General features: G+C 45.7%; 5 protein-coding genes across 11 annotated transcripts; 1 reads left to right on the top strand and 4 right to left on the bottom strand.

Annotated features, from left to right (window-relative positions):
* Nucleotides 1-9,573: 9,573 nt before the first annotated feature.
* LOC137534696 (gastrula zinc finger protein XlCGF57.1-like) lies at nucleotides 9,574-21,445 on the bottom strand. Of its 3 annotated transcripts, XM_068256309.1 has the most exons (9): nucleotides 21,349-21,445; nucleotides 19,290-19,409; nucleotides 18,545-18,712; nucleotides 18,341-18,464; nucleotides 18,133-18,230; nucleotides 17,471-17,590; nucleotides 15,992-16,121; nucleotides 13,425-13,751; nucleotides 9,574-11,062 (listed from the first exon to the last, which is right to left on the bottom strand). In XM_068256309.1, exons 1-9 carry the CDS (start codon nucleotides 21,391-21,393, stop codon nucleotides 10,554-10,556), a joined length of 1,641 nt encoding a protein of 546 aa, XP_068112410.1. In that variant the 5' UTR covers nucleotides 21,394-21,445; the 3' UTR covers nucleotides 9,574-10,553. The 3 variants fall into 3 exon arrangements, with proteins under 3 accessions (XP_068112410.1, XP_068112412.1, XP_068112411.1); XM_068256311.1 differs by lacking the exon at nucleotides 13,425-13,751; XM_068256310.1 differs by lacking the exon at nucleotides 21,349-21,445 and having other exon boundaries at nucleotides 18,545-18,801; nucleotides 19,290-19,361.
* Nucleotides 21,446-30,503: 9,058 nt separating this feature from the next.
* On the bottom strand, nucleotides 30,504-51,570 carry LOC137534641 (oocyte zinc finger protein XlCOF7.1-like). 2 transcript variants are annotated; one of them, XM_068256244.1, is made up of 8 exons: nucleotides 51,494-51,553; nucleotides 49,348-49,458; nucleotides 44,244-44,363; nucleotides 43,937-44,104; nucleotides 43,731-43,851; nucleotides 43,514-43,611; nucleotides 43,271-43,400; nucleotides 30,504-34,032 (listed from the first exon to the last, which is right to left on the bottom strand). In XM_068256244.1, the coding sequence occupies exons 2-8, from the start codon at nucleotides 49,387-49,389 to the stop codon at nucleotides 31,493-31,495; spliced, it is 3,219 nt and encodes a 1,072-aa protein (XP_068112345.1). In that variant the 5' UTR covers nucleotides 49,390-49,458; nucleotides 51,494-51,553; the 3' UTR covers nucleotides 30,504-31,492. The 2 variants fall into 2 exon arrangements, with proteins under 2 accessions (XP_068112345.1, XP_068112346.1); XM_068256245.1 differs by lacking the exon at nucleotides 49,348-49,458 and having other exon boundaries at nucleotides 51,494-51,570.
* Nucleotides 51,571-63,308: 11,738 nt separating this feature from the next.
* LOC137536862 (gastrula zinc finger protein XlCGF17.1-like) lies at nucleotides 63,309-63,635 on the bottom strand. Its single transcript, XM_068259047.1, has one exon. The coding sequence runs from the start codon at nucleotides 63,633-63,635 to the stop codon at nucleotides 63,309-63,311; it is 327 nt and encodes a 108-aa protein (XP_068115148.1).
* Nucleotides 63,631-76,090, bottom strand: LOC137534667 (oocyte zinc finger protein XlCOF6-like). 4 transcript variants are annotated; one of them, XM_068256283.1, is made up of 5 exons: nucleotides 76,004-76,090; nucleotides 69,952-70,030; nucleotides 67,889-67,983; nucleotides 66,906-67,758; nucleotides 63,631-64,998 (listed from the first exon to the last, which is right to left on the bottom strand). In XM_068256283.1, the coding sequence occupies exons 2-4, from the start codon at nucleotides 69,980-69,982 to the stop codon at nucleotides 67,195-67,197; spliced, it is 690 nt and encodes a 229-aa protein (XP_068112384.1). In that variant the 5' UTR covers nucleotides 69,983-70,030; nucleotides 76,004-76,090; the 3' UTR covers nucleotides 63,631-64,998; nucleotides 66,906-67,194. The 4 variants fall into 4 exon arrangements, with proteins under 4 accessions (XP_068112384.1, XP_068112383.1, XP_068112385.1 ...); XM_068256282.1 differs by lacking the exon at nucleotides 76,004-76,090 and adding an exon at nucleotides 70,273-70,349; XM_068256284.1 differs by lacking the exons at nucleotides 67,889-67,983; nucleotides 76,004-76,090 and adding an exon at nucleotides 70,273-70,349 and having other exon boundaries at nucleotides 66,906-67,733.
* Nucleotides 76,091-76,213: 123 nt separating this feature from the next.
* LOC137534642 (uncharacterized) lies at nucleotides 76,214-106,457 on the top strand. Its single transcript, XM_068256246.1, has 7 exons — nucleotides 76,214-76,268; nucleotides 88,606-88,729; nucleotides 90,129-90,191; nucleotides 95,567-95,680; nucleotides 96,374-96,544; nucleotides 98,784-98,931; nucleotides 102,995-106,457. Exons 2-7 carry the CDS (start codon nucleotides 88,673-88,675, stop codon nucleotides 105,802-105,804), a joined length of 3,363 nt encoding a protein of 1,120 aa, XP_068112347.1. The 5' UTR covers nucleotides 76,214-76,268; nucleotides 88,606-88,672; the 3' UTR covers nucleotides 105,805-106,457.
* The last annotated feature ends 25,462 nt before the right edge of the window (nucleotides 106,458-131,919 follow it).

Below are 131,919 nucleotides of genomic sequence, written 5' to 3'. Positions count from 1 at the left end.
AAACCGACTAGGTCAGTGAGTGGACCAATCACATGAAACCAAGGTGAGATTTCATTGGTTGATCTTTAAGCTGCATAAATAGTCATAAAGATTTTGCAAAGATTTTTCATAATCCTACATTCATTTGAATTTGCACCTACTCTTGTATGAGGCGTGTCACCCAGCAGGGATTGAGACCCGATCCCATTGCAGGGCCGAAGCAGTACAGACGGGGGGACAGGGGCAAGGGGTTCAGTCATGTTCAACGTTCTTTGGGATATTGCACGCAGTTACTTCTGTGCATCCAACTGACCACGGCGGCCTGAGATTTCACAGCATGCTCAACAGATACATTCAACGATTTCGGCACTTCACCAGTCGAATCATCAATCGGGCATGCTTGTTGCAGCACCAATTTTCATCCATTTTGATAAAATAATCAAATGGGATGTACGATCAGGCCACAAAATCTATAGATGTATGGCCACCTTAAAGGGATACTTTAGGGGGCTTGTGGGAAAGAGTTGAACTTACCTGGGGCTTCTAATGGTCCCCCGCAGATGTCCTGTGCCCGCACAGCCACTCACCAATGCTCCAGTCCCCGCCGCCGGTTCACTTTCGGAATTTGTGACTTTAAAATCGCAAAACCACTGCGGCTGCGCGGCCGGGGGCTCGTTCCCGCTGACATCACCGGGAGAGTGATGTCAGTACGGTCTGCACTTGTGCAGTACGTGCCCGGTGATGTCAGCGGGAGCGACGATGCTCCTGCGCAGGTGCAGTGGTTTTGCGACTTTAAAGTCACAAATTCTGGAAGTGAAATGGAGGCGGGGACCAGAGCATCGGTGAGTGGCTGTGCAGGCACAGGATGTCTGCGAGGGACTGCTAGAAGCCCCAGGTAAGTTCAAATCTTTTTCCCACTAGCCCCCTACAGTACTCCTTTAAGTTTATTTTCACTTCAAGTTTGCTTGAAGCCCTCCATGTTTCTCACATGCCCATTGGCCATTATGTAGCCTTATCACCAGTAGAACTTCCTAAGAACAGTCATATCAGTAGTAACCACTTAAGGACCAGGCTTGTTTGCGCAGATCTTTGCTGCGTGGGCTCTCCAGCCCACAGCACAGATCAGCAGGCAGCCAGGGCGACCAGACTCCCCCCCCCCCCCCCCCCGTTTTTTTCCCCACTAGAGGGATGTCCTGCTCGGGGGGGGTCTGATCGCCGCCGGCTATTATTTTCGTTCAGCGGGGGGCTCCTCAAAGCCTCCTTCCCTCCCTCCCCTCCTTACAATTGGCGGCACAGGACGGCGATCCGTCCTGCGCCGCTTCTGATAGGCTTCAGCCTATCAGATGACGGCGATCCCCGGCCAGAGGCCGGGGATCGCCGATCTCCTTTACGGCGCTGCTGCGCAGCAGCGCCGTATGATGTAAACAGCGGGGATTTCTTCCCCGCGTGTTTACATTTAGCCTGCGAGCCGCGATCGGAGGTTCGCAGGCTGTTCACGGAGACACCCTCCGTGAACTGACATGGAACGGCCGTTTCCATGGTAACACCACTTTGACCTGCCGACGCCTATCGGCGTTAGGCGGTCGTTAAGTGGTTAAAGCGGAATGAAACCCTGCATTTCTTCTTTGCTCTAATAGATTATTTACAGCATATTATATACAACCAGCATTTTTTTTTTACTAGAACAGCATTCAAAGGGTTACACACAGGACTTAGAAGTTCCCTGCCAGCAAAGCTGGACACATCCAAACTTTAGATAATGTTATCTTGTATTTAATTGTATCAAGTGAGGAATGTAAATAAACACTTCTCTGACACTGCAGGCTCTGCTGAACAAAGTTAGACAATCAGAAAGCATTTCTGCTTATGTTAGAACATGAATAAAGCAGTTATAAATAAAATGCAAAGTCAGCTCTCAGAGACAAAAAAGGGTACTTTGGGAACATATAATTTCTAAATGAATAATAATACTAATGCACAAAAGCAAATACTGTATGATAACCGTATGGCATATAAAAGAAGGAAAACATGTTTTTATTTATTATTAGGTCAGGGTTTTATACCACTTTAGCAAAAGGCACATCAAGAATATAAAAATTTTGTTTATAAAAGACAATCTTTCATATAATGTAACATACGGTACTAATACATCACTTGTCCATTGCTTTCAACATAAAAATGAACATACACATAGATATACACAGTCATGTGACAGACTATTACACGCATTCACAAACAGTACTGTGAGGAAGCCACAATGAGATGGCCTTTGATGATGGCTTTGGCCGCAAACTCATATTTTAGGATAAGTGTTAAAGGAGAACTATTGCAGAAAAATTTTAAAATTCAAAATACTTACAGATAAAGGTACATTTCTCCCAGAATAATATGCACCAATACTTTAAAATACTTTTCTGTTATGTAGCTTTCACCTACAGTAAGAAGTTATAATCTGACAGATTTGACAGGTTTTGAGCTAGTCCATCATCTCATGGGGGATTCTCAGATATTTCTTTATTTACAAAAGCATTTACTGAGAGGCAGTTGCTCAGTCCAATTGCCAAAATAAGAAGGCTGGCTGACATCTTTGTACAGATGTTTTCCAGGGGGTGCTTTTGTAAAGCATAAAGGTAATACTGAACATCATCTCCCAAGAGGAGATGGACTAGTACAAAATCTGTCAGATCTGTCAGCTCTTTACTGTCTACTGGGAGTCACAGAAACATAGTAAAAATAAATAAATGTATAGTGCATTTTACTCTGGGAGAAATGTACATTTTATATATATGTATTTTACAATTAATTTTTTGTGATAGTTGTCCTACAACAATCTCAACCTTTCACGCTACACAATTTTCTACTTAAAGTTCACATGTTCACATCTGTAGCATCATTTATGACTATCGCCCACCCTACTAACACAGCACATTCCAACATGCCATAGCCCAATGGCTGCTACTGAAATAATAAAAGTGGGAAAGCCAAGGGAGAAACAGGAGCTCCCAAACACAACCAGGGAGAGAGCCAGACGTAATAGTTAAAGGACTTCCCCAAAAGGTTAGATGCTAAGGCCACATACACACATCAGACCATAGTCTTTGGAAAATGAAAGATCACAGACCAATCTTACCACCCTTCCTGTAGTATAAGAGCCATACTCTACACAGTCTTTTCTATGGAGCTGAACTCCACATCAGGAAAAAATCTTGGCAAGATGCTGCACACACAGATGCTGTACAGACACAAAAGATCAGTATCTGCAAAAGATCTGTTCCTGCCAAAAATCCGTTCCTGCAAATTGCAATGATAGTCTATGAGATCTGCAGATCATCATACACACATGATTTAACTGACATTCATCTGCAGATCCGCAGATCTGAAAATCCATCCTGGTGGATCTGATCTGCAGATGAATGTCAGTTAAATCATGTGTGTATGATGATCTGCAGATCTCATAGACTATCATTGCAATTTGCAGGAATGGATTTTTGGCAGGAACAGATCTTTTGCAGATACTGATCTGTTGTGTCTGTACAGCATCTGTGTGTGCAGTATCTTGCAAAGATTTTTTTCTGATGTGGAGTTCAGCTCCATAGAAAAGACTGTGTAGAGTATGGCTCTCATACTACATGAAGGGTGGTAAGATTGGTCTGTGATCTTTCATTTTCAAAAGACTATGGTCTGATGTGTGTATGTGGCCTAAGAATAAGTAGCAGTGAGCCTCTGGATCAGCCTTTCTCAACCTTTCTACCATGGAGGAACCCTGCAAATAACTTTTGGATCTCAAGGAACCCCTGCAAACAATTTTTTGGTCTCGAGGAACCCCTGCATTTATTTTGCAGGAGGCATGGTCTTTAAAAGGGAAGCAGTAGATTTGGGCGCATGAGACAAGTGGACAAAAAGGGCGCCCCATTCACTTCCATTATAAATATCGTTTAATGGGCGCCGAACAGGGAAAAAAAGGCGCCGGAGATTATTAACGTTTTAACAAACGGCGCCCGGAGATTTTTAAGGATTTATAACTATGTTTGTGATGATTTAACTTTACAAAATGAGCCCGTGACGAATAACGTTTATGAAGATACTAAATCACTATTTCTAAAACATTTCTAAAACATTATCCACCCAAAAAAATAATTTACATTTTTTTATTTACATTTTTTATTTCTTAATGTCTGTAAAGCATTATTATCCATAGGGGGTCTTAGGTTTAGGCACCACCAGGGGGGTCTTAGGTTTAGGCACCAACAGGGGGGTCTTAGGTTTAGGCACCAACAGGGGGGTCTTAGGTTTAGGCACCAACTGGGGGGTCTTAGGTTTAGGCACCAACTGGGGGGTCTTAGGTTTAGGCACCAACAGGGGGGTCTTAGGTTTAGGCACCAATAGGGTTTTAGGTTTAGGCACCAACAGGGGGTCTAGGGGTTAGGGATAGGTACAGGGAGGGTTTTTAATAAACGTAAATATAAGTTTCACTTTACAAACAGGGAAGATTAACGTTTTAAGAATTGCGGATCTCATACACATTATTTAGTGATTTATAAATTCTTAAAACACTATTTCTAAACGAAATTCTACACAATATTTCTATAAACGATATTTCCATTTAACGTTTATACCACGCGCCCTTTTTTCCCGACGCCCTTTTCGTACGTACGCCTTTAAAAGTATGTGTGGCTGTTTATTTCACTACCCCCATTGCACTGCCACTCATTATACCGTCTCCTGATGCCCCAATTTAGTGCTTCTTGTTACAGTACTACCTATTATAATGTGCTCTATTATACTTCCCCCACGATGGGGTAAAATGCCAAGGAACCCCTGCAGAGTCCTCAAGGAACCCTGGTTGAGAAAGCCTGCTCTGGATGGTCCAAAGGCTTCCTCCTCTAGCCCACCGCTGCTGACCAGGACCCTATTCTTCCTGTGTCTGCATTCCCATCTGAGTAGTACAAGCTTGCCTGTACTGGCAGATGCAAGTAAGCTCTGTGGATGCCCAGTAGATTAAAGCTCTTGCGCACAGAGGAAAAAAGATGTGCTCAAGTGGCTTTGTTCGACTGGGCATGTACTGACCTTACTGGGGCATGCCCAGTTTAGAGGCTCATACTCAGATGGAAGCTTTTTCAACAAGCCCTTGTCAATTATGTTTAAAGGAACCCAGCAATGGAATGGTGAGGTGAAGGAGGATTGGAGAAGCCTCGACCATCCACTATTTTTAATTAAAATTTTCGCTTCAGTTGCGCTTTAACATCTTGTGCACACTTAGACGTTGCTGTGCGGATTTCAGAAACGTACTGTGAAAGTGCGAGGAAATCGGACAATGAATGTACAGCACTCTTTGACATTTCCACGTATGCACTGCTGTTTGGATTTTAGCCTGCAGCACAGCGATGTTTCATTAAACGTTACTGAGGGCAGCTCTGCAGCGAAGAGCAACACAGGTGCCATGAATTGCTGTAATTCGCACAGCCGCCGGCATTGAACAGTGTGCATATGTTCTAGGATAATAAGCAGGTGACTCTACCCACTGTATATATCAACCATTGCTTTCAGGGCCTTTTTTACACCTAATGGGCTTGATTCACAAAGCGGTGCTAACAGTTAGCACGCTGGTGAAAAGCCCCTTATCACGCCTAAACTCAGTTTAGGTGTGATAAGTTTAGGCGTGAAAAGTTTAGGCGTGAAAAGTTTAAGCACCAACTGGGTTAGCACCGCAGTGCACAGCTGATTAAAAGTTTGGCGCAAGCAAAGTCTGGTGCACTTCGCATAGAGTTTAATGGCACTGCTTTGCGTGCGGGACTTTGCGCGCGATCTAAACTTATCACGCCTAAACTGGCTTTCCACCAGCGTGGTGCAATGGTTATCACACCTAAAGTCTCTAACTGAGTTAGCACCGCTTTGTGAATCGAGCCCAATGCGTTTTAATGCGTTGCGTTGAGTTGCGTTACAGCATGCTTTTTTACAGATGCCAAAATGGCATGCAATGTAACACGATGCAACTCAACGCAATTGTAAAAGGGCCCTAAAGGACACCTGAAGTGAGTGGGATATGGTGACAGCCATATTCATTTCCTTTTAAGACCCTCTTACATTTTATTGCATTGAGTTACGCTGAGTTGCGGCGCGTTGCATTAGATGGCGGCATGCTTTTTGAATATGCAGCACAGTGGCGTGGGCAGCACAGTGGCGTAGTGGTTAGCTCTCTCGCCTTGCAGCGCTGGGTCCCTGGTTCGAATCCCAGCCAGGGCACTATCTGCAAAGAGTTTGTATGTTCTCTCTGTGTCTGCATGGGTTTCCTCCGGGCACTCCGGTTTCCTCCCACATTCCAAAAACATACAGATAAGTTGATTGGCTCCCTCTAAAATTGGCCCTAGACTACAGTACTTACACTTCATAATATAGACATATGGCAATGGTAGGGATTTAGATTGTGAGCTCCTTTGAGGGACAGTTAGTGACAAGATATATATATATATACACTGTACAGCGCTGCGTAATATGTCGGCGCTATATAAATACTAAATAATAATAATAAAATAATAATAATAATATGCCAAAATGGGACGCAAGCGACGCAACTCAACGCAAGTGTAAAAGAGCTCGTAGAAATAAATACCCGCTGCCTGGCAGCCCTGCTGATCATTCTGGCTGCAGTAGTGTCTGAATCACACACCTAAAAGCGCATGCAGCTAATCTTGTCAGATTTGTCATGGACATCTGATCTGCATGCTTGTTCAGGGTCTATGGCTATGGTATTGGAGGAAGATGATCAGCAGGACTGTCAGGCAATTTGTGTTGTTTAAAAGGAAATAAATATGGCAGCCTCCAGATCACTCTCACTTCAGGTGTCCTTTAGGGCCTTTTTACACTTAATGCATTGAGTTGAGTTGCATCCCATTTTGGCATATGTAAAAAAGCATGCTGTAACACAACACATTAAAATGCATAAAGTGTAAAAGGATCAATGGGAATAGTCCAGCTCAAGGTGTTCATACCAACAATAGCTGTTTTCACTGACAAAAATAAAACTGTGAGGCTAAAATTATTTCAGATGGGGGCCTGATGCATGAATCTGGATCTGCAGTACATGGGTAACAGGAGTGATGCTATGGTAATACTCATTAAGCAAGTATTGTACAGCGTGTTACCATAGCAATGCTCTTGTTACCCATGTACTGCAGGTCGGGCTAATAGCTCAACACTCGGTACTCTGCTGGTGTTAGTACCGGTAATATTACCAGAGTTTTGTGCATCAGGCCCCAGAAATCTTAGTTTGCGAAAGACTTCAGTGCTTTGTTTAAAGCAGACCTGAGGTGAAGAAACTCACTTCTGGTTTGATGCTTACCTTATACTACAGAGCCTTCCCGTTCTTCTGTGCTGCCCATCACTCCTGCGCCTTCCCCAGTTAAAGCTTCTCATCTGCTAGCGCTTCGGTAGTCTTTAGGGAGCCTCTCACATCCTCAGGTACTTCTGAAGATGAATGCCTCCGCACTGCGCACTTGAGCTCAGGCTCGCGCATGCACAGTACAGATGCGCTCATCTTTGGAAGTACTCTGGGATGTGAGTATTTCTGAAGTCTCCCTGAAGACTACCAAAGTACTATTCAGCCTAGTAGGTCGATAAAGTTTGACTGGGCACGGCGCAGGAACAACTAACTGCACAAAGGGAACAGGAAGCCTCTAGTGTCCTCTACTCAGGTAAGTATCTAACCTGAAGCAAGTATCCTCACTTCAGGTTCACTTTAAGGCAGTTTGTCTGTCCATAGAGTTTCCCTGTGACCACGACCTACCTGTAGCTGGTATAGCACTGCAAGCAGCCATCCTGTGCATCAGGTTTCATTGGTGGAGGAGGTGCTCCAGATTTTGCAACCGTAACATAAGGTGTGGACTCTACACTATGAAACGCACATTTATGCCTACTGAGTGCCTCCTCTGTAGGCATTATACTCCCCACAGGCATCCACATGTAATGCACTTGCTGTCAGTTCCGAGTGGCACAACTCCAAGCTGTATACAATTTCCAGTATGTTTGCATGGAAGTTGGAATCATTAGCATGCCGCTGACAATCTCTGCTCATCGGGAGAAAGCATCAGGGCTCTTACCCTCTCACAGAGAGCGCTCACACAACATACATGAGCAATAACTGTTCATACTCATACAAATTGGCTAGGCAAACAGGAGAAGGTAAAAGAGGTCGGCACTAGATGCTGAACTTGGCAGCAGTCTGGGTAACGATGGTGACTCAATGTGCCTCCGGAGCATAAAACATTACTTGACCAAACCAGAAGAAGAAAGTTTCTGGGCACCAGATGAGTTTGCAGTCAACATAAGACCATTTAATTTCTTCCCAGCACACATAAGCGTTACAGACAGGGTGATTGCGGCATGACATCCGTTTCGCGAGCGCTGCTCGCCTCCTCAGAGACCAATCAACTGAGGTCCCAACTAACTGTGCCAATGTATTCACATTTCCTGCATCACCCATTGACTTAAATGATGTTCCCAGGAAACGTTTTCAGATGTACGTTAAGGTAACCTAAAGTGAAAGGAATGTGTCCAGTTTAACTTACCTGGGGCTTCTTAAAGTCCCTCTGCAGTCCTTCTGGCCCCTCCCCCTCATTCAGCTCCATTCCATTCAACAGATGTGCCCCTTCGAAAGCTGTTCAACTCAGCCAGTCATGAGCTACTATGAATGCGTGGCCCGGCACCTCCTCAATGGGAGCATTCACCACATTCACAGTTGCAATTTTTATGCACTGCACAAGCAAAGAATGCTCTTGGCCATGGAAGTGCGATCCAGGAGGCCTGGGCCATGCATGCAGCTTTCAGAGGGCACAGCTACTGAACGGAAGAGCCTAATGATGGCAAAGAGACCGGAAGGACTATATGGAGCTGGAAGAAGCCACAGGTAAGTTAAACTGGGCACATTTCGTTCACTTTAGGTTTCCTTTAAAGAGACTCTGTAACAATTTTTTCAGCCTTAGTTCTTCTATCCTATAAGTTCCTATGCCTGTTCTAATGTGCTGGGGCTTACTGCAGTCTTTCCTAACTGCACTGTCTCTGTAATAAATCAATGTATCTTTCCTCTGTCTCGTTTGTCGGGCTAAGGCTTTGAATGTGTGGAATGTGTGGAATGTGCAGGGCTGCTTGTCATTGGATAGAAGCGATACACACCCTCTGCAGGCCCCCTGCACACTGAATGACTCACACACTCTGTATATGTGAACCTATTAGGAGCTGGTTAGTTTGTTTGTAAACACTGCCTAAAACTGTTAATTACAAGCCAGGATTGCAGCAGAATTACAAGCCAGGATTGCAGCAGAGAGTGGCAGAAACAGCACAGAGGGGCACAGAAGAAAATAAGGAATAGAATGGTATGCTTTTTAGTGTAAGAATATTAGAGTACAGATTCTCTTTAAGAAGCTTCATGAATGTTCCCAACATGGAATGACACACGGGATGTCTATAAGCAGTGTTATGCATGGTACGGGGTTAGTGTAGGTACAGAACAGCAGCAGATGCAACTGAGAAAATGTCTGGCCTAAGCAAATCACTGCCATTCTTTTACAGAGTTTTATGCACACCTTACCTGTGGTCTTGGGTGCTTAACCTTGGGTGCTAAGCCAGCTCACCCAACGAACGTCAATGCAGAATGAAAGTAAGGTTAGCACACTGTTGTTTCAATGCAGTATCTTGGTTTATTGCAGTCAGCACAGACTTGACAATTGTTTCGGGCCTTTTTTTATAACATTGCACCATACCATCGTATTTGCAGTTTTAAAACCACACTCTGTCTTTTAAGCTATAAAAAAAAAAGCAGAAATAATGACCATTTTAACGTCCCTGCTGTAAAACCTTATCTCAAGCTGTCTCTCACTGTTTCTTGGCTGTTTAAATGTTTCAGAAAACAGGACTGTCTCGGACCGAAGTTGGGTACAAGAGCTCAGAGAAGCTCTTTTGCACAGATAACAACTGAAGTTTTTTTTAACTCTTCCTTTACTGGAAAGCAATATGAGACTCTTTTCTTCGCTACTAATGTTCTATTTCTTAGCTGTACTACACATACAATTCATTATCTCATAAGTTTATTTTCACTTCAGGTTTGCTTTAATTTGCTTTATAATGAATTCTTATACATAGTTACATAGTTAGTTTGGTTGAAAAAAGACATCTGTCAGTCAAGTCCAACCAGAGAAAAAAAATATAATAAATAAATACATAAATAAAAGAAACACCACCCTGGACCTGCACATATCCCAGTTGATCCAGGGGAAGGCGAAAAACCTTACAAGGCCTGGGCCAATTAGCCTTAAAAGGGAAAAATTACTTCCCGACTCCAGCTGGCAGTCAGATAAATCCCTGGATCAACTCTCCTGGGAACTACCTAATAATTATAGCCGCGGATGCCCTTCAATGCAAGGAAAGCATACAAGCCCTTTTTAAAGCCCTCTTGAAAGAAAAAATGTTGCAACACATATATCCTTTGTCAGTCATGCATTCTCCTGCGCAATTCCCTTCAGTGCATGGCACTTCATTCTCTGGTGACAGGCAAGGTTTCCTTTCCTGCGAAAGCTTTTGCCTCACTCAGTACTTGAAAAGGTAAACACACGTGCATGAATTCTCTGATGCCTGCAAAGGGCTCCTTTCATGGTGAAACATTTCCCACACACTGAACACAGAAAAGGCCGTTCGCCTGTGTGAGTCCTCTGATGGGTCAGGAGGGATCCTTTGCTTATGAAACCTTTCCCACACTCTGAACACAGAAAAGGCCGCTCATCTGTGTGTCTTCTCTGGTGAGTTAGAAGGGCTCCTCTCTGTGTAAAACCTTTCCCACACTCGGAACACAAGTAAGGACGTTTGCCCATGTGCACTCTCTGGTGTCGATAGAGATCTGATTTCTGAGCGAAAGATTTTCCACATTGCAAACAGGAGAAAGGCCGCTCCCCTGTGTGAATCCTTTCATGCCGAATAAGTTTTGACTTCTGGGTAAAAGATCTCCCGCACTCTGAACATGAAAACTGGCGCTGCACAGCGTGACTTTTATGGCGTTTTATCGTTTCTTCTTTTTGGACGTTATATTGTCCAGAATCTGAACATGAAAAAAGAATGCAAATAAATTACTTTTTGGATGTTTTAAAATGTAAATAAAAAAAAACACTAAGCTTGCCTATATGAAACTGTTGATGTCTAGTAAAGTCTCCTTTCTACCTGAAACATTTCCACACTCTGTACACATAAAAAGGACTCTCTTCTATATGACATGCCTGGTGTGTATGAATGTGCACTTTACGACTCAAACCTTATCCACACTCTTTAGTAAAAGAAAGGAGGCTCAGAAGTGACTACCATTACTATTACATGTGTGTCCCGTCAGTAAAACATTTCCTACACTCTGAACCTGGAGAAGAATGACCACATGTATGACTCCTCTGACGTTTAAATATACCTGAAGTGAGAAGGATATTGTGGCTGCCATATTTATTTCCATTTAAAGAGACTCTGAAGCGAGAATAAATCTCGCTTCAGAGCTTATATTCAGCAGGGGCATGTGTGCCCCTGCTAAAACGCCGCTATTCCGCGGCTGAACGGGGGTCCCTTACCCCCCAAATCCCCCCCTGCAAAATCAACGACCAACTTGGTCTTAGATTTTGCTGCTGTTGAGGCAGGGCTAACGGCTGCAGTCTCGCCGCCTCTCCCCCGCCCCTCTCAGCAAAGGAAGACTGAGAGGAGCGGGGAAGAGGCAGAGATACGCGCTGATAGACGCGTGTGAGGCAGAGCTGCGTGCCTTAGCCCTGCCTCAAACAGTAAGAGATCCCCGTGAGTAGACGAGGGGATTTGGGGGGTAAGGAACCCCCGTTTAGCCGCGGGATATCGGAGTTTTAGCAGGGGCACACATGCCCCTGCTGAATATAAGAGCTGAAGCGAGTTTTATACTCGCTTCAGTCTCTCTTTAAACAATATCAGTTACCTGGCAGTCCTGCTGAGGTTTCTGGTATTAGAAGTGTCTGAGTCACACACAAGAAATAAACTCAGGCTAATCCAATCAGAGACATCCGATCTACATGCTTGTTGATGGCCTGTGGCTAAAAGTATTAGAATGACACATAGATAGGATTAATAAAAAAACATTTACAAATATTTCCCACATCCCATATTGTGATCTGTTAAATGAATTGTATTGTGGTTCTAAGGACTTTTAAGAGGATAACTTATATCAAGGTAGGTATGAATTTAGTCATAGATCATGAGTTCATTATGTAAAAATGTTAAACATATTAAAAGGACAAGCACAAATATAGTACACATTTCAAATAATACATTGATATGAGCCTTAGATACCACTTAGCCCATAAGATATATCTTCAATTAATTACATTACTATTTGCATAAAATGATAATTAGTCTCAAACACTCTATACAGTAAAGTCGAGACTTAGCATAGATAAAGAAACCCAATATAATGAGGGTGGGGCCAAACACTCAGCTCAATGCGTTTTGCGAATACAGTTCACTTCCTCAGGAGAGGTGATCAGTCTCAGCGGGGTGTGATGATAAGTGTACCCTAATTTACACTATTTAGTGGTGACTAATAATATATAGTACAATACATGTAGTCTGAAGCAGTGTTTTATATATATTAGAGCCCACTATCTATTTGTGAAACCCAGGGAATCCCACAACAAGTTTGGAAAAAGATTAGATTCTATACATTTTCTCCAATGGTGTAATATTAGATATATAAGAATGTTTCCAAGCTACAATATGTCAACGAAGTGACCCCATCCAGTAAAGTCGTATTGGTGGTGTGTAGAGCAACCACATGAGACTGGCGTGCGGGCAAACAGCTATTATCATTCTATGCAATATACTATTAATATAATACTGTATTATTTTAATATGTTGAAACAAAATTAACTTTGTCACATAATAAACAAACGATCTATGACTAAATTTATACATATCTTGATAGAAGTTATCTCCTTAAAGGATACGTCCAAGTAACACAAAAAAAAAAAAGATCCACTTATCTTGCGCTTCCTCCAGCCCCTGCGCAGTACCGTCCTAATGGTGCTGGGGAAACCACGTGACCCGTGCGTGGAGCGCTGAAGAAGCCGACCCGGAACCCAACCTGGCGAGGTTGGCTTCGCCAGTGGAGGAGACCGGGAGCCACCGGAGCTGCGGCGAGGGCACAGGACCGCTGCCATGGGCTGGAGGAAGCCCCAGGTAAGTGGATCTTTTTTTTATGTGTTGCTTGGCAGTATCCTTTAAAAGTCCCTAGGACCGCAATACAAATAATTTAACAGCTTAAAGTATTAGAGGCAGAGGATCAGCAGGACAGCCAGGCAATGTGCATTGTTTAAAAGGAAATAAACATAGCCACCTCCATATCCCTCTCACCTCATGTTCCCTTCAAGAAAAACAGTTTATGCGAAAGAAACATGGATAATTACCTGTGTGTGCTCTCCTGTGCAGGATGGGATCCTTGTTCTGTGAATAACCTTTTCCACACTCTGATCCTGGAAATAAAAACTCTTCTGTGCAATTTCTCGGGTGAAAAATAAGAGGTAAATTCCCTTTAAAGTATTTATAACTTTCAGAACAAGGAAGTCCCTTCTGTGATCCCTGACTGACAATACGGGATTTACTGGAAGCAGATTCCTCAGGATTAGTTCCATCTTTTGATCTATCGATGGTGTGAGATCTTGGACAGATATTTGGAGTCAAAGGAGGTGATCTGCCAGAGGATTCCTCAGGAATAGAAGGATCCGATGAGCTTCCTATATAGTAAGGTCCATAATCAATAATAAAAGAAACAGAGTCTATGGGCCTGATTCACAAAGCGGTGCTAACCCAGTTAGAGACTTTAGGCATGATAACCATTGCACCGCGTTGGTGAAGAGCCAGTTTAGGCGTGATAAGTTTAGGCGTGATAAGTTTAGGCATGATAAGTTTAGATCACTTGCAAAGTCCTGCACGCAAAGCAGCGCCATTAAACTTTATGCGAAGGGCACCAGACTTTGCTAGCGCAAAACTTTTGATCAGCTGTGCATTGCGGTGCTAACCCAGTTGGCGCTTAAACTTATCACGCCTAAACTTATCACACCTAAACTTATCATGCCTAAACTGAGGCATGATAAAGGGCTTTTCACCAGCGTGCTAACTGTTAGCACCGCTTTGTGAATCAGGCTTTATAGCTGCAGAATTCTGCATGAAGCTAAATTCTTCAGCCTTGCAACTTTGATATAATATAACATGTTGTGCTGAGTTACTCCGGCCTCCGAGTCATCTGTTATGAAAGACATGGGTATTCTAAATGAACTGACATATTCCTGTAATTGTGTTACATAACAACAAGGGATTTTTGGAAAACTGAACCATGTATAAATCCTGATGATATAAGCTTCTACAGGTCTGGAAAACCCTGGACAACATAGAAGGAAGTAAACTATATCTGTAGTTAAATATGATTTAGTAATTTCTGAGTCCACCAAAGAGCACTAAAAAGCATCACTGGATACTCTATTAGTTGCACATTTCCAGGGATTTTCTGACAGGCCAAATGACTGGGGTGAGGAGTGAAAGCATGTGGAGGGTGTGTAGATGTATGCAAAATGGATGGGCGTTTCATATGGTGTACAGTATCTCCTCCTCATTTGTTGGTACTATGATGTTATACTGAGGAATGGAGATGGGCCTTTCATATGGTGTACAGTATCTCCTCCTCATTTGTTGGTACTATGATGTTATACTGAGGAATGGAGATGGGCCTTTCATATGGTGTACAGTATCTCCTCCTCATTTGTTGGTACTATAATGTTATACTGAGGAATGGAGATGGACCTTTCATATGGTGTACAGTATCTCCTCCTCATTTGTTGGTACTATGATGTTATACTGAGGAATGGAGATGGGCCTTTCATATGGGGTACAGTATCTCCTCCTCATTTGTTGGTACTATGATGTTATACTGAGGAATGGAGATGGGCCTTTCATATGGTGTACAGTATCTCCTCCTCATTTGTTGGTACTATGATGTTATACTGAGGAATGGAGATGGGCCTTACACATGGTGTACAGTATCTCCTCCTCATGTGTTGGAACTATGATGTTATACTGAGGAATGGAGATGGACCTTTCATATGGTGTACAGTATCTCCTCCTCATTTGTTGGTATGATGATGTTATGCTGAGGAATGGAGATGGGCCTTTCATATGGTGTACAGTATCTCCTCCTCATTTGTTGGTACTATGATGTTATACTGAGGAATGGAGATGGACCTTTCATATGGTGTACAGTATCTCCTCCTCATTTGTTGGTACTATGATGTTATACTGAGGAATGGAGATGGACCTTTCATATGGTGTACAGCATCTCCTCCTCATTTGTTGGTACTATAATGTTATACTGAGGAATGGAGATGGGCCTTTCATATGGTGTACAGTATCTCCTCCTCATTTGTTGGTAGTATGATGTTATACTGAGGAATGGAGATGGGCCTTTCATATGGTATACAGTATCTCCTCCTCATTTGTTGGTACTATGATGTTATACTGAGGAATGGAGATGGGCATATCATATGGTGTACAGTATCTCCTCCACATTTGTTGGGAACATGATGTTATACTGAGGAATGGAGATGGGCCTGGGGATGTCCAATAGCTCCCTATACTGGGGGGCTACCTGGGGCATAAAGGTACCTTATGATTGTTTTTCACTAGTCTTGTCTTGAATGAAGGATGCTTTATGTGGTACAGATACAATTTTTTCTTTGAGGATAACACTCTATAAGGAATTATATAACAGACACACAGATGAAGTAACACTACAGAATAACATTTTGCAAGCCAACAGCCATATAATTATGTGGCCAGAGATTATTTCCTGTAAAAATGTTCACTACAGCTAGAATGGAGAGCAAAGGATTTTGTTAAATTCAGTTAATTAAACTGTCTATAAATGGTAGTTACGGTGATACCATCAATAAATGTAGAAACAAGTAAGGAAAAATGAATGCACCTGAAAATGTCATTTCTAATTCACATTCCACCTTCAGTTCACCCTCCTCCATAGACAATTGATCATCCCTCACATATGTCTCTTCTTCTTCCTTTTTACTGGCTACTTTCAACTTGATCAGTTCTTCACCCTGAGCCCACAACATGATACAAATCAACAGCTTTATGATTTGAGCACTAATTTACTGATAGCACACATAAAATATACGTAATTTCATATAGATCAAGGCTGCTTTCTCACCAGGACGTTGCGTTTAGGGGACGTTATAGGTCGCATAACGGGCCCCTAACGCAACGCCTGGTGGTGGTGGTGGAGGAGGACGATACCAAGAGCCGCGTTAAAAGCAGCTCTTGGTGCGCCTGTTCTGTCGGATAAGCTGCGGAGACCACGTGAGCGGAGCTCTCCGCATCACGTGGTCCTACCAGCCAATCAGCGGCCGCTCCAGTAAACACTGGAAGTGCAGTGAAAAATAAGTAGCCATCCATGTGCCTGGCTACGTAGCGGACTCCCCCCGCCTCCTCTCCGCCCATATAAAAAAAAATTCACCCATACTGAGCATGTGCAAACAGTCTAACGCGGCTTAAGCCACTAGAACGCACAGTATGCTGCACTTCAAAAGAACGTGCAGCGTTACTTTGTAACGCAACGTGGGAACTGTGAACAGCCCACTGATTTTTCATTACTGTGCGGTGGGGTGCATTACAGGCTGCACTAACGTGTGCCTGTAACATAAGGGCCTTTTTCCACTAGCCTACGATTTGCGATTTGATTCTGATCGCAAATCGCAAGGTACATAAACTAATGGAAACTGCAGCAGCAATTTCCATTAGTGCGATCCGATTGCGATGCGATTTTGGTCAAAGCTCAATCGCCATCCTGCCGCGTTTTGTATGCGATTAAGCTGTACTATAATGAGTATAGTAACTCAATCGCAATCGCATGGTGGAAATTAAAACGCGATTGCATTTCAATTTCCACCATGCGATTGCGATTGAGCTACTATACTCATTATAGTACAGCTCAATCGCATACAAAACGCGGCAGGACGACGATTGCGATTTGACCAAAATCGCATCGCAATCGGATCGCACTAATGGAAATTGCTGCTGCAGTTTCCATTAGTTTAATGTACCTTGCGATTTGCGATCAGAATCAAATCGCAAATCGTAGGCTAGTGGAAAAAGGCCCTTATGTTACAGGCACACGTTAGTGCAGCCTGTAATGCACCCCACCGCACAGTAATGAAAAATCAGTGGGCTGTTCACAGTTCCCACGTTGCGTTACAAAGTAACGCTGCACGTTCTTTTGAAGTGCAGCATACTGTGCGTTCTAGTGGCTTAAGCCGCGTTAGACTTTCCATTAGTTTAATGTACCTTGCGATTTGCGATCAGAAGCAAATCGCAAATCGCAGGCTAGTGGAAAAAGGCCCTTACTGTGAAAGCAGGCTGAAGGTAGAGCTACACCCCCAGCTCCACCTACCTGAAAATGATGGGGGATGGTGTGATCTTCCTGTATACAATCCGTGGAAGACAGATGATCACTCCTTATGTACATCTCTTCCACGCTGTTATTAATGTTCACACTGTTAAGTTCTTCACTCTAAGCAACAACAAAAAGAAAGATGGAAATCAAGTTTAGGGTGTGGATACTGATAGTACACAACAGATCATCCTCTTATACAGTTTGGAGTCATTTTTGAGTTGAGTTTTAGACCTGTGCTTCCTTACTAGGATGCCTTTTTCCATTTAGGTCCTAAATTCCTGGCCGTTAAAACCAATGAAACATTTTTTCCTCAAAGGTCTTTTTTTCAATGTTACTTGCTAGAAGTTGCTTCCTCCTTTTTTTGTATTAAGATATTTGATAGATTGCGCACTATCATTATATACTTTTTCTTGGGGGATCCCCCACATTTTTCCATCTGGCCCAGACATGGTGGCCCACCGGTGTGTTCTGGTCAATTTAAATAGATTTACATATATATGTGTTTGTATTTTGGTCATTAATAAAATTTGTACTTTCATATATAATTTATCTCCACCTGCTTCCTCAGTCTTACATTGGTCATATTGAAAAGTCTCAGACTTGTGGAGGATTATCTTAGATAGGAATTTTTTAGGACCCATTTGAGTTTTAGACCCCACCTGATAATGGTGGAATGTGGTGTGATCTTTCTGTGTACAATCCTTGAAATAAAGAGGACCTGTACTTCCCTCTGGTGGGATTCTGTTACTGAATCCAACTGTAAGAAACACACACAATGAGTAATTGTATTATTTCTATGCATTTATCAGATGATAGGGGCCCTCCGTACTGCTTTCTCAATTACAAGAAATTAAAGTCTCCTCTTACCCGATGATGTATGGGGCGGCTGATTCTCCATCATAATATCCTTATAGAGATCCTTGTGTCCTTTTAAATACTGCCACTCCTCCATGGAGAAATAGATAGAGACATCCTGATACCTTATAGGAACCTGACACACACAATGATGCAGTCACCATGCAGAACCAGCTATTGGTGTTACTGGATTCCATAATTCTCAACACCGCTCACCTCTCCCATCAGCAGCTCAATCATCTTGTGGATGACTTTGAGAATCTTCTTGTTTTTTCTCTCATGTGTCAGGCAGTGAGGTGAGAGCACAATGATGGGTGAAGAGACAAGGAGATGGCTGGTAGAGTTGAATAGCTCACAAGATGTCTTCCTCACCACTTCATAATCCTGTGTAATAACATCCAGTAACTAAAGTCACCATGTACATTCCCATAATCCTCCACAACTCTCCAGTTAGGTGTGTTATTAAAGTGTACCTGAGACAAGAAAAATAAAAAAAATTATACATACCTGGGGCTTCCTAAAGCCCCCTTCACGCTGAACGATCCCTCACCATACTCCCAGACTGCCTGGATCTTTCACTAAGTAGCCTAGTAATTCCCACAATCGGGGCCAGTCGGTGCAGGCACAGTCCGGTAGCATGCGCATCCCTGTCGAACTCCCGCAGATAGAAGAGTTCTGCGCCCTCACATTAATAGTACTGTGCAGGCTCAGAGCTCTCTCGGTGATGGGAGAGTGATGGTAGGCGCTTGAGCAGCCGAACCGCGCATGCGCAGTACGTCTCAATTGGCAGATTTAACAGACCCCCTAGTGGAGGATCCAGGCGACCTGGGGAGAGATTGAAGGACCAATCAGCCTGAAGGGGGCTTTAGGAAGCCCCAGGTATGTATATTTTTTATCTCTCAGGTTTCCTTTAGGTAAAATCAGGATTAGCTCTATGCGACACTCTCATAATCCTCCTCACCTCTCCAGTCAGCAAGTAGATGATCTCCAGGGTGAGGTTTAGTATCCTCTCAGTCACGTGACTCTGGTCCTCCTCCATCTTCAGTGATGCGATCATGTGATCTATACAGGAAGCTCTTCCCTGTACAGAAATAATAGGCTGATGGACCCTGAGCTATGTTGGGATGGAAATTTAATACACGTGCTGTACACCTTGCATGTACATAATGAATTTAAAATAATGTTCCTGAACTTAGACTACTAGATTGCAAACAATTTACCAGGGCACCTTAGTGATCAATGGCTTTCCTTCATTACCTCCATCTTTAATAAGTCATTGGCTGTTTCGTACATCCAGATCTACTGAATCATCTTGATTCCTGTGCCTAAAGTGTGTCTGCAAAGTAAAGTTTAGGGCAGCTCGCTGGAGACTGGACCAGAGAGGAAAAAAACACAGGAGAAACCAGGAGCCTATTATAGTGTAGTAGGTCACACCCAATAATGGAGATAAATGCAATAAAAAAAGGTACTCCCAAATGGCAACGGCAATAAAAGGCTTGAGTGCTGAGGGACTGACCTCCCTGTGCAATGTGTTTGTCCTGATTAGTTTGATCGCTCTTCAGAACAAAAAAGCATGTAGTTAGGGTCAAGGAGAGGTTTGGAAAAAAAACTGTATATGGCCCAAACCAAAAATGACTCAGGTGCCGCCCGATGGGCTTGGAAAGACCACGCCCCCATCACAACCCTAGTCATGCATACCATAAAGATTTCATAAGAAAATATGCTGTTTTATAATTCAAACCATACTGCTCCTTTCTATCCTGCTTCATTTTCCTTCATGTTAACACTTTAAAATTAGTAATATATCAATTGAAAGGAAAAGGATGGGCATAAAGTTTAGTCAATTAAACACATTTTTAATAGAAAAAAAAAAAAAAAAAAAAAAAAATATTATATATATATATATATATATATATATATATATATATATATATATATATATATATATATATATATATATATATATATATATATATATATATATATATTTACATAGAAATAGGGACAAATAAGGAGGAAAGAGGGACAGGGCTACCAAAGGGGGACTGTCCCTCCGAAAGAAGGACAGTTGGGAGCTATGTTTCCTCCACTGTACAACACTGGAGGACAAAATATATCATAAATGATATAGAAAAAATGTATTATATTAAATCCACAAATGTATTCTCCTCTACATATGTAGCAATATCTTCTGGTGAAGGGGATGTAATACAGGAGGGTTTAGTGGGTATAATATAAAAATAAATAATAATGATGAATACAAAATAAAAATAATATTAACCTGTTCTGCTGCCAGTCTCAGAAATGTCTCCTCTCTACTTTCTCCAACTCTATGGCTTTCCATCTGTGCCTTCTACTTTATTTATGTGAGATTACCATCTTGTGGAGAATTGAGGAACTGCAGGCATCATTACACTGCCTTGTAGAGATGGGAAGTTCGGATCTTTTCAATGATCCGGATGATTCGAATCGGATCATTGAAAAGATCCGGATCTTTGATCCGAATCTCGGATCATTTTACTACCGAAGCATTCGGGGTGAGATGACTAGCAGGACAGGTCTTTCCCTGCTGTGGACAGGAGAAGGGGAGGGGGGTGGACACACAGAGAGAAGGGGAGAAGATGGACAGAGGGCAGGGAGTGGACAGAGAAGGGAGGAGGGACGAGCAGAGAGCAGAAATGTTTGTGCACACAATACCCACATGCTGCAATTATATGCTTTACATGTATTTATTTCACCTATATGCTCATCTGTGTACTTTCCATGCAAACGTCACACAGTGAAGGAAAGCATTCCCAGAAGATAAGTGCAGCTGTTTAGTGCCGAGTGGAGGAGGATCATTTTGCGCTGCAATCACAGTGCCTGCAAAGTTACTGAGCTGTGCTGAGCCAAAAGCTTCCCATGTGATCACTGTGCAGCACTATGGAACAGACAGCCTGTAATGGGCAGCACGTTGCAGCCAGTATGTGTGCTCTACACATATCTGGCAGTGGCACCCATGTCCCCTCTCTCTTATCTACCTGCTGTCCCGGCAAGGCTGCCTCCCTTCCAACAGAGCGATCCATCTCGGCTCTGCTTCCAGGACCCCGCTGCCCGCTGAGAGGGGGCGTGTCGCTCCTGGCCCCGCCCCTTTTGCGATCCGAATCGTTCATTTTGATGATTCGGATGATCGACTCATTAAATAGATTCGGATCAAAGATCCGAATCGTTCATGATCCGGACAACACTACTGCCTTGTACTGTACTGCGTTACCGAATTATGTTGTACAGGTTATTCCATCCATCCATATTACAGTACTACACTTCTTAACGTGTAAGTACAGTTTCCAAGGTTTTTGTGCCGCAATTTCCCTCCCCTATTAAACTAAGTATATTTGAGATAAAAGAAAAACAAACAAACCGAATTCTAATGTGCGTCCCAAGATGTTTCTCCTCCCAACCCAATATGCATCAGCCCTAAATTTATGACAGCAGTGAGAGGGCGGGGGGAGGAGGGGTTGTGCACAGGGCTATCTTCAGGGGGGCCAGGGAAAGTGTTATGCCCCTAGATAGGATTGTGAAATATTATGGTATTGTCGTAGCTAAAGCAGCATGTGTTGTCCATCATATTGTTGTAGACCATGGGTGTCATACTCAAATACAAAGTGGGCTGAAATGGAACACTGGGACCTAGTCGCGGGCCAGCCTCAATGTCTACTGGCCACCTTCCTCCTTTATAAAGTTCTTTAGTGTCTAATGGCTCCACTCCAACCCTAGTGGTCCTCTTCCCTCCTCTATACATTTCACTGGTGTCTAGTGGCCCCCACCCTCCTCTTTACAGTTCCCTAGTGTTTAGTGCTTTGCCCTACCTCCCCCATATGGCTTCCCTGGTGTTCTAGGGCTACACCTCCAATATAGCTTTCCTGGTGGTCTAGAGAGGGCCAAACATAATGCAAAGTGGGGAAACTACTTGGAAGGGGGGGATGGGCAAATGTAATGGTTCTGAAGGACAGATTTCCGATCGATTTTCCATAGAAGTGGCTCTGAGGGACAGATTTGGCCGAGGGGGTTGAGTTTGACATGGATGTTGTAGACTAAACAGCTGTCCATTGTGTTAAGCCACATCTGAAGTCTATGTACCTTAACATAATGCTAGGTACACAGGATGAGATTTTCTGTCAGATTTACTGCCAGATCAATTATTTCCGACAGGTCCGATCTGATTTCCGATCGATTTTTCATAGAAGTGAATGGAAAATCGATCAGAAATCGGATCAGAGATGTCGGAAATAATTGATCTGACAGTAAATCTGACAAAAAAAAATCTCATTGGGCCTAGGCTAACACTGGCCTGGGCCCCCGAAGTAAGAAATGTTTTCAATGCAATTACCTCATTTTTACCATAACTATGTTTCATTTCCCAAGGTAAGTCTCTATAATCTTTTAAATTGATTTTAAATATTTTATATTTTTGGAGGCGTCTCCTTCTCTCCCAATCTGTTATCAGGACCACCATGGGAGCTGTTTTTAGATTGAGTCATATAGTTTTTCCAAACCTCTTGTTGGCCCTAACTAAATGTTTTATTTCTGGAGAGCAACTGAACCAATCAGGACACACACCTCCCACAGGGTGGTTGGGCCCACCTCACCAAAGCCTTTATCCATATTTAAACTAATGCTAGGTACCTATCATTAGATGATGTTATGCGGAGGAATGGAGATGGGCCTTTCATATGTTGTACTGTATCTCCTCATTTCATTTGTTTGTACTATTACGTTATACTGAGAAATGGAGCTGGACCTATCATATGGTGTACAGTATCTCCTCCTAAATTTGTTGGGAACATATAATACTAAGGAATGGAGATGGGCCTTTCATATGGTGTACAGTATCTCTTCATTTATTGGTACTATGATGTTATACTGAGGAATGGAGATGGGCCTTTCAAATGATGTACAGTATCTCCTCCTCATTTGCTTGGGAACATATAATACTAAGGAATGGAGATGGACCTTCATATGGTGTACAGTATCTCCTCTTCATTTGTTGGTACTGTGATGGTATACTGAGGAATGGAGATGGGCCTTTCATATGGTGTACAGTATCTCCTCCTCATTTGTTGGTACTATGATGTTATACTGAGGAATGGAGATGGGCCTTTCATATGGTGTACAGTATCTCCTCCTCATTTGTTGGTACTATGATGTTATACTGAGGAATGGAGATGGACCTTCATATGGTGTACAGTATCTCCTCCTCATTTGTTGGCACTATGATGTTATAATGAGGAATGGAGTTGGGCCTTTCATATGGTGTACAGTATCTCCTCCTCATTTGTTGGTACTATGATGTTATACTGAGGAATGGAGATGGGCCTCTCATCTGGTGTACAGTATCTCCTCATTTGTTGGTACTAAGATGTTATACTGAGGAATGGAGATGGGCCTTTCATATGGTGTACAGTATCTCCTCCTCATTTGTTGGTACTATGATGTTATACTGAGGAATGGAGATGGGCCTTTCATATGGTGTACAGTATCTCCTCCTCATTTGTTGGTACTATGATGTTATACTAAGAAATGGAGATGCGCGTTTCATACGGTGTAGAGTACCTCCTCATTAGTTGGGAGCATGATGTTATATTGAGCAATGGAGAATGAACATCCCAGGAAGGGAATCCTCTAACTGTAACATCGACTTAGACTCCTCTAATTTGCACATAACAATTTTGTTGATTAAAGACTCCTATTAGACCTACCGGTAATGGAGTTTCTGGTTGTCATCCGGGACAACCCGAGATCCGGTCCCGCCCAGGATCTGGGGAAACACCAAATCAAGAAGTTTAAAAGCCCCCGCCCTCCCTCAATCCTCAGTGCGTCTGAAAGTAAGAAGCCTAGAAACACCAAGGTGAAGGAAGAACTAGACACCCCTAGTGCCTAAAGATTCCCTGTGCTCCTAAATAGCAGAAAGGTGCTGGATAGGAAAGGGAAGGGTTATAGACGTTGTCCCGGATGACAACCAGAAACTCCATTACCGGTAGGTCTAATAGGAGTCTTTCTCTAATTGTCATCCGGGACAACCCGAGAGATAGACAAGAAGTCTTTACTAAAGACTCACCTTAGGGAGGGACCACCGCCTGAAGCACCTTTCTGCCAAACGACTGGTCTTGTTGTGATAAAACATCCACTCTGTAATGCTTGATAAAGGTAGATGCGTTTGACCATGTTGCCGCTTGACAAATCTGGTGAATGGTGGCTCCTGCCCTCTCCGCCCATGATGTGGATAGAGAGCGAGTCGAGTGAGCTTTAATGTTACTAGGAACGGGACTATCACTACTCTCATATGCTAAGGTAATGGTCTGCCTGATCCATCTGGCGATTGTTTGTCTGGACGCCTGCTGACCTCTATTCTTCCCTGAAAATAGAACCAATAGACTACTGGATTTCCTAAAGTTTCTAGATCTAGAAAGATAAACTAATAAAGATCTCCTAACGTCCAGACAGTGAAAAGATTCCTCTTTAACCCCAGCTGGCCTATCACAAAATGAGGGAAGAATGATCTCCTGAGACCTGTGGAATTCAGATGTTACCTTAGGTAAATAAGAAGGGTCTAACCTGAGTCTTACGCTATCAGGACAAATAATGAGGAATGGATCCTTGATGGATAATGCCTGAAGATCACCTAAACGTCTTGCCGACGTTATAGCAATCAAAAAAGCCAATTTAAGTGTTAAAAATTTAATATCAATTTTCTCTATGGGTTCAAAAGGATCCACTGTCAGTCTGTTCAGTACTAAAGACAGATCCCACTGAGGAAAAATCTTCGACTTGGCTGGAGTTGATCTCTGTAAAGCCTTGAAAAAGTTTTTTACTAACTCCTCCTGTGCCAAATGTCTATCTAACAATATGGATAGGGCCGAACACTGGACCTTGAGAGTGCTGGGAGCTAATTTCATCTCAAATCCGTCCTGGAGAAATTCCAGTACTGAACTGGTTAAATGCTGATGTCTTGTCTTAGCTTCACACCATGCTAAATAGACCTTCCAGACTTTGCGATAAATACTCTGAGTTACAGGCTTCCTACATTTCATCAGGGTCTCGATAACTTTTTCTGACAGGCCCTTCTGTCTTAAGATCACCCTCTCAGGATCCAGGCTGCCAGTTTGAACAAATCTGGATTGGGATGGATAAGAGGTCCCTGGATTAATAGATCCGGACGGAGTGGGAGGGCCCATGGAGGCTGCATTGTCATTTTCAATAATGTCGCATACCAAGGCCTTTTTGGCCATTGGGGTGCTATCAGAATTAGGTTCCCCCCTTCTCTTTGAAGTTTTAGAAGAACCTGAGGAATTAGGGCTGTAGGAGGGAAAGCATACCCCAGAACAAAACCCCAAGGAAGATTTAACGCATCCAATCCCAGAGACTTGCTGCTTCTGTGAAGGGAGAAAAATCTTTCCACCTTCGCATTCCTTGGGGATGCGAATAGATCTATCTCTGGTACACCGAATTTCACCACCAGACTCTGAAAAACTTCTGGATGGAGTTCCCATTCGGCCTGGTTTACTTGTTGGCGGCTTAAAAAGTCCGCCTCCACATTGAGCGATCCCTTTATGTGAATCGCTGATAAGGACAGAACCCGAGGTTCTGCCCAGGTCAGAATCTCTGAACAGAGAGTCATGAGATCGAATGACCTCGTTCCCCCCTGTTTCGCCAGATAAGCCACAGTTGTGACGTTGTCTGAAAATATGAGGACATGATTCCCCTCTATAAGAGACTGGAATGAAAGAAGAGCCTTCTGAACTGCCATCAGCTCTCTGAAATTGGATGATTTTCTGCTGACCGCCTGAGGCCAACTCCCCTGAGCGTGATTCCCCCTGGCTGTTGCGCCCCAACCCCAAGAACTCGCATCCGTAAAGATCTTTACGGGATCTATCTGTCTCCAGAATCGACCTTCGGCGAGATTGTGATTGTCCAACCACCAGAGAAGGCTGGACTTTACTGAGTCGGGAATAGAAATCAGTAGGTCTAGGGAATCCTCTGATTTGTCCCAATTGGAAAGTAACAGGGACTGTAGCGCTCTGCCGTGAGACTGAGCCCACGTCACTGCAGGGATAGACGCTGAAAATAGACCGAGGACTCTCATGATGTGGCGAAGAGAAGATCTCTCCTGAACCATCAGAGAATTTACTTCTGATTGGATTTTCAGGACTTTCTCTGGAGGGAGAAAGATTTTTCGTTCTATCGAATCTATCTTGTAGCCCAGAAACATTATTTGCTGAACCGGCTGGAGAGCTGACTTGTCGTAATTGACAATCCATCCCGCCTGAGTCAGAGTCCTGATAACAATGTCCCGGTGTGAACACACCAGATCTATTGTCTCCGCAAAAACCAAAAGATCGTCCAGATATGGGACTATCGAGATTCCCCGGATCCTTAATTCCTTCATAATCTCTGCCAGGACCTTTGTGAATACTCGAGGAGCTGACGCTATGCCAAATGGGAGTGCCTGAAACTGAAAGTGTTGAACATGGGAGGGAGTTCGAATTGCAAACCTCAGAAACTTCTGATGTCTGCAAAAAATCGGGATGTGCAGGTAGGCGTCCTGGAGATCTATTGAGACGAAGAATTCCTTCCCCTGCAATAGACCCCTTACTGAATAAATACTCTCCATCCTGAATTTCTTGTAAATCAGAAATGGATTGAGAGATTTTAGATTCAGAATAAATCGAAAATCCCCGCTGGCTTTCTTCACCAGAAAGACATGGGAATAGTACCCCTGGAATCTCTCTCCCTGGGGAACTGGAATGATAACTCTCTTCTCCTGAAGTTTCCGAATTTCCCTTTCCAGGCCCCCGGCTTTTTCCGGGTCCCTTGGGAATGAATTCACAAATCTTCTCAGCGGGGGTTTGACTGAAAACTGAAGACGGTAGCCTTCTTTTATAATACGAAAAACAAAAGGATTGGGATTTAGCTTCTCCCATTCTAACCGAAAATAAATCAGCCTTCCCCCTACTGGTAAAACGTCATTTATTCTGCTTGGGAGGATCTGTCCTGCCAAGGACAAAACCTCCTCTTCCCTTCCCTTTTGGAAAGGACCACTTCCTCTGCACATTCCTATTCCTCACTTGCTCCTCTCCCTGTTTTTTAGGAACAAAAGACTTTTTAGCTCTGGGATTTTTCTTTTTGTTAGGGAATTGTTTCCCTCTTTCTGCCGAGCGGGCTAAAATATCCTCTAGACCTGATCCAAATAAAAGATTACCCTCGAAAGGGATGGAACAGAGTCTATTTCTGGATGTCTGGTCCCCCTCCCAGGTTTTCAGCCATATTGCCCGCCGAGCCGAGTTAATTAACGCTGTGGTACGCGCGGAAACTCGAATGAGTTCCGTGACTGCGTCGGCCAAAAAAGCCACCGCTTTAAGCACCACCGGCAGAGAGGCTGCATAATCTTTAAGAGGAACCCCCTTAGAGATTTGCTCAATCAGGTTATCCATCCAAATTTTTAAGTTACGCGAAATGCAAGTGGCTGAAATCCCTGGAATGAAGCCAAAGGCTGCCGACTCCCAGGCCTTTTTATGTAGGGAATCTACCTTTTTGTCCATTACATCCTTGAGGACCCCCGAATCCTCAAACGATAAATCGGAATCTTTGGAGTATTTAGATAAAGAGGCATCTAGCTTTGGACATTTCGTCCATTTATCAATTTCTGATTGAGAAAAAGGAAACTTTCTTTTAGAGGATTTGGGTATAAATAAAGGCCTTTCTGGATTCTGCCATTGGGAGATAATAATTTCCTGAAGAGTTTTATGAATGGGAAATACCCTTCCCGTGGCCTGGCCCAGACCTGAGTATACCTGATCCTGAGGTGTAATCTCTGGAACCGACTCTTTAATCTGTTCCGTGGAGTATACCGCTTTTAACAATTCGGAAGATTCATCAGGAGAAAAGAGAAATCTAGGAGCTCTTACTAAATCCTCTTTTCCTGAATCCCCCGAACCGGGTTGCTCCCCTTCCTCTAAAGAGACTGACCCAGCACCATCATCCCCCTCTTCCTCCTCTTCTTCCTCAGCCCCCAAAATATCCACTATGGATGGAGGCTGTAACCCAATCCCAGAAGGTACTGTAGAAGGGCCTGGCAGGGGATCAGAGGGAGGAGGGACAAAAGATTCCTTAAACTTATCTAAGGTTTCCTGCATATTTTTATTGACTACCTCCATGACTCCCTTTAATAAATTAGAGGTCTCTGATGCCACAATAGAGTCTGTGCAGGCCTGGCAAACATTTCTAGGGGCATCTGGAGGGATCTTAGTGTTACACAACCCACATCTTTTATATTTGGGCGGAACATTAGATTTAGGATCAGTTTTTGCCTGGAATAAAACATACAGAAAAACAGGCATATCACTGATAAGTCATCCAAGGTGATATAGATATATATAAAAAACACATCACCCTCCACTGGAGGACTTACCACCCCTGACCCGGATGGCTGCGTCTGTGAGGAGGACCTGGCTGCCGGTACCGCCACCTCCGATTGCTGCTGCTGTTGTGGCGGCTGCGGCTGCTGATGCGACATGCCTCCTTTGCTACAGAACGCTAGGGGAGACGCCAGGAGCACGCTGTTTTCACTTCCTGGTTCCCCGTGATACTCTCCTCCAGTGGTCACCTGACGTCAGTGCGCGCTTCGTCTTCCCTTGCGCCTGACGTCATCACGGAAGTCGCTGAAGCCGGATACGCCTTGCAGAGCCGGCGTCAGGCGAGGAGAGGTAAGGCACGCCGACCTCCAAACACCACTCGGTCGCTGCCTCCTAAACGCAGAGGAAATTGCAGTTGAGCGCCCACCTCCGCAAGCGCTATCCACTGACCAGTCCCTCTGCTTTCCAATAAAACACCCACCCTCTGGTGAGTACCAAAATAATAAAACAATATCTTCCAACGGAGCTTGCTTCCAACAGGTGTTTCCGCTGCGGAAACACAGATGAACTGAGGATTGAGGGAGGGCGGGGGCTTTTAAACTTCTTGATTTGGTGTTTCCCCAGATCCTGGGCGGGACCGGATCTCGGGTTGTCCCGGATGACAATTAGAGAAAAATATGTAACATAAAAGGCATTTTTCATTGCTGCAAAAGCTTAGGAATTTCAAAGCTATGATGGCATCTGCTTTTGGGAACAAAAAGCTTCTGGCCCGAGAAGCTGACACTCCACCCTGTGAGCCCTTCTAGCCTGTCATTGTAAATGTGAATGCCCCAGCATGTCATCCTTATCACTGATAAGAAATTCCCCTTTTTTATCTCTTTCTTGCTCTCAGAGGCCATTTTCTGCTAGGAAAGTGTTTTATAGTTGGAATTTCTTATCAGTGAGGGTCACACTGTAGTCACTTCCTGTCTGAGTCAGGACTGAGTCAGCCACTTGAATACCTTATATTTACCTCTTTCAGGCAGAAAAATAAAAAAGGAACACAGCATAGTTATCTGTGTGCTAGGCACTGTACATACACATGTCTATCTCATTATGTCACATTTCAGTTGGGGTATCCTTTAAATAAAAGATGAAAATGTTTCTTCTCGGAGAAAATGGAATTGCATATGGCCCAATGTGTTGAGACATTCTAACTTTTATCCATCAGCATTACCTCTGTTTTTTTTTTCTTTTTTACACCAGAGATGTATTTTAACTAAACTAAGAATTTAGCTGTAGCGTAGCTGTTAAATAGAAATCAAAACTAGTCTTCGGTAACAGTACTTGTAGAAGGTGCAGACAGGAACACAGAACATGATCTAAATGTGGGTATATGTTAGAGTTCTGTGCAGGTACTCTGAGGGAGAATGAGGGGATTCTTCCTCTATTACACATTCATCATGCACAAACTTAGCCAGGTTTACAGGTGATAGACAACATTTCTGCAGTCAATGTGCACAACATTCTCAATGGATTCTCAACAGCTCTGCGGGGAGTGCATATGTACTACTGTGTTACTTAATTTGAAGTCACCAACCCCAACTGTAACAACAAACCAAATTAATTGATTTTATGAGCAAAGGGTGTGCAAAAATTTGCATACAAAATTTGCATAAACCTGCACCAATGCAGAATTATTTGCATCTCATTGACCATCCCTATTAGTGACACAACAACACATCAGACTTTATTCTTACAGCAGAGATGTTATTTATTATTTATAAAAGATTTCTGTGTACACATCAGATATACAGTCACAATCAGAAATGTACAGTATTTCTGACTTTAAAAAAACAGTGACTACATAAATGTAGCAGCACAAGTAACTTTTTTTTAGTATAAAAGGCCCCTAAGCATTGCTATTACTGAATATATGTTATTTTTGATGACTATTGTCTGAAAATAACATTTTATGATATGTTCTCTTTTAGTTTACAGTAGAGTCTAGGTTATCAGGCAACGATAGGGATCGGCTGATACCAGGTAAGGGTGCTTTCTAGTTGCTAGAGGTTCATAGCCTTTCATATGGTGTACAGTATCACCTCCTCATTTGTTGGCACTATGATGTTATACTGAGGAATGTAGATGGACCTTTCATATGGTGTACAGTATCTCCTCCTCATTTGTTGGTGCTATGATGTCATACTGAGGAATGGAGATAGACCTTTCATATAGTGTACAGTATCTCCTCCTCATTTGTGGTACTATGATGTTATACTGAGGAATGGAGATGGACATTCCATATGGTGTACAGTATCTCCTCCTCATTTGTTGGTGCTATGATGTTATACTGAGGAATGGAGATGGACCTTTCATATGGTGTACAGTATCTCCTCCTCATGTGTTGGTACTATGATGTTATACTGAGGAATGGAGATGGACATTTCATATGGTGTACAGTATTTCCTCATTTGTTGGCACTATGATGTTATACTGAGGAATGGAGATGGATATTCCATATGGTGTACAGTATCTCCTCCTCATTTGTTGGCACTATGTTATACTGAGGAATGGAGATGGGCCTTTGATATGGTGTACAGTATCTCCTCCTCATTAGTTGGGAGCATGATGCTACATTGAGGAATAGAGAATGGGGGTTCCAGGAGATAAAAGAAGCCAACTCAGCCATAGTTTGACTAGAACTGCTGTGTGAACAGATAGCCCTCCTATCATACAATTTTTCTGTTAACAGAATAACATATATGTTGTCAGTAAGCATCCTTCACTGGAATCAGGGGATGTGCAACAACTGGTGTTTAATTAAACCTTCTTTGTTTGCAAAACATTCACCGCAATCTAAGCACTGGGAAGAATGCTGGCTCACGTGATTTTTCTGGTGTCTAACAAGGATGAATTTCTGAGTGAACGTTTTCCCACACTGTAAACAAACAAAGGGCCGCTCGCCCGTGTGTTGCATGAGATGTTTTGCACGGTCCGCTTTCTGAATGAACGCTTTCCCACAATGTGAACATGAGAATGGACGTTCACCTGTGTGAATTTGCATGTGTCTATAAAGGTGTCCCTTCTCACTAAAACGTTTCCCACATGCTGAACATGAAAAGGGCCGCTGGTGTGTGTGAGTTTTTTGGTGTTTAAGAAGGTGTTCTTTTAGCATGTACGATTTCCCACACTGTGCACAGGAATATGGGCGCTCCCCAGTGTGACTTCTTTGATGCTTAATGAGGTGCTCTTTCCGAGAAAAGGATTTCCTACAGACAGAACAAGGAAAGCGACGTTCCCCCGTGTGGATTCTCATGTGTGTGGTCAGGTTTCCTTTCTGAGAAAAACTTTTGCCACATTCTAAACATATGAGTGAAGCTTTGTCTGTATGAGATTGGAGGTGAGCAGCAAGAAGTGATTGATCTTTAAAACATTTATCACATTCTGAACATGGAAAATTATCTTCCCCTCCCTGTATAGTTTGATGTGAATCCCCGGAAGATGCTTTCACAGGGTTAGACAGATCTGTTGTTCTATCCGCATGGTGTAGTGGTGGCTGGATATTTGGGGTTACAGGATGTGACCTATGAGAAGATACCTCAGGAATAGATGGACCTGTTGTTCTATCAGTACAGTGTAGTGCTAGCTTGATATCTGGGGTTACAGGATGTGATTTATGAGAAGATACTTCAGGATTAGACGGATTTGTTGTTCTATCAGCACAGTGTAATGTTGGCTGGGTATTTGGGGTTACAGGATGTGATCTATGAGAAGATTCCTCAGGATTAAACTGATCTGTTGTTCTAGAAGCACAGTGTAGTGGTGGCTGGATATTTGGGCCTACAGGATGTGATCTATGAAAAGATTCCTCAGGATTAGAGGGATCCGGTGATCTCTCCTCATGGTGAAGTCTGCGATGTGTATTTCCAGTAACAGTGTGACTTCTCTGATGTAAGGCAAGATGGCGTTTCCTGCTAAAAGAGCTCTTACACTGAGAACATGGAAAGGGCTTCCTACCACGTCTCTGTGTAATGGTTTTAATGGTACGAGGTTTCCTGAAAGGATATTTTTTAAGATAAGATACATCTATTGATGTACGGGTAGTGTGAGAAGATGGATACATATTTGAGTTATCCGCATCTGCCATATCAAAAGATTCCTCAGGATTAGATGGACCTGTTGTTCTATCAGCACAGTAAAGTGTTGGCTGGATATTTGGGGTTACAGGGTGTGACCTATGAGAAGATTCCTCAGGATTAGACAGATCTGTTGTTCTATCAGCCTGGTGAAGTGTCGGCTGGATATTTTGGGCTACAAGATGTGATCTATGAGAAGATACCTCAGGATTGGATGGACCTTTTGTGCTATCAACACAGTGTAGTGTTGGCTGGATATTTGGGGTTACAGGATGTGATCTATGAGAACGTACCTCAGGATTAGACGGACCTGTTGTTCTATCAACACAGTGTAGTGTTGGCTGGATATTTGGGATTACAGGATTTACCCTATGAGAAGATTCCTCGGGATTAGATGGACCTATTGTTCTATCAGCACAGTGTAGTGTTGGCTGAATATTTGGGGTTACAGGATGTGACCTATGAGAAGATTCTTCAGGATTAGATGGACCTGTTTTTCTATCAGCACAGTGTAGTGTTGGCTGGATATTTGGGGTTACAGGATGTGCCCTATGAGAAGATTCCTCAGGATTAGATGGACCTGTTGTTCTATCAGCACAGTGTAATGTTGGCTGGGTATTTGGGGTTACAGGATGTGATTTATGAGAAAATTCCTCAGGATTAAACTGATCTGTTGTTCTAGAAGCACAGTGTAGTGGTGGCTGGATATTTGGGGTTACAGGATGTGATCTATGAGAAGATACCTCAGGATTAGAGGGAGACGGTGATCTCTCCTCATGGTGAAGTCTGCGATGTGTATTTCCAGTAACAGTGTGACTTCTCTGATGTAAGGCAAGATGGCGTTTCCTGCTAAAAGATCTCTCACACTCAGAACATGGAAAGGTCTTCCTACCACGTCTCTGTGTAATGGTACGAGGTTTCCTGAAAGGATATTCTTTAAGATAAGATGGATCTTTTGATGTACGGGTAGTGTGAGAAGATGGATACATATTTGAGTTATCTGCATCTGCCATATCAAAAGATTCCTCAGGATTAGATGGATTCAGTGATCTCTCCTCATGGTAAAGTCTGTGATCTGTACCTCCAGTAATGGGGTTTCTTCCTGGATTATATTGTGTGAAGCCATAATCTTCTGTGTAATAATTGGGAGGTGAAACAAAATGTCCCTCGGAGTTGTTCTCCACATCCTGCTGTTCTATAAGGAAATATGAATATTAGTGCAAGCACATTTATTAATCACCATTTTGGAGTCAGGAATAATGTATGCTGCTGAAGTTGTTCATTTTCATTGAGCTCTGGTATAAATATGATAAAAAGTGTAACACATACAGTCCATGTGAAAAGTATTTACCGCACATCACCTTTTCCACATTTGTTATGTTACAGCCTTATTCCAAAATGGATTCAATGTATTTTTTTATCCTTAGAGTTCTACACACAATAATGACAGCATGAAAAAAGTTTGAGGTTTTGGCAAATTTATAAAAAAATAAATAAAAAAATTGAGAAAGCACATGTACATAAGTATTCCCAGCCTTTACCATGAAGCTCAAAATTGAGCTCAGATACACCCTGTTTCCCCTGATCGTCCTTAAAGGAATACTGTAGGGGTCGGGGGGAAATGAATTGAAGTTACCCGGGGCTTCTAATGGTCCCCCGCAGGCATCCTGTGCCCGCGCAGTCACTCCCCAATGCTCCGGCCCTGCCTCCGGTTCACTTCTGGAATTTCAGACTTTAAAGTCTGAACACCACTGCACCTGCGTTGCCATGTCCTCAATCCCCACTGATGTCACCAGGAGCGTACTGCGCAGACACAGACCATACTGGGCCTTCACAGTACACTCCTGGTGACGTCAGTGGGAGCGAGGACATGGCAACGCAGGTGCAGTGGTTTTCAGACTTTCAAGTTTGAAATTCCAGAAGTGAACCGGAGGCGGGGCCAGAGCATCGGTGAGTGGCTGCGCGGGCACAGGATGTCTGCGGGGGACCATTGGAAGCTCCAGGTAAGTTCAACTCATCCCCCAACCCCCTACAGTATTCCTTTAAAGAGTAACTGCATAAAATAAAAAAATAAATTCTCTATTTTTATATGGTAAACAAATAATAAGGATGCTAACCAGGCAATCCAAAAGTTAAAAATCTCTCTTAATTTTCTTCTCAATAGAAGATCATTTACCAGGTCCCCTGGCTCTTATTTGGTACGTCTGCCGCAAAAGAGAAGTTGCAGGGCATGCTGTTTTTTTTATCTCCTTTACTCTCCTCCCCTTTTCCCCTCAGACATAACTAATGCAGCCTGATTGGCTAAAGATTCTTTCACTCCCGTTTTCCCCTCCCACACCTCTGTTCCTGTCTGATTGGCCAATATTTCTTGTGCTGAGAAGCTGAGAAAGTGACTCAGCTGAAATCCAATCCATACAAATATACCAGGCCTGCAAAGTCACACAATGATTTGTGAGGATGCACACAGTTGAAGAGCTGTGTGGGAGTGTCTGAAGACAGGGAAGAGGGCAGGCAATGCATAAACATTAGGCAGAGGAGAGAAAACAGAGTAAGGGCTCATTCACACTAGGGGTATTGTCTGCCTTTTTTCAAGTGCAGTTGATATTTAAAATCGCCCACAAAACGTTTGTGCAATGAATCTCCATGAGAAGGTTCATATCAGCGCGGTTCGTGCACTGTGCTTTCAGCAAAGTGGTGCCTGTACCATTTTTGGGGTGTTTTATGCTATAATGGAAGGTATAGAAAGAGTGCTAAACGCTCCCAAAACCTCTTTATGCATCGATTGCGTTCGCATTTTTTTTAGAATAAATACATTATATTTTATCTTTTCCAGGTCAAAGAGTTCACTTCCTGACTTGCATCAGGGAGTGAATTACAAAACCGCTCTGGAAAAGCGCTTACGAAAGCACTTTTACCACAAACACAGCACGCAGTGGAGCACTGGGAGGGGGGAAAAAGCACAAAAACGCAAAACACTTGCGTTTTTTTTTAAATTTTAGGTGTGAATGAGGCCTAAGGGAAGAAATGACATCAAGATTGGCTTCAGACACAGGGATTGTAAACCAGGTCTGCAAACTGACAGAAACTTAAATTCTCTTTACTATATACTTTACAGAAATCAAAATGTGGACAGTGCAATACATATGTTATGCAAGTAAAGCAAGTATTTAGTTAGTATGGCTAACGGCTCCTCTTTAAGTTGTTTTTGCAGCTTAACTGAAGTCCATCTGGGGTGAATTCAGTTGAATGGACATGATTTGGAAAGGCACACATCTGTCTATATAAGGTCTCACAGTTGACAATTCACGTCAGAGCACAAATTAAGCATGAAGTCAAAGGAATCGACCTCTGAGACAGGATTTTTCTTGAGGGACAAATCTGGGGTACTGAAAAATTTCTGCTGCTTTGAAAATCACAATGAGCACAGTGTCCCCCATCACTCGTAAGTGGAAGAAGTTCAAAACCACCAGGACTCTTCCTAGAGCCGGCCGGCCATCTCAACTGAGCATTCGAGGAGAAGGGCCTTAGTCAAGGAGGTGACCAGGAACCCGATTGGTCACTCTGTCAGAGGTCCTCTGTGGAGAGAGGAGAACCTTCCAGAAGTAAAATGGTCATGGCAGCCCACCTGCAGTTTGCCAAAAGGCAATTGAAGGACTCGCAGACCATGAGAAACAAAATTTTCTGGTCTGATGAGACAAACATTGAACTCTTTGGTGTGAATGCCAGGCTTCAAGTTTGGAGGAAACCATGCACCGCTCATCACCAGACCAATACCATCCCTACAGCGAAGCATAGTGGTGGCAGCATCGTGCTGTAGGGATGTTTTTCAGTGGCAGGAACTGGCAAACTATTCAGGATAAAGAGGAAGATGAAAAGTCTAAGATACCTCAGCGCAAATATTCCTGTTCGTGCAGGGTAAACCACAGTGCTAGAAAAGTTTTCGGCAACAGTACCTGTTTCCAGAGTTCTCCCACCTCAAAGATGATATACAATGTAATCCACAGGCGGCCAAAGTATTTGCTGTAATCCCGATATCCAACAGAGCAGGCTGCAAGTCCAGCAGCAATACTGCTCTGTGCTCGTAGCAGAAGTGAACGATCTCGCTGGACGGGTCTCCGAGTCACGTGGTGTGTGTTCCTTCCGGCTTCCGCTCCCTATGCGTTCCAACAGGCTATCACAGCCTGTGTAGGCGAGCGCCGTGCAGTGGCTTCTTCTGCTGAGCTGCTGCAGGTCACACCCACGACTGGACAGAAGATTTGTAGCTGGAACTGTGTAAGTAGTGGATGATCTGCACTGCTGGGTGTCTGAGATGTCTGAGATCTCAGACACCCAGCAGTGCAGATCATCCACTACTTACACAGTTCCAGCTACCAATCTTCTGTCCAGTCGTGGGTGTGACCTGCAGCAGCTCAGCAGAAGAAGCCACTGCACGGCGCTCGCCTACACAGGCTGTGATAGCCTGTTGGAACGCATAGGGAGCGGAAGCCGGAAGGAACACACACCACGTGACTCGGAGACCCGTCTAGCGAGATCGTTACGATACGAACACAGAGCAGTATTGCTGATGGACTTGCAGCCTGCTCTGTTGGATATCGGGATTACAGCAAGTACTTTGGCTGCCTGTGGATTACATTGTATATCATCTTTGAGGTGGGAGAACTCTGGAAACAGGCACTGTTGCCAAAAAAGTGTCTATCACTGTGGTTTACCCTGCACGAACAGGAATATTTGCGCTGAGGCATCTTAGACTTTTCATCTGTACCCTTTTGGGCTGTGAAGCCAGCTCGCCTGTAGCAGCAATCACATATCCATATCTGCGCTGCTTTACTTTTTCCAGGATAAAGAGGAAGATGACAGCAACAATGCACAGAGATATCCTGGATGAAAACCTGCTCCAAAGCGCTCTTGAACTCAGAATGTGATGATGGTTTATCTTTCAGCAGGACAATGACCCCAAGGACACAGCCAAGATATCAAAGGAGTGGCTTCAGGACAACTCTGTGAATGTTTTTGAGTGGCCCAGCCAGAGCCCAGACTTGAATCCGATTGAACATCTTCCCATCCAACCTGATGGAGCTTGAGAGATGCTGCAAAGAGGAATGGTCAAAACTGGCCAAGGATAGGTATGCCAAGCTTGTAACATCATATTCAGAAAGACTTGAGGCTGTAATTTCTGCCAAAGGTGTATCAACAAAGTACTGAGCAAAGGCTTAAGTGAATACTTATCTGCATGTGGTTTCTCAGTTTTTTATTTTTAATAAATTTGCCAAAACTTCAAATAAATTTTTTCACGTAATCAATATGATGTGTTGTGTGTAGAATTCTGAGGAAAAATGAATTTCATCCATTTTGGAATAGGGCTGTAACATAACAAAATGTGGAAAAAGTGATGCACTGTGAATCATTTTTGGATGTACTGTACAGTGTATAAGAAAAAAAAGATATCTAACAGAATGCACAAGAAAATTAATTATCACATGCTAGGTCAAGTTACAAGGACATTGAAGAAACTCTTGATGAGTAATGGAGATCGGCCTTTCATATGGTGTACAGTATCTCCTCCTCATTTGTTGGTACTATGATGTTACACTGAGGAATGGAGATGGACCTTTCATATGGTGTACAGTATCTCCTCCTCATTTGTTGGGAACTTGATGTTATACTGAGGAATGGAGATGGACCTTTCATATGGTGTACAGTATCTCCTCCTCATTTGTTGGGAACTTGATGTTATACTGAGGAATGGAGATGGACCTTTCATATGGTGTACAGTATCTCCTCATTTGTTGGTGCTGTGATGCTATACTGAGGAATGGAGATGGACCTTTCATATGGTGTACAGTATCTCCTCCTCATTTGTTGGTGCTATGATGTTATACTGAGGAATGGAGATGGGCCTTTCATATGGGGGTTGATTTATCAAGCAGCTCAGCTTAATGACAGGAGCACGAGCTCGGCGCACGCTATGCTGTGGTAGTGCAGCAAGCATGCGCTGGTAGCATACGCTCGCTCCTTCTAACTAACGGCCGCTCCATTGAACCTGCCCTGAGCCACGGATGGTCCAGTGGCTTTAATGGATGCGATCAAGTGACACACAGCCTACCGAGCTAATCAAAACACTGGGTTCACGTCCATTAAAGCAGTGTTCCCCAACCCTGTCCTCAAGGCCCACCAACAGTGCATGTTTTGTGGAAATCCACAGAGGTAGTTAATCAGCTCTGCTGAGACAGTAATTACCTCACCTGTGTATGTTTGTGGTTTCCTGCAAAACATGTACTGTTGGTGGGCCTTGAGAACAGGGTTGGGGAACACTGCTTTAATGGACGTGATCCCAGTGTTTTGATTAGCTCGGTAGGCTGCGTGCCACTTGATCGCATCCATTAAAGCCACTGGACCATCAGGGGCTCAGAGCAGGTTCAATGGAGCGGCCGTTAGAAGGACCGAGCGTATGTTACCAGCGCATGCTAGCTGCACTACCGCAGCATAGCGTGCACTGAGATTGCGCTCCTGTCATTAAGCTGCGCGGCTTTGGCAGCACCATTATCTCCTCTTCATTTGTTTATACTGTGATGTTAAACTGAGGAATGGAGATGGGCCTCTCCTATGGCGTACAGTATCTCCTCATTTGTTGGTACTATGATGTTATACTGAGGAATGGAGATGGACATTCCATATGGTGTACAGTGTCTCCTCCTCATTTGTTGGTACCATGATGTTATACTGAGGAATGGAGATGGGCCTTTTATATGGTGTACAGTATCTCCTCCTTTATTGGTACTGTGAGGTTATACAGAGGAATGGAGATGGGCCTTTCATATGGTGTACAGTATCTCCTCCTCATTTGTTGGTACTATGATGTTATACTGAGGAATGGAGATGAGCCTTTCATATGGTGTACAGTATCTCCTTCTCATTTGTTGGTACTATGATGTTATACTGAGGAATGGAGATGGGCCTTTCATATGGTGTACAGTATCTCCTCCTCATTTGTTGGTACTATAATGTTATACTGAGGAATGGAGATGGACCTTTCATATGGTGTACAGTATCTCCCCCTCATTTGTTGGTACTATGATGTTATACTGATGACATGAAGTTGTAATGATTGATGGAGATGGACCCTACAGTGCTGATTTTAGCTCTGTTTAAAATACGATCCAGTCATGGACATTGTGTCCTGAAATAAATCATAAATCACTTGTCCATACTCAGTGGCTGCTGATGAGCTGATAAGATCTGGACAGGCAGAATAAGTATTGCAGATGGGCATAAAGTAGGTAACACTTTAAACTTAACAGAACCTTTTAGAAGCCCATTTTCCGAACAGGTATCAGCACACACAAGTACTGAAGAAGAGATCTGGGAAACATTATAGCACAACAACCTAAAAGATGAACAACTGTACATGTCCTTCTCAAAAAATTAGCATATTGTGATAAAGTTCATTATTTTCTGTAATGTACTGATAAACATTAGACTTTCATATATTTTAGATTCATTACACACAACTGAAGTAGTTCAAGCCTTTTATTGTTTTAATAGTGATGATTTTGGCATACAGCTCATGAAAACCCAAAATTCCTATCTCAAAAAATTAGCATATTTCATCCGACCAATAAAAGAAAAGTGTTTTTAAAACAAAAAAAGTCAACCTTCAAATAATTATGTTCAGTTATGCACTCAATACTTGGTCGGGAATCCTTTTGCAGAAATGACTGCTTCAATGCGGCGTGGCATGGAGGCAATCAGCCTGTGGCACTGCTCAGGTGTTATGGAGGCCCAGGATGCTTCGATAGTAGCCTTAAGCTCATCCAGAGTGTTGGGTCTTGCGTCTCTCAACTTTCTCTTCACAATTTTCCACAGATTCTCTATGGGGTTCAGGTAAGGAGAGTTGGCAGGCCAATTGAGCAGAGTAATACCATGGTCAGTAAACCATTTACCAGTGGTTTTGGCACTGTGAGCAGGTGCCAGGTCGTGCTGAAAAATGAAATCTTCATCTCCATAAAGCTTTTCAGCAGATGGATGCATGAAGTGCTCCAAAATCTCCTGATAGCTAGCTGCATTGACCCTGCCCTTAATAAAACACAGTGGACCAACACCAGCAGCTGACATGGCACCCCAGACCATCACTGACTGTGGGTACTTGACACTGGACTTCAGGCATTTTGGCATTTCCCTCTCCCCAGTCTTCCTACAGACTCTGGCACCTTGATTTCCGAATGACATGCAAAAGTTGCTTTCATCCGAAAAAGTACTTTGGACCACTGAGCAACAGTCCAGTTCTGCTTCTCTGTAGCCCAGGTCAGGCGCTTCTGCCGCTGTTTCTGGTTCAAAAGTGGCTTGACCTGGGGAATGCGGCACCTGTAGCCCATTTCGTGCACACGCCTGTACACTGTGGCTCTGGATGTTTCTACTCCAGACTCAGTCCACTGCTTCCGCAGGTCCCCCAAGGTCTGGAATCGGTCCTTCTCCACAATCTTCCTCAGGGTCCGGTCACCTCTTCTCGTTGTGCAGCGTTTTCTGCCACACTTTTTCCTTCCTACAGACTTTCCAGTGAGGTGCCTTGATACAGCACTCTGGGAACAGCCTATTCGTTCAGAAATTTCTTTCTGTGTCTTACCTTCTTGCTTGAGGGTGTCAATGATGGCCTTCTGGACAGCAGTCAGGTCGGCAGTCTTACCCATGATTGCGGTTTTGAGTAATGAACCAGGCTGGGAGTTTTTAAAAGCCTCAGGAATCTTTTGCAGGTGTTTAGAGTTAATTAGTTGATTCAGATGATTAGGTTAATAGCTCGTTTAGAGAACCTTTTCATGATATGCTAATTTTTTGAGATAGGAATTTGGGGTTTTCATGAGCTGTATGCCAAAATCATCAATATTAAAACAATAAAAGGCTTGAACTACTTCAGTTGTGTGTAATGAATCTAAAATATATGAAAAGTCTAATGTTTATCAGTACATTACAGAAAATAATGAACTTTATCACAATATGCTATTTTTTTTAGAAGGACCAGTAAGCCTATTTTGGAAGTACGGGAGGGTAGGAGGCGCCCTTAGAGGTACTATAGATCAGGCTTTGATTTGGATATTACCAATAATTATTCCACTTGTGTGTAAGACAAAACACACACACCCACCTTACAGATAAATCTATATGTTGTGTCTGGAGATGGGCCTATTGCTATTAACTAATAGGAGATTGGAAAGATCCTACCTTAATAAGTAGTCAGATCCATTGGTGTAAAATTTGTTGAAATTTATTGTAGCACTTAAAAAGACAACGCGTTTCGCGGCTGAAACCGCTTCATCAGGTCGTATGTTGTGCCTTTAAGTAATAGTCCTCTGAGCAAGGCGCCTTGCTCAGAGGACTATTACTTAAAGGCACAACATACGACCTGATGAAGCGGTTTCAGCCGCGAAACGCGTTGTCTTTTTAAGTGCTACAATAAATTTCAACAAATTTTACACCAATGGATCTGACTACTTATTAAGGTAGGATCTTTCCAATCTCCTATTAGTTAATAGCAATAGGCCCATCTCCAGACACAACATATAGATTTATCTGTAAGGTGGGTGTGTGTGTTTTGTCTTACACACAAGTGGAATAATTATTGGTAATATCCAAATCAAAGCCTGATCTATAGTACCTCTAAGGGCGCCTCCTACCCTCCCGTACTGCAAATTCCCCCCTGGGATCAGGGGTCACCACCTTGGCAGGTGGTATCGTTTTTGAAGGAGTTGCGACCATCGACCATACCGCACAAGGCCGAGTGGGGACGGTACTTCCCCACATGCGATATAGACTGGTTGCGTTGTGTGCAACCCAGCCTTGTGAGTATATATAATCTTTTATTAAAAATTACGATATCCCTCCGTGACATACTACACCAGATTGGGCTCCCGGTGTCTTCCCGTCCTTTTCTCTATCCTTTTAGTACAAAACCTATTTTGGAAGGCAACTTTGCACGTTCCTGCTGGTTATTGCAGACAGCACATCTTAGTGTTATGTCTGGACACTCTGCATCCTAGTTTGAGGTCTCTTAACCATTGGTTTTATCCTGATAGCTACACATTTGTGTGCCTCTGAGGAAGCGGCTTTTAGCCGTGAAACACGTGTCAGGAAGCTTACGGTTCTGTAGAGTGGATCTTTGCATGAATTGTCTACATTTCATGACTGCAATCGAGAAGAATTTGTACTATTGAAGAATAAAGACTGATGCTGTTCCTATTAAAACCCCTATAGTCTTGGGACTGTTTTGTATATACTAATTGCATAGTGTGTTGGGGTGGAACCACACTAGAGTATTTTATTCGAAGATATATTGACATGTAAGCCTATTTTACCAAAAGTCTTCTGCTGTAAGTAACAAGTCCTCATTATTTTACTTCCAGTTGTACATTACTTATCAGTCGTCACATACATCACTCCCGTACCTTCAATTCTTCTCATCATCGTCTCACCCTCCTTGGAAGACTGCTGATCGTTATTCATGTACACCTCTTCTTCCTTTTCATGATTAGTCTCCAATAGATCAAAAAAAAGAATTCTCCATAATTCTTCACCCTAGGGCAAAAAAGATAGAAAACAAGTTTAGGGTGTGGATACTGATAGTGCACAAAAGAGCATCATCTTATACAGTTGAAAGTCACTAAGTTTAGACCCTTAGTTCCACCTACCTGATAATGGTAAGGGATGGTCGGATCTTCCTGTGTACAATCCCGGGAAAAAAGAGGCTCTACACGTTTCTCTGGTGGGCTTCTGTTATAGGATTTATCTGTAAAAAGACACACTTACTAAATATATTTTTTTCTATTAATTTATTGGATGATGGAGCATCTAAATGGACCCTCTCTACTGATTTATGCTCAATTAAATGTTAAAGTCTCCTCATACCCGGTGATGCATGGGGAGACTGGATCTTCATCATGTCCTTGTAGAGGTCCTTGTGTCCTTCTAAATATTGCCACTCTTCCATGGAGAAATATACAGCGACATCCTGACACCTTATAGGAACCTGACACACACAATGATACAGTCACCATCCAGACACATTTCTTACAGCTACTGGATAATATGGCATAATTCCCAGCTCTGCTCACCTCTCCTGTCAGCAGCTCAATCATTTTGTGGATGACTTCTAGAATTTTCTCATCGTTTCTCTCAGGTGTTAGGGAGTGACATTGAGGTGCTGTGATTGGGGATGGGTCATGGAGATGGCTGCTGATGGTTAATACCTCACCAGTTTTTTTCTTCACCACTTCATAATCCTGTATAAGATAAAATAATAACCATCGCCATGTAACCTACATTTCCAGAATCCTCCTCACCACACCTGTGTCCTTAGGCCTGTGTTTTATCAAGACTAATACATGTGACATCATGAGACCCTCCCAGAATCCTCCTCACCTCTCCAGTCAGCAGATAGATGATCTCCAGGGTGAGGTTTAGTATCCTCTCAGTCATGTGACTTGGCTCCTTCTCCATCTTCACTGATGTAGTCATGTGATCTGTACAGGAATCACCACTCTGTAGAAGGATAACAAACTGACAATTATCTGGGCTGTCAGATACTGGGCCTCTTTTCCACGGGCAGCTAATGGCAGTGAATTCACTGTCTGTTATCCTGTCCGCCAGCCGGGAGCTTGCTAGCGCTTGGCACAGGCAGTGGACAGCCGGCTCCCCTATGTTGTTGCATCTGTTGCCATGCTCAGATGCAATATGACATTTTTTTGTTGTCACAGGTTAATGCCACCAGCATGTCAGACTTGACATTCGTGGTGTTACCGAATACTTCCATTCGGTTAAATATAATTGCAGCCCAATGGTGCTCGTGGACGGCAGCCAGATGGCTGAATTTCTGCTGTCCTATCTGTAATGATCCATGTTGGTGGCTCCTGCACAATAGCGGAAGCGCGCATGTTCCTACCACGATCACAGTCTTGTGACCAGGAGTGTTCTTTGCATGTGCAGTAGCACTTCCAGGGTTTATATCATATGCCGGCGATCCCCGGCCAATCAGAGGCCGGGGATCGCCGATCTGCCTTACGCCGCTGCTGCGCAGCAGCGCCGTATGATGTAAACAGCGGGGATTTCTTCCCCGCCTGTTTACATTTTGCCGGCGAGCCGCGATCGGCGGCTCTCCGGCTGTTCACGGAGACACCCTCCATGAACTGACATGGAAAGGCCGCTCGATCGAGCGGCCGTTTCCATGGTAACCCGCAGACGACCAGTTTACGCCAATCGGCGTTAGCTGGTCGTCAAGAGGTTAAAGAGACACTGAAGAGAAAAAAAAATTATGATATGATTTGTATGTGTAGTACAGCTAAGAAATAAAACATTAGGAGCAGATACATAGGTCTAATATTGTTTCCAGTACAGGAAGAGTTAAGAAACTCCAGTTGTTATCTATGCAAAGGAGCCATTGAGCTCCATGACTTTCAAAGTCGCAGAGAGCTCTGTCTTCTGAAGCTTGTTATCTCAACTGTCAGACACTGTATTTTCTTTTTCTCTCCAGAGGACAAGTCAAAAATTCACTGGCCTGCTCTGTAAAATCATTTAGAATGCTGAGTAGTGTTTAACCACTTGCCGACCGCACGCTTATACCGTGCGTCGGCAAAGTGGCAGCTGCAGGACCAGCGACGCAGTACTGCGTCGCCAGCTGCAGGCTGATTAATCAGGAAGCAGCCGCTCGCGCGAGCGGCTGCTTCCTGTCAAATCACGGCGGGGGGCTCCGTGAACAGCCTGCGGGCCGCCGATGGCGGCTCGCAGGCTAAATGTAAACACAAGCGGAAATAATCCGCTTTGTTTACATTGTACGGCGCTGCTGCGCAGCAGCGCCGTAAGGCAGATCGGCGATCCCCGGCCAATCAGCGGCCGGGGATCGCCGCCATGTGACAGGGGACGTCCTGTCACTGGCTGCACAGGACGGATAGCGTCCTGTGCAGCCCGGATCTCCGGGGAAGGGAGGTAGGAGAGGGAGGGGGAGAATGTCGCCGCGGAGGGGGCTTTGAGGTGCCCCCCCCGCAACATGCCTGCACGCAGACGCGATCAGACCCCCCCTGCACACCATCCCCATAGGGGGGAAAAAAGGGAGGCGATCTGATCGCTCTGCGTGCACCCTGATCTGTGCTGGGGGCTGCAGAGCCCACCCAGCACAGATCACATAATACAGCGCTGGTCCTTAAGGGGGGGTAAAGGGTGGGTCCTCAAGTGGTTAAACTGCAAATATTAGAGAATGGTGCAATGTTATAAAAAAAAAATATATAACTGAAAATAAAAATATGAGAATATTTTCTTTGCTACTACAGTTCTAGTAATTATCCGTACTACACAACCAATTCATTATATCATAATTTTTTTTCTCGCTTCAGTGTCTCTTTAAAGAGACTCCGTAACAAAAATAGCATCCTGTTTTTTATCATCCTACAAGTTCCAAAAGCTATTCTAATGTGTTCTAGCTTACTGCAGCACTTTCTACTATCACAGTCTCTGTAATAAATCAATGTATCTTTCCCCTGTCAGACTTGTCGGCCTGTGTCTGGAAGGCTGCCAAGTTCTTCAGTGTTGTGGTTCTGCTATGAACTCCCCCTTTCAGGCCCCTCTATGCACACTGCCTGTGTATTATTTAGATTAGAGCAGCTTCTCTCTTCTCTCTTATCTTTTACAAGCTGGATAAATCGTCCTCTGAGCTGGCTGGGCTTTCACATACTGAAGAATTACAGACAAGGGCAAAGCTGTTTGCAGGAAGAAACGAGCAGCCTGAAACTTCAGTGCATGAGAACAGGGGGAAAGAAACACACAAATGATCTCTTGAGATTCAAAAGGAAGGCTGTATACAGCCTGCTTGTGTATGGATGTATTTTCTATGTGTGGACATACTGTACATCAACCTACTTCCTGTTTTGGTGGCCATTTTGTTTGTTTATAAACAAACTTTTTAAAACTGTTTTTTAACCACTTTTAATGCGGCGAGGAGCGGCGAAATTGTGTCAGAGGGTAATAGGAGATGTCCCCTAACGCACTGGTATGTTTACTTTTGTGCGATTTTAACAATACAGATTCTCTTTAAGGGGGGACCAGAAGCAAGCGCTATATGGAGGCTGCCATATTTATTACCTTTTAAACAATACTGGTTGCCTGGCAGTCAAGCTGATTTTTGGCTGCAGTGATGTCGGACTCACACACCTGAAATAAGCATGCAGCTAATCCAGTCAGACTTCAGTCAGAAACACCTGATCTGCATATGCTTGTTCAGGATCTATGGCTAAGAGTATTAAAAGGCAGAGGATCAGCAGGACTGCTAGGCATCTGGTATTGTTTAAGATTAAATAAACATGGCATATACCTCTCACTTCAGCTTCACTATAAAGAAATTCACCCTTTCTAATGCTGTCAGACCATCTCTGACACTGGCCTTTCATAGAAAAAATGACTGCCGCTAGGTGGTTCTGTTGCTGATAAAATCAAAGATGGCGTCAGCCCCTCCAGATCAAAGTGTCGGACTAAGCCTGACACTTTGATCGCTGTCAGCCCCATCATCTGCGCCATGTAATTTCAATATTATATGGGCGCATTTGGGCTTGTCACTAGGGGCGCTGTTGCCGAATCTAGTCCGGCACATCGTCACGTTAATTTAAAGTTTGATCCCCTCCAGTAATTGTGAAATTATGCTGGCATGCTTGCAAGGGAAGGAGCTGCAGAGGGCAAACTAATGCCGGCCCCGCCCTCTCCCACTAGAGCGAAGGCCCTCTGAGATCCCCGCTGCACAGTACAGTCAGATCACCCACATCTTCCCCGCACAGCAGGAAAATAATTAGTGCTGGGGGGTGGGGGTCGTGGGTGATTGGAAAAGGTGCTACTAAAGGGGCGTACATATGCACTATTGTAACAAACGACGGGTCTTTCAGACCCTCCCACTGGGCGGACATTCTGCCGACAGTAGGACATATGTACAGTCTGTCGGCAGACTGATAAGACTGTACACATGTCCTACAGTCGGAAGAACGTCCACCCAGCCCACAGGGTCTGACGAACCCGTCGTTTGTTACAATAGTGCGTGTGTACGCACCTTAACGTCTTGAGGTTCATACACACCTACCAACTATCTGTCCAACTATCTACCAAACTTGTCTGTTAAGCCCCATACAACTTTTGTTGTGTAACAAGTTGAAACAACTAAAAAAAAAGTTTGCTATTGTTCAAACAGCTGATAAGACTAAGAAGAAGTAAATCCAACTGTTGGATCGAATTCTTATCAGTCTTATCAGCTTTTTGAACAGTAGCAAAAGACTTTTTTTAGTTGTTTCAACTTGTTTCACAACAAAAGCTGTTTGACAATTGTGCTCCATAAAGAGACTCTGTAGCAAAATTCTCAGTCTTATTTCTTCTATCCTATAAGTTCCTATACCTGTTCTAATGTCGTCTGTCTTACTGCAGCCTTTTCTAGTTGCACAGTGGCTGTATTATCTCTGTTATATAATGTTCTTTCCTTTGACGGGTTTGTCCGCTGAGGCAGGAATGTGCTGCTCTGCTGTTATAGGCAGAAGCTATACACACCCTCTACACGCTCCCTGCAGGCTCTGTATAAGACACAGACTGAGCTTATCTGAGCCTATCACAAGCCGGTTAGCAGCCATGTCTTTTGTTTGTAAACACTGCCTAAAACTGGCAATTACGAGCCAGGATTGCAGCAGGGAGTGGCAGAAACAGCACAGAGGGGCCCAGGAGAAAATAATGAATAGAATGGTATGCTTTTTATTGTAAGAATTTTAGAGTACACATTCTCTTACAGACAAGTTTGGCAGATAGTTGGACAGATAGTTGGTAGGTGTGTATGAACCTTTAGAGCTTCTCTGGCAGCACAATGGGGACCTACTCAGTATTAGGCAGCTAGTTTTAGGGCTCGTTTCCACTGTTGCGACGCGATTTCGCCGGCATTCCGACGCTTGTAAAAACGCATGCGGATGCGTTTCCGCATGCGTTTTTACCCGCGATTTCGCGTGCGATTTCGCATGGCAGGGTGCCATGCGAAATTAACCATGACACTGCCAGGGCAAAATAAAATTGAAAAAGGTGCGAAATCGCACGCGAAATCGCGGGTAAAAACGCATGTAACAAACGCATGCGTTTTTACTATTAAATACATTAGCGGCGATTCGCATGCATTCCACTCGCAGGCGAATTCGTTGGCTCTTTTGTGCGTTTTTTTACCGCTGAAAAAAACGCACCTCAACAACGCTACAGTGGAAACAGGCCCATCCACTTGCATTACATGTGCGAATCTGCATGCATTGGACGCATGCAGATTCGCGATAGTGGAAACGAGCCCTTAAAGTTTTGGTCCTAAACTAGATTTATTGCATAGCTGGACACAAAAAATAAGTCATTATTATTATTTAGTATTTATATAGCGCTGACATATTCTATACAAAAGTGCAATGAACAGAGAAATCAGTAGATGGCTGACTTTCCAGCAGTGGGATGTGAAATGTAGCTTCTACCAGGAACTTACCTGTGTAGAAACATGCATGTTCCCCCTGTGCTCATGTTCCATCGTGTATTTTGTTGCTGCTCAACATTATTATGGTCGTACCCTTTTTAAATGGTCCTTTCCAAGCACCCCCTAGGATAACAAATTGTATAGTGATTGTTTTCAAACATCCCCTATGGGTATAATACAGTACACCTATCCGCTTTTGTTTATGTAATAATTTTTCAGTTTCTAAGGATCAGCATTTGCAAAAATAATCAAATGCATCAAGCCTAGATACCCATGAGTGTCTACCCAAAAAGGACGCGAGGAAGAGGAAAAATGAGCGTGAAATAGTGGCAGTAGAAGTTCAGCAATTTGAATGATATTCTATTCTATTCCGCTATAGTAAGCTATCGGTAATTACACTGATATCCTACTATGCCCTTCTGTACCCTAATTCTCACTTGAATGCATCCCCATCTATGACTAACACTTACCTCCCCCCACCTACTCCCAATACTAACCACACCCACCTACCCCAACATTACCCTCACCCCACCTACTCCTAACACTAACCTCCCCCACTCTACTCCTAACACTAACCTCCCCCACTCTACTCCTAACACTGACCACCCCCACCTACTACTAACACTGACCACCCCCAACCTACTCCTAACACTAACCTCCCCTCACCTACTCCTAACATTATCCTCACCCCACCTACTCCTCACACTAACCACCCCCACCTACTCCTCACACTAACCACCCCCCACCTACTCCTAACACTAACCACCCCCCACCTACTCCTAACACTAATCTCCCCCACCTACTCCTAACACTAACCACCCCCACCTACTCCTAACACTAACCTCCCCCACCTACTCCTAACACTGACCACCCCCCACCTACTCCTAACCCTGACCACCCCCCACCTACTCCTAACACTAACTACCCCCCAGCTACTCCTAATACTAATCTCCCCCACCTACTCCTAACACTAACCACCCCCACCTACTCCTAACACTAACCACCCCCACCTACTCCTAACACTAACCACCCCCACCTACTCCTAACACTAACCTCCCCCACCTACTCCTAACACTAACCACCCCCACCTACTCCTAACACTAACCACCCCCACCGACTCCTATTGTTCACTAGCGCCCAAATTTCCAGCTATACCTAGTATTACTATGGCGCTTTTGGTGTGCAAAATTTCTCAGGCACTTCTCACACCTAGATTGTCAGTTTTGACTCCACCAACCCGCCCAGAGGAGTACATTTGAATTCGGCGCTGGTAGACTTGGGCGCAGGATCTAGCTGTTATATGGCTGGTCCTGCTTCTGCACAAGTCCGGGCCGAATAAATTACTATTCCCCCTCCAGGCCGCCATGGATAGTGGGGGAATGAAATAATTCGGCTTCCAGCGATTGCTGGAAGCCGAATGATTATGATTTTTAAGCAACCTCGGCTCCGTCTCCTGACGGCGCCGACGTTACTCACTGAGCGCCGCTATAGACTGAATCCCTTTATAGTCTATGGCGGCGCTGGCTGCGCCCAAATCTAGCAGCGCTGAAAAGCACTGCTCCGCGCCCAGAGTACCTCTTGGGTCAGCGTACCACATGTTGAGAGGCTAGATGCTCTGAATTCGATGTTATTATGGTTGAGGTGAAGCAGCAGGAAACCTGAGGTGAAGCAGCAGGAAATCACAGCACCATCTACACCTTGAAGGGTTCTAATTGGCCAAATAGTGTGGGCTTAGTTATTATCCTATACACTATCTGAAGGTTGTAAATATGCAGCAGCGGCTTAGTGCAGCAGTTGTGGTGTGTGCGCTACCCATTCAAAACCTAAAGGTTGTAGAGGGTGCTGTCATTGGAGAACTGTGAAAACAGCAACCAGTCAGGTTAGCGGAATTTCCCTGTGAAACAATACAAGCGCCCCAAATTCTTCCCAAATTTAGAAAGGTCGGATAAAAGAAGCCAGCTGCTGTGGTGCCAAGGCTTAGTGATAAGATCAGCATCCTCTCCACAGGCAGCTCTGGTGGGATAAGTCAGAAAAGTTAGTTTACATAAATGCTTATAGTTTCGTTTTCTGTGTGTAGCAGAAGCTACAGGTGGTAGGGAGGAGATACACAGTATAGATAATATATATATATATATAATAATTGTAATAATAATATTACCTTATAAAATCGTAGCCTCCTCTGCTGCCAGTCCCAGCAATGTCTCCGCTCTACTTCCTGTTACTCTATAGCTTCTAATCTGTGCCTTCCGTTTCCTATAGGCGACACCACCATCTTGTGGAGAACAGCGAAACTGCAGCCTTTGTTAGATGTCTTGCGCTAATGTTTCCCGTTAATAAACATGAATGTTCAAAATCACGGCACGGCAGAGGGCTTCCACCCATTCTAGGTGGAACGCACAGAAGAGATCTTATGGTAGCTTGTATCATAGATAAGAGGTGAAGTGGGAAGCAGGAGAAGTAGAGATGAGACTCTGCTGGAAGTGGCAGAAGAGGAGGCATAGCTCCTAACTCTCCCTCATTGGGAGGGACAGTCCCTCTTTTGGAACCCTGTCTCTCTGTCCCTCTTTTCTCCTCATGTTTCCCTCTTTTAGGACTGAGGTAGTGAGGTACCGATCTGTGTAAATATATATATTTTTCTCCTGAAAAATGTGTTTAATTGACTCTAAACTTTATTCCCATCCTCTTAATTGATATATTTCTTATTTTCATGTGTTAATATGAAGGAAAATGAACCAGGATAGAAAGGACCAGTGTGGTTTGAATTATAAAATATCATATTTTTCTAATGAAATCTTTATGGTATCAGGGACGGATCTAGGGGGGGGGTAAGCGGGTATCTTGCCCCAGGCGCAGTTTGTTGAATTCTTAAAAAGGCGGCAAAATGAATGGCAGTTTAGGCGCCAAAACCTGACCTTTAAGCGCCAAAACCTGACCTTGCCCCAGGCGCAACTTGGTCTTGATCCGTCCCTGTATGGTATGCCTACATATACTGGGACATATACCCCTGCCTACATATACTGGGACATATACCCCTGCCTACATATACTGGGACATATACCCCTGCCTACATATACTGGGACATATACCCCTGCCTACATATACTGGGACATATACCCCTGCCTACATATACTGGGACATATACCCCTGCCTACATATACTGGGACATATACCCCTGGCTACTTTTTCTGGGGACATATACCCTTGCCTACATATACTGGGACATATCCCCCTGGCTACATATACTGGGACATATACCCCATGCCTACATATACTGAGACACATACCCCCTGCCTACATATACTGGGACATATACCCCCTGGCTACATATACTGGGACATATCCCTCTGGCTACATATACTGGGACATATACCCCTGCCTACATATACTGGGACATATACCCCTGCCTACATATACTGGGACATATCCCCCTGGCTACATATACTGGGACATATCCCTCTGGCTACATATACTGGGACATATACCCCTGCCTACATATACTGGGACATATACCCCTGCCTACATATACTGGGACATATCCCCCTGGCTACATATACTGGGACATATACCCCTGCCTACATATACTGGGACATATACCCCTGCCTACATATACTGGGACATATACCCCCTGGCTACATATACTGGGACATATCCCTCTGGCTACATATACTGGGACAAATACCCCTGCCTACATATACTGGGACATATACCCCTGCCTACATATACTGGGACATATCCCCCTGGCTACATATACTGGGACATATACCCCTGCCTACATATACTGGGGACATATACCCCTGCCTACATATACTGGGGACATATACCCCTGCCTACATATACTGGGGACATATACCCCTGCCTACATATACTGGGCACATATACCCCTGACTACATATACTGGGCACATATACCCCTGGCTACCTGTTCTGGGGACATCTCTACCCCTGGCTACCAGTTCTGGGGACATCTATACCGCTGGACACCTATTCTGGGGACACCTATAGACCTGTGGCTACCTATTTTTGGGGAACCACTGCTGTCAGATTGAGTGTATTTTGGGGAACTGCTGCCAGGTGAGAGGTGTCTACATATTAAGGGGGCATTCTGCCTATTTATGTGAAAAGCTGTCTATTTATGTGCCTCATGACTGCTGAATTTGTCTTGTTGCGGGCCTCATGGTTACTGACTTTGTCTTGTTGGGGGCCTCATGATTTGTTGGGGGCCTCAAGATTGCTGAATTTGTCTTGTTGGGGGCCTCATGATTGCTGAATTTGTCTTGTTGGGGGCCTCATGATTGCTGAATTTGTCTTGTTGGGGGCCTCATGATTGCTGAGTTGGTCATGTTGGGGGCCTCATGATTGCTGAATTTGTCTTGATGGGGGGGGGGGGCTCATGATTGCTGAATTTGTCTTGTTGGGGGGTCACATGATTGCTAACTGCGAGACTATGGAAAAAGCTGAATCATCATCATATGAGACAATAGCATTGAACCTACTTTTTCCACTTTTTAAAACAGAAAATGAAACTGGGAGGTTCTAAAAAAAAAATGAATAACTTTTTCAGGAGTACGATGGATGAAATTGTTTATCTTCACAGTTTATTTTCAACTTAATTTTCCATAATGTTCATGTATGAGTTAAAACGTTTGTATTTAGTTTAAATTGCTGTTGGCACTTTGTTATAGTAAAGTGACTTTGCAGTTTGGACACTCGACCTCCAAAAGGTTCGCCACCACTGTCCTAATCTAATGTCCCACCATTGCTTAGTTCATGTAAACTTGTCTCCACCCACGACCACACCCACATTCTGGTTCATGACCACACCCATTTTTGGGCGCGGTGCGCTTAGCGCGCCGCATGGCGTAGCTCCATTTCCAACCCAAATTTGCAGCGCGCCGCCCCGCTTTTCGCTCCCCACTTTTTGCCCCCCCCCCCCCTGGAAAATTTTCTGCGGACGCCCATGCTGTCAGTGCTCTTTACAGCTTTGTAGAAAGGGTAAGCTTTTGCTCCCTTCCATGTCCTAGTAGTAGAACTCCTCTCCCTCGGCATAAACTGATAACCCCTTTTTGTCCAAATGATACGGTATGTAGCAAATTTGTAAATTCATTAGGATCTATAAGGCCAATAAGAAGGACAACTAACAGCTACCAGAAAGGTAAGTCTGTGTTACTATTTTTAGAATAAATAGTTTTTTAGAATTTGGACATTTTTTGAAGAATGAATTTATTCTTGCAATTTAGACAAAAAATGAACAGTGCAATCAATTGTATCACATACTTTTTAAAGGCTACCCGAGGTGACATGTGACATCATGAGATAGACGTGTATGTACAGTGCCTAGTGCACAAATAACTATGCTTTGTTCCTTTTTTTCTTTCTCTGCCTGAAAGAGTTGAACATCAGGTATGCAAGTGACAGTTTTTGTCCAGGTCGGACTGGGTCAGACTATAGCATAACCCTCACTGAAAAGCAATTACAGCCATAAAACACTTTCCTGTTAGTAAATGGCTTCTGAGAGCAGGAAATATATAAAAAGGGTCAATAATGCATAATTTGATCTCTGACACACTTCAATGAAGGTGTCATTGAGCAAAGACAATGAAACAGTAAAAACTAGATTTAAATATAAAATAAAACTGTGGGATATCTGAAAAAGTAATTTTTAGGAGGAGGAGGATAGATACAATTGTTTTTCTCATCAGTTTATGTTCACCTCAGATGTCCTTTAACAATAATGTCTGTGTAACGATTGGTGCTAGCAAGATCAGAGATCTGATTATCAGGTGATCTGCAGTATCACCTATAATGTAGATATATACCTGATTATATGGTGATCTGCAGAATCACCAATAATACAGATATACCAATACTGAAGTGTAGCTAACAATACAAATAGCCACTGAGAGGTAAGGTGAGCTATACACACTTTAATGCACTGAGTGTAGTGATTGGTGCAACAGTAAGTACTGACAGTATTAACAATACCACACCAGAGGAGCTGGTGGGTACTCCCAGTACTGCACCTCTCACCAGAGACAAGGGCTCTCTGATGAGAGTAGAGTGGTCAGACAGATCAGTTCAGCAACAGATAGACAGATTACGGTACAGAATCGACAGGCAGAGGCAGAACGTATTTCAGGCAGGGTTGGCAGCAAGGTCAGATGGGCAGAGGTACAAAATCAGGAGACAGAGACAGAACGTTACACAAGCTGAGTTGGCAACAGGATCAGATAGGCAAAGGTACAGAATCACTAAGAGCAAGATTGGTCAGAGCTAGCCAGAGTCATACACAGATAATAAACAGTAATCGACAATAGTAATAATAATTCCTAGTCTTGTGTGAAATCCCTGGTTTCCTCCCAGATCAAAGCACACCGGAACTATCGAAGTATTCACGACAGCAGACAAATTGCAAGTGAAGCCGAGAGGCTTAAGAAGCAGAGGAGACCCCCAAGGCATGCCCAGCAGCCTCAGCCAATCAGGAGAGGCGAGCGTGCCTTCTGACGTCAGCCGACCAGCAGGTCAGCTGACGCGCCTCCTGATGGCATAAAGATCCTGACGGCGAGCGTGCGCACGCGCTAATGTGCTCCTGAGTCCATCAGTTTTCCGCGTCCCAGGCGTCTAGTACGCCGAGGACGCTGAAAACCTGGCAGGCATGGACCCAGCAATGCCCGCGGTGGACCCACCGTCCACCGCAGCCGACATGCGACTACCGCCCACACCTGTCCTCGGCGTGCTAGACGCCCGAAGCACAGGTAGACTGGCAGGCAGGGAACCAGAAGCAGCTGCGGTGGTACTGCTATCCACCGCAGCTGACATGTCACTATTCATTACAGTCTGATAGAACGTTGCCTAAAATCAAAACACTATTCAGGTGACCTACTGATTGGACGTAAGAGGCAAACATTATAGTATGGAAATTAGTACACCTCCCAGAAATCTGAAACTAGGTAACGGATAGACAATGGCCATTTTATGTGCACACTGGGTATCCCACAGTCCAGATAGTTCAGTCTATTATCCTTCTAGAGCTTCCTGTCTGGATCACATGACCACAAGCATGGTACATTAAAGTAAGGAGAAAAAAAGTGCCCATAAAAGCAGCACCAGACCAAACATGTAATCCAAAACGTATAAATCTTTATTGGGAACAAACTTCAATATAAAATCAATTAAAATCATCAACGGTGAAAAACGCGGGGTACAATAGTCAAAATAATTAACCAGAAATATATAGCATAAAATATGCAATCCTCAAAATCTCAGATTATATACACAGGTAGGTTCAAAATAGTATACTGCAATATCACAGTAGGAATATAAATATGCACAATAAAGGGATCAGTGGCTGGCAAAAGAGGCTAATAGTGTTATGCAAGCAGATGGGACAAAAAGTCTTGTCCAAATGTGTTTTCTTAGATTTTGGCTCACAAGCATGGCAGACCAGAGTGACATGGCGGAGAGGATAAAACCTCTGGAGATTATGTACCTTCTAACTGGAGAGGTGAGGAGGATTCTGGGAGGGTCACATGACATCATTAAAACACAAGCCAGACTGGAGAGGTGAGTAGGATTCTGGGAATGTGCATGGTGATTGCTATTACTGTATTATTACACAGGATTATAAAGTAGTGATGAAGAGCTCTGGAGAGCCTTTGATCACCATTTATTTACACTGGTCTCCCATACATCTAAGTGTTCTAGTGCAGTGTTTCTCAACATTTAATAGGTATGTACCCCTTTTAAAAGTGTGCGCTTGCCTAGTACCCCCCTGCAAGGGTACCCCTGGCAAAGATATACTGTATTTAATAGCAATACATTGCATTTGTTTCTAAACCGTTTCCAAGCATTTACTATTGGTTTTAATTAGCTACAATACTAATTTGGTGTTTGTTTACATAAGATTTATAATTTTCTAAAACTCCAAATTTGTTATACTTAGTACTCCCTGGACCCATCATCGGAAGTACCCCCTGGGGTATGCATACCACCAGGGCCGGGCCGAAGCAGAGGTGAGAGAGGGCGCAGGGTTGGACAGGGCACACAACTCACTCAGCTATCATTCCCCTATTATTTGAAGCAGAGAGAAATAAGAAAAGGGGATACATGACAGTGACTGCAAGCCAAATAGAGATTAAGGTGTTAGAGGGGTTGGGGCCCTGGGACACCTCTTAGTCTAATAGCAATAAGTGTGTGACGGCTGGGGTGGGAGGGATGGCGGGGCGCACTTTGGTGTCTCAGCCTTGGGTGCTGGAGGACCTTGTCCCGGCTCTGCATTCCACTCATTAAGAACCTAGGTCTAAAGGATCTGCTCATCCAGCATCTCTATCTATTGCAGAGTACACACTCAGCAGGGATTACAGTTCCAATAGGAGGAGGAGGGACAAGGGAGAATGATGGGAAAGGAAGGTGAGGTTGGATGGTCACTTTGCTACTTGTGCTTTAGCGGGACTCAATCAGATATAGGGACTAGCTCGTTATAGAGGTATTTACCTCTATAGCGAGCTAGTGGCTATATTTGTGGGAAGCAGTTAACCTACCTATATGATTTGGGGATGTTGCTGGAAACCCTCACAATCCCAGGGAGGATAGACACACTTGTCCTGGCTGAAATTCCCCTCTGGGCTCTAAATCCCAGGTGTGACTGCTAACCACAAAGCCATTTGAAATAAGTGTATGGCAGATGATGAAGTGTTGTTTACAACATGCAAAGCTTTTTCCTATCTCTTTGAAGTTCTCATGGTGAGATTTCTGCTGGGTAATGGTGACAGGACTTCTCCACCAGGGGTTCCAGGAGATAAAGGAAGCCAGCAGGAGACTCCGCTTATAATATCTTGCCTTGAATGGCTGGGTGAGCAGATTCTTTAGAACACTTAAGGTGCCAATACATCTAGCGATTTTGGCAGCCAATCAAACAAGCGACAGATCTCTCTCTGATCAAATAGAGATCTGTTGGCCACCATAAACCACAGGCCCACTCCAGATTGGTTTTAGCATGAAATCTGCCTTGTGGCGGCTTATGCCACCCACTGTTGCTGACCCCCTAACGTTTTATCTGCCCCCCCCACCCCCCAGCCTCTGCAGTTATACCATACCATCCCGCCATCTGCATTAGGTGTACTTGTACTTCTGCATTTGCGCCCCCACGTGGTTGCCGGTGTTATAGCACAGTGGACATCACATACACACCAACACGTGCTACATGCCGGTTGTCGCATGGGGTCCAAATGTGGAAATTGCGGCTGACAATGGACTGGTGAGGTATTAATGCATGGCCATGGGGGGGGGGGGGGCACAGCAGCCGAAGGTGTCTGTGGCGTTCGTGATTATCGCACGTGATTACATTCTTACAATTAAGAATGTAAGCACAAGATTTCCCAGCATGTCCGATCGATACATGCGATCAAATTATGCCCGAAATTGGTCAAATTGTCGATCGAGCATGGTCTTGGCAGCCCTGATTTTCATCAGATTTGATAATATTTATTAAATCTGATGTTCAATCAGCCACCAAGTCAACAGATATATGGCCACCTTTAGGCATATGAGAAACCAGTGTAAGTAAATGGTTCCTAAAAAGAACGCAGAGACACCAGGAGCCCAACATAATGTAGTATTTTACACAAAAAGAGGAAAACTGACAGCCACTTGTGAAAGCAACTTCCGTTTTCAAAGGCACCTGGGTGACAACAGACAGAGAGGCCCCCCCACCAACATTGAGGGGGCTCACCAGATAGTTGCCACCTCAGAAGCCAGGTGGATCTAACATTTTATGTTATGAGTCCTCCTTATGCTGGGCATACACGGCTCAATTTTGCCGCTCGATTCTCCCGCTAGAACGATTCCCCGCTCGATTCCCCAGGCGATTCTCTTATCTTCCACTTGTTTTTCTTATCTTTTTCCATTGTCAAGTCCTCTTTGTAATGAGTTTCATTATACATATTAACCACTTCGCTTCCAGACCTTGTTTCCCACTTATGGATCAGAGCAGTTTTGACAGTTTAGCCATGTCCTTACTTTATCCCTACTTATGACACGGAAATGAAATATACTGTATATTGTTATTTTCAAGACAAACTAGGCTTTCATTGTATGCCATTTTTTCCCTCGAACAATTTTGTTTTCTATGAATTTTATTGGGAAAACAAGGGAAAAAATAGAAAAAAGACATTATTTCTCAGTTTTACCAATTCCATTTTAAAAATAAAATGTGCTACTGTAGATAAAAAATTTTGTTTGGCTATTTGTTACCGCTTATCACAAAACTTAGATTATGTTCCTGCCACAATTTATGGTGAAGATATTTGATTCTGAAATTATGCTACAGAGTGTATTTTTCACTATGAACTGAGAAAATAAAAGTATTTTTAACCACTTCAGGAGGAGAGCAATTTTTGCATATCAGCGCTGCTTCCATTCATTATTCAATAACTTTATTACTCCTTATCACAGCTATATATCTATATACTGTATCTATATATTGTTTTTTTTTTCAGGACAAATTAGGCTTTTGGTGTGTGAAAATTTTGTTTAGTAAATACCTTATTTTCTATGCATTTTAAAGGAAAATTAAGGTAAAAAAAAATAAAAAAACACACTATTTCTCCATTTACATCCATTATAGCTTTAGTTAAACCCAAACATTTTGTTTGCTTATGTTGGTTACAACAACATTTAGATTATGTTCCTAGCACAATGTATGGTGTTTTTTTGATTTCTGATTGTACACCATCGATGATTACGAGACCTTATTTGCAAAAATAACAGTAATATACCCTTAAGGTAACAATACATGTTTCTTTCTCTTATGTCACTTTGTTTTCATTTTACAGGTCTTTTATTTTAGTACAGAATATGCAAAAATTGTATTGCTTTTGATTCAGTTTGTGACTAAAAATAATACACAAGACATGGGCCTCAACCCTAAAACTTTCTAAACTCCATTCTACAACTTATCAGGGTTAAAGTGTTACCACATATGTCTCTAGTAGTTTTGCTAAGACTTTCCCAAGTTTGATCATAATTTTGAAAATTATTTTTTTATGTTGGATTGAGTTTGTCCCTACCCATTTTTTATGTGACGTGTGTCCAAGTTTTAAGGCACACCAAAATGTATTCTACAATTAGCACTGCATCAGATAGTGCCAGAAATGTGCACAGGAGCAAGCCCAACCCTGCACAGCACTGCTTCTGCTACAAGACATATATATCTACTGACTCGTGGCTTAGATGAAGTCACAGAGGACGTAGATATACTGTAGTGGTGGATAAAGTGGTTAAAAGTTCCATCATTTTAAACGGTTCTGTGAAGTACTTTCAGTTACTCCCTAAAAAGTCCCAATTAGTGACTAATTAGTTTGTAGACCAAGCTAAATTGCTATCATCACTGTAAAAACGTGGATGCGCTTGTATATGTAAACAGGGATAAAACTGGGTAAAAATGACAGCAGCTGGGAATGAACAAATTTATAAAAGCTTTAAAGTGAATCTGATGCTAAAACAAGTTAGATACTGGATGATCCACAGGCTTCCCCAATCCTCATCGCCCCCTAGAATGCTTGGCAAGCAGCACCCTCTTCTTCTTTGCGCCGACAATGCTCCCATGTGTACAAGCCCAGCCACACTGCACAGGCACCAGTAGGATTTGCAGGGATGATAAACTCATGCACCAGCAGGTCCGTGCTACTGCTGGGCCATACTTTGCGACTCTGCAGTGCGGACGCGCTCATACACAGAGAGGAATAGTTTCCAAGGAACCCAGCATAGTAATGGAGGGGCGTAAGAAGATCGGGGAAAGCCTTTGGAGTATCCAGTGTTGAAGGGAGTCAAGCCATCAGTGTGCCACCATGTAAGGCCATGAGAGACTTTCTTATAGGTTACAGAAAGCATGAAGTGAGAGAGATATTGAGCCTACCATATCTATTTCATTTTAACCACTTACTGACAAGCTGACTTATAAAAACATTCTGCTAGAGCCTCTTAATGGCTCCAGGACATTTTTATTGGTCAGACAGTGCTCCTGCGCGTGCACGTGAAAATAGTGGGGAAAAAACCCACCATAGAAAAAATACACCTTTATTTCCAAATTCTATATTGTCACCATGCTTTGTACTAGGGACATCATTAAAATCTTGTGATAACCAGAACAAATAGGCAGATAAAATGTGTGGGTTTTATGCACAGTAGCAGTGTTTATATTAAAACTATAGGGGATGACATTGGAGAAATAGTGTATTTTTTTCATTTTTTCCTTGTTTTTCCTTTTAAAATGCATAGAAAATAGAATAGTAATTACTGAAAACAAACATCAACCCCAAAAAGCCCAATTGGTGGTGAAAAAAACAAGATATAGATCATTTAATTGTGATTAGTGGTGATTAAGCTATTGGCAAATGAAAGGGATGAGCACTGAAAGGTGAAAATCGCTCTTGTTCGTTAGGGTAAAAACACCTTTGGGGTGAAGTGGTTAAACAATGCAAATTGCCTGACAGGGATGAGCAAGAACTATTTCCCGAGGAGTGTGCAGAGGGTTCGGGCTGTGTAAGCAGGTGTAAACTCACCTAGGACATTGCTGCCTCCCTTCCGAAGCGCATTTCTTCTTCTGACACTTCTGCCTTCACAGCAGAAGTTCCAATTTAGAAGGCGGACTTATCAGAAGATGGAGAGCAGTGTGGAACACATTGGAAGGGAGGTGGCAACCTAGGTGAGTTAACCCCTGCTTGCACCCCTGCAAACAACGATTTTGCTTCTTCCTAAATTGTTCTTACGTCTCTAAAATACTTGTAACCACAGACCCTGATCAAACATACGGATCAGGTGTCCCTGACTGAAGTCTGACTTGCCACATTCTTGTTTTAGGTGTGTGGTTCAGACACCACTGCAGCCAAAGAGATCAGCAGGGCTGCCAGGCAACTGGTATTTTTGAAAAGGAAATAAATATGGCAGCCTCCAAAACACTCACTATAGTGTCCTTTGAAGTTTCTACAACATGGCAGATCTGTTTCATTAAGATGGGCATTTATCTGTGATCCACAGCAATATGGTGGACATTAATTCAACTACTTAGCCAATGAAGCCAAACAACTGAAGTGAGAGGGGTATGGAGGCTTCTATATTTATTTTCTTTTAAACAATACCAGTTGTCTTGCTGCCCAGCTGATCTATTTAGCTGCAGTAGTGTCTGAATAACACCAGAAACAAGCATGCCACTAATCTTATCAGATCTGACAATAATGTCAAAATCATCTGATCTGCATATGCTTGTTCAGGGTCTATAGCTAAAAGTATTAGAGGCAGAGGATCAGCAAGACTGCCAGGCAACTGGTATTGTTTCAAAGGAAATAAATCTGGCAGCCTCCATATCCCTCTCACTTCATGAATCAGAGGCTTTAAAGCTGCCATGTAAAATATGTGTCAGGCCAGTCCAAAAAGGTGTATAGAGGGAAAAAGGTCAAACTTTAGCAATATACAAGTCTTGGATCAGAGAAGTAAACATTTAATTGGAATGTACTCTTTGATGTCTAATGAGGTTGTCTTTTAAGGATACCTCAACTGACATGTGACATGATGAGATAGACATGGGTATGTACAGTGCCTAGCACACAAATACCTATGCTGTGTTCCTTTTTTACTTTCTCTGCCTGAAAGAGCTAAATATCAGGTATGTAAGTGGCTGACTCAGTCCTGACTCAGACAGGAAGTGACTACAGTGTGACCCTCCCTGATAAGAAATTCCAACTATAAAACACTTTCCTAGCAGAAAATGGCTTCTGAGAGCAAGAAAGAGATAAAAAGAGGAATTTCTTATCAGTGAGGGTCACACTGTAGTCACTTCCTGTCTGAGTCAGGACTGAGTCAGCCACTTACATACTTGATATTTAACTCTTTCAGACAGAGAAAGAGAAAAAAAGGAGCACAGCATAGTTATTTGTGTGCTAGGCACTGTACATACACATGTCTATCTCATTATGTCACATTTCAGTTTGGGTATCCTTTAACTACAAAACATTTCCCACACTCTGAACATGAAAAGGGGCGTTCTCCAGTATGACATTTCTGGTGTCTTTCAAGATGTCCTTTCTGAGAAAAACTTTTGTCACACTCTGAACAGGAAAAGGAGCGTTCACCTGTGTGAGTTTTCTGATGTACAACAAGCTCTGAATTTCTACTAAAGCCTTTCCCACACTCTGAACCTGAAAAAGGACGCTCGCCTGTGTGGCTTCTCTGGTGTCGAGCAAAATCTCCTTTATGATTGAACCCTTTCCCACACTCTGAACAGGAAAAAGGCCAAACACCTGTGTGCATTCTCTCATGTGTAATAAGCTGTCCTTTCTGAATGAAACTTTTCCCGCACTCTGAACAGGAAAAAGGTAGCTCACCCGTGTGACATCTCTGGTGTCTAAGAAGGGCTCCTTTCTGGCTAAAACTTCTTCCACACTCTGAACAGGAAAAAGGAGACTCGCCTGTGTGTCTTATCTGATGTATAATACATTCTGATTTTCCAGTAAAATCCTATCCACACTCTGAACATGAAAATGGACGCTCGCCTGTGTGACTTCTCTGATGTCTAACCAGATCTCCTTTCTGAATAAATCCTTTTCCACATTCTGAACATGAAAAGGGACGTTCACCTGTGTGAATTCTCTGATGTTTAATAAAAAGACCTTTGTGAAAAAAGCCCTTCCCGCACTCTGAACACAGAAATGGACGCTCACCAGTATGGCTTTTCTTGTGAGCAAGAAGGTCTGATTCAGAACAGAAACATTTCCCACACTCTAAACATGAAAAGGGACAATCAACTGTGTGTGTCCTCTGGTGTTTTAAAAGGAGTCCTTTCTCAGTGAAACACTTCCCACACTCTGGACATGAGAATTGACACTCAGCTGTGTGAATTCTCTGGTGTTTAAAAAGGTAAGCTTTCAGAGTGAATTTTTTCCCACACTCTGCACATCTAAAAGGATGTGAGCCTGTGTGAATTCTCTGGTGTTTATCAAGATCTGCTTTTAACGGAAAAGCTTTCCCACACTCTGTACAGGAAAAAGGGCGCTCGCCTGTGTGAGTTATCTGATGTCTAAAAAGACTTGCTTTCTGAGTGAAACCTTTCCCACACTCTGAACATGAAAAATGGCGTTCAGTTGAGTGAGTTCTCAGGTGCATATGAAGATTGGATATGTGACTGAAAGTTTTCCCACACTCTGTACATGGATAAGGACGCTCACCTGTGTGGCTTCTCTGGTGGGAAATATAGTATGCTTGCCAAATAAAACTTTTCCCACACTCTGAACATGAAAAAGGTTTACCCCTAGTGTGCACTTTTCGATGTACAACCAGAGACGAGTTCTTTGTGAAAAACTTGCCACATTCAGAACATGAAAATCCCTTATGATTACCAGTAGATGTCATAGTAGGTGATTCTGCAGGAGAAGATTCGTCATAAGACTGATCTGATGATCTACTTGCACTACCTGAGATGTGTGAATATTTGAGGTGACAGGAAGTAATGTGTCAGAAGATTCCTCAGGATTAGAGGGATCTGATCTCTCCTCATGGTAAAGTCTGTGATGTGTATTTCCAGTAATGGGGTTTCCTCCTGGAGAATATTGTGTGACGCCATTATCTTCTGCATTATCATCTGGGGGTGAGATAGTGTTCCCCACATCCTGTCTATCTATTGGGAAGATAATAATAGTTATAGAATATGCATTCTCCTGCATGCAGGTAGCAGTCGTGTATGTGGCTCTAGCAGTGATTAATTATACAGAACTCTGGCATGTATGACAGGAGTACTGGGGAAGAGATAATAGGGTGCACATCTCTTCCTGTCAGAAGAGTTACCACATCGGCTGGATAGTCTAAGATGAGGGATTTTACATGAATATGACAAGAAGTTGCTCGTGAGTCATTGGGGCAGATTTGTCTGAGAGAAAAATCTTAGGAGCTTTCTAGAAATCATGCAGAACTGTCTCAGACATTTTGCGAAGGTGCAATTTCCTTCTAAAACAGGAAGAGATACTCAGAATGAGTGCAGTCTGTGGGGGACATTTATCAAGAGTGTCTGAGACAAAATATTAGTAGGGTTTTGAAATCCATGCAGAATTGTCTCAGACATCCTAAGAAATCACTAAATAATGCAGATTCCTTCTTAAACTGTTAGGAATAGGAGGAGTTAGGAAGGCAAATCCATCCCTAAACTGCTGTAGGTTAAGAAGTGCTTCATAGCAGTTCTCCAGAGAGTGCAGCAGTGCTGGCTAGACATGATTTGTGTAGGGCTCCTCCCCCCTCACTCAGAGCCTGCTGACAGGGGGTGTGTTGGTTACCTCAGCAACAGCAATTTCCCTTACACAATGCACTGCCTGAGAGACCTTCCTAACTCCTCCTATTCCTAACAGTAATAGAAGGAATCTGCACTATTTAGTGATTTCTTAGAATGTCTGAGGCAGTTTTCACATATTTCTAAAAACCTTGATAAATGCCCCCCTGAGAAGTTTCTTACTATCATGCAGAACAGTTCCTCTGCTGGCTAGAAATGTCTGTAATGCTTTGATAAATCTGGCCCTGTGAGAGAATCCTCTGAGTGCGGTAAGCTGTATTGTAGCAGCTTTAACACAGAAAAAGGGGACTCAATAGTATTTTAATGGAAAAACAGCAGCAGTCGGGGCACTTCTTAAGATAGGATGGAATTTGTGATGTCAATCAGTCCGGATACTCCTGATTTAGAAAAAAAATCTTACAGTATAGCTGCTGTCTGGGCTTTACAAGGAAGAGATGTGACTGACAGCTGTGAAAGAGAACTTTAACTCAGTTATGTGGAGAATAAAACAACACATACAGCACAAGCTGACCGCCGTGGCAGCTCTGCAGTTTTAGAAGTGGTATCATCAATTCTTAATTCTACAACAGATTAGCACTGGTTTTGCACTGTTCTACCAGTACAACATTTCTAGAGAGTCATGCAAAACTAGTGAAAAAGTCTGATTTTGTAATTAGTGAATTTTCTCTCAGAACACATTTAGATTGCAATTACTTGCAAGTTCAACCAGAAAATAAAGTACAACACCAGCCTGCTCCCTCACATATCCCTGGTGATCCAGAGGAAGGCAAAAAACCCTTACAAGGCATGGTCCAATTAGCCCCAAAAAGGAAAAAAAACCCTCCTTCCCGACTCCAGAAGGCAATCAAATAAATTCCCTGGATCAACACCACTGGGCATTACTGAATAATTATAGCCATGGATGTCTTTCAACGCAAGGAAAGCATCTAAGCACCCTTTGTGATTAAATAGATAGGAAATAGGAAGTAAAGATATTGTAAATGTTTTGATAAAACCAAATATTACCTCAACGCCAGTGTTTCCCAAATGTGTCCTCATGGCCACCAAACTTGCACTCTTAGCAGGTCACCTGCCCACAGATGTCCTTATGCGAGATACCTGTAGAACATGCACTGCTGGTGGCCTGTGAGGACAGGTTTGGTAAACACAGCTCTGACCAGTGCGCTTGAAAAAAAGCGGCAAATTGAGATGGTGGCAAAATAATCAGTTCTGCTTTATTTATGTTAAAGTATATTTATAATTACCTGGTGCTTCCAATAGCCCCCTCTCTGTTGTCCCGGAATCTCCCCTGGTAATCTGGCCAGTCGTGGGCTTCTGCGCATGCGTGGTCCGGCCAAGGTCTGGGAGCATTTTGCACCTGCGCAGTACTTCAGACTGTACTGAAGACGGCTGATCACCCCTCACACAGGTCTCACCTTCCTCTTTAATTGCCCCCATCACTTTATCCTGCTCTAAAGAGTGCAGTTCAACCCACAAATATGCCTCTTCATTTTCCTCTTTCATTGTCCTCATCATGTCACCCTCCTCCATAGACTACTGATCACTGCTCACATATTTGTTTTCTCCTTCCTCTTTAATTGGCCTCCTTACTTCCTTTGTGGACAGCCAATAACCACTCATGAATGTCTCTTCTTCGTCTTTATATACCCCCATCACTTCACCCTCTTCCATGGAATTCAGATCACTCTTCACATATGTCTCTTCACCTTTAATTGTCCCCATGATTTTACTTCCCTCTGTAGACTGATGACCCATCTCACATGTTTCTTCTTCCTCTTTAATTATCTGTATCACTTGCCCCTCTTGTGTGGACTGCCAATCACCCCTCATATACTTCTCTTCTTCTTCTTTAATCACCCACATCATTTCACCCTCTTCCATGGAATGTAGATCACTCTTCACATACATCTCTTCATCTTCTCTTTTACTGGTCGTAATGACTTCATCCTCCTGTGTAGACTGCCGATCAGCCATCACATATGTCTTCTCTTCTTCCTGTTTGATTGTTCTCATCATACCACTGTCTTCCACAGACTGTTGGTCACCCTTCACATGTGTCCCTCCCTGTTTAACTGTGAGAGTAATTTGTTCTTCATTCTAAACCATGTAAATAAGAGAACATACCATCTTAAACACAATAATACTACTGAACTAAGAATACATAAAATAAAGTAATATTTGAAAATTTACAGTTATTTTTGAATTCTAGATCTTCAGTGATATCTACCTGATAGTGGTGTATGCTGGGATCTTTCTCTGTACAATTATGGGAATCAAGAGAACCTTTACATCCATCTGTTGGGTTTCTGATACTGGGTACATCTGTAAGAAACACACACACACTACTAATTGATTACATTGTTTCTATGTGTGTATCAGATGATAGGATGATCTAGGTCTGGAGTCCCCAGTGCCAAATCCAGTCCACCAATCCTGTTTTTCTTTTACTAACCTCTTAAGTGTGTTTAATGAATGTTTGTAGCTCACTGATGCACTCATTGATTCCACTGACTGAGGAGCCAGTCATGTAGTGCCTCAGGTCATGTGGCTGCATCATCCAAGTAGATACCTGCAATGTCACTTGAGCACACCTAGACATTTACATCATCTGGCTGGCTCAGCTGGTATATAGAAGGAGTTGTGCAGATGGAGTCCTAGTCTCACTGGCCGCTGTCTCCTATAGAGGTGTCCCCCCCCTCCAACAAGAACTCAATCATGTGCTCCTCTCATGGTGGTGCAGCTTACATTCTACTGGAAAGGTGGGTAGAACCTTTTCTGACCCTCACCCACATGTTAACACCTCTCTACAGCCCCACCCACCCATCATTTATCCATCAAACTCCCTTGTCACCATCCTGACCATCACGCACCTCCCATGTCACCATTACTGACCCTCACCTACCTCCCACGTCACCACTCCTGACCCTCCCCTATCTCTCATAACACCATTACTGACCATCCCCCACCTCTTATATCACCACTCCTGACTCTCCCCTACCTCTCATATCACCATTACTGACCCTCCCCTACCTCTCATATCACCATTACTGTCCCTAACCTACCTCCCACGTCACCACTCCTGTCCTGACTCTCACCTACTTCCCACGTCACCACTCCTGACCCTCCCCTACCTCTCATATCGCCATTACTGACCATCCTCTACCTCTCATATCACCACTCCTGACCCTCCCCTACCTCTCATATCACCATTACTGACCCTCCCCTACCTCTCATATCACCATTAGTGTCCCTCACCTACCACCCACGTCACCACTCCTGTCCTGACTCTCACCTACTTCCCACATCACCACTCCTGACCCTCCCCTACCTCTCATAACACCATTACTGACACTCCCCTACCTCTCATATCACCATTACTGACACTCCCCTACCTCTCATATCACCATTACTGACACTCCCCTACCTCTCATATCACCATTACTGACCCTCCCCTACCTCTCATATCACCATTACTGTCCCTCACCTACCACCCACGTCACCACTCCTGTCCTGACTCTCACCTACTTCCCACATCACCACTCCTGACCCTCCCCTACCTCTCATATCACCATTACTGACCATCCTCTACCTCTCATATCACCACTCCTGACCCTCCCCTACCTCTCATATCACCATTACTGACCCTCCCCTACCTCTCATATCGCCATTACTGACACTCCCCTACCTCTCATATCACCATTACTGACACTCCCCTACCTCTCATATCACCATTACTGACCCTCCCCTACCTCTCATATCACCATTACTGTCCCTCACCTACCACCCACGTCACCACTCCTGTCCTGACTCTCACCTACTTCCCACATCACCACTCCTGACCCTCCCCTACCTCTCATATCGCCATTACTGACCATCCCCTACCTCTCATATCGCCATTACTGACCCTCCCCTACCTCTCATATCACCATTACTGACACTCCCCTACCTCTCATATCGCCATTACTGACACTCCCCTACCTCTCATATCACCATTACTGACACTCCCCTACCTCTCATATCACCATTACTGACACTCCCCTACCTCTCATATCACCATTACTGACCCTCACCTAACTCCTACGTCACCACTCCTGTCCTGACTCTCACCTACCTCCCACGTCACCACTCCTAACCCTCACCTGACCTGTGCCCAGTAAGCACATATTTGCTTTTATGTGTGTACAAATGTATCTAAAAAAGATAGCTGCACTAGTTATGTGAGGGGCGGGATATCTGTACTTGTTAAAGTGAGGGATGAGATATCTGAAATAAGTGAAAGTCTCCTCTCACCTGGTGAAGTGAGGAGTGTCCGATTCTCCATTATGATGGTCTTGTAGAGGTCTTTGTGACCTTCTGAATACTGCCAATCCTGCAAGGAGAAAAAGACACATCCTGATAAAGGCAGTCTGCACTGGTAGTGGAGGAGGAAGAGTAGATAGGCACATGTGGGCAGTCACAAAGTCCCCTCATCTCTCAGTAATCACAACTCACAGTCTAGAAGAACTGTTAGCTACAGTAAACATTGGTGGGGGGGGGGGGGCTAGGTACAATTACAGAAAAAGCTGGGGCACTATTATTAATTATATAGATTATAAGAATATGTAGACACACCATATTGTCTCCCCTACTGCCATTCTCTGCAATGTCCCTTCTCTACTTCCTTCCTCTCTGTAGCTTCCTATATGTACCTTCCACATGGTATACATCAGTTCACCACCTAGTGGAGTAAAAAGGAGCTGCAACCATCATTACACAACCTCGTGCTGTTCCTCCATTACGTAAACGTGTGTCATTGTCATTCCATCATTTCCTCATCGCTTCCCTGTTAATATCTCCTTAGTAGTAGAGTATTGTACTGTGTTAGCCATAAGTAAAAGCAAGAAGTTTTGAGGATCAGGATGATACCATTTATTGGCTAACTTAAAAGAAAAATAATAGTATATATATATATATATATATATATATATATCTCATTAGTTTTTTTTTTTAAATTAGCCAATTAATGGTATTATTCTGATTATTATTATTATTTATTGTATTTATAAAGCGCCAACACATTACGCAGCGCTGGACATTAATTTAGGTTACAGACAATATTTAGGGGTGAGATTCAAAAATTCTTGCTGTTATCACCTGACTGCCTGCCACAGTTACAAAGCAAACCAGTAAGCTCTGACATAATGAAAGAGCTGAGCTTCAGGAAATTGATTTGATTGCAAATAGACTATTAAAATGTGGGGTTTCTTTAGGGACTTGTATTAGTGAATAGTGGCTTCGATCCCAGATGTTGTGCTACTTTCATGGGTCACCACAACTCAGTTCCCCCCAGCCATAAAAACACCTGCTCAGAAGGGGGCATCTGAGAGTAGGAAGCTGCAACCCTCCCCTCTCCTTCTCCTGTTGCTCCAACAGTAAGTCCTTTGTTTCCCAGAGTGAATTTAGACAATCAGATTTTTGGCTGTCAGCAGTGTTTACTCTCAAACATATTTCTTTCTATCTATCTCTCACAAACAGAACTATTTTTAACTTTCTGATTGCCTAATATTTAATGACACGTTTTCTAAAACCCTATTTCCCAGCAGTTTTACCACTGTCGATGCTACACAGAGATGTCCAGGGATTATTTCTCTTTATCAAACATACAGCTGGGAATGGGATAGATGCTAATAGCTTTTAACAAGTGATGGAGACTGTGGTATACTCTCCCAACTCACAGCTGTTTCGTAGCACACAGCCATGTACATCATCAGAAGTATAGGGTTTAGAATAAAATCTAGTGTGGAGAGCATGGAGGCCAGTTCAGATGCCATTCACTATGCTGTGTAAATAGCGACTTACCCATGGCTTCTTCTGGACCTACAGCTAGCCCACTCAGTCTTATCCTCTGCTTCTTCCAGACCTGCGGCCAGCCCACTCAGTCTTACCCACGGCTTCTTCTCAGACCTGCGGCCAGCCCACTCAGTCTTACCCACGGCTTCTGCCAGACCTGCAGCCAGCTCAATCAGTCTTACCCATGGCTTCTTCCAGACCTGCGGCCAGCCCACTCAGTCTTACCCACGGCATCTTACAGATCTGCGGCTAGCCCACTCAGTCTTACCGTTTCTTCCACACCTGCGGCCAGCCCACTCAGTCTTACCCTCTGCTTCTTCCAGACCTGCGGCCAGCCCACTCAGTCTTAGCCACGGCTTCTGCCAGACCTGCGGCCAGCCCACTCAGTCTTACCTTCGGCTTCTTCTGGACCTGCAGCCAGTCCACTCAGTCTTAGCCACGGCTTCTGCCAGACCTGCGGCCAGCCCACTCAGTCTTACCCATGGCTTCTTCCAGACCTGCGGCCAGCCCACTCAGTCTTACCCACGGCATCTTACAGATCTGCGGCCAGCCCACTCAGTCTTACCCTGTTTCTTCCACACCTGCGGCCAGCCCACTCAGTCTTACCCTCTGCTTCTTCCAGACCTGTGGCCAGCCCACTCAGTCTTAGCCACGGCTTCTGCCAGACCTGCGGCCAGCCCACTCAGTCTTACCCATGGCTTCTTGCAGACCTGCGGGAAGCCCACTCAGTCTTACTCACGGCTTCTGCCAGACCTATTGCCAGCCCACTAGGTCTTACCCACGGCTTCTTCCAGACCTGCAGCCAGCCCACTCAGTCTTACCCTCTGCTTCTTCCAGACCTGCGGCCAGCCCACTCAGTCTTACCCTCTGCTTCTTCCAGACCTGCGGCCAGCCCACTCAGTCTTACCCATGGCTTCTTGCAGACCTGCGGCAAGCCCACTCAGTCTTACTCACGGCTTCTTCCAGACCAGCGGCAAGCCCACTCAGTCTTACGGCTTCTTCCAGACCTGCAGCCAGCCCACTCAGTCTTACCCACGGCTTCTTCCAGACCTGCGGCCAGCCCACTCAGTCTTACCTCTTGCTTCTTCCAGACCTGCGGCCAGCCCACTCAGTCTTACCCATGGCTTCTTGCAGACCTGCGGGAAGCCCACTCAGTCTTACTCACGGCTTCTGCCAGACCTATTGCCAGCCCACTAGGTCTTACCCACGGCTTCTTCCAGACCTGCAGCCAGCCCACTCAGTCTTACCCTCTGCTTCTTCCAGACCTGCGGCCAGCCCACTCAGTCTTACCCATGGCTTCTTGCAGACCTGCGGCAAGCCCACTCAGTCTTACTCACGGCTTCTTCCAGACCTGCGGCAAGCCCACTCAGTCTTACGGCTTCTTCCAGACCTGCAGCCAGCCCACTCAGTCTTACCCACGGCTTATTCCAGACCTGCGGCCAGCCCACTCAGTCTTACCTCCTGCTTCTTCCAGACCTGCGGTAAGCCCACTCAGTCTTACCCACGGCTTTTTCCAGACCGGCGGCCAGCCCTCTCAGTCTTACCCTCTGCTTCTTCCAGACCTGCGGCCAGCCCACTCAGTCTTACCCACGGCTTCTTCCAGACCTGCAACCAACCCACTCAGTCTTACCCATGGCTTCTTCCAGACCTGCGGCCAGCCCACTCAGTCTTACCCATGGCTTCTTCCAGACCTGCGGCCAGCCCACTCAGTCTTACACTCTGCTTCTAACAGACCTACGGCCAGCCCACTTAGTCTTTCCCACGGCTTCTTCCAGGCCTGCAGCCAGCCCACTCAGTCTTACCCACGTCTTCTTCCAGACCTGCGGCCAGCTCATGCAGTCTTACCCACGGCTTCTTCTAGACCTGCAGCCAGCCCACTCAGTCTTACCCACGGCTTCTTCCAGACCTGCGGCCAGCCCACTCAGTCTTACCTCCTGCTTCTTCCAGACCTGCGGCCAGCCCACTCAGTCTTACCCATGGCTTCTTGCAGACCTGCGGGAAGCCCACTCAGTCTTACTCACGGCTTCTGCCAGACCTATTGCCAGCCCACTAGGTCTTACCCACGGCTTCTTCCAGACCTGCAGCCAGCCCACTCAGTCTTACCCTCTGCTTCTTCCAGACCTGCGGCCAGCCCACTCAGTCTTACCCATGGCTTCTTGCAGACCTGCGGCAAGCCCACTCAGTCTTACTCACGGCTTCTTCCAGACCTGCGGCAAGCCCACTCAGTCTTACGGCTTCTTCCAGACCTGCAGCCAGCCCACTCAGTCTTACCCACGGCTTCTTCCAGACCTGCGGCCAGCCCACTCAGTCTTACCTCCTGCTTCTTCCAGACCTGCGGTAAGCCCACTCAGTCTTACCCACGGCTTTTTCCAGACCGGCGGCCAGCCCTCTCAGTCTTACCCTCTGCTTCTTCCAGACCTGCGGCCAGCCCACTCAGTCTTACCCATGGCTTCTTGCAGACCTGCGGCAAGCCCACTCAGTCTTACTCACGGCTTCTTCCAGACCTGCGGCAAGCCCACTCAGTCTTACGGCTTCTTCCAGACCTGCAGCCAGCCCACTCAGTCTTACCCACGGCTTCTTCCAGACCTGCGGCCAGCCCACTCAGTCTTACCTCCTGCTTCTTCCAGACCTGCGGCCAGCCCACTCAGTCTTATCCATGGCTTCTTGCAGACCTGCGGGAAGCCCACTCAGTCTTACTCACGGCTTCTGCCAGACCTATTGCCAGCCCACTAGGTCTTACCCACGGCTTCTTCCAGACCTGCAGCCAGCCCACTCAGTCTTACCCTCTGCTTCTTCCAGACCTGCGGCCAGCCCACTCAGTCTTACCCATGGCTTCTTGCAGACCTGCGGCAAGCCCACTCAGTCTTACCCATGGCTTCTTGCAGACCTGCGGCAAGCCCACTCAGTCTTACTCACGGCTTCTTCCAGACCTGCGGCAAGCCCACTCAGTCTTATGGCTTCTTCCAGACCTGCAGCCAGCCCACTCAGTCTTACCCACGGCTTCTTCCAGACCTGCGGCCAGCCCACTCAGTCTTACCTCCTGCTTCTTCCAGACCTGCGGTAAGCCCACTCAGTCTTACCCACGGCTTTTTCCAGACCGGCGGCCAGCCCTCTCAGTCTTACCCTCTGCTTCTTCCAGACCTGCGGCCAGCCCACTCAGTCTTACCCACGGCTTCTTCCAGACCTGCAACCAACCCACTCAGTCTTACCCATGGCTTCTTCCAGACCTGCGGCCAGCCCACTCAGTCTTACCCACGGCTTCTTCCAGACCTGCGGCCAGCCCACTCAGTCTTACACTCTGCTTCTAACAGACCTACGGCCAGCCCACTTAGTCTTTCCCACGGCTTCTTCCAGGCCTGCGGCCAGCCCACTCAGTCTTACCCACGTCTTCTTCCAGACCTGCGGCCAGCTCATGCAGTCTTACCCACGGCTTCTTCTAGACCTGCAGCCAACCCACTCAGTCTTACCCACGGCTTCTTCCGGAACTGCAGCCTGCCCACTCAGTCTTACCCATGGCTTCTTCCAGACCTGCGGCTAGCCCACTCAGTCTTACCCTCTGCTTCTTCCAGATCTGCGGCCCACCCACTCAGTCTTACCCTGGGCTTCTTCTGGACCTGCAGCCAGTCCACTCAGTCTTACCCTTGGCTTTTTCCGGACCTGCAGCCAGCCCACTCAGTCTTACCCTTGGCTTCTTCCAGGCCTGCAGCCAGCCCACTCAGTCTTACCCACGGCTTCTTCCAGACCTGCGGCCAGGGCACTCAGTCTTACCCATGGCTTCTTCCAGACCTGCAGCCAGCCCACTCAGTCCTACCCATGGCTTCTTCCAGACCTGCGGCCAGCCCACCCAGTCTTACCCTCTGCTTCTTCCAGATCTGCGGCCCGCCCACTCAGTCTTACCCTCGGCTTCTTCTGGACCTGCAGCCAGTCCACTCAGTCTTACCCCATGGTAATATCCCATCACGTAGGTCTACTCCTTCACTTATCAGTAAAAGCTATTCACATCTCTCTTGTGCCTACCTCTCTTTTTGATGTTTGGTGTACAGGACTGGTCCTACTGTGAACCCTGCAAAATCTAGGAGTGGCAGCTGGCCCAAGCAGCAGTGCACAAGTACCTAGTTCAGTGCCGGAACCTCTCATCTTCTCATTTCATAAGAAGAATATGTTGTTTTATCATTCAAACCACACTGGTCCTTTCTATCCTGGTTCATTTTCATTCATGTTAACATTTTAAAATTAGTAATATAGCAATTTAAAGGATGGGAATAAAGTTTTGAGTCAATCAAACACATTTTTTTTAGTAGAAAAATATATATTTACCTAGAAAAAGGGACAAATTCCTGAAAGAGGGACAAATGAGGAAGAAAGAGGGACAGAGGGACAGGGCTCCCAAAGAGGGACGGTCCCTCCGAAAGAGGGACAGTTGGGAGCTATGGAAATATAGTATAGATATGATAAATATACAATACAAATATATAATCAGTAAAATCATATAGCTATCCTATCATACATTTACATTTTTGCTGAAGGTCTCAGGCCGACCACAAAGTCACAGGATAGAAGCTTAGTAGACTAGACTAGCACCTCAGGGGCGCACAGAAAGTGAAGGCTAGAGCACGCGCATGCAGGAAGTAATTGGTGGAACGCACACACTAGGAGTGGTGGAGCGCAGTGCCTGCTGCAGAAAGTACTGGAACGCATAAAGTCGAGAATTTCCGGTCTGTTGTGAAGCGGAAGTCTGAGGAAAGCAGTGCGGAGGCAGCAACGAGTGGAGACAGCAGGTAACTATAGCGGAGATATGGCTTTATATAGATTATAGAAGATTCTTATTGTTACTGGTCTATACGTGTGGCTCGGACTGGCTGCATACCCGGTACACTTCCATGCGCAGTAGGGGCGAGGTGCGGCCACATGGACGAGTCAGCCGGGCGGATTGTGCAAGCTTCCTCCCTGATGTCACCGCACGTAATGCTTTCTGTTCAACTCTGTCCCCGACTCTCACACCCTCTATATATGTACGCGTTTCCCATAGCCTATATAGTATATTATATCCTCATAACCTATATAGTATATTATAGCCTTTTGTCTTCCCATAGTGTTTCATAGCTTGCAACTCTTTCTACTCATTCCAGTGTTTTTTTTTTTCAGCTATCCATTGTCCTCACTTTTTCATAGTAATTTTCAGTTTCCCATCTCTGAAGTAGCCTACATGCATAGGCAAAATAGGTTAGTGATAGGCAAAGGGGAGGTTAGGGTACTTTTACACTATATCAGTTGTAATTGAAAGGTGCAGTTGTCCTGCTGTCCATATTTCCCTCTGGCCTCTTCCACTCGATATGCTGAAAAACTGATTCCTTCTCACAAGGGACTGCTATGGAAAAGTAAAACAAAACGCATCAAAGAAAACCTGTTTGAAAAAAGGGCCCCGGGGGGGAGTACATTTGAAATCGGCGCTGGTAGACTTGGGCGCAGGATACAGCGGTATATGGCTGATCCTGCTTCTGCACAAGTCCAGGCCGATTTAATTACTATTCCCCCTCCAGGCCACCATGGATAGTGGGGGAATGAAATAATTTGGCTTCCAGCGATTGCTGGAGGCCGAATTATTATGTTTTTAAGAAACCTCGGCTCCGTCTTCTGACGGAGCCGACGTTACTCACTGAGTGCTGCAATAGGAATGATTCCTATTGTAGTCTGGAGGCGCTGGCTGCACCCAAATCTAGCAGCGCTGAAAAGCACTCCTCCGCCGGGGGGGGGGGGGGGGAGCCTCTGGATCTGATTGAGGCTCCCCCGTCATCCCCCCCCCCCCCTCCCTCCCAAGTGGTCCTCGCTAGGCTGCTCCGAACAGCAGCCAGGCAAATTTTAACCTCTCCAGCGCAGGGGCAGTAACGGCTCTCAGCTCGGGTTAAAGCGAAAATAGCCAATCCCAGTCGGATCTGGTCTACTGCGCAGGCGCAAGTCACCTGTGCAGTAGAGAGGACTCTACTGGGATCGTCAATTTCTGCCTGGTTTCAGCTGAGAGCCGCTACTGCGCCTGCACTGGAGCCGGGGAAGGTAAATATTGCAGGTGTAATTGCGCCTGCGCCACATCCTAACAAATCATCGGCTGTGGCTTCAGAGGGGCCCACAGAGACCCCCGTGGGATGAAGGACAACAGGGGAAGCCTCAATCAGATGCAGAGGCTTCCCCCTCCTGAGGTAAGTACCACCCGGGGGGGGGGGGGCTTTTCTTCTGATACAGAGTCTCTAAGTGTAAAAGGACCCTTAGTGTTAGGCAGAGGGGAGGTTAGTATTAGGCAAAGTAGAGGGGAAGTTAGTGTGAGGGAGAGGGGAGGTTATTGTTTGGCAGAGGAGAGGTTAGTGTTAGGCAGAGGAGATGGGGAGGTTAGTGTTAGGCAGAGGAGATGGGGTAGTGGTGGGCAGAGGAGAGGGGGGTTAGGGTTAGGCATAGGAGAAGGGAGGTTAGTGTTATGCATGGGGTGGGGGGTTTAATGTCAGGTAGAGGAGAGGGGCAGTTAATGTTGGGCAGAGGAGAGGAGCGGTTAGTGTTGGGCAGAGGAGAGGAGCGGTTAGTGTTGGGCAGAGGAGAGGAGTGGTTAATGTTGGGCAGAGGAGAGGGGAGGTTAGTGGTAGGCAGAGGAGAGGGGAGGTTAGTGGTAGGCAGAGGAGAGGGGAGGTTAGTGGTAGGCAGAGGAGAGGGGCAGTTAGTGGTAGGCAGAGGAGAGGGGAGGTTAGTGGTAGGCAGAGGAGAGGGGCAGTTAATGGTAGGCAGAGGAGAGGGGCAGTTAATGGTAGGCAGAGGAGAGGGGCAGTTAATGGTAGGCAGAGGAGAGGGGCAGTTAATGGTAGGCAGAGGAGAGGGGCAGTTAATGGTAGGCAGAGGAGAGGGGCAGTTAATGGTAGGCAGAGGAGAGGGGCAGTTAATGGTAGGCAGAGGAGAGGGGCAGTTAATGGTAGGCAGAGGAGAGGGGCAGTTAATGGTAGGCAGAGGAGAGGGGCAGTTAATGGTAGGCAGAGGAGAGGGGCGGTTAATGGTAGGCAGAGGAGAGGGGCGGTTAATGGTAGGCAGAGGAGAGGGGCGGTTAATGGTAGGCAGAGGAGAGGGGCGGTTAATGGTAGGCAGAGGAGAGGGGCGGTTAATGGTAGGCAGAGGAGAGGGGCGGTTAATGGTAGGCAGAGGAGAGGGGCGGTTAATGGTAGGCAGAGGAGAGGGGCGGTTAACGGTAGGCAGAGGAGAGGGGCGGTTAACGGTAGGCAGAGGAGAGGGGCGGTTAACGGTAGGCAGAGGAGAGGGGCGGTTAACGGTAGGCAGAGGAGAGGGGCGGTTAACGGTAGGCAGAGGAGAGGGGCGGTTAACGGTAGGCAGAGGAGAGGGGCGGTTAACGGTAGGCAGAGGAGAGGGGCGGTTAACGGTAGGCAGAGGAGAGGGGCGGTTAACGGTAGGCAGAGGAGAGGGGCGGTTAACGGTAGGCAGAGGAGAGGGGCGGTTAACGGTAGGCAGAGGAGAGGGGCGGTTAACGGTAGGCAGAGGAGAGGGGCGGTTAACGGTAGGCAGAGGAGAGGGGCGGTTAACGGTAGGCAGAGGAGAGGGGCGGTTAACGGTAGGCAGAGGAGAGGGGCGGTTAACGGTAGGCAGAGGAGAGGGGCGGTTAACGGTAGGCAGAGGAGAGGGGCGGTTAACGGTAGGCAGAGGAGAGGGGCGGTTAACGGTAGGCAGAGGAGAGGGGCGGTTAACGGTAGGCAGAGGAGAGGGGCGGTTAACGGTAGGCAGAGGAGAGGGGCGGTTAACGGTAGGCAGAGGAGAGGGGCGGTTAACGGTAGGCAGAGGAGAGGGGCGGTTAACGGTAGGCAGAGGAGAGGGGCGGTTAGTGTTGGGCAGAGGAGAGGAGCGGTTAGTGTTGGGCAGAGGAGAGGGGAGGTTAGTGGTAGGCAGAGGAGAGGGGAGGTTAGTGGTAGGCAGAGGAGAGGGGCGGTTAATGGTAGGCAGAGGAGAGGGGCAGTTAATGGTAGGCAGAGGAGAGGGGCAGTTAATGGTAGGCAGAGGAGAGGGGCAGTTAATGGTAGGCAGAGGAGAGGGGCAGTTAATGGTAGGCAGAGGAGAGGGGCAGTTAATGGTAGGCAGAGGAGAGGGGCAGTTAATGGTAGGCAGAGGAGAGGGGCAGTTAATGGTAGGCAGAGGAGAGGGGCAGTTAATGGTAGGCAGAGGAGAGGGGCAGTTAATGGTAGGCAGAGGAGAGGGGCAGTTAATGGTAGGCAGAGGAGAGGGGCAGTTAATGGTAGGCAGAGGAGAGGGGCAGTTAATGGTAGGCAGAGGAGAGGGGCAGTTAATGGTAGGCAGAGGAGAGGGGCAGTTAATGGTAGGCAGAGGAGAGGGGCAGTTAATGGTAGGCAGAGGAGAGGGGCGGTTAATGGTAGGCAGAGGAGAGGGGCGGTTAATGGTAGGCAGAGGAGAGGGGCGGTTAATGGTAGGCAGAGGAGAGGGGCGGTTAATGGTAGGCAGAGGAGAGGGGCGGTTAATGGTAGGCAGAGGAGAGGGGCGGTTAATGGTAGGCAGAGGAGAGGGGCGGTTAATGGTAGGCAGAGGAGAAGGGAGGTTAGTGGTAGGCAGAGGAGAGAGAGGTTATTTTTAGGCACAGAAGATGGGGAGGTTAGTGGTAGGCAGAGAAGAAGGATGGGTTGTGGTAGGCAGAGGAGAAGGAAGGTTGGTGGGTAGCGGTAGGCAGAGGTGAGGAGAAGGGAGGTGTTAGGTAGAGGAGAGGGGAGTTAATGGTAGGCAGAGGAAAGTGGTGGGGGGCAGAGGAGTGGGGTGGGGGGGGGGGTTAGTGGTAGGCAGAGGGGAGGGAGGGTTAGTGGTAGACGGAGAAGAAGGGAGGGTTAGTGGTAGACGGAGAAGAAGGGAGGGTTAGTGGTAGATGGAGAAGAAGGGAGGGTTAGTGGTAGACGGAGAAGAAGGGAGGGTTAGTGGTAGACGGAGAAGAAGGGAGGGTTAGTGGTAGACGGAGAAGAAGGGAGGGTTAGTGGTAGACGGAGGAGATGGGAGGGTTAGTGGTAGACGGAGGAGAAGGGAGGGTTGGTGGTAGACGGAGGGGAGGGTTAGTGGTAGACGGAGAAGAAGGGAGGGTTAGTGGTAGATGGAGAAGAAGGGAGGGTTAGTGGTAGACGGAGAAGAAGGGAGGGTTAGTGGTAGACGGAGAAGAAGGGAGGGTTAGTGGTAGACGGAGAAGAAGGGAGGGTTAGTGGTAGACGGAGAAGAAGGGAGGGTTAGTGGTAGACGGAGAAGAAGGGAGGGTTAGTGGTAGACGGAGAAGAAGGGAGGGTTAGTGGTAGACGGAGGAGATGGGAGGGTTAGTGGTAGACGGAGGAGAAGGGAGGGTTGGTGGTAGACGGAGGGGAGGGGAAGGTTAGTGGTAGACAGAGGGGAAGGGGGGGGGGGTTAGTGGTAGACGGAGGGGAAGGGGGGGTTAGTAGTAGACGGAGGGGAGGGGAGGGTTAGTGGTAGACGGAGAAGAAGGGAGGGTTAGTGGTAGACGGAGAAGAAGGGAGGGTTAGTGGTAGACGGAGAAGAAGGGAGGGTTAGTGGTAGACGGAGAAGAAGGGAGGGTTAGTGGTAGACGGAGAAGAAGGGAGGGTTAGTGGTAGACGGAGGAGATGGGAGGGTTAGTGGTAGACGGAGGAGAAGGGAGGGTTGGTGGTAGACGGAGGGGAGGGGAAGGTTAGTGGTAGACAGAGGGGAAGGGGGGGGGGGGGTTAGTGGTAGACGGAGGGGAAGGGGGGGTTAGTAGTAGACGGAGGGGAGGGGAGGGTTAGTGGTAGACGGAGGGGAAGGGAGGGTTAGTGGTAGACGGAGGGGAAGGGAGGGTTAGTGGTAGATGGAGGGGAAGGGAGGGTTAGTGGTAGGTAGAGGGGCGGTCAATGTTAGGCAGAGGATAAGGAAGGTTAGAGTTTGGGAGAGGGGAGATTAGTGGTAGGCAGAGTGGAGGAGAAAGGAGGTTAATGGGTAGTGGTAGGCAGAGGAGAAGGGCAGGTAAGCGGGTTGTGTTAGGCGGGGGGGGGTGATACGCAGAGGAGATGGGTGATTAGTGGGTAGTGGTAGGCAGAGGAGAGGAGGAAGGGAGGTCAGAGGAGGGGGTAGTGGTAGGGAGGGGAGCTTAGTGTTAGGCAGAGGAAAAGGGAGGTTAGTGTTGGGCAGAGTAGAGGGGGTTAGTGTTAGGTGGTGTGGGGGGGTAAGTGGTAGGCAGAGGAGAGTAGAAGGGATGTCAGTAGAGGAGAGGTGGGTGGTTAGCGGTAGGGAGAGGAGAGGGGAGGTTAGTAGTAGGCAGGAGAGAGGAGAAGGGAGGTTGGTGGGTAGTGGTAGGCAGAAAACATGAGAAGGTGTGTTAGGCAGAGGAGAGGGGTGGTTAGTTTGATAGTGGAGAGGGGGAAGATAGTGGTAGGCAGATGAGGGGAGGTTAATGTTAGGCATTGGAGATGGGGGTAGTGTTGAGGGGAGGTTAGTGTTAGGCAGAGGGGAGGTTAGTGTTAGCCAGAGGGGAGGTTAGTGTTTGGCACAGGAAAGGGACGTTGGTGTTAGGCGGGGAGGTTAGTGTTTGGCACAGGAAAGGGACGTTGGTGTTAGGCAGAGAGGTTAGTGATTGGCACGGGGGAAGGAGGGGTGGAAGTTAGTGTTAGGCATGGAACAAGGAAAGGTTGTTGTGAGGGTAGGTGACAGGAAAGTTAGTGCAATGTATGTTAGTTTGATGATGTAGTCCACTTTGTTGGAGCACCTCCACTACAAGTGTCTCCAGTTTTCCATCCTCACTTTCTTGTATTTTGGCCCAGCTCTCCTGCTGTACAATGCCCTATGTAGTGTGTCCTTTCCCCCTAGTACCTCTGCTCTAGGGCTCACCCACATTATGTTCCAATGCCCCGGGAGTGTGCTGCTGCTGTGTAAACTGCTGTGTCATGTACATAATTTCCTCAGTACTGTGAAAATTTTATACTTTCCGGGTTAGACAAAGTTTAACACAGTGCAAACGCTTTTTGAGTAAAAAGCTAAGCTAAGTTAAAAAGTGAATTTCTCCAAGATACTGCGCTCACACAGGCAATAAAGTCTTCTTGCAATGATGTCACTCAAAAGAAAACAAAAAGTAGACCCTAGCGTTATAGTGTATTAATACATTGCCTTTCTCCCATAACACCCATTGCTGTAGGTAATATCAGTGTGTACGTCCACCAGAAAACAGGGTCTCACAGGTTCTCACCGTGTAATGTGGCTGCCAGGTTACAGACAGCAATAAAGCACCTCCAGCCTCAGAAATATACACTCTCTCTAGTGCATACAGATATCCTTTAACACATGTGGCCTCTCACCTGATCTATAGCTGTCCAAGTTATAAGACAGCAAGTTAGCTTAGATCATCCTGGTAATCGCCAACAGCATCACTCCAAGCAGATGGATCAGCACAAAAGCAACAGTTTCATGCCAACCTATCAATTGAAGAGCTTCTCATAGCGTAAAAACTTACATTTATTTAAAATTTTAAAAGGTAGTGCACTCACCTGATCCAGGTTAAAACAAGCATAACATAGTATGAACTCCTCCACACTGACTCTCCATGCTTGTAGCTCTGCCCTACGTGTTTTGTGCATGCGCACTCATCAGGGGCTGAGCTCTTCAGTTGATAGGTTGGCATGAAACTGTTGCTCTTGTGCTGATCCATCTGCTTGGAGTGATGCTGTTGGCGATTACCAGGATGAGCTAAGCAAACTTGCTGTCTTATAACTTGGACAGCTATAGATCAGGTGAGAGGCCACGTGTGTTGTTAAAGGATATCTGTATGCACTAGGGAGAGAGTGTATATTTCTGAGGCTGGAGGTGCTTTATTGCTGTCTGTAACCTGGCAGCCACATTACACGGTGAGAACCTGTGAGACCCTGTTTTCTGGTGGATGTACACACGGATATTACCTACAGCAATGGGTGTTATGGGAGAAAGGCAATGTGTTAATACAGTATCACGCTCTGGACTTTTTGTTTTCTTTTGATTGACATCATTGCAAGAAGACTTTATTGCCTGTGTGAGCGCAGTATCTTGGAGAAAGTCAGAACGTACATCTTATGCTTGATGACTGATGTTGCTATCCAAGGACACTTAGCTAAGTAAAAGGACTTAAGCTGATGAACTTTAGGGTGATAATATTGGAAGCATTTTAGAACATTGATTGTGTGAGCGTACACATACATAGGATTTGGTGTAAGTTAAAAAGTGGACAGCTAAATTAAAACTGAAGAAAACCATTCCTAAAGGTGCGTACACACGCACAACAGCAGCCAACGACGGGTACGTCGGCACCTCACGCTGGGCGGGTTTTCTGCAGACTGTAGTGCGTGTGTACGCAATATCGGCGGACTGATAAGGCTGTTCCTGAACGTTCAGGAACAGCCTTATCAGTCCGTCGACAGTGCGTACACACGCACTACAGTCTGCTGAAAACATGCCCAGCGGGAGGTGCCGATGGACCCGTCGTTGGCTGCTGTCGTGCGTGTGTACGCACCTTAAAGGCGAACTGTAGAGAGAGGTGTATGGAGGCTGCCATATTTATTTCCATTTAAGCAATACAAGTTACCTAGCTATCCTGCTGATGTTCTGCCTCTAATACTTTCAGCCATAGACCCTGAACAAGCATGCAGCAGATCAGGTGTTTGACAAATCTGACAAGATTAGCTGCATGCTTGTTTCTGGTGTGATTCAGCCACTACTTCAGCCAAATAGACAAGCAGGGCTGCCAGGCAACTGGTATTGCTTAAAAGGAAATAAAAATGGCAGCCTCCATATACCTCTCACTACAGTTCTCCTTTAAGATGACCACTGTTTAGGAAGGCCTGTAGAGATAATCACTTAGGAAACACAGACAAGGTGCATGATTTGCTGATAAGATTGAGACATCAGGTGATCTATCTAGTGGATCTCACTCTGTCACAGTTTGTATCACTTAAGGTGGCCATACACTGATCGATTTGCCATCAGATTCGACCAACAGATAGATCCCTCTCTGATTGAATCTGATCAGAGAGGGATCGTATGGCCACCTTTACTGCAAACAGATTGAGAATTGATTTCAGCCTGAAACCGTTCACAATCTGTGGTGGTGGTGCTGCCGCTGCCCCCGCCCGCCCGCATACATTACCTGCTCCAGCCGGCGCGACTAACCCTCTGTCCCCACAGCTTCTTCTCCGTGCTGGTCTCCGGTCCGGCTGGGTTGTCTTCACTGAACTTCCTGTCCGGGGAAGTTTAAACAGTAGAGGGCGCTCTACTGTTTAAACTTCCTGCTGGGACAGGAAGTTCAATGAAGCAGCAGCCAGTCCGGAACCCAGCGAGGAGAAGAAGCTGCGAGGACAGGGGGTGAGTCGCGCCGGCTGGAGCAGGTAATGTATTGCCGCTAGCGTCGGTTGTCGGGCATTCGAACGCCGCTATCGACGCACTCCTGACCCGCCAGCGATCGAGGGAAATCTTCCGCACGGACGGATCGACGGGAACGATTGATTTTGGACGGAAATCGATCGTTCTGTCAGCGTTTGCTCAACGATTTTGCAGCATATTCGATCACAGTGATTGAATCTGCTGTATATCGGCAGCAAAATCGTTAGGTGTATGGGCAGCTTTACAGTGTTTCTGCTCACTGGGGGCATAAAGGTTTAACTGCATATTAAACCGCAGTGATGTGGCCGGAGTCCATGGAAAAAGCTCTCCATCTTTGAAGGCAATCCAGTAAATTTTGTTCAACCATTTTAGCTGTGGATGAAACCTGGTTCCAACACTTGGCCCCAAAATCAAAGCGCCAGTCAGTGCAGTGGAAGCATGCAAGCTCTCCACCTCCAAAGAAGGCTGAAGCCGGCTACACACATCCAATTTTGATTGGCCAATGAGTTTTACCTACTCCATGTAGTATGAGGGCCAACAGATTTTGAATACTATGAACAGATTGTGCAGGTAAGCTCTCATACTACCTGGATCATTTACCAATCAAAATTGGATAGGAGTACTAGGCTTAAAGCCTGGTACATATTTTCAATTATGATTGGCCAATCACTGACCAATTTTCCAACCTCTATATAGTATGAGGGTTTACCTACACAATCTGCTCATAGTACTCAATGGGCTTGATTCACAAAAGAGTACTAACTGTTAGCACGGCCGTTTTCATGTGAATTTTGGCATTGCGCACGATCGCGAATTTTCGCGCACAAACGTTATCGATTTCACGGGAAAATTCGCGTTTGCGCGCGAAAACGTTATCGTTTCGCGGGAAAATTTGTAGTCGCGCGCAATGCAAAAATTCGTGCGAAAACGGCCGTGCTAACAGTTAGCACTCTTTTGTGAATCAAGCCCAATATCTGTTGACCCTCATACTACGTGGAGGTGCTAAAATTGGTCAGTGATTGTCCAACCATAATTGAAAGTGTGTATCAGGCTTACAGTAAACCAGAGCTGAATAAATAAGAAAAATTGATACTTACCCACTGCTTCCTCCAGCAGCATAAACACATGAGTCTCTCGGTGTCCTCCCGTGGTCTGCCGTTCAGTGGCAATCAGCCCTGGTAACTGTCTCGGTTGCGTCCAGTCTGAGTATTCTGCGCATGCTTGGGAGGTCTGCATGCGCAGAAGACCCAAACTGGATGCAACTGAGACAGTTACCAGGGCTGAATGGCAGACCGCGGGAGGACGCCGAGGGACTCGCACATGTTTATGATGCTGGAGGTAAGTATCGTTTTTTCTTATGTATTCTGCTCTGGTACAGTTTCACTTGTGCTGCAAATCCAGGAGCTTTACCAATTCGGGTGAGCTGACCAAAAAAACACTGCAGGCACTATTTCCCGCCCCCTCCCCCTTGCCTGTGTATCGGAAGAAGCCTGTTGAGATCAATAGACTGAATTTCTGCTTCTGACTTTGCATGCGGGGAAACACTGCGTAACGACTACAGTGGAGACATAGCTCTAAGACTTCCTTCTGCTGGGAAAGTGATGGTGCTGGCTTATGATGATGGTGCTGGTTTGTGATGTGAAACCATCACAGTGCAATGTTATACTAGTGTTGAGAAGAATCTGCAAGGGGCCAAAAAAAAGGCAGAGGGAAGAAGTTTTATTTGATCAGGATGATGCTCTGAGTCACAAGTACCTTATTGCTATAGCTGAAACTCAGTGTGGGGTTCCGCTCATATTTAAACCCCTCTATTAACCCAGCCTGAACCCCTCAGATCTTCACCTATTTTCAGACCTAAAAGTGATGCCGTCTTGCACCCATTTCAGGTCACATGATGAGTATGATGATGTCCTGCTTAGGAGAACTCATGGAAAAGCATGTGATCAGTTTGATAGATTTGTAAGGTCCTGATTTGCTGTGATGACTTCCTGGTTTAACACGTGATCAGGACCAGCAAATCAGAACCTTACAAATCTGTCAGCTGATCAAACTGATCACATGCTTCTCCATGAGTTCTCCTAAGCAGGGCCATCCCTAGTCCTAGATGCTGATGTCTAATTTTTTGACACTTTAGACAAGTCCCTTTATGCTGAGGGCATAAATGTATTGGAACTTGGTTGGAGGAAATGTGTGAAGCTCGGAAGACACTGTTTTTATAGAACACATCCCAGCTGCATTAAAAAACAAAAATCTACTTACCCAGGGCAAATCTACTTACCCAGGGCTTCCTCCAGTCCCTGGAAGCCATCCTGTGCTCTTGCTGCAGCTCTGCTCCCCTCTGGTGCAAGATGCCTACTGCGTCTGCACAAGTGGCTCTCGAGGGTTGTGCTGACGTCATCCGGACTGTACTGTGCAGTTGCAGTAGTTCTGCGCCTGCACAGTACAGTCCGGATCAAGTCAGTGCGACTTCGTGAGGCGCAGTAGATGCCGACCTGGCGAGGTCTGCAACTGCACCGGAGCTGCGGCGAGGGCACAGGGTGGCTGCCAGGGGCTGGAGGAAGCCCCAGGTAGGTAGATTTTTTTTTTTTTTTTAATTATCTTGGACCTTCCCTTTAAAGTGAACCCAAGGCGAGAGGCATATGGAGGCTGCCATATGTATTTCCTTACAATACCAGTTACCTCGCAGTCCTCCTGATCCTGTGTCTCTATACTTTTAGCCATAGACTCTGAACAAGCATGCAGCAGATCAGGACTTAGCTGAACCAGGTTTTACAGGATTAGCCATATGCTTGTTCAGAGTTTTGATCAACAGGTCATTGTTTACGAGGAAAGAAATATGGCAGACTCCATATCCCTCTCACGATCGGATTCCCTTTAAGAATAGCGCGCAACCTTTCTTTTAACTTGTGTGCATTAGGATCAGGCCAAGTACTAATAGGACACTCGTTGCTCCACTCTTTAAAGGACAGTTGTAACGAGAGAGATATGGAGGCTGCCATATTTACTTCCTTTCAAGCAATAGTAGTTGCCTAGCTATTCTGCTGATCCTCTGCCTCTACTACTTTTAGCTATAGACCCTGGACAAGCATGCAGCATATCAGGTGTTCCTGACATTATCAGATAAGATTAGCTGCATGCTTGTTTCTGGTGTTATTCAGACACTACTGCAGACACAACTGCAGCCAGCACGCTCTCTCTGCTTGCAGGGGGAAACCCGCTTGGCTAATGAAAGAGAATGGGGTGGTGCACACCAGAGAGGTTCGTTTTTTCCATAAACGCAAACTCTGGGGCTGTAGCATTTTTTTTAGATTTCTGAGGCGTTTCTGCCTCAATGTTAAAGTATAGGAAAGTGGAAAACCGCTCTGAAAAGCGCTAGATCAGAGCGGTTTTCCAAGCGTTTTTGTAACAGCTTTACTGTAACAATATTTAAAATCTGCTACACAAAAACGCTCCAAAAACCACTATGCATGTTTTGAAAACCTCTCTAAACATGCCTAGGAATAGCTCTGAAATCTGCTTCAAAAACCTCTAGCGTTTTGCGGATCTGCTGGAGGTTTTTGTTGTGCACTGGGCCATACACAGGACGTCTGCAGGGGAACGGTAGAAGCCTGTGCCCCAATGTGACTCCATGAAGGCCAACAGTAAACAGGTTTTGGATGTGGTTTTTGGCAATATTGCATAAAAAGACCATTAAATTCATGCTTTGTTACTGTTTCCCAGCGTAGACCCGCTAGATGACCGCAACCCACAAAGTCTATCTATATTGGAGAACGTGGCTGATCGCACCATGAAGAAAAGCATGCTAAGAAAGTGGACTTATTTAGATGGGCCAAGAGAAGAAGAGGTAATTGCATATCTGGAAATGATAATCTCAGAAGAAAAAGCAGAAAAATATATAAGCGTTTTCTTTTCTGAAAAAAATTGCGTAACTTCAGTTGAGCACTTTTTAGTGTTGTAGAATGGAGGTTCTCAACAGGTGTATGTGTACCCCTGGGGGGCTTGGACTGGGTCTAGGAGGAACTTAAACTTTTCTTAGTTAATCTATTACAGTTTTTAAATTTAAAATCTGCAAAATGATACATGAATGAGTCTGAATAAGGGTGTTTACTTAATTTAAAACATAAATGAATGGTTTAAAATAATGTAACCATAAACACTAAGTACTCAAACAAATACATTTGTATCAAAGGGTACTTGAGATGATGGTAAAGGGGTACATGCTATAATAATTTTGAGAAACACTGTTTTAGAAGACATATTGTATATACTTGAGTATAAGTCTAGAAATGTAGGTCTGATTCACTTCATAAAAGTATAGGGGTCGACTTATACACAAGTCACATGCAACACTGAGCACACTGAGTAATGTGTGTACTAATAGGGACATACCACTGGGTACATTGCTGCAAACGGGAAAGTGACACTTTGAGGTAAGGAAATGCCCAGAAAACACAGGTCTGAAAGTCCTGGCCACAGCAATTAACAAGGAGGTTGGGGGTAATACTGGGCTGCATAAAAGGGAGTGAATAATTGCAGACCTTGAGGGCCTGGAGGAGGAATTGGATGCATTTAGGACAGGAGTGGTTCATACTAATACTGCATGCAGTGCAGTAATTAACCCTTCCTGAGCCCCAAGTGCAGCCATTACCTTTGCTGGGTAGACTTATACTTGAGTCAATAAAAATTCCAGCTTAAGAGAGTTGAATATTGGAGTCGACTTGTATTCGAGTATAAAAGCTATCTTTTCTCATAACTAAATATGCAATGCACTGAGAGAAATTACAGTAAAGTCCCAATTATCCTGAACTCGGGCAACTGGAAGTCTCAACTAACATGCCTGTGGGGATGACTGGGTCTGTTCTTTTTTTTTGGGGGGGGGGGGGTTGTCGACCCCAAAATACTCACCGAGCCTTCAGCAACATCCTTTAGCTCCTAGTGGCTTTCCAGTGTCTGCACGGTCCCAGCATGTCAGGTGACCCAACATGGCTCAGGTGACATGCAAGGAGGCATACACTGAGGGTGCCATAAAGCCGTCGGGAGCCCACTAGGTGCTCCATGATGTTGCTGAATGCTCATTGAATATTTTTATACTGGGGGGAGGTTTGTGCCTTTTTCTGGTTGCTCAAGCAGCCGGCAGGCACATGTATCTGGCATCAGGCAAGTCCCACCAATTCCGGGTATTAGGGACTTTGCTGTATGTAGGAGCCATCTTAACATCTTATTGTGCTTCCTTCCCCTGCTAGGATGCTAGGATCCTCTCTCTGGTTTCCCCTGTGCCAGTGGAATTTGTGAACAGCCCATTACCGGTAAGGGCAATTGTGATTTTTTTTTTTTGCTGCTGTTAACTTGTGTTGGACAAAAAAAAAAAAAAGACCCTAACCCCTTCAGGACCGTAGGCTGACACCCCCCCTAGTGAATAGGCTTTTTTTTTTTTACTAATTAGGGCTCTGCAGCTTTAAGTGCTCGCTGCAGAGCTGTACAAGTCAGCACACAAGCGGTCACTACTGGGAGACTGACGGAGTGGTGCTTTCTCATTCAAGCGGAGATGCGCGCGCGATCTCCTGCAAAACCCTGGCCCAGGACTTGACGGCAATTGGCGTTAGGCAGTCCTGGGGCTGCCGCCGCATTGACGCCAATTAGCTGAGGCGGTCTTTAAGAGGTTAACATTTTTTTTAGACTTTTAACTTTTTTTTTTTTTTTTTTTTTTTTTTTTTTTTTAAGAGTCACTATAACGACACATAGTAGAATGTAATACATTATTCAGGTTAGCCAATTTTACGTTTATTATTTTGACTTCAGCACCAAAAACACTTCTTATATCTATATATCGCTGTATACTGGTATGTAATCCCACCCTCTCACTACGTTAACCACTTCCCGATTTCGGGTGGTTTGGATGAACTGTGCTGCGGGGGCTCTTCAGCCCGTAGCACAGATCAGATAGCAGGCAGGGCGATCAGACTTCCCCCCCCCCCCCTTTTTTTTTCCCCCACTAGGGGGATGTCCTGCTGGGGGGTGGGTCTGATCGCCGCCGCGCTGCTGTGCCTAGCGGAGGGGGGCTCCTCAAAGCCCCTCTCCGCAGCGCTATTCCTCTGCCTCCTTCCCTCCCTCCCCTCTTCCGCCTCAGATAGGCTTCAGCCTATCAGATGCCGGAGATCCCCGGCCAATCAGCGGCCAGGGATCGCCGATCTCCTCTACGGCGCAGCAGGGTGTTCACGGAGACACCCTCCGTGAACTGACATGGAACGTCCAAGGAAACCGTTTCAGGGGCATACTTATGCGTACGCAGAATCCTGAAGTGGTTAAAGTGTACCTGAGATGGTACACTTGACATTATTTATATTTACCTGGGGCTTCCTCCAGCTCCTTCGCTGTCCTCTTCTGTCCCTCCGATCTTAATCGAGGGCTCCCAGTAATCTTGCCAGTTTTTCGCTACTACAGTGCAGGCGCAGAACGCACCAAGATGCGGGTGCGCAGCTGGCCTGATTGTTGGGGAGCATAGCTGCAGAAGGAAAGGACACCGAGGAAGCCCACAGTCCTCATGAGGCTGGAGAAAGCTTCAAGTGAATATGATGGCCAGTGCACACCAAAAAGCGCTAGCGTAATCGCAAACACTCAGCGCCTTTTGAAGTGATTTTTCAGAGCAATTCTAGGCATGTGCCTAGTGATTTTTGGAGGGTTTTGGTGTCTCCTTTTTTTTTTTTCTTTTTTTTTTTTTGTTTTGTTTGTTTTGTTACAGTAGAGCTGGAACTGAACAGCTTCTGTAACAAAAACACTTGGAAAACTGCTCTGATCTAGCGCTTTTCAGAGCAATATTCCACTTTCCTATACTTAACATTGAGGCTGAATCGCCTCAGAAATCAGCAGAAATGCTGCAGGACCCGCGTTTTGAGGGAAAAATCACACCACTCTGGTGTGATCCATCCCATTCAAATATATTAGCCAAGCGCTTTTAAAAGTGCTCAGAAGCGCTCTTAGTGTGCACCAGCCCAGCATAATGCTGAGGATACACGGTACGTTTCTGTACCGTGTATCGAGCAGCTGATCCGGCCAGCTGATAATATTCAGCTGGCCCGATCACGCTGCTCGACCCCCGCTCGCTCGATCCCCGCCGGCGGACAATGGCAGGGTATCGAGCGGCTGATAAGGAGCGCCGGCGGGGACGAGTGGTTATCGATGAGCAGGGACGCGGCTGGGGTCGATCCGGTGGCTAATCGGCCGCCGGATCGACCTGTGTATTCCCAGCATTAGACTCAGTGGAAGAGTGAGGCTACATACCAATATACATTAGTATATGGATATAGGAAGCGTTTGTGATGCTGTAACCAGGATATTTAACGTAAAAGTGGGCATCCTGAATAATTGACTGCTGTCTGCTATACAGTATGTTGTTAGTTACTCTTTAATCATTTGCATAAATGTGGATCTGCATAAATGCAATTAAAGATTTAATATTTCATTATATTCACTTATATAACTGACCAGACGCTCAAACAGCACTTCTTTGCAACCATGGCAACAGTACTCTTTGTGAAGTATACCCTCCACAGTGCTGTATGAGGAAGAAGTGGGCACTATATAGTTAATCATTTTCATTTTCTGCACTGACCCATTAACTAGCAACAACACCAAAAAGAAAATGACACTTCTGTCTGCCAGTTAGTATCACTAGCTGTTACTGGACTAGCTGTACTTGCTATGCACACATATGAAGATAGTCCAGCTTGAACGTCGGATTGAGGTGTTCCTAAAATGCCTTACGATTGTGACTTGATTTTTTGACTTATCATAATTTCGGCAAGAATAATAGAATTCATGGCCCGGCAAGCTAGACAACCTCTACTTAAAGGATGCCCAATGTAGACATAAATGGTGTGCTTCTACTTACCTGGGCCCTCCGCCAGCCCTCCTAGGCTTGTAGGTCCCTCGCTGTCCTCCTCGATCCACTGTGCGACCCAGTACAGTGTGTTACTTAGCTAAGCCGTGCATACTGGGCATGCGCTGACCCAGCGGTGCGCCTACCTGATCGCACTCCCATGGCTGTGAGCTCTCTGCGCACTACATTATGACTCGTAGCCATGCATGTGCAGGATGCTCCCAACCACAGGAGTGCAATTGAGGTGGTGCACCACTGGGCCAGTAGTGTGCGGCGCGGCTTGGCTAAGTCTTGTCCTGTACTGGGCCAAACGGTGGATAGAGGAAGCAGAGCAGCAGGACAGCAAGGGACCTACACGCCTAGTGGGGCTTGAAGAAGCCTCAAGTAAGTAAAAGAACACGATTTATGTTCAACTCTGTTATCCTTTAAGAATAGTAGAGTGTTTAGAATTTTAGCCTAGTTGGTTACTTCCTTAGGCCAGTGATAGGCAAACTTGGCTCTCCAGCTGTTAAGGAACTACAAGTCCCACAATGCATTTGACTTTATGAATCATGACTGTGGCTGTCAGACTCCTGCAATGTATTGTGGGACTTGTGGTTCCTTAACAGCTGAAGAGCCAAGTTAGCCTATCACTGCCTTAGGCGAAGAACATGAAATTGTTGCTCCTTCTTAATCTCTAATCTTCCAAATGAAAATGGGAGAACAAAACACTAGATCTGATCCCTGCTGGATTCTGCTGTAATACTGATCTGACTGCGACCGCTAGCTTTGTACTATGCTCCATGCATGATAGTGTACAGCTTCTCCCACTCCCCCCCCCCCCCACCATACTCTGAGGCTCTCCAACTTCAGTGTCCCATACCATTTTACTATTAAAAATAGTCTTAGTATCTGTAATTAGACTGGGCATTAAGACAAGTCTTGTTTTTTGGTTTTTTTTAACGTCTTTTTGCTGTTAGTGTTGCAGCAGCATTCTTGGATGATACTGGTCCTTCCATGATTGGAAGTGAAGCCAGCAGTCATCATTGTCAAATGCAAAACAGTAGCAGGTTATAATCCAGAGATGCAGTCAGGTCTGGACACAATTGATAGAATAGTAGTGAGGTTTGGGAACACCGGGAGCAGGGCCGTCTCTAGACTTTTGTCACTCTAGACCGGAAGTCCAGTGTCATTTCCCCCAAGGACCCCCCCCCCCCCCCGTCAGTCCCAAGATACAAACAGTCACATTTCATTGCACACCCCATTGTTGCACTCCCCCAGCTTAGCGTGTGAGTGCAAAGTATCCACTGGTGGTGCTGTGCTTCCGCCTGTCCGCTCACCACTTGCTCTAGTGCCCAGCTATCCTACTGCATGTAGCATGATAACGCGCGACATGAGGAGAGTGAGGCGCCAGCGCTAGAAAGAGCCGGAGACACAGGATGGTCACTCAAGCACAGCACTGGACCCCGGCGGGGAGGTGAGAGCACAGCTTCTGCTGCGCTATACTCTGCATTTACACATTGGGCTGGGGGAGTGCAGGAGGGGGATGGGGACAGATAGTGGCACAGGGGGACATTAGGAGGCACAAAGAGGGACAGAAAGAGCTTAGGCACAAGGGGACAGGGGGACAAAGGAGGCACAGGGGGGGGGGGGGGGGGGCAGGAGGAGGTTCAGGGTAGAAGAAGTGGCACAGGGGGGCGAAGGGGGACAGAGGTTGCACAGGGGACTGAAGGGGGTACAAAGCGGTGCAGAAGGAGACATAAAGGGGAACAAAAAGACACTGGGTGGAATAGAGGGACACAGTGAAAGCGGCTTGCATGTTGCATTATCCGGACCTTGGGATATCTGCTCTCCAGGGAACTGCAATGCTGCTGCTCCTCAGAACACTGAACTTCCTGCTGCTACATACACACAGCAAAAGCTGCTGATAGAACACCCTTTGGGGGCAGGGATTTGTTTGGGGAATGGGGCTTCAACCAAAGGCATGACGCTGCCCCCCCCCAGGACAAATGGCACTCCAGGTAACGGCATGGAATGCCTTTGCCTAAAAACGGCCCTGACCTGGAGGAGTCGTTACCAGTGGACTGAGGCTAAGAGAGAGCTTGCTTTGTTGGCTGTTTTCAACAAAGTACTATTTTAAAGAGAATCTGTAAGGGAAAACAGTGCCCCTATGGGGTATGTACCCCAGGAGGGGGAAGCCTCTGGATCCTAATGAGGCTTCCCCGTCCTCTTCAGACTCAGATCTACCGCTGTCTGCCCCTGAAAATCTGCCAACAAGCTTGTTGGCGGGCGGTGCAGGTGCAGTAGGGGCTTTAGTGTGCAGCAATATTTATCTAGCCGCAGTACAAGCTCTGGCGGAATTAGCTCAGCGCCGATTGGGACCGCTCTATTGTGCAGGTGACTCGTGTCTGCAGTACAGCGGACCCAATCGGGCCTGGCTGTTTCTGATAGAGCCCAAGGGGAAGATGATAATGCGTCTACGCAGGAACGCGGATTGGTAAATATTGCTGGATGCTGTTTGGGATCTGCCAGCGCTGGATTCAGGAGGCTGAAGAAGCCAGGGAAGCCTCATTAGGATCCAGAGGATTCCCCCTCCCGAGGTAACTACACCATAGTGGCACTTTTTTTCCTTACAGATTCTCTTAATGATCGTCTCAAGGTTAACGTATGATCCTATACAGGGATCTAACAATCCGCTCTTGCACTTGTCCCTAATAATAATGTTAACGGTGTAATTGGTCTTCACTGTGTTGTGTTATTTCTTCCCCTGTAATATTGCAGCTTCAAGTTCTACAGGCCAAATAACTTTTAATTGTCCCTCTACAGAAAGTAACTTCCTGTGATGCGTCCACATCAACGAGCATGGATGAGTACTGGAGTCACATGACTGAGATGATAATAAGCCTCGCCCTGGACATCATCTACCTGCTGACTGGAGAGGTGAGGAGGATTCTGGGAGAGTTGTTACATTATTTTTAATCACTGTTGTTGTTAATTTTTTTTCAAGATGCGATAACATTGTTTGAATACTGTATAATTGCTAGCTAGATAAGTATGTTATCTTGTATAGTATCAGAGGCATCCATGACTGTATATTGTATAGGAGCTGTCCATGACTGTATATTGTATAGCAGCCATCCATGACTGTATATTGTATAGGAGCCGTCCATGACTGTATTGTATAGGAGCCGTCCATGACTGTATATTGTATAGGAGCCGTCCATGACTGTATATTGTATAGGAGCCATCCATGACTGTATATTGTATAGCAGCCATCCATGACTGTATATTGTATAGCAGCCATCCATGACTGTATATTGTATAGCAGCCATCCATGACTGTATATTGTATAGCAGCCATCCATGACTGTGTATATTGTATAGCAGCCATCCATGACTGTGTATATTGTATAGCAGCCATCCATGACTGTGTATATTGTATAGCAGCCGTCCATGACTGTATATTGTATAGCAGCCGTCCATGACTGTATATTGTATAGCAGCCATCCATGACTGTGTATATTTTATAGCAGCCGTCCATGACTGTATATTGTATTGGAGCTATTGATGACTGGAGAGGTGAGGAGTCTGTGAATGTATATGGTGATTTCTCTTACTGTATGTTATTACACAGGATTATGAATTGGTGAGGAAGAATTCTGATCAGTTATTGAACTCCAACGATCCTTCTCTTGGCCCATCCCGTGCGATTGTGTCACCGCCGTGCACTCTAGCTTCTGAGACCAACGGTAGAGAGAGGATTCAAAGGATCATAAACAGGATGACGGAGGTGCTTTACGGTCAGGTGAGCCGCGCTGGGAATTCTGGGACATATTCCAGCATCAAGAAGGAATGTGTGGATGGGGACTGTATCAGTGAGGTGTAGGCACTAAACTGCAGCAAGCAGAATAAAGTGCACAATCCAATATGATGCATACAATGCAATTTGCTCTAATCATCATGCCTAAGACTTTACATCTGTAATTCTGATTAACCAGTTGCCGTCTGCTGCACGCCAATTGGCGTGAGCAGTACGGGAGCCCCAGGACCGCTCCGCCAATTGGCGTGAACTGCTGTTTATGGGGCTAGCAGGAGATCGTGCGCAGGCTGCAGGCACATCCCAGCGGCATTCGCCACTCGGAGACTGTTAGATGGCGTAACCGCAGTCTAATTACTTTGTACAGTGCTGCGATCTGCTGCAGCGCTGTGCTGGGGACAGCTGTGTGACACGGCTGTCACCTCCAGAGTGTCAGCGGTGATCCACTGTCATAGGCTGAAGTCTATGACAGCCGATCAGAATGATTGGCTAGCGGGGGGAGAAGGGACGGTTTAGGATTTAAAAAAAAAATGTATTTAAAAATATAAAGATTTGTGAAAAAATAAACATTGTGCAGGGGATCAGACACCACCCACAGGAAGCTCTGTTGGTGGGGGGAAAAGGGGGGTGGAATCACTTGTGTGCTGTGTTGTGCGGCCCTGCAGCTTGGCCTTAAAGCTGCAGTGGCCATTTTAACAAAAAATGTCCTGGTCACTAGGGGGGTTTAATACTGCGGTCCTCAAGTGGTTAAAGTAAAACTAAAGCCAGCTTAGAAAATACTCTGGATCCCACAGAGCCTCCCCATACCTCTCTGCATTCCCTCGGTTCTCCGCTGTCCCTCCTGTTGAAGTTATACCCCCATTTGATCAATACAGTTTTGGGCGACCTGAGTGCTTGCAAGTGTGCGCATGCGCAGGACTCTATTGTGGACGGGAATGCGAGCAAAGCTACGCATGCTGAGGGCCGCGCAGGCGCAGTGGCCCACCGACTCTGTCGGTGAAAAACTAAACTTGGTCGCGGCGGGAGAACGAAGGATTGTAGAGGACCAGTGGGCACAGGGCCACTGCGGGAGGCTGGTCGAAGTCCCAGGTAACGGGAACTCTTTTTCTTTGATTGGTTTAGGTTCACTTTAACCACTTAAGGACCGGGCTGTTTTTTGCTGATCTGTGCTGCGTGGGCTCTCCAGCCCACAGCACAGATCAGCAGTGAGGCAGGGCGACCAGACTTCCCCCACCCCCTTTTTTCCCCACTAGGGGATGACCTGCTGCGGGGGTCTGATCGCCGCCGCGCTCTGTGGCGGGGGGGGGGGGGGGGCTTCTCAAACCTCTGCAGCGATTTTCCGGTTCGCTCCCCTTCCCTCCCTCCCCTCGTTGCTGTGGGCAGCACAGGACGGCGATGTGTCCTGCGCCGCCTCTGATAGGCTGCAGCCTATCAGGTGCCGGCGATCCCCGGCCAATTAGAGGCCGGGGATCGCCGATCTCCGTTACGCCATATGATGTAAACAGTGGGGATTTCTTCCCCGCGTGTTTACAATTAGCCTGCGAGCCGCTATCGGAGGCTCGCAGGCTGTTCACGGAGACACCCTCTGTGAACTGACATGGAACGACAAGCGGCCGTTTCCATGGAAACACCACTTCGACCTGGCGACGTTAGGCGGTCGTTAAGTGGTTAATTGATAGCGCCCATACTTTTCATTTTTATTTTTCTCTAAATACACACACCCTCCCAGTATCTTGTTGCAATTTGTCAAGTAGGTCTACTGTCGGCGCACATTCGCGGCACGCATTTAAAAGCATGGTGTCTTTGCCCTTTCCACACTTACAAGCAAGTATTCTTTTTAAGTGAGACAGCTGTTAGCTGTGTGGAGCTGCCACCCTCTCCACTCCAAACCCATCCACTGGCTTGGTTACTCCACAATGTATATTTTAGGGTGCCTATCTGGGTTCCACCAATAGCATTTTTAATATACAATGCGGCCCCACAACTAAGACTGTGTTTTAGATTTTGGCCCCTTGCATGATTGAGTTTGACACCCCTGCTGTAGGGTATCACTCAGTACAATGTATTTATGTCTCTGGAGTTTAAAGGTGACTCAAAGTAAGTTTATATTCTTCTTTGTAGTGTTACTGCTTTATTGCAATGTTACAAAGGTTAAAACCTATAAATAACTCCTGCGCTAAAATAGTGAATGTTACAAAGGTTGTTTCCTGTCAATTTGTGGGTTTAGGCTGAAGACTTCACTGATCTCAGAATTAAGGTTGTAGAAGATGACGAGATGGAGAAGAGTCAAGTAGAGACCTATGAGCTGTGCTCTCAGCAGTCTACAGAGGAGAGTGAAATGATGGAAATCAGTCAATTAGGAACGCAGGTCTCAGGTAAAGAACTAACCTAACTCCCATCTTCCTTCATGAGCGGGTTTCCTTTTCTTCATTTATTTTAACTGGACTAGTAATTCCATTTTGGTTTTCTATGAATGTATCCTTCATGCAAATGTTTGACCCTTAGAATGTATAAGAGAAAGTCTAAGTCTGTATTTGTTCTTATGTTACTGGATTAGGCTGTCTTACATGAGGAGATACTGTACACCATATAAGGCCCATCTCCATTCCTCAGTATAACATCATAGTACCAACAAATGAGGAGGAGATACTGTACACCATATGAAAGGCCCATCTCCATTCCTCAGTATAACATCATAGTACCAACACATGAGGAGCAGATACTGTACACCATATGAAAGGCCCATCTCCATTCCTCATTATAATAACATCATAGTACCAACAAATGAGGAGGAGATACTGTACACCATATGAAAGGTCCATCTCCATTCCTCAGTATAACATCATAGTACCAACAAATGAGGAGGAGATACTGTACACCATATGAAAGGCCCATCTCCATTCCTCAGTATAACATCATAGTACCAACAAATGAGGAGGAGATACTGCACATCATATGAAAGGCCCATCTCCATTCCTCAGTATAACATCATAGTACCAACAAATGAGGGGGAGATACTGTACACCATATGAAAGGCCCATCTCCATTCCTCAGTATAACATCATAGTACCAACAAATGAGGAGGAGATACTGTACCCCATATGAAAGGCCCATCTCCATTCCTCAGTATAACATCATAGTGCCAACAAATGAGGAGGAGATACTGTATACCATATGAAAGGCCCATCTCCATTCCTCAGTATAACATCATAGTACCAACAAATGAGGAGGAGATACTGTACACTATATGAAAGGCCCATCTCCACCCCTCAGTATAATATTATAGCACCAACAAATGAGGGGATACTGTACACCATATAAGGCCCATCTCCATTCCTCAGTATAACATCATAGTACCTACAAATGAGGAGGAGATACTGTACACCACATGAAAGGTCCATCTCCATTTCTCAGTATAACATCATAGTACCAACAAATGAGGAGGTGATACTGTACACCATATGAAAGACCCATCTCCATTTCTCAGTATAACATCGTAGTACCAACAAATGAGGAGGAGATACTGTACCCCATATGAAAGGCCCATCTCTATTCCTCAGTATAACATCATAGTACCAAAAAATGAGGATACTGTACACCATAAGAAAGGCCCATCTCTGTTCCTCAGTATAATGTTAAATAGTCGTATTTGTTACCAAATAAAGCTGTCCTACATGTGGGAAAACCTGGTTGTTTCTACAGCATAGAGAACAACCTTCAGTCATAAGAAAATCTTCTTCTTACTACCATGAAGAGGATGATAGAATTTTTAAGGGACAACTGAAGTGAAAGGGATATGGAGGCTGCCATATTTTTTATTTTAAACAATACAATGTGCCTGGCTATCCTGCTGAATCTTCGCCTCTAATATTTTTAGTTATAGACCCTGAACAAGCATGCAGCATATGAGGTGTTTCTGACAGTTGTCCTTAATGCAGAACCGCACTAGAGCTGCTAGGACTTTTAGCATTAGAGTACATACTTCTCATCCTCCTTGCCACCACTTTCATCTATATACTGTCCTTGACTGATATCTATTCTGTCTGTTTTTATATCTTATTGTCTGGCACAGACAAAGGAACATTAAGTAACTGCCAAATCAGTTTCCTGTAAGTGCAAATTTATTCGGCCAAATAAAATTGATTCTGATTATCAGAAGCCTTATCATACAAGCTTTCAGCTGTTTTGACTTCTATTTACTTTTTAAGAAACCAGACTGAATTCAACAAGCTGTGCAACAAGCTCATTTACATAGATGACTCCAGTTTTTTTCACTCTTCCTGTACTGGAAAACATTAGTTTATTAATGGTTGTAATGAATAAAATAAAAAGCGAACACAGGCAAGTTCTAAGTAGGCTTGGTGCTGTGTAGTACACTTATTTATTTCATCCTATTATGCATCATGTCAGGTACACTTTAAAGGGGCACTATGGCAAAAAAAAAAAAATCTTTAACATTTAAAATATATGCAAACCTAGACAAATAAGTACCGTATTTTTCGCCGGATAAGACGCACTTTTTCTCCCCCAAAAATGGGGAGAAAAAGTCCCTGCGTCTTATACGGCAAATGCAGGGAATCCCCGACTTAAGAACACCCGCCGATACTAACCGCCGCCACGTCGGGGATTCCCTGCATTTAGCTACATGTGTGGTCTGCTCTCCGTACGGTAATGTCTGCAGGGGCATGTATGTATGTGCCGCCCCTGTGTTCCTGGCTCCCCCCATGTGGTGCGCAGACTCGTTCCCCTGCCTGATTGTCCGTTCCCGCATAGGTGCACTCACGTCCCCGCAATTGTACTCTACCCTCCCCGCTCGTTTCTGCTACCCTCCCCGCTCGTGTGCGCTGCCCCCATGTCAGCATAGCAGCCGCAGTCTTACTATGCCAGCGGCTCCCGGGATCGCAGAACTGGTCTTCTGTCTTGCCGCTTTAGTGATGGCTTCTGCTGATGACGCGTATTGCAGAAGCCATCACTAGAGCGGCAAGACAGAAGACCAGGTCTGCGATCCCGGGAGCCGCTGGCATAGTAAGACTGCGGCTGCTATGCTGACATGGGGGCAGCGCACACGAGCGGGGAGGGTAGCAGAAACGAGCGGGGAGGGTAGAGTACAATTGCGGGGACGTGAGTGCACCTATGCGGGAACGGACAATCAGGCAGGGGAACGAGTCTGCGCACCACATGGGGGGAGCCAGGAACACAGGGGCGGCACATACATACATGCCCCTGCAGACATTACCGTACGGAGAGCAGACCACACATGTAGCGGGGACAGCTATGGACACCTGGGGCACAGCTATGGACACCTGGGGCACAGCTATGGACACCTGGGGCACAGCTATGGACACCTGGGGCACAGCTATGGGCACCTGGGGCACAGCTATGGGCACCTGGGGCACAGCTATGGGCACCTGGGGCACAGCTATGGGCACCTGGGGCACAGCTATGGGCACCTGGGGCACAGCTATGGGCACCTGGGGCACAGCTATGGGCACCTGGGGCACAGCTATGGGCACCTGGGGCACAGCTATGGGCACCTGGGGGACAGCTATGGGCACCTGGGGGACAGCTATGGGCACCTGGGGGACAGCTAAGGACCACACTGCGGACGCCCGAGGACACCTAAGGACAAAGGGGGACCACACTGCGGACATATGGGGACACAGGAGGACCACACTGGGGACCCCTGAGGGCACATGGGGGACAACTGAGGTCACATGGAGGACATTAATTGGGGGAGAACATATACAAGACGCTCCAGTATATAGACACACCAGGTTTAGCATACATTTTTTTTTCCTGGTTTTTGCCCTCTAAACCTGGGTGCGTCTTATATTCCGGAGCGTCTTATACGGCGAAAAATACGGTACATTTTTTTCCCCAGAGTAAAATGAGCCATACATTACTTCTCTCCTATGTTGCTGTCACTTACAGTAGGTAATAGAAATCTGACAGAAGCTACAGGTTTTGGACTAGTCCATCTCTTCAGAGGGGATTCTCAGCAAGGCTTCAAATCTTTTTTTTTTTTTTTTTTTTTAAGTGAATATCTTTATAAAGAATTAAACAATCATGCTGGACAGCTTCCCTGCTTGTTACACATTTTTTTGGCAGTTGGACAGAGCAACTGCCATTCACTAAGTGATTTTGAAAGTAAATAAATCCCTGAGAATCCCCAATGAGGAGATGGACTAGTCCAAAACCTGTCACTTCTGTTTAGATTTCTACTACCTACTGTGACAGCAACATAGGAGAAAAGTAATTTACGGCTCATTTTACTCTGGAAAAAACGTATTTCTTATCTGTATATGTTTGCACATATTTTAAATTTTACAGTTTTTTTTTTTTTTCCCCGCCATAGTGCCCCTTTAAATAATTTGGAAAAAGTGCTTTTTTTTTAACAATAAATATATATTATAATTTCTTTTTCTTTATCCCCAACAGATGGGTACAATTTGGAGAATACCTTGGACAGACATCTTCTTAATTCTACGCCTCCGACTACATGTGATGAGTCTTACTGTGAGGACAGAGGGGCAGACCCTTCCAACGCAAAGGAATCTTCCATTGGGTCACATTCTGTAACCCCAAATATCCAACCACAGGATTGCAGTATAAAGAAATCACCAGGTCATCCTTCTAAGGAATCTTCTCCCAGTGAATTGCATCCTGTAACCTCAAATATCGGTCTACAACCTTGCAAAGCAAACCCATCACCAGATCCCTCTTCTAAGGACTCCTCTCCCAGTGAATTGCATCCGGTTACCTCAAATATCGGTCTACAACCTCGCATAGTGAATCCATCACCAGATCCCTCTTCTATGGAATGCTCTCCCAGTGAATTGCATCCTGTGACCTCAAATATCTGTCTACGACCTCGCAAGGCAAACCCATCATCTGATCCTTCTTCTAAGGAATCTGCTGCAAGTGAATTGCATCCTGTAACCTCGAATATCGGTCTACGGCTGCGCAAAGCAAACCCATCACCAGATCCCTCTACTAAAGAATCTTCTCCCAGTAAATTGCATCCTGTAACCTCAAATATTGGTCTACGGCCGCGCAAAGCAAACCCATCACTAGATCCCCCTTCTAAAGAATCTTCTCCCAGTGAATTGCATCCAGTTACCTTGAATATCGGTCTTCGATCTCGCGTAAGGAATTCATCACCAGATCTCTCTTCTAAGGAAACCTCTTCCAGTAAATTGCATCCTGTATCCTCGAATATCTCTCTGCGGCGTCGCAAAGCAGATCCTTCTAAGGAATCCTCTACCAGTGAATTGCATCCTGTAGCCTTGAATATCTGTCTACGGCCTCGCAAAGGAAACCCATCACCAGATCGTTCTTCTAAGGAATCTTCTCCTAGTGAATTGCATCCGGTTACCTCGAACATCTCTCTGCGGCGTCGCAAAACAAATCCATCACTAGATCCTCCTAAGGAATCCTCTTCCCGTAAATTGCATTCTGAAACCTCGAATATCTGTCTACAACCTCGCATAACAAATCCATCACCAGATCCTTCTTCTACAGAATCTTCTCCAAGTGAATTGCATCTTGAAACTTCAAATAACTGTCTACAACCTTGCATAGTGAATCCATCACCAGATCCTTCTTCTACGGAATCTTCTTCAAGTGAATTGCATCCTGTTACCGCGAATATCTGTCTACGACCTTGTATAGCGAATCCATCACCAAATCCTCCTAAGGAATCTTCTCCAAGTGAACTGCATCCTGTTGCCTCAGATAGCTGTCTGAAACTTCACTCACCATCACCAGATCCTTCTTCTAAGGAAACCTCTTCCAGTGAATTGTATCCTGAAACATTGAATGTCTGTCTAGAACCTTGCACAGCGAATCAATCGCCAGGTCCTTCTCCTTCTGTAGTATCTTCCTTCAGTAAATCTCATGCTATTTCCCCTAATATCCAGGTACCATTAAATAATGTGAAGAGATCAGTAGGCCTTTCTCCTTCTAAGGACTCTTCTTCCACAAAATTGCATCCTGTTACCCTTAACACCAGTCCTCAATGTCTTATTGTGACAAGATCACTAGATGCACCCAATTCTGAGGAATCCTCTTCTGGTAATTTGCACATGAATATATGTCCCAGTGTGGTGGGCACACCTGATCTTTCTCATCCTAATGAATCCCCTACCAGGTCGCATCCAGAAATTGAGCAAAATACTGATGGGACATTTCCATGTTCTCAGTGTCATAAATGTTTTGAAAATAAATCTGAACTAATTTCACACCTCCAAATGCACAATGATCAAAATCCTTTCTCGTGTTCTAAATGTGGAAAAACTTTCAGATACCAAAGATACGTTCAACAACACCAGACAGTTCACACAGGCGAGCGTTCTTTTTCTTGTTCAGTGTGTGGAAAACTTTTTGCTTGGAAAGCAACCCTGTTGATGCACCAGAAAAGTCATGTCCACGAACGAAGATCATCTGAGAAAACTTTTACATGTTTAAAGTGCGGTAAAACTTTTACTCGACAGGGACACCTTCTTATGCACCAGAAAATTCACACACGGCTTTCATGTTTGGAGTGTGGAAGATTTCATAGAAGGAAAGAAACATTTTGTGAGGTCACACAATATTCCCCAGGAGGAGAGGCAGTTTCACCACATGCAGTGAAATCCACTCGCTCACACCCACCTAGTGGGAAATTTCCATGTTCACGGTGTGATCAATGTTTTCAAAATAAGAGGCATCTGGCTGCTCATTTTCTAACTCACACATGCAAAGAGGCTGTAATATGTTTGGTGTGTGGAAAGTTGTTTTCTCAGATGGGAAATCTCAGAGTACACCTGAGAACCCACAGGGGGGAGCGCCTGTTTCCTTGTACCGAATGTGGGAAGTCTTTCTCTCGGAAAGAGCACCTCATTAAACACCAGAGAAGCCACACGGGCGAGCGGCCCTTTTCTTGTTCAAGGTGTGACAAGTCTTATATCCTTCGGGAACACCTCATTAAGCACCAAAGAAGTCATTCAGACAAGCGGCCATTTAAATGTTCAGAATGTGAGAAGTCTTTCATTAACAAGGGAAACCTGTACCGGCATCACAAAATTCACACCGGAGAGCGCCCCTTTGCATGTCCAGACTGTGGTAAGGCGTTCATCCAGAAATCAGACCTTAAGAAACATCTTGTAAGTCACACAGGCCAGCGTCCTTTTGCCTGCTCAGATTGTGGGAAAACGTTTACTCAGAGGATTCACCTTACTGCACATAAGAAAGGCCAATGCAAACTATAGTCCTTCTCCAAGATTTTAGAAAGGAAAATCCTTTTTCAAAGAAGAAAGATGATGATCTATACCAGAAAGCGCTTGGCTGCTGGTGCCAAGCGCAGTGCATAGGCTGAATTGTTCTGCCCAAAGGTATGAGCAGAAAATTGCCAAGAAGCTGTTGGAGGAGTCTCCAGTTGGCTTCTTTAATCTCTAGTATACATATGGTCAGTGAGATGCAAATAATTATGGTTTGCTTGCAAAATGTATGCAGTTTGGAATTGGGTGCCCCGTGATTGTCCTAATTAGCTGCGTACAATTTGGGAGAAACGGATCGCTTACAGGAGCCACAACACATTTTGCTCAAGCCATATCTATCTCCATCTAACTTCTATAATGACCTTTGCCACATAATGATGTTCGCACAACTTGGTAGTAGGTCAACGTTTACCTCCCAATGATTGTTGTAAGCAAGGCCACAATGATTTTGCATCTCGTTGAAGAGTGCATTGATGTGATTCCCCCACCTAAAATGCAGCAGGGACTTCACCGCCAAAGTGTTGTGTGGTTCAAACAGTAAAACCTTTACAGAATACGGAAATGCTGTTATTTGAATGGACAGTTAATGACACTAAAAACAGATGCCCATATGTAAATGAAGGAACTGTACTACTTTAAATAATTTCAATAGTAATCCATATTTTATTAGGTTGAAAAGCTGACCTAATATTAAAATCGCATTAAAAAGGGATAAAAATACTCTAAAGTACTGAGTGTAGTCAGACAACCTGCAGTTAGTTAGCTGATTATATTGTACTTTAATCCACTTTTTTTCCTGGCTTGTCAGTTGTTGCATAACCTGCATGTATACATATACCTTTAAACAAAATGTTGGTGGCTGGTTGTCTGACTACACTCAGTACTTTGTGTATTTGTATCCCTTTTTAATGTGATTTTAATATTGTTAGCTTTTCAACCTAATAAACTATGGATTACTATTGAAATTCTGTAAAGGAGTAGGTTTCCTTTGTTTACATGTGGGCATTGGTTTCTAGTATAAAGTTGTGATTAGCCCTTATGTTGGATTATTTCATATTATTTGCTTGCTCTATTCTAACCATAGCGTTTTTTTTTTCTTTCTTTCTTTTTCTTTTCAAAATAACTGTAGCAGGGGCAGGTGTCAGGGATGGCCACTGTTTTTGTGAGTAGCAAAACTGTTCCCGCCTGTTCTTGAGAGGGCGCAGCAGAGAGGGTTCATTTACTTGTAGGACTGACTCCTGGCATGGCGCACCACGCTGCACTCCATCCTCCCGATATGTCCTCCTTCACAGTAGAATTGACAGATGTGAAGGAGATAGTGGCGGTAGGATGGAGCACGGTGTCAAGAGATGGACATACAGGTAAATTAACAACCCTCTCTCTCACTATTGTACAGTTTTCACTTCCCGCAAAACTGTGCGCGCTCATCCGTAGGCAAGTGTAAATTTAAAGTGTACCTGAGACAATAAAAATATACATACCTGTCTCTATCTCCAGCCCCCTTCAGGCTAGTCAGTCCCTTATCATCTCCCTCCGCCACTTGGATCCTCCGCTAGGCGGCTCAGTAATTCCGACAGTCGGGGCCACTCGGCGCAGGCTGACCATGCGTGCTCCCCATTGCACCCCAGCAGCTCCTGCACAATTGTACTGAACAGGCACAGAACGCTCCCGGCGGCAGGGCGCGTGTACAGCCGTGTATTTGCAGTACGCCCTGACTCGCGGAGTTAATGGGGCATATAGTGGAGGATTCAGGTGGCGGTGGACAATGGTGAGGGACCGACTAGCCTGAAGGGATCCAGGTATGTATAATTTTTTTTTCTCCATCTCCAGTTTTCTTTAAGATTGTGCGATTCCCTTGTCACGGAACATCTAGATTACGCTGCACAGTTGTTGGCTTCTGTTTGGTGTTGGGGAGATAAGTAAGGGTAAGCACAAGGGTCATCCAGGAAGTAACAGCTATTTGAAGGTATTGTTTCTGTGTAATTTAATTTGTATATGTTAGGTAAATCTCGTTTCTCCCTGTACCTTCAGTAACTGTTTGTACAGCAGCATTAACATGAAGAAACCCCCCCCCTCCATCCCATAGGTGAGTAGTGTGATGTTTCTACAAGGGAGCAAAGGTATTGATAACCTTGTGAAAAGTTATAGTAAATGCTTAGAGTGAAACTGAGAAGAAGTGACTTAGTTAATTTATACTTATCCGGGCCCACTATGTATCTTCAATTGCGCTTCGTCGCACATGCCCCGGCCATGGAAGTGCGACTGGTGCGCACGGCCAGGCTGCACATGCGCGTCAAAGCGCGATTAAAGAAACTTCTCGAGCTGGCTAGCGGGCGATCGGATGGCTTTTTGTTGTTTTATAATATATATAAGTGATAAAGAACCAGAATATATTTTTTTTTCTCACATTTAATAAAGTTTTATTCTGTTCAGTCTATATTCTTGTTGGTTGTCGCTGTGTCTTGATGTTTCTTTCAATAACCTACTTTGTGGTAACTAGCTATACGGCTGCTAGGAAATCTGTCTTCTGCTCCTTTCCTGGCCGAGTAGCGATGTGTCCCTGGAAGTATTGCAGTAGTATTGGAAGTGTTACAGGGCGATGAAATGGTAAATAATTCCTTGTTTTCATTTTACAATTCGGGCAGTATTGATCGGTACGATGTGGAGATGTGAAATCTTGCGCTACTGCAGGAAAAAGGTCGATGTGGACCAGTCAGGGATCACACAGTGGCAGCTCCTTTAACGCTCGGCTGTGAGCGAACTACTAAGAGAAAAAGGCAACAAAACAGGAGGAGCGCTCCGTAGTGTGATACCTTTTAATACAATAAAAACTGCGCAAATACCGTCCCCTCCTGAAATAAGAACCTGGGGCTGCAGTGGCCAGCGGCAGCGAGGGTCCAGTTAACTGACGAAGGCGTGGATACGCCGAAACGCGTCTTGACGGTACCTGCACACAGTCACCTCGGAAAGCTACCTGATGTCCACTTACCATCTGGACCCTCGCTGCTGCTGGCCACTGCAACCCCAGGTTCTTCTTTCATGAGGGGACGGTTCTCTTATGGGCTATATGCCTTATTGAATGCTTGCCACTTGCATACATCTAGTAAGTGCATTCTTGTATTTGCGCCGTTTTTATTGTATTAAAAGGTATCACACTACGGAGCGCTCCTCCTGCTTTGTTCCTTGATCGTACCTAATGTTGGGCATACTTTTACAGTGCATCTAGAAAGTATTCACAACACATCACTTTTTCCACATTGCTGTTTGGTTGCAGCCTTATTCCAAAAGGGATTAATTTTGTTTTGTTTAGCTCAAAATTCTGCACACAACACCCCATAATGACAATGTGACAAGGCTTACTTGAGGTTTTGGCAAATGTATTAAAAATTAAACTAAGAAATCACATGTACATACTGTAAGTATTCACAGCCTTTGCTTGATACTTTATTGATGCTCCTTTGGCAGCAATTACAGCCTCAAGTCTTTTTAAATATGATGCCACAGGCTTGGCACAACTATCCTTGGCCAGTTTTGCCCATTCCTCTTTGCAGCACCTCTCAAGCTCCATCAGGTTGGATGGGAGGCGTTGGTGCACAGCTATTTTAAGATCTCTCCAGAGTTGTTCAATTGAATTCAACTCTGGGTTCTGGCCAAGCCACTCAAGGACCTTCACAGAATTGTCCTGAAGCCACTCCTTTGATATCTTAGATAGATGGGGGAGGAAAGCTGGCAATGCTGCAAATGCTTAATTTCTTGGTATAAAATTGAACATCTTGCACACTTACAAACATAAACTGTGTAGTACAGCCGTTTTGCGCACTGCTGCGCTTCTACGTAGCCTCCGTAGAAGTACAGCAGTGCACAAAATAGCCGTCAGGCATCCATTACCCAGAACCCACCATCACCACCGTGCCTCCTCATATCTGGTATGTGTACTACAGTTTATGATGTTTGCACCTATCATGTTCACTTTTATACCAATAAGTTAAGAATTTGCAGCCGTGCCAGCTTTCCTCCTTCATCTATCTACATGGTTTACTGCTGCTTGAGCACGCTGCCAAAGCTGACCAAGAGGAGTACATGTCGAGGAGCCAGTAGTACAAAGCTCAACACAAAGGTAACACTGTTGTGCCAACCTGCTGCAACTCTTTAAACTATCCTTTGATATATTTACTGTCTGCTTAGAGTCGTTTCCCTGCTGAAAGATGAACCGCCGCCCCAGTCTGAGTTTAAGAGCATTCTGGAGCAGGTTTTTATCAATTTCTAAAGGCATCTTTCCCTTTATCCTGGCTAGTCTCCCAATTCCTGCTGCTGTAAAACATCCCCACAGCATGATGCTGTCACCACCATGCTTCATTGTAGGGATGGTTTTGGCCTGATTACGAGTGGTGCCTGGTTTCCACTAAACGTGACACCTGGCCTTCACACCAATAATTCAATCTTTGTCTCATAATACAGTTGTTCAAAGGGTAAAAACAACCTCTAGGAATATGAGAGATTGGCTGCATAGAAATGTCTAAGCTGCTTCCAAAGAAGCCAATTCACTCTAGGTTTATTGTCTGGATTGCCCATGCTCTCCCAGTCCAGCAGGGAGCCTGCCATGTAATATGTCCAATTTGTGGCCAAAAGTGTCTGTCCCATTCTAGGATAAACTGAGCTCCCACCCCTACGGCAAACGGATTGGCTAGTAACATTGACAAGGGACAGTGAGTGGATGAGATTTTATATTTACCTTTTAGCCAGATCCCATCCCTTTAATACCACTTTGGGGTGTAGTGGGAGTTAATCCCCCTCAGGATCTGAGCAAGGATGGCATCCACAGTAGGCCTCTCAGGTCTAGGTCAGAAAACAATCTAAAATGAGCCATTGTTTAATATCAAGAAGTTTTAAATCGGGATGATACCATTTATTGGCTAACTACAAATGAATAAGAATAAACAAGCTTTCGGCCTTGCAGCCTTCGTCAGGTTTACATCCTGTTAGTTTGCAAGCTGGTGGTGCAGACAGCTTATATACATGCAACATCAAAAGGGAACACAGATATTTTTTTCAAGCATAAATACATCATTAAGATGCCTTAATACAAACAGACCATCTAAATAGGGTAAGATAAGGATCCTTGTTTACTCTATTGCTCACAGACCAGGTGTTAGGATTGACCCAGAGGTATCGTAAATTCTTAGTTCACAAGTTCAGCTAGAGTGGCTGAGACAGTTCATATATCATCAATCTCATACCAATATAGAAAGTTGTTGTCCTTATTCAAACCCTGTAGTATAAATGAGGAGAAAGAGGTATTATCGGCACTGCAGGTGCTTTATTCCATCAAGGTACTTGGTAAAAACATGCACATAAAAATAACGTGTCACAAAAATCACATACCATGGACAAGTAGTGCGGTGGTGCGGTGGGTCTGGGCAAGGTCTGCAGACCTTGCCCAGCACCCACCGCACCACCGCACTACTTGTCCATGGTATGTGATTTTTGTGACACGTTATTTTTATGTGCATGTTTTTACCAAGTACCTTGATGGAATAAAGCACCTGCAGTGCCGATAATACCTCTTTCTCCTCATTTATACTACAAGTGACCTCAACTATATCAGAGCACGCAGGGTGCACCATATGAAAAGTAGTACAATAACCCTGTCCGCACCGCTCCAGCGTCAGCTGTTTAATGCTGTAGTGCCAACTATATTTTTCTCCTTTTGCTGACTTATTCAAACCCTTCTGCACAGCTTTGAACCAATTTATAAATTTGGTTTCTGCTATTAATCGGTCATTTGACGTTTTGAAGCCGCCCTTCAGGGCAGTGACACGAAGATCATCCATGCTGTGTCCGTTGGACCGAAAGTGTGTAGCAGCTGGGAGTCCAGATTTGGTATCATTAATAGTGTGCCTGTGTCCATTCATACGTTTGCGCAGTTTGTCCAGTTTCTCCCACGTACATAACATTGGGGCATTTAGCACACATGATCAGATATACCAGATTGGTGGACCCACAGGAAAATTTACCTTGTACTCTGTACTCCTGTTGTGAACCTGGTATCGTTACCCTGTCATTGTTTAATATGTCTGCTCTGGAACCAGTCTAGCACCCTGGAGTACTGCTAAGTTTCTATGTCCGACAACCCCATTCCCCCATTTTCTTTAGGTCTACATAGAAGTTTATAATGTGTCCTATGGGGTTTTTGGTGCCATATAAAGCTTGGGGAACAGGATTGGAGTCTAGACAGGAAAATGCCAGGTATAGTAACTGGGAGGCCTTGAATGACATAGAGCAACTTGGGCAATAGCACCATCCTACCACATATTCTATCCGACCATGTCAGAGTACTGGTCTGCAGTAAACAGGGGTGAATAATTGCTGCACTTGGGGTCCTGGAGAAGTTATTGGCTGCACTTAAGGGATGGGGGGGAGGGGGGGTTATGGCTGCAATGCTGTATGCAGTGCATTCACTAAGAACGTGTTCCTACTATGAGCGTTTGTGTAATTTTTTTTTTAAGTGCTGGCGATTTTTCTTAATCACCCTTAACCTCTTAAGGACTGCAGGGCTAACCCCCCCCCCCCCCCCCCCAAACCAATTTTGGCCTTCAAAATTGGCCACTGCAGCTTTAAGGCCAAGCTGCAGGGCCGCACAACACAGCACAGAAGTGATTTCCCCCCCCCCCCTATTTCTCCCCACCAACAAAGCTCTCTGTTGGTGGGGTCTGATCACTTCCCCCCCCCCCCCCCCCCCCCCTATGTTTATTTTTTAAAAAATAAATATTGTTCCTGCTTTTTTTTTTTTTTTCTTTACTGTGTCTTTAAAGCCCTTTCCTCCCTCCCCACAGCCAGCCAATTACAGCGATCGGCTGTCATAGGCTTCTGCCTATGAGAGCCGATCGCTCTCTTGTCCCCCAGTGCAGCGCTGCTGCTGATCGCAGCGCTGCACAGTAGACGGCGATCATGCCGTCTAACAGTCTCCTGAGTGGCAATAGCCGATCGGAGACTGAAGAGGGGGCGGAGCTCCGCCCTCCGAGCATGAGTTGCGCGCGATCTGCAATGCAAATTACAGCCCCAGGACTTTACGTCAATTGGCGTTAGGCGGTCCTGGGGCTGCCGCCGCGGCCACGCCCATCGGCGTGACGCGGTCGGAAACAGGTTAAAAGCCCTTGTGCAATGATTCCTTATGAGTGTTCACCTATGTACGGTTCGCTTGAGATCCGCTTTCAAAAATGCTGCCTGTACCATTTTCTGAGCACTTTGGCTCAATGAAAGGTATAGGGAAATCACAAAGCGCTTTGTATAGTGATTTTCAGAGCGTTTCTATGACTAAACACATTGTATTTATTAATTTCAGGTAGAAAGCGTTAACTTCCTGACTGAAAGTAGCTGCTTGATACACATATTGAATTGGATATAACCTTGTATGCAAGATGGCTGCTTCTAGTACTAGGTTCTGTGACTAGGAGGCATTGTTACTTTCACAAAGATGGCCTTACATTCAGGTAAGGGCCTGTTTCCACTACACGCAGATTGTTGCAGAAAAACTGACTCCAATGAATGCCTATGGGCCTGTTTCCACTAAACGCAATTTTTCTGATGCAGATTTTCCCATAGGCATTCATTGGAGTCTAGAAGGGCCTGTTTCCACTACACGCAGATTGGATGCAGAAAAACTGACTCCAATGAATGCCTATGGGATAATCTGCATCAGAATAATCACGTTTAGTGGAAACAGGCCCATAGGCTTTCATTAGACTCAGTTTTTCTGCATCCAATCTGCATCAAATCTGCGTGTAGTGGAAACAGGCCCTTAGTTGCAGGTAGGATAATTATATCCTATATAATCTCTGTCCCTGTGTCCGTGCATCTGTTGGCACATGGCCGTGGGTGGACTTTGGACAGTTGTGGCACATGCACGGCTGTGGGTGGCATGCGACAATTGCCTAGCGCCGGTTATTAAACGGACGGGCTTTTTGCTTATAGTCAGTAAATGATTTCATTTTATGGTATACCAGTCTGTACTTTTTCTTTCAAGCATAATTGCTGTTACACACAAAGGCACGGTTATCTATTTGCTTTTCAAGGTGTATTAAATACACACATTTAACCTCCTACCTAGGATACACATATCTGGTTACTGCTGCCTAGTGCCCATCCATGCTGGCAGTTGTAAACAGCAGTGATGGCATCTCCTGTGTACCCAACAATGTTAAAGGGAACCTGAGGTGAGGGATATGGAGGATGACATACCGGTATTATTTCCTTACAATGTGAGTTGCTTGGCTGTCCTGTTTATCCTCTGCCTTGAATACTTTTAGCCATAGACCTTGAACTAGCATACAGGAATTAAAGCAGTAGGATTAGCCATACTATGCCAGGGAAAAAAACATATACAGTATAAGTAGATAAATACTTGATTTACTTAACACTTGTATTGTACTGTTCATGTTTTGATTTCAGTGAATGTTATATAGTAAATGAATAGAATTATGTTCCTGGTGGGGACCATGTCTTTTGCCCACAGTTTAGGCTAAATCCTGATGTCATTTCTGCCCTTTACCTTTTTATCGTTTCTCCTCCAATCGCCAAGTCACCTCAGCCTAGCTTGTAAACACAAGTGAGCAGAGGATTGTGTTTCAGATAAGCAGCTAGGCAGGGAAAAAAATGGAAGAGAAGGAATATATTATAGATAAAAAGAACCCCCAGCATGCAACTGTTTGGTGCTGACTACTAAAGGGCAAGTGTTCCTTAAGTATGTGATAACTCCAAACCATAACAGAAAAACCCCATAAATACCCCATAAAAATCAAATTTCAGCAGCAACTGGTCTGAGTGTATTAAGTGATAAAGATGCTAATCCTTCATGTATTTAGTTCCAGAGGGGCTCTGCATTGCCTCTGTAGGCTTACATTTCAGGTGCATCCTTGAGCGCTGTCACTTTTTTTGTCTGTGTGTTTTATGAAATGTGTATACCATTTATTTGATAAGCAGCACAAGGATTGTGTTTTTATCGTTAGATTAGTGTTGGGTCTTCCCCGAGGGGGTATGTCACCACCGTGGGGATGTCTACTGAAGCGAACACCCCCTTTTCCTGTAGTGAGTGCTAGTTGTATAATATAGTCCAGTTATGGGAGCTCTGCACATCAATGCAGATAAATCACTCGGGTATAAGTTTTGTTTGAAAGCACTGCCATGTCTCCCACTGGGCCCTTAGTGTTGCCTTGTGTCCTTCTCTGTACCCGTGACCGTCTCTTACTCTGTCCCCCCTCTTTCCCGGGGCGGCATCCTCTTCTGTTCTGTGTGAAGCTGCACTATGTTCCGACATGCATCCTCCTCTTCCCCCATCGGCTTGAGCTGCACCATGCCGTCAATTGGGCCAATGCACTCTCTGCCACTCTGAAAGTGCAGTGATTGGCCCCATTGATGGTGTTGTGGTCCCGCCCTCTGGACCATCGGCTCCAGTTAGCGCATAGTGACTCATGTTACTATAGTTACAGCACGCTGAAGGTGCAAGGAGCTCAAGTGCTGGGGAGAAGAGGAGGATGCTAATATTGTGCAATATCAATGCAGTTAAGTTCAAAATATGAACAAGCAATGTACTTATCGTGCAATCCTTCTGGGGTGGAGGAGATGGCTGTGGGCGCCAGAGGGTGCACGGCCTTACGACCATTTCACAAGTGGTGTGAACCTAGCTTCTTTGGAGGCTGTGCACACAGGCCTCCGAAGAAGCTAGGTTCACACCACTGCTGGGGGCTGTGCATTAGCAGCATTGTTTTGGAAATCTATTGTTACCACATTATATCTGAGTGCCTGCCTATCCTCTCCTGCTATTATTAAAACTGCATTAGGCCTGAAAGCCACTAGGAGCGATTTTCTGAGCACTTTTTGAATTGAAAAGCTCTTGCTAATGTAATGCTATGGGTGTGATCCCACATGAGCGATATGATTTTATAAAAATCCCCCATAGCATTGCATTAGCAGGAGCTTTTTCAAATCACAAGCGCTTAGAAAAGGCTTCTAGTGGGTTGGAGCCCTAAGCTATAAAATACAAATCAATCACATTGACTTTAAATGCACACTCACTCCAACGCATGCCCAACCGTGCACCATTGTGGGCACTGAGTGGTAAATGCTTGCCCAATCAAAATAAATGTGACTCAAATACAGTACCTGGACCCACAAACACTGCACTCTTTATTGGAATCAGGGGCGTAACTAGACATCACTTGGCCCTCCTGCGAAACTTTGGATGGGGCCCCCCACCCCCCTCGCTTTCTGCACAGGAAAACTAAAGACCAATGTGTTTTCCCCATGCAGATAAAAACACTTTGCCTGACGTTTCCTTTAAGTCTATCTATGCTACCCCCAGATCTACTTACCCAGGGCTTCCTCCAGCCCCTTGCAGCCGGCAAAGACTTGTCGCAGCTCTGCTCCCAGTACATGCATACAGAAACAGCTGTATTATTTTACCACATGAGAGCACATGCTATATGGAGGAACAACAATGACATGCTGAACATAAGATATAGTATTCACTGTAACTTTGGTAAAACATTCAGAATGTCACTGATTGATACTCTTATTACGGTATCTTGGACTCCATGTGAGACAACAAGCTCTCAATGAGGCAGGGACATTCAGACATCAATCTTACCCACTCCACTGTGTCAGTAATCAGACACCATAAGGTCACTAGCCTTGGTGTGATAAGAATCTAGGAATCCTTTCGGAGTGATTGCTGAAAAGGGAAAGTCTACAACTTTTTTTCAAAATGTGACTCCTTTGTTTGTAAGGTTGTACATAAAGTCATCAGAACTTTTCTGTAGTGTGAGACAGATGTTTTTTACAAACCCTAGGGAGCAGGGACAGTGTACAAATTCCAAAGTGTGTATGATTCCTTGTCTGTGTGGTGGACACATGCAGTTAATATAACAATGGTGCAAGAGCAGAATACGTTTTTCTCTCCGTGCCCTTAGTTTGTCAGTCTCTCAAACTTTTCCCCCCACCGGCCCCCTGTGGCTTCTGGGGCCCCCTGCGGAGGCATCCCTTGCAGGGTCTATTGTTACACCCCTGATTGGAATTGCTAATCTTAGAAGGGAAGGTCAGCAGTTATTCCAATACTGGTTGCTTTATGTTGTGCCAGATTACACTATAGTGCTTAATCCAATTCAATGTGGATGTCTTTTCCCAGCCAGTTTAATGTACTAACTTCTGCCCCCCCCCCCCCCCCCCCGTGGAGGCATTTTGGAAGCAGGTAGTGGACTTTCTACATGATCGTATGGGCTCCCCGGCCACCCTAGACATTAAAATGTGTATCCTAAACATTATACCTGAAGATATAAACAAATTTGAGAAAACATTCCTGATAGAGACCTTATTCACTGCCAAGCAATGCGTAGCTTTCCGGTGGATGTCTCCACTTAGTCCAACACTGATAGAGTGGAAATCCAAAATAAAAAACTCTTTACCATACAAGCAACTTGTATATGTTACGGCCAGAACCCGAAGTGTGGCCACTTCTAGTTCTGGCCGGCCACTTCGGGTTCTGGCCGGCCAATTTGCGAAGTGGCCGCAGCGCAGCGGCCAATGTTAGAAATGCAAAGCTACACTTATTTTACGGCCGTCTCGCTGCGGCCAAATGTATTAAAAGTTGCTTAAATTTAATTAAATATAGCCGGCGGCGATGTGATAGATGAAGCCGCCGGCTTTCGCACTGCCTCCCCCCCCCCCCCGATTCTCTCCCCCCCCCCCGCCTCTCTCCTTGTCCCCGCCTTCCATACAATACGGAGCCGACGGGAGAGTCGTTCGTCGCGGCAGGGGAAGCAGAGCGGGGAGGCTGCAGACATTGCTTCTGCCAGCGCCCGCTCTGCAGGGACGGCAGGATTCCCCTGCCGCGACGAACGACTCTCGGGGACACGCGTGTCCCCGCCCGGCTGCTCCGTATGTCGTATAGGAGGCAGGGGAGAGGAGAGAGGCGGGGGGGAGGAGGAGAGGAGGAGGAGGCAGTGCGAAAGCCGGCGGCTTCATCTATCACATCGCCGCCGGCTATATTTAATTAAATTAAGCAACTTTTAATACATTTGGCCGCAATAAATGTAAACTTTCCATTTCTAACATTGGCCGCTGCGCTGCGGCCACTTTGCACATTGGCCGGCCAGAACCCGAAGTGGCTGGCCAGAACTAGAAGTGGCCACACTTCGGGTTCTGGCCGTAACATATACAAACACAGAAAATGCCCCAATAAGTTTAACCAAATCTGGGATAGATGGCTGAAAAACCCACCTATGTAAATTAGAACAGGTATTCTTGTCTCACCCTGCTTCCGGGATCCTCTACATTCATAAAATGGGGTTCTTTACCATAAATGTTTTGTTTTCCCCCTTTATGCCAATATTAAACACAAACAGATCTGTGAAGGGCTACCACTTCATAATTCCTATGTACACCTTTACATGTCTTTCACGAATAACAAATGACAGGATGCAAGTAAATAGTTTGCACTGTTTTTTTTTTCCCCTCTTTATTAAAAAAAATAAGATGTGCACAAACCTTCTTTAAACATTCCAGCTGTATTGATGACTATTGCAAGAACATTCTTCTGAACTATATAGTACTACTACTGTATTTTGCTGTATACATTGTGACACCGTACTTTGTATGTTACTCTACTATTTTCAATAAACGAACCTTTGTTTAATGAAAAAAATGTACTAACTTCTGCTCCATATCTACAGTCAATATGGATCTAAAGATCTATTCTAAAATTCATCATAACCTAAGGTAATAGATCAGTTTTAGGAAAGAAACATTTGCAAGATATCTATGCAGTGATTCATTTCACTTACTATTGCTGAAACTCAGGCCTGGAACCCACTACAAGTCACAAATGGCAATTGCAATATGCCTTTTCAATTCGTGTTTTATAAGTGATTTCATGAGCGTTTTCCAGCAATTTTGCTAGTGATTTTTAAAAGTGTAAGCTTTTTGCCAGCGATTGTGATTAGCAATTTTAATTCTGATTGGTATTTTCAAATTTATTTTTTTTTTACAGTTTTCAGTAATTCAAAATCACACACAAATCTCTGTAGCAATTCATTAGCGATTTGCCAGCACTTCAATACATTACATTGGAGACCAAACACTCCCAAAATGCTGAATGTCCTATGATTGCGATTCTCCTAATCGCAATTTCTCCAGTGGAATCAGTCCCATCCACTTACATTGGCAGAGCATTTAGCGAAATCACTAGTGATTTTAAAGCGATCCCTAACACTCAAACGCTCTAGTGGATTCCTACCCATAGGCCTCTTTTACCATGGGAGGCTAAAGGTGGTGATTTCTCTGCCTGTCAGCTGCTCTAGTGCACTAGCTAGGCTCTTGCTAGTGCTCAGCACTGGAAACGCTGAGGCAGCCACTGCATTGAGTCACATCCTTGTCCCGCCGCAGCTAAGTTTAGATGCAAAAAGGATGCTTTTTGTTGTTGCTGGGCAACCACACTGTGCATCAAGCACTGACACACATGAAGTTACAAATGCTGCCATTCACTGCATTAAAAGGATCCTAAACTGTGAGGAATATGGATGTTTCCTTTTAAACAATACCAGTTGCTTGGCAGTCCTGGTGATCTCTTTGGCTGCAGTAGTGGCTGAATCACACACCTGAAACAAGCATGCAGCTAATCCAGTCTGACTTCAGTCAGAGCACCTGATCTGCATGCTTGTTCAGGGGCTGTGGCTGAAAGCATTAGAGACACAGGGTCAGCAGAAGAGTCGGGCAACTGGTATTATTTTAAAAGGAAAAATCCATATCCTTCTCAGTTTAGGTTCCCTTTAAATGGCAGCTGGAAGGGAAGGCGCTCAGTTGAAAACTTTTTTTTTTTTTCTGCATTTCTTGTTTATTCTTCACCGTCTTTACCTTCTTCTTTTTGTTCTCTCCATCTTTTTCTTCACCCTCTTCTTTTTCTGTTTTACCATTTTCTTTCTCGTCATCAATCATTACTATCACCTTCATCATCTTCTTCTTCACTGGCATCTGGTTCTTTAAAGGAATAGTCGGGCAAAAAAAAAATGAGTTTCACTTACCTGAGGCTTCTACCAGCCCCATGCAGCCATTCTGTGCTCTCGTAGTCACTCACTGCTGCTCTGGTCCCCCTCCGTCAGCTAGTTTTGTTTTTGCCGACCTCTGGGTCAGAGTACATTTTTACACATTTCCGCTGGTGCAGGAACATGAACACCTACATTTTTATGCATTGCTCCACTAACGTGTAAAAATGTATGTGTTAATGTTCCTGCACCAGCGGGAATGTGTAAAAATGTACTCTGACCTCGAGGTTGGCAAACGCGAAACTAGCTGCCAGCGGGGGACTGGCGCAGCAGTGAGTGACTACGAGGGCACAGGATGGCTGCATGGGGCTGGTAGAAGCCCCAGGTAAGTGAAAATCATTTTTTTTTTGCCTGACGATTCCATTAAGTTCTTATTTTTCACCTGGTTCATCTTCAATTGGTTTTTCATCTTCTTCTTCACCTGGTTCTTCTTCACCTCTGGTTCTTCATCTTCACCTGGTTCTTCTTCACCACCACCATCTTTTTTTTGTTCTGTTTACATATTATTCGTCTTGGACCCAACTGGTTTTTTCCTTACAGAACTCTACTGTTGTAAAATGTTATCTTCAACACCAGCATAGCTAAATTTTGTGGCGTAATAGCTAGTGGTGCATGGCAGCAGGCAATGTATTCTGTGGACCCTGCCGGTGGGAACACAGACAGGAAGAGGATAAATACAGCAGCAGCAGCAGCAGGAGGAGGAGTGACGTGTGGCAGCAGGCAATGTAATGGGGGCCATGGTACTTAGCGTTGTTACCACGGCTGTAAATAAACAGCAAGATCAGGAGGTTCCGGACAGCAGTCGTGAAAGCCCACATTGTGCCTAATGCACAACTGGGACAGCACAGGTTTCAACCCAGACACCTCAGAATTTTTTTTATTTTTTTTTCAGTATACAGCTATTGTAGTGGCGTAATAGCTAGTGTTGGGCGAACAGTGTTGGGCCCCTGTTCGGCTGAATACAGCCCCCCTATTGGGTCGCAGGCATAAGGGGGGAGCATGCCCCGATCGCGGGGGGGTTGGAAATTCCCCCCACCCCCTCCGCTAGCGCTCCCCCCTCTGCCCGCTTTCCCATACAAAAGTTTGACGAAAGTAAAATAGTACTGGTGGTGGTGGCTGGCTGCTGCAGTGGCTGGCTGGCACTATGAAGTGACTGAGGAGGAGGAGTCGGAGTAGGACGCGTTGAGGGAGGCCGGGCAGCGGGCGGTTCAGCGGTAGTACCCTTGTGGTACTTCCGCCCTTTCTCTGACCTCACGTCCTCTGCGTGATGACGCATACGAGGGTACGCGTGACGCGTACCCTCGTATGCAGAGGACGTGAGGTCAGAGAAAGGGCGGAAGTACCACAAGGGTACTACCGCTGAACCGCCCGCTGCTCGACTTTCCTCAACGCATCCTACTCCGACTCCTCCTCCTCAGTCACTTCATAGTGCCAGCCAGCCACTGCAGCAGCCAGCCACCACCACTGGTACTATTTTACTTTCGTCAAACTTTTGTATGGGGAAGCGGGCAGAGGGGGGAGCATTAGCGGAGGGGGTGGGGGGAATTTCCGACCCCCCCCCCCGCGATCGGGGCATGTTCCCCCCTTATGCCTGCGACCCCATAGGGCCCCCAAAATCGGGATGTTCGGGGTTCGGCCCGAACATCGCGGCCATGTTCGGCGAATGTTCCCGAACCCGAACATCCAGGTGTTCGCCCAACACTAGTAATAGCTAGTGGCGCATGGCAGCAGCGCATAATTCTGTGGACTCTGGCGGTGGGAACACAGACAGCAGGAGGATGAAAATCAGTGTTGCGTAATATGTTGGTGCTTTATAAATACAATAAATAAATACATACATAAATAAAATCAATAAATAAATAAATACAGCAGCAGCCGGAGGAGGAGTGATGTGTGGCAGCAGCAGGCATGTCACGGGCCATGGTACCTAGCGTTATTACCACAGCAACTAAAGAAAAACCAGGCCAAATTATCAGGACCCAGGGACTGAAGGTTGATGTCAAACAATAATTCCCAGGCACCTCATGTCCTCCTGATGCCGACAACAGGTGCCTGGAACGTGCCTTCAATCCAGGCCTGGTTAATCTTCAAAAATGTTAGTCTGTCCACGCCCTCTGGGGACAGATGAGAGCGCTTCTCGGTGACCACGCCACCGGCCGCTCTGAAGCACCTCTCGGACAGCACGCTGGAAGGGGGGCAAGACAATACTTCCAGGGCGTACTGCGCCAGCTCACTCCAGATGTGCAAGCGTTCCACCCAGTATTCCATGGTGTCAAGCCCACTGAAGGACCCCACCCGTTGTTTCCACCCCATTCCTTTAGATTGTAAGCTCGCAAGGGCAGGGCTCTCACCCTTTTGTGTCATGGAATGTTATTAATTCAATTGCTTGCACACTGTTAGAAATTTATACATTTTAGTCATCATGTTAAATCAAGTTGTAATCAGCAGTGCTGTATCTTGTATCAGTGTTCATATTTCATGTATATCATGTCTGTATCATTATGTATCCCTTGTTTGTTTTCTTACATTGTACAGCGCCACGGAATATGTTGGCGCTTTATAAATAAATAAATAATAATAATAATGTAGTCGGCCACCATCCGGGTCATGCGCTGGCTGTGACTTTGAGAGGAGGTGGCTGCTGCACACACCTCCTCTCTTGGCTGCTCTACCGTCATGTAGAGCACCTGCGTCAATGACAGCAGGTCTCCTAGGCGCCTGACGCTGCTGCTGGCCGCAGGCACCGGCTGCTGTGCTGGCTGGACAGGGACAGAGGGGGTGGAAGGCTTCCTCCAATCGCCGAACAAGGAGCTGCTGCAACTCCCTTGTTCGCTGCTCATGGTCTCTAGCAGGCAGAAACTGAGCCCACCTCCCCCTCAGCCGTGGATCCAGGATCATGCTGATGCAGGCGTCCTCCCTCGCTTTCATCTGCTTGACCCTGGGGTCTGTGCGCAGGCAGCGCAGCATGTGCGCTGCCATGGGGAGCAGGGCGGTCCGTCCAACAGAGACATCAGGGTCAGCATCCTCCTCCTCCGGCCCCTGAGCCTCTTCCTCCTCTCTCCACCCTCGCACCACTGCTGTTGCGCTCCGCTGTTCCCTCTTAGCAGCAACGTCCAGCACCTCCAACTCCTCCTCATCCTCCTCCAGGGACTCAAATACCTGCGCAGCAGTGGACTGCGCAGTCGGCTGCTGTTCACGCTGGTTCAGGGCCTCCTCTCCCAAATCGCCAAGTGCCCTGTCCAGCAGACAAACAAAGGGCACCCACTGGCAGAGGGATGCTCGTTGTTCGCTCACCAGGTTGGTTCCCTGCAGGAAGGGAGCCAACACCAAACAGACCTGCTGCATCTGCCCCCACTGTGCGTTGGTGAGGAGCTGGAGTTTGGTGGTGCCGTCGAGCGTGCCATCCACGATGTACTGGTTGACAGCCCTCCTCTGCTCAACCAGCCACTCCAACATCACCAGGGTGGAGTTCCAGCGAGTTGGCACATCGATGATGAGGCGGTGTGGTGGCAGGCCCTCGCGCTGCTGAATGTCTACCAGTTTTGCTGCGGCAGCAGATGAGCGGCGGAAATTGCGCACAATTTTCCATGTCGCTTCTAACAGCTCCTCCATCCTCTGGTAGGTGCGCATGAACTTTTGCACCACCAGGTTGAGGAAGTGGGCCAAGCAGGGGCCGTGGACCAAGTCTCCCCTGCTGATGGCAGCCAGCAGGTTGGCGGCATTCCGACTATGAGGCCTCTGGGGGTCAGCCACGTCTTATCCTGCTCCCTGAGGTACCGGAGCACGTTGGCTGCCGTCAAGCTGTTTTTCCCCAGGCTTCTCATCTCCAGCAGTGCTTGGCAGTGGCAGGCCTTCACGCTGCTGTTTAGACGGGTTCACTTGCCGGCGGGAGCTGCTGCTTCTCCCATGACCCCGCGCGGTAGCACCACATAGTGGGCGACTGGTGCCACTGCTGCCGCTGATGCGCCCGAGGGTGGACCTGCTGCTGCTTCCTCGCTCGGGCATTCCACCAGGCTGACCCAGTGGGCCGTAAAGGACAGATAGCGGTCTGTCCCAAAATGGCTGCTCCATGAATCCATGCAGAAAAAGGATTAAAATTTCTAGCATTTGCCAATGACTTTCTAGCAATTTCAATGGATCCGTCTACTTTCTTAGATACATTTGAGAAAATACGGCGTTCAGTAAGTGTTGTAATTATTAAAACCAATCATAAAACGTGGTAGACCACATTAATAAAAATGATACAATCAACATATCTATCATTCTAAAGGCACCCGGTACTGTAGGATACTATAACATTCTGTGGAGATGCAGCTGCGGGCAGTCAGGATGCCCCCGCAGCTGCTTCGGTTTCCCTGCTGGGCGTTTCTCCTGTCTCCTCGGCGTCTAGCACGCCGAGGGGATTTTTAGTGGCTCATAGGGTGGCTTTGTCGCACGCGCGCACGCACAGACGGGACCTTTATGCGGGGAGGAGGCGCATCAGCTGATCTGCCGGTCGGCTGACGTCAGAAGATACTCTCGGCAGCTCGGATTGGCTGATGGGCGTGGCCGAGGGGTCTCCTCCGCTTCTTAAGCCTCTGAGAATCACTTGCAAACTGTCTGCTGTTGCGAATGCTTCGTGTGAGCACTCAGACCGTAGTTAGTTCCGGTGTGCTTTGATCTGGGAGGAAACCAGGGATTTCACACAAGACTAGGAATTGTTATTACTACTGTTATTGCTTGATTATCTGTGTATGACTCTGGCTCTCTTCTGACTACTCTTACGCTATAAGATTCTATACTTTCGCCCATCTGATCCTGTTGCTGACTCTGTCTGAAATACCTCTATCCTTCTGCCTGCCGATTCTGTACTGTATCCTCCTGTCTGTTGCCGAACCGATCTGTCTGACCACTCTACTCACCAGTGAGTGAGTATTAGCTAGTATAGTTGACCCAGTATAGCTAGTAGTTTCCCCCAGTATAGCTGCCCCCAGTGAAGCTAGTATAGTTGCCCCCAGTATAGCTAGTTTAGTTGCCCCCAGTATAGCTAGTATAGTTGCCCCCAGTATAGTTAGTATAGTTGCCCCCAGTATAGCTGGTATAGTTGCCCCCAGTATAGCTAGTAGAGCTGCCCCCAGTATAGCTAGTTTAGTTGCCCCCAGTATAGCTAGTATAGCTGCCCCCAGTATAGCTAGTTTAGTTGCCCCCAGTATAGCTAGTTTAGTTGCCCCCAGTATAGCTAGTACAGTTGCCCCCAGTATAGATGTCCCTGGAGGGGGGAAGCAGCGCTAGAAGGAGGGGCAGTGCGGGCAGCGGTGGGAAGGGGGGAAATATCCCCCCCCCTCCCTCACCTGGGACCCCTCCTTCTGCCTCTTTTCCCCTCCATTCAGCGGTGGCAAGTGCGGGCTCGGCAGCAGGGAGACATGCGCAGAATTACTCACCACTTCCACGTTCCAAGCGCCGGCAGCGTCATGTCGTCACAGATATCCGCCTTCAATGAACCTTCCCACCGCTGCCCCCACTGCCCCTCCTTCTAGTGCTGCTTTCCCCTCCTGCTCTGCTGCTGTGGGGGGTCGTGGTGACACCCCCCTGGGTGTCTGTCATCCGGTGCGCCACGCCCCCCTGCGCTCTACAATAGGAACGCTACTGCTCATATTCCTGTACTGTTGTGTCAAATAGGGGCTTTGCATAAGGAACAGATACAGTTTTTCGTACTTAAGATGGCTACCTAAACTGTGATCCTTGGTATGCCGTGGCTTCAAAAACATTACCCTCAGATCGACTGGAGTTCCAGGCAATTGTTGAACTGGTCCTCCTACTGCCATCACCATTGTATGGAAAAAGTCACGGTGTGTGCAGTGCTACCAAGGTTCAAGTGGAGGGGTTGCCTATACAGTATTCTGATTTTTCTGTAGTCTTTTGTCCCAAGGCGGCACAGTACAGCCCGGAGGACGTCCGATGACGTCAGCGTGCCGGCGTGGGACGCAGAAGAGCCCGGCCATGGAGCGCAGAAGAGCCCGACCTGGCAGCTGGCCTGGCCAGGTCGGGTCGGCCACCGAAGACGACCGGAAGCCTCTGGAGCGGCGGCGAGGGCACCTCCTGCCTGCCACGGGCTGGAGGAAGCCCCAGGTAAGTGGATAGGGATTTTTATTTTTTTCAAGAGTTCCCTGAACCTTCCCTTTAAGATCAGGTTGTATGCCCCCTAGAGGCCATTTATATAACCTTTCGAGGCCTGAAAAACTTGCAATGCAGGAGTATATTAAAGAAAATTTAGTCAAAGGTTTCATCCGTCCATCTAGGTCCCCGGCCGGGGCAGGTTTTTTTTTGTACAAAAGAAAGACGGTGGCCTTCGGCCATGCATCGATTACAGAGAATTGAACAAAATTACTGTGAAAAATCGTTACCCTCTTCCTCTGAATGATGACTTGTTCGCTCAGATTACTCATGCACATTACTGATGAAACTCGAACTCAGATGGGCATACAACCTGGTTCGCATAAGAGGGGGTGACGAGTAGAAGACGGCATTCAACACACCCGATGGGCACTACGAGCACCTTGTGATGCCCTTCGGGTTGTGCAACGCACCTGCCGTCTTCCAGGAGTTGATTAACGAAGTCTTTAGGGAGGTTCTGGGGTGGTTCGTTCTAGCCTATTTAGATGACATTCTCATTTTCTCATCTAATATTGCTGAACACAGGGAACATGTGAATTATGTTTTAAGGAAACTGCAACAAAATTCCTTGTATGCGAAACTCAAGAAGAGTCTATTCGAAGTTTCTGAAGTTCCCTTCCTGGGGTACATAATCTCCACCGCAGGATTCTCTATGGACCCCAAGAAGGTTTCTGCTGTCCTGGAGTGGCCCCAACCTGTAGGGTTGAAGGCACTCCAGCGATTTCTTGGCTTCGCTAACTTATTCCCAGGATACACTTAACATTTGGTGCTCGGGCCTTTTCCTACGCAGCCCCTACTCTATGGAACTCACTTCCACAATCAGTACGAGAGGCTCCTTCTCTGGACAGCTTTAAAAAAAGGCTAAAAACTCACCTCTTTTCCCGAGCCTTTGAGACTGCATAATGCAGGGTCACAGCGCTTTGAGTCCCCAGGGAGAAAAGCGCTATATAAATATTATTGTTATTGTTATTGTTGTTATTACAGGAAGTTTATCAAAGGATTTTCTGCTGTGGTCTCACCCCTCACTGAGCTTACCAAATAGGGGGCAGATACATACAATTGGTCAGCAGAAGCTCAGTCTGCATTTTCATCACTTAAAAAATTGTTCTGCTCCACCCCCATTTTAAGACATGTGGACATCACTCTCCCATTCATTGTTGAGGTGGATGCTTCAGAGATCGGGGTTGGGGCTGTGTTGTCTCAGCACTCCGGTCTGTAGGGCAGGTTGCACCCTTGTGCTTTTTTCTCTAGGAAGTTTTCCCCCGCTGAGAGAAATTGTGATATTGGGAATGGAGAACTGTTGGCCATCAAACTTGCGTTTGAGGAATGGTGACATTGGCTCGAGGGGGCTGAACATACTATCACAGTCTATACCGATCACAAGAACTTAGAGTATACTGAAGGGGCTAAACGCCTCAGTCCCAGACAAGTCCGTTGGTCCCTGTTTTTCACGAGATTCAGATTCATTGTTACCTACAAACCTGGTAGTAAGAACGTCAAGGCTGATGCATTATCCAGATGTTTCGAGCCCGAGACGATACAGCCCTCAACTCCTGAAAGCATCCTCCCCGAGAAAGTGGTTCTTGCTGCTACTGAGACTTGGGAGGATTGGGCATCTACTCTGAAACCTTATCAGCAGGAGGTTCCCGAAGGGAAACCAGATGGAGTTCTCTTTGTACCACTACAGTTCCGATTAAAAATTCTTCATGTTTTCCATTCTCATAAGAATGCAGGGCATCCGTGGGGGTTGCCAGAACGCAGGAGCTGTTAGACAGATGTGTCTGGTGGCCATCTATCCACAGCTCTCATTTCTTATTTTTCATATGTAGTGATTGTGATTGATATGCACTTAGCACCCTAGCACTCAGCACTTTATTCCCTGACGACGGCTCAAGTTTAGGGAGCCGAAACATGTTGGTTTTGTGGTGGGGGGTGTCACGAACTGTCTCCTGCCATTTCCTGCTGCCTGTTGGTGGTAGTAACTTGGACTGCCCTGGACATTCATTGCTCCACCAGCAGAGGGCTCTAAGGACTTTGCCTCATCCTGAACCTCCACCATCCACCAGCAGGTGGCCTGTTACTACTTTCACAAAGACTTGCAGTTCCCTGTTTGGCCTCTGGATGGCTTCATGGGAGCTCTCATTAAAACTGTTCACCACCAGCTGCATCCTGTGGTTGCTGATCACTTGGACTATATAAGTCTGCCTCTTCCTGCAAGTCATTGCCAGAACTTCCTTGTTACAGGTCTGAGTCTCTGGTCACCCTGTTCCTGATACCTGATTTCTTGTACCCTGCCCTGTGATCTGATTATCTGCTACTGAACCTCTGCTTGTCCTGACTCTGCTTATGCTTACTCCTCTGTACCTTGTATGTATCTGATTACCTGTTGCTGACTTTATTCCGTTTTGACCTGTCTTTGCCTGCTCCTTTTGATACCGCGTTGTTGTATATCATTGCTTGTACATATATATCTCGTGCACACCGTTTGTAAATAGATAGTTAGGTGTTATATATATTTTGTCACTGCTTCCCGGGTTATTTGTGTATATATTGTGTGCTGTGCATATGTGGTATGGTATTTACATTCACGCTTGTATGTATGCTTGCATTATTGCATTTGCAATAAAACATTATTTTTGCACCTTAATTCCTGGTTCCAGTGTCTGTATGCTGCAAACTGTGGTCAAACCCCCTGACAGGGGGAATCCTTTTAGCACTTAGCAATCTGTCTGAGGAGTAGGTGGATCAGAATTATTTGGGACCTTATAGTCAAATGTCTGATTGAGATAAACGTAACCTACCTCAGTATTGATAAATATACAGAGAATATAAAGTTATATTTTATACATATATAAATTACTCTGGATAGGAATCAATTTTTGTTTGGCCATCCATTGTGTCTGATTGTAAAGAGTTTGTCGGAGATTGCTCTGTGTGTGCCAGGAGTAAGCCGTCCAGGCGTGCTCCTGTGGGTACGCTACAGTCACTACCAGTGCCTGAACAACCATGGACCCATCTGTCCATGCATTTTGTGGGTGAGCTGCCCAGATCTGAGGGGAAAACAGTCATGTGGGTGGTAGTCGATAGGTTCAGTAAAATGGCCCATTTTATCCCGCTGGACGGACTCTCCTCTGCTCAGGAACTGGCAGAACTCTTCATTCACCACATTTTCCGGCTGCATGGTATCCCAGAGAATGTAGTGTTAGACAGTGGAGTCCAGTTCGTCTCCAAGTTCTGGAGGGCGTTCTGTCATCACTTAGGTATGAACCTATCATTTTCCTCCGGCTACCACCCACAGACTAATGGGCAAATGGAAAGGGTTAACCAGTCCCTTGAGCAGTTCCTCAGGTGCTATGTGGCAGATGCTCAGTTGGACTGGGTGAAATTTTTACCATTTGCAGAGTTTGCTCATAATAACTTAAAGAGCACCTCTTCAGGTTTTTCCCCGTTCCAGGTAGTAACGGGGAGATCGCCCAAGTTCTCTCCACTGCCAGTAGTATCATCTCCTTTTCCTGCCCTAGAAGAGTGGCAGGGAACCTTGAAGGAGATTTGGAGATTGGTCAAAAGAAACTTAGGAAAGGCCTTTCAAACCCAGAAAAAACAGGCAGATAAGAGACGTTCTGTAGAGTGGGATTTTGCACCAGGTGATATGGTATGGGTTTCTACCAGGCATTTGGCTTTAAAACAGCCCTCTGCAAAGTTGGGTCCCAGATTTATAGGTCCATACCCCATGTCCAAAAAGATCAATAGTGTCACATCTGTCATTGCTCTACCTTCCAGTATGAGAGGTGTGAAGTCATTCCATGTGTCTCTGTTGAAACCTGCTGTGCATGTGGATTCCTCTTCACCCCCCCCTCCCCCGTGATGGAGAACCTGAGTTCGAGATAGAGCAAATTTTGGACTCTCGGTGGGTGCAGAACTCCATACAGTACCTTGTTCACTGGAAGGGGTATGGGCCTGAGGAGAGATCTTGGGTACCAGGGAATCTTATGCATGCGGAGGAACTTAAGGAAAAGTTCCATGAATCGCATCCTGAGAAGCCAGGTAGACCGTGTCCGGAGTCCACGCCTCAAGGGGGGGTACTGTAACATTCTGTGGAGATGCAGCTGCGGGCAGTCAGGATGCCCCTGCAGCTGCTTCTGTTTCCCTGTCGGGCGTTTCTCCTGTCTCCTCGGCGTCTAGCACGCCGAGGGGATTTTTAGTGGCTCATAGGGTGGCTTTGCCGCGCGCGCGCACAGACGGGACCTTTATGCGGGGAGGAGGCGTGTCAGCTGACCTGCCGGTCGGCTGACGTCAGAAGATACTCTCGGCAGCTCGGATTGGCTGATGGGCGTGGCCGAGGGGTCTCCTCCGCTTCTTAAAGAGAACCTGTACTGAGTAAAAATATTTAAAATAAACACATAAGGTAACTTCAAATGAACATTACAGAGTTACCTTGCCATCAGTTCCCCTCAGAAGCTCACCATTTTCTTCTGACAATAATCCCATCCAGTTCTGACAATATTTTGTCAGATCTGAAATATATCAGTTGCTGTCAGTAAAATATCAGTTGCTGTCAGTTATAGCTGAGAGGAAAACGGATGTACCAGGTAATGTCCATGTTTCCCTATGGCTCAAGTGGGCGATGTTACAGTTTACCTGTGTGCTGACCCAGGGCCGAGCCTGGGCGGGTGCTGCGGGTGCAAGGCACCCAGGCGCCTGCCTCTGAGAGGCGCCGCCCGGCCCCGCTCGCCCGGCCCCGCTCTCCCCCTGTGGCCGCCGCCGCCGCTTCAAGCTCCCTCCCTCTAGCCGCCGCGTCAGACCTCGATCAGGCGGGCGGGCGCTAGGACCTAGCACGCCGCACTGATATGCGGAAGTGACATCACTTCCGCATATAGAGCGGGTGCGTCCGGCGCCCTTTTCCTGGTCGGGTCGCCCGCTGATTGAGGTCTGACTAAGGGCTGCTGAAAGGTGAGGGGGGAGCGGAGGAGGGAGCGGCGGCGGCGGCGGCGGTGCGCGCTCCTGTCACTCACTACCTATCCTGGGCGCACATACCCCCTGGCTACCTATCCTGGGCACAGATACCACCTGGCTACCTATCCTGGGCACAAATACCACCTAGCTACCTATCCTGGGCACATATACCCCCTGGCTACCTATCCTGGGCACAGATACCCCCTGGCTACCTATCCTGGGCACAGATACCACCTGGCTACCTATCCTGGGCGCACATACCCCCTGGCTACCTATCCTGGGCACAGATACCACCTGGCTACCTATCCTGGGCACAAATACCACCTAGCTACCTATCCTGGGCACATATACCCCCTGGCTACCTATCCTGGGCACAGATACCACCTGGCTACCTATCCTGGGCACAAATACCACCTAGCTACCTATCCTGGGCACAGATACCCCCTGGCTACCTATCCTGGGCACAGATACCACCTGGCCACCTATCCTGGGCACAGATACCACCTGGCTACCTATCCTGGGCACAGATACCACCTGGCTACCTATCCTGGGCACAGATACCACCTGGCTACCTATCCTGGGCACAGATACCACCTGGCTACCTATCCTGGGCACAGATACCACCTGGCTACCTATCCTGGGCACAGATATCACCTGGCTACCTATCCTGGGCACAGATACCACCTGGCCACCTATCCTGGGCACAGATACCACCTGGCTACCTATCCTGGGCACAGATACCCCCTGGCTACCTATCCTGGGCACAGATACCCCCTGGCTACCTATCCTGGGCACAGATACCCCCTGGCTACCTATCCTGGGCACAGATATCACCTGGCTACCTATCCTGGGCGCACATACCCCCTGGCTACCTATCCTGGGCACAGATATCACCTGGCCACCTATCCTG

Source organism: Hyperolius riggenbachi, chromosome 10 (assembly GCF_040937935.1).
Source record: "Hyperolius riggenbachi isolate aHypRig1 chromosome 10, aHypRig1.pri, whole genome shotgun sequence".
Classification (NCBI taxonomy): Eukaryota; Metazoa; Chordata; class Amphibia; order Anura; family Hyperoliidae; genus Hyperolius; species Hyperolius riggenbachi.
This window is presented reverse-complemented; position numbering and strand designations above follow the sequence as displayed.

Bases quoted from the DNA above. Each gene is read 5' to 3' on its own strand.
- LOC137534696 (XM_068256309.1), bottom strand. From the start codon at position 21,393: ATGGATCGCTCTGTTGGAAGGGAGGCAGCCTTGCCGGGACAGCAG. The intron at 18,231-18,340 runs GTAAGAGGAGAC...TGTTTCTTACAG, and splicing joins GCCGCCCCATACATCATCGG to TTGGATTCAGTAACAGAATC. The intron at 11,063-13,424 runs GTAATTATCCAT...TTTCATGTTCAG, and splicing joins GCACAGGAGAGCACACACAG to ATTCTGGACAATATAACGTC.
- LOC137534641 (XM_068256244.1), bottom strand. From the start codon at position 49,389: ATGGAACATGAGCACAGGGGGAACATGCATGTTTCTACACAG. The intron at 43,852-43,936 runs GTGAGCAGAGCT...TGTGTGTGTCAG, and splicing joins TTGAGCTGCTGACAGGAGAG to GTTCCTATAAGGTGTCAGGA. The intron at 43,401-43,513 runs GTAGGTGGAACT...TTTTTGCCCTAG, and splicing joins CCATCCCTTACCATTATCAG to GGTGAAGAATTATGGAGAAT.
- LOC137536862 (XM_068259047.1), bottom strand. From the start codon at position 63,635: ATGCACACAGGTGTTTGGCCTTTTTCCTGTTCAGAGTGTGGGAAAGGG.
- LOC137534667 (XM_068256281.1), bottom strand. From the start codon at position 64,733: ATGACATCTACTGGTAATCATAAGGGATTTTCATGTTCTGAATGTGGC.
- LOC137534642 (XM_068256246.1), top strand. From the start codon at position 88,673: ATGAAGAAAAGCATGCTAAGAAAGTGGACTTATTTAGATGGGCCAAGA. The intron at 88,730-90,128 runs GTAATTGCATAT...TTCCCCTGCTAG, and splicing joins ATGGGCCAAGAGAAGAAGAG to GATGCTAGGATCCTCTCTCT. The intron at 98,932-102,994 runs GTAAAGAACTAA...TATCCCCAACAG, and splicing joins ATTAGGAACGCAGGTCTCAG to ATGGGTACAATTTGGAGAAT.